Below are 141,772 nucleotides of genomic sequence, written 5' to 3' on the forward strand. Positions count from 1 at the left end.
TGCACACACTGACTTTGATTTTTGGAGTGCTAATGGCTAAAAGAATTTTGTGATGATATCGATTTTAAGTGAAATCTATTTTTAAAGCTTTGGATTGGCAAGTCTGGGATGAGAAGTGTCTGGTCTTAGAGCTGTGCTTTCAGACTCAGATGGATGAATCTCGGATCAGTAGAGCAGGAACTGACAGCTCCTGTATTTTCTAATACTTACCATTATGTCTTTAAAAAACCATTTCTAGGGCACCTGGGTGGCTCAGTTGGTTAGGCGTCTACCTCCAGCTCGGGTCACGATCCCAGGTCCTAGGATCAAGTCCCACTCTGGGCTTCGTGCTCCGCGGGAAGCCTGCTTCTTCCTCTGCCTCTGCCTCCCTCTCTATCTCTTATGAATAAATAAAGAAAACCCTTAAAAAATTAAAAACAAATAAAAACCATTTCTATCGTCCCACTTTTAAAGATTAATTCTAGGAATTAATGCGACAAATCCAAGTGTCCTATCTCTTTTTAAAAAAGTCTTCTCTAGGGCACCTGGGTGTCTCAGTTGATTGAATGTCTGACTCAGATTTTGGCTCAAGTCATGATCTCAGGGTCATGGGATTGAGCCCCAGTAAGGGCTCTGTGCTCACTGGGGAGTCTGCTTCTCTCCTTTTCCCTTTGCCCCACCCCCCTACTCACATGTGCAGAGATATGTCTCTCTCTCTCTCTCTCTCAATAAATAAATAAATCTTTAAAAAGTCTTCTCCGGGGCGCCTGGGTGGCTCAGTGGGTTAAGCCGCTGCCTTCGGCTCAGGTCATGATCCCAGGGTCCTGGGATCGAGTCCCACATCGGGCTCTCTGCTCTGCAGGGAGCCTGCTTCCCTTCCTCTCTCTCTGCCTGCCTCTCTGCCTACTTGTGATCTCTGTCTGTCAAATAAATAAATAAAATTAAAAAAAAAAAAAAAAAAGTCTTCTCCAAAGGCAGTTTGAGAAACAGTCCAGTAAGGGGCTGGAAGAAAATATTACAAGTTTTATTCGTATTTCATGTCATCCATTTAACTGTTTACCTTTTGCATGTCATTTATAATGTGCATAATAATTTAGTAGAGTAGTAGAGTCTATAATTTATCAAAAATTTGCTTAAATTGGTGGTATGTCCCCAAATATTTTTATATGTATGTATTTATGTATTTATTTATTTTTGTGAAAGAGAGGTGCACAGTAATAAATGGAGATCACTGCTCCAGGGACCCAGATATTTCCCCAAGTCCCGTTTCCTTCCATTCCCTCTGGGCATCATTAGACCCCCTTTACCACCACATCTTGTCCCTAAAACACACCCTATGCAGCACCTAGTTCGAATCCTTAACTCGGGCCATCACTGCAGGCTGTACCGGGATGACCTTAGGGAAAAGGGTGGTGGGTCTCACGGGTTTGCTGTGTTACCCCCATGAGCAGTCCTTTTTTCTGAACAGCTAGTGCAGCCCACGTTTGCAATCACAGGCTCTGGCACCAGAGTGGGCGTAGATCCCAGCTGGCCCCTCAGTAGCAATATGGCTTTGGGAAAGTTGTGTGATTTCTGGCCCAGACTTAAGGCTCATCCATAACGTGGAGGAGAAGACAGTGTGACCCTCAGTGGGCTGTTGAAAGGATCACAAGATGGTTCGACTCAGGTGCTCCGAGGTACCCAGCACACAGTAGGCCCATAGTAGAACAAAAAGTTGTTCTATTGATCTCATAGTTACCATTACTCATACTAACAAAACTGATCATTTGAGATGATTTTCAAGCAAAGTGTCTTCACCTGGATTTCTAAGATTAAAATGAATTCTGCTCTACTGTGAAAAACGAGCTAACCAGCGGGTTTCTTCTGAGTCTTTTCTGAACTTTTTAGGATCCTCTCTGGAGAAAAGTTCTAAAGGAAGGCAAAGTGCAGAAATACTCTTGCTTCAAAGGATGTGTAGGAAATGATTAATTTTGCCAAAAAACAGTGCCTTGAACATAAAAGATGTTCGATGAAGCTTGCTGTAGACAGTGTATCCCTCCAAGATTCATAAGTTGAAAACCCAATGTCCAAAGGGACATAACTAGGAGATGGGGTCCTTGGGAGATGTTTAGGTCATGAGGGTGGAGTCCTCATGGGCGAGATTAGTGTCTCCATAAGAAAGACCCCACAGAGATCCCTCACCTCCTCCACCTTGGAGGTTACAGGGAGAAGATGGTCATCTGTGACCCAGGAAGTGGGCACTTGAACAGACACGGAATCCTCCAGGGTTTTGATCTTAGACTTCCCAGCCTCCAGAACTGAGAGAAATAAATATCTCTTGTTTAAAGCACCTAGTTTATGGTGCTCTTGTTACATCAGCCCAAACTAAGATAATAATTTTTGTTTGTCTCTTGTCTCTTATACCGAAAAATAACACAAATGTTAACAACAATTTAAAAAAGGAACATTGTGGCCAATGACATGTAATGAACATCATCTCTCCTCTACAGAGCCAAGAGCTTAATTAGTTTTGGGCAACTCAGTAGAGTATGATTAAACCAAAGAGCAGCAACTTGTCTAAATGCTCAAGTCCTCTGCCTCTACTTTTCTGCCAAAACAAAAGAAAAGCCCTAGGCTGGTTTTGGTTGCCACCAAGCACAAAACAGCCAAATTCCAAATTAGAAAGCTCTGGGGTTTAATTGTGGATGTATGGAATTACAAAAAAGCTCTCTTTGATCATTCCAAAGGATGTTTCCCTCCAAGGTTGCAAATACATCTCAGCCTATCAACCATCTCAGGCCTACCACAAAAAATATATATATATACTTTTAGAATTTTAAAATGTGTTTCAGTTTCGGATCCAGTTTTGACTATTGTTATGGGCTTAGTTGGATGCCCCCAGATTCCTATGTTGATGTCCTAACACTCAGCATCTCAGAATGTGGCAGTGTTCAGAGATAGGATTTTTAAAGAGGTGATAAAGGGAAAACGAGCTCACTGGGGGTGGGCACCAAGCCAACAGGACTGGTGAGCTTATAGGAAGAGGAGATTAGGACACAGACAATACACACTGAAGGATAATCATTTGAAGACAGAGTGGAGAACACAGCTATCTACAAGCCAAGGAGAGACGTTTGAAGAATCGAACCCTACTGCCACCTTGATCTTGGACTTCCAGCGTCCAGAACTGTGAGAAAATAAATTGTATGTTGCCTAAGCCACCCGCCTGTTGATAATTTTGTTTACGGCAGCCCATGACTCAGAAATTTGAGGACCTGCCCCCAGACTTTATCCTAAAGTTCTGTTTCAGCTTGAGGGGCTTGTGTGATACTACTGTATCAAGGAGGGAGGCTCCTGCCATTCCCCCCACTGGGTCATTGAGACACTGCACAGCTGTTCCCGGGGCTGGCTACATAATCTGCAAGCCCCATGGAAAATGAAGATATAGGGCCCTTTGGGCAAAAGCAGGGAGGAAGTGTTTGTTAAAGGTACTAAATTAGAGGGGCGTCTGGGTGTCTCAGTGGGTTAAGCCTCTGCCTTCAGCTCAGGTCATGATCTCAGAGTCCTGGGATCAAGCCCCGCGTCGGGCTCTCTGCTCAGCAGGGAGCCTGCTTCTCCCTCTCTCTCTGCCTACTTGTGGTCTATCTCTCTCTATGTCAAATAAATAAATAAAATCTTTAAAAAAAAAAAGGTACTAAATTAGAAAGCTCATTTCCTCCATGGTCTCTCTTCTGAAGGGGCATGGCTGCTGTTTTCTATTTGCATTTAATGTCATTCCAAGCAAATAAAAATTTTAAAATGTGATTATGGGCATGATTTTTGCCATTCATCTTCGCAGGGTACAATGTCAGTGTTAAATAATTCACGCATGGACTGTACAGCTGGGGCATGCCCACGTGCCCTCTTCTTATCAGAACCGTGGAAATCCTGCACAAGACCAGCTCTGCCGTCTTTACCTCATCTGGGGACTCACGCCTGTTCCACCTACCCTGCCGCCCTCCGCTTCCAGATGAGTAAGGAACTTGAAAAGACCAGGAGCCGTGGGCTGCCTTTTTCTCCCTTCCCTCCTAAGTCACCACTTCCAAGGCTTGGCTAACACAGGGAGGTGACATGAGTGAGAAAGGACAAGACAGGGTTCTGGGCTGCTCACAAGAAGCCACCGCCTCCTGCCAGTGCTCAGAGCAAGCTCTGGTCTGTAGGGAAGGTGTGCTCTGGTTGACTCGGTCATAGACGTCACGTGGTCAGCGGGTCTCGCCGACCACCATGCACCAGGTGTCCACTTCCATGCTGTGCTCACCGGGCAGGGCGAGCAGTACATGCAAATGAGGAGGCAAGGAATGGTGGACACCCACAGTGGGCTGTCCCCTCCTCTCATGCACGTGCTCCACTGTCCCACCTGTTATGCCCCAATAATGGGTCCATGATTAAAGGAGCGAGACTGATACAAAGCGAAGGTCAAGCAAAGCTTTATTTCGCGCCAAGCATTCAGGATCGAGTCCCACATCGGGCTCCCAGCTCCTTGGGGAGTCTGCTTCTCCCTCTGACCTTCTCCTCTCTCATGCTCTCTCTCACTCATTCTCCCTCAAATAAATAAATAAAATCTTTAAAAAAAAAATCAAACTGACCAGCCAGGGCCTCGCCTCTTACAGAGGGCGACCCCGCTCTCCTTTACGGACTAGCACTTAAGGGCAAAGGCCATGAGGTTGGGCCTGGCCACGCACAGGTGGCCAATGAAATTGTAACACCCAGAGAAAGCTGCACAGTGACACTAGGTGACCAATTGAATTACAATTTACCTTAGAGTAGACATTTGCCCTAGCCTATCACCTTGGTCAGAATTGGGGCCCAAAAGGCTCCCAAAGGGCGGGGCCTATACTCCTTGGTAGCTAGGGAGACAGTATGCAACCCCCCACTGACCGGATGTCTCCACCTGGCCTGACCCACCCTTGTATCTAGGCTTTGTTACCTGAGGCTGATTTGCGGGACTTGTTTTTAAGTAAGTCCCCTGGGGGAAAGGGAGCAGGGACAGCTTAAGGGTTAAACAACAAGGTTATTGTTTAACCTCAATGGAAGCCTCTGGCTAAAATATAAAAATATAAAATAGGTCCTTACACCACCCACTTCGCTCATAAAACACAAGGTCAAAAGAAGAAACTGAGTAATTCCCAGACAGTGAGAGAAGTGCACTGACATCACCTTAGAGCCCTTCTGAGGGTGGAGCCTTGGGGGCGGGGCTTGGGGGGAAAAAATGGGACCTCCGGGGGTGTGGCTTTAAGGGCAGGGCCCTTTGGGAAGGGGCTTTCTGGGGGCGGGGCCTTCTGGGAGCAAAGCCCTGGGTGGGGGCGTTGCCTTTGGGGTCAGGGCTGGGCGTAACCCCGCAAACGTGGCCCACAGTGGAGCTGGTCCCGTCTCTCCCTCCGCCCCCTTTCCCCGGGGACCTCTAGGCTTTGGGGACTAAAGTCAAAATTAAAGCTGTATGTCTAAATGGTTTATACTGTGGTTGGGTAGTGTTTTTTCCATATTAATTGACTGTTTTTTCTCAGTATTTGTCAAACCTTTCCCAACTCTAGGCTTTCTCTTCAGCAGCAGCGCAAGGCTGGCCCTTCAGTTGGGTCAAGCTGTTTGGCAATTCTCTGTAAAAACCCACCCTCTTGCACTGCTCAGGAGGGCAGTGCTGCGTCCTAGGATAAACATAAATATGTATCAAATGTGTTTATGTATTACGTTTATATGTATATATTCAATTCTATGTTTACATATATACGTATAAAATAAAAATATCATTTAAAATGCTGTTTTGCGGGGAACCTGGGTGGCTCAGTCCTTAAGCGTCTGCCTTCCGCTCAGGTCATGATCTGAGGGTCTTGGGATTGAGGCCCACATTGGGCTCCCTGCTCAGAAGGAAGCCTGCTCTCCCTCTCCCACTCCCCCTCCTTGTGTTCCTGCTCTGTCTCTCTGTCAAATAAATAATTTTTTAAAAAGAAATACTTTATTTTAAAAAAATAAATAAAATGCTATTTTGCCCTCTATTCTGGTAAGATGGAACACATTCTAACAAGAGATCTTCCTTGACTCGGTGATAAAAATGTAACATTGTCTTAATGAATCCTCACAACATCCGCTCTCCCCCCCACCCCCTTCTCAGATGTTACAATTAAGGTTCAGTGAAGTCCAAACACTGGGCCTGAGGTAATATACCCAGTATGTGGCCTCTTGCCATAGTGTAGCAGCCCAAATTGCGGGGGAGGGTGTTTGAGGGTCATTGGCCAGGATGAAAAAGCTGAAAGATGAAAAGAAGGGAAGTCTTGCTTAGTCTTTCTTTTTGGCCCAAAAAAGAGGATTTAGAAAGAAAGAGACCTGTTGCCCAAAGGAGGCACCCCACTGATCCCGGCTGGGCAGAGCAGAAGGGAAACTCCCATCACCAAGGGGAATGGGCTTCTCCATATAGAAACATAGGCTCCTTCTCACCTGATATGTTTCTGTCCCATAGTCATCCCCCTACTCCTGCCCCATAATAGCATTCTCAGGAAATGGCTGATAGATACATTCGACTTGCAGAATTATAGCAAATGAATTAACCTGTTGACCCATCCTGGGAGCTTCTGATTACTAGGAAGGGCCAAGCCATCCTAGGGCAAATGCACTCATTTCAAGAACCAGTAAAATGACTCCAAGAGTATCAGAAGGGCTAGTGATCATGACTGGTCCAGAAATATTTCTGGGAGTCCCTCTTAACATCCCTCCCATCATTTCTTCTCATCTCCAAGGGAATGGTACTTAGGTATTCTGAAAGAAATATGCATGACTAGTAAACTGTGTGTGACCCCTGCCGCCTAATTCATCCCTCAACAGCAATTAACACTGATGGTTTGAAGGATGGATACTTTCCTGGGCAGGGTAAGAGCTGAAGCAGAATGTATGAGGCAGCTCTTCCCCCTGGATATAAATAATTAAACCCAGTAGCCACCCTTCCTTTCTGGCCACTGTCATTTAGGTATTGCTGATTATTCCTAAATGGGAATGAGATGGGGAAGGGTGTGGGGGAGGGGAGCAGGTGACAATCAAAAAACTACAGGAGCTGCCACTGAGGGTCCAACCTGGCATTAGACTGAGCTCAAGTCCTGATTCCATCATATACGAGCTGTATGAACTTGGAAAACTGAGTTCAACTCTTGAAGCATCTGCTTTGCCCCCCTTGGAGTGAGAATAGTCAGTAGTACTGACCTACTCAGTACTACTCAGGATTAAATTAGATACTGTTCATTTAGCACAATTCCTGGCCTATAGAAGGCACACATAAAAGTTGATTATCGTTTTTATGGACCTCCAACTTTTAGCCTTCTATAAAGAACCAAATGGTATCTCTGAAAAATACCAACTGCCTACAAGGTTGTAGGGAAAGTGGTATCTATGTTGACCTGATTAGAAAAAAGTGGAAAATCTCTCTTGTTTAAGCCTTGTTGAAAATTTTCTAAACTCTGTCCACTCTTCTGCTTTAGTAATTAGAACAAACGTTGGAGACTCGTGGTTTTCTGATAATTGAGTTGCTCGTTGTAACCCAGGGCAATTCAACATTAGTGTTCATAAGAAAATTACCGCAAATGAAGATAAATGGTGAGATGTGCACTAAATTTGATGAAAACTCTGACGTGAGTGTTTCTTCTTGGGATTCTCTCTCTCTCTCTCTCTCTTTTTTTTCTTTCTCCTATGATCTGAGAGCGGATTACATTCTACTTGGGTGATGGCTCAGGTCAAATGCGTGGTTTTGCAGGTGCCTAGCCTTTCACAGACAATCTTGAAAGAACCATCATTGTCTCTGTAAGAAAACTGAGGGAAAGATGTGTGTGTGTGTTTTTAAAAGATTTAATTTATTTATTTGACAGACAGAGATCACAAGTAGGCAGAGAGGAAGGCAGAGAGAGAGGGGGAAGCAGGCTCCCCACCGAGCAGAGATCCCGATGCAGGGCTCAATTCCAGAACCTTGGGATACCTCGGCCCGAGCCGAAGGCAGAGGCTTAACCCACTGAGCCACCCAGGTACCCCAAAGATGTGGCTTTAACACTAAGCCTACAACAGTTCAACAATCTACCAATGTGAATTTAGAAATGCTGAGCAGGTCCCCCTTCTAGTAAGGAATATCTCTCCCGTTTTCTTATAATACCTGAGTTTCTACCACTGAGCAATCTATTCTTTTGTGTAAAACAGCTGCCCAGAATTGTTTCTCCTTTAAACTCGAATGAACTTTGAGGATGGCACTCAGATCCCTTTCTTTTACTGCACAACTGTGGAGCAGGGGTTGGGTGTGTTTCAAGAGGGAAAATATCCACAAGGGGACAGAGAAAGGACATAAATGTACAAAATCCCGTTTTCCAAGAATGTAAAATGCAACTTCCAGGGGCACCTGGGCGGCTCAATTGATAAGCATCTGCCCTTCGGCTCAGGTTATGATCCCAGGGTCCTGAGATGCCAGCCCTGCGTCGGGCTCCCTTCTCAGTGGAGAAACCTGCTTCTCCCTCTCCCACTCCCCCTGCTTGTATTCCCTATCTCATTGTGTCTCTGTCAAATAAATAAATAAAATCTTAAAAAAAAAATGCGAACTTCCAATATGTAGTTTTTTCCTTTGCTCTAAATATCTCACAATGTTCACTTGTTGAAAGCAATTGATTGAAACCCTGGGAAGAAACGGTAGATTGAAGCACTCATCAGAGTTGTTTATGCTGCTTTGCAGGGGTCTGGCTGCACTAAATTATTTCAAGAAGTATTAATTATCTAAGTCACTCAGAAGAAGCCATTTACCTATTTCCTTTTCACTGGTTCTTGATCCTTCCCCCAAATTCTCACAGGCCTCCTCAGCTGGCACAGAGTCTGCTCCCATAACTATAATCCCTGTCCCATACTCTCACCTCCATCATACATCATACATACCTGATAAAACCCCACCTTGGTAAAAACCCAACCCTCTGTCCACCCTACATCTGCCCCTGACAGCTGAACGTGGTTGGAGAGAAAAGCAACAACGCTGGCGGCTTTCACATTAAATTCTCAGCCATAAATCCAAGTATGTTTCTCTAACCGACAGAATCTCCACTCTTCTCATGAAATATTTTGACTATTTCACATCTTCTTTCCTCCAACCTTAAGCCAGGGCTTCTCAACACTGGCCACACTTTTGAATCACCTGGAAGCCTTTAAAACACAGGAGTGCCCACCTCCAGAGGATCTGATCTAATTGGTGTAGAACCAATTAGATTAATATCCAATTAAGGTTTGGATATAAGTGTGCTTTTAAAATTCTCCCAGTGATTCTAATGTACAGCCATTTTGTTCAGAGTGAGAACTGAACACCTTCCATCAGATACAGCTGATGACCGACCCTTCTGATGACTTCACTGAGAAAAGCAAATTGGGGGCACCTGGGTGGCTCCATGGGTTAAGCTTCTCTGCCTTTGGCTCAGGTCATGGTCACAGGGTCCTGTGATCGAGCCCCGCACGGGGCTCTCTGCTCAGCAGGGAACCTGCTTCCCCATCTCCCTCTGCCTGCCTCTCTGCCTACTTGTGATCTCTCTCTCTCTCTCTGTGTCAAATAAATAAATGAATAAAATATTAAAAAAAGAAAAGAAAGAAAAGCAAATTGGGTAGGTGTCTAGGTGGCTAAGTGGTTAAGCGTGTGAATCTTGGCTCAGGTCATGAGCTCAGGGTCATGGAATTGAGCCCCAGGTCAGGCTCCATGCTCAGTGGGGAATCTGCTTGAGATTCTCTCCCTCTCCTTCTGTTTCTTCCCCCTGCATGTGTGTGCTCCTGCTCTCTCTCTCTCTCTCTCTCAAATAAATCTTTAAAAGAAAACCAAATCAGTAAGGAAAGAAGACCCACAGAATCCCACTAAGTTTACCTGGATGGAACCCTTACTCCAATCCCTTCTTTTCTTTTCTTTTTTTTTTTTTTAAAGATTTTATTTATTTATTAGACAGAGATCACAGGTAGGCAGAGAGGCAGACAGAGAGAGGAGGAAGCAGGCTCCTTGCTGAGCAGAGAGCCCAATGTGGGGCTAGATCCCAGGATCCTGAGCTGAAGACAGAGGCTTTAACCCACTGAGCCACCCAGGTGCCCCACTCCAATCCCTTCTGAGTGAGGACAAGCCCCTCCACTTGGGGTTTCTTCTCATTTCCCTGATCTCTGAGTATGAATGTGCTCCAGGACCCAACTTTAGACCCCTTCTCTGTCTACACTAAGTCCTTGGTGACTGTCCCTCTTCTACCATTTCTCTGCTGATGACTCCACATCTCTACCTCCAGTCCAGACCTGGATTTTGAACTTTCTTCCACTGCCTGTTTTCCAGATCTACCTAGATGAGTTAAACGCAACACGTTCAAAACCAAGCTCTTATTCTTCTCCAGCTCTGCTGGTCTTACAATAGCTCAAACAGGAAACTGGAGAGTCATTCTTGATTCATCTCTTTCTTTCACTGCCCACGTTTAATTCTTTGGTAAAAGCTGTGGATTCTATCTTCAAAATATATTCTTTTTTTTTTTTAAAGATTTTATTTATTTATTTGTCAGAGAGAAATCACAAGTAGGCAGAGAGGCAGGCAGAGGGAGAGGAGGAAGCAGGCTCCCTGCTGAGCAGAAAGCCCGATGTGGGGCTTGAACCCAGGACCTGGGATCATGACCTGAGCCGAAGGCAGCGGCTTAACCCACTGAGCCACCCAGGCACCCCTTCAAAATATATTCTAAATCTGACCAGTTCTCCTCACTTCGTTACTTCCACTCTGGTCCAAAACACCGTCTTCTATAGCCTGGGTTATTGTAATAATCTCCTATCTGGTCTTCTGGATTCCATCTTTGCTCTGTTCTAGTCTATTTTCCGCTCAGTAGTTAAAGCGATCCGTTTAAGACACAAGTCAGACCTTGTTATTTCTCTGCTCTAAGATCTCCAGTGGCTCCCCACTTCACGCAATACAAAATCCAGTCTTACAAAATTTAACACTCAACTTCCTTCTCAATTCTTCTCCTGCCTCTTCACTCAGCTGTCTCTGCCTCCGCTCACCAGCCTCCTTAGTGTTTGAGTACAGCAAGTGCGTGCCTCCCTTGGGGGGTTGCACTTGTTTCCTCTTCCTAAATGTACCCGTCTTGTTCTCTGAATCCACTCAAGGATCTGCCAATGTCTTCTTATCAGAGTAATTTCCCCTAACAGCACATACAACCAGCACCAGCACCATCACAATCAACATAATTTCTTTTTTTTTTTTAAGATTTTATTTATTTATTTGACAGACAGAGATCACAAGTAGGCAGAGGCAGGCAGAGAGAGAGGAAGGGAAGCAGGCTCCCCTCGGAGCAGAGAGCCCTATGTGGGGCTCGATCCCAGGACCCTGGGATCATGACCTGAGCTGAAGGCAGAGGCTTTAACCCACTGAGCCACCCAGATGCCCCTCAACATAATTTCTGTCCCTCTGTACTTTTTACCTCTTATCAACAGCTGACATATATATTTATTTATTTATTGTCTGTTCTCTCTCTTCTACTTGAATGTAGGTGCTATAAAAATGGTATTTGTGGGTTTTTTTTTCCTGATTTATTCTCAGTGCCCAGAAGAGGATTTGACACATAATACTCAGTACATAATTGTTGAATGAATGAATGAATGAATGAATCAACGAATGAATCAATCAATGGAAATATCAGGGTATCTCAATCCTAAGAGCGATTTCTCCCAAGAGTTTTCTATAGTATTGCCCTATTTCATTCTCTGCATCTCTGGCTTGCCTAGTAAATACATTCATCACATAAAATCAGTTTGAGCAAGGTTGGATCCTTAAGCTTCTATGTCACCTAGGACTCCAAATGTCACAGTGTACCATGCACATTTGCCTCCAGCCTTCTCCCCCATATGTTGGTCATGGTTCAGCAGCTGCGGCATGGTTCAGCTTTCTTTTCCTCTCCCCTGTCTCAGTTCCGGGAGGTTCTCCTTGGCTCTGGGCCCCCTCCTTGTGGGTAATGAAGGCAATGTAGGGAGAGGCAGTAGCTGCCCTGACTCACCCCTGCTTTCTCCATTCATACTGATCCAGCAACACGTAGCCTGTGTAGTACAGGGCTGGCCAGGTCAGTCTCTGCCACCTTAGGACCTCATTTTTGTTGCCTGCTACAGCTTGGCCATTTGCAAAATCAGAAATTATAAAAGTACGAACAGGAAACAATACAACATATTTTATGGATTTTAAGATGCCCCTCCCCTCCCATTTTCTTTCACATCTCCAACGTCAGGAATTGTCTTATAGTTGGAGCTGAGCAGGTGGAAGTCCCTATAAAGTTACCACACCCTGAGCCTGTGCCATGTGGTTACCACTCCTAGGGCACACCTGATCATCTACATCCCTTGGCATGCCAAGCCAGAGGTCTTTTGAGGACCATTTGAAGAAGGAAAATAAACTGGTTATTATATGAAGATCTCGGATAAGGCAAAAAAAAAAAAAAAAAAAAAAAAGGAAGGAAGAAAAAAAAAAGAAAAAGGAAAAAAAACACAAACCCCACCAGCATCAAACCAAGCAGAACAGAGGGGTGGCAATTTGGATGACCTCAGAGTACTTTTATAACAAGTATAGCATGCAAAACAATCTTGAGAAAGGAGAACAAAGCTGGAGGTATCAGTTTCTTGGATTTCAAGATATACTACAAAGCTATAGTAATCAAAACAGTAGGATACTGGGAGAAAATAGACACATAAATCAATGGAAACAGGATAGAGAGCCCAGAAATAAATCCACAATTATATGGTCAATTAATCTTCGACAAAGGAGGCAAGAATATGTAACAGGAAAAAGTCTCCTCAAAAACAATGTTGGGAAAACTGGAAAGCTACATGCAAAAGAATGAAACGAGGCCACATTCTTTTACCATACACAAAAAGAAACTCAAAACGGATCAAAGATCTAAATGTGAGATCTGAGGTGTGCCTGGCTGGCTCAACCTGTACAGTATATGACTCTTAATCTTGAGGTTGTGAGTTTAGGTCCCACATTTGGCGTAGAGCTTACTTTAAAATAAATAAATAAATAAATAAATAAATAAATAAATAAGAGACCCGAAACCATAACACTCCTAAAAGACAATAGGTAATAATCGCTTAGAGATTGGTTTTAGCAACATATTTGTGGATATGTCTGCTTAGGCAAGGGAAACAAGAATAAAAATAAACTATTAGGAATACAACAAAATAAAAACCTTCTATACAGTAAAGGAAACCAACAACAAAACGAAAAGGGAACCTACGGAATGGGAGAAGATAGTGGTGAATGTTAAATGTAATAAAGGATTAATAACCAAAATATGTAAAGAACACCAAAAAAAAAACCCCCAAACCCAAACCTCAACATATAATCCAATTGAAAAATGGGCAGAGGACCTATATAGACATTTTTCCAAAAAATACATACAGACGTCCAACAGACATGTGAAAAGATGTTCAATATCACTCATCATCAGGAAAATAAAATCAGAACCACAGGGAGATCTATCACCTTATACCTGTCAGAATGGCTAGTATTAAAAAGACAAGAAAGAACAAGTGTTGACCAGGATGTGGAGAAAAAGGAACCCTTGGGCATTGTTAGTGGGAATGTAAATTGGTGTAACCACTGTGGAAAACAGTATGGAGGTTTCTCAAAAAATTAAATATAGATTTCCCATATGCTTCAGTAATTCTAGTACTTGGTATTTATCCAAAGGAAATAAAAACACTTGATTCAAAAAGATATATGCACTCCTAGGTTTACTGCAACATTATTTATAATAGCCAGGATATGGAAGCAGTCCAAGTGTCCATCAATGGATGAATGGGTAAAGATATGGTGTATATATATATATATATATATATATATATATATACACCATATACATTCCATTATATATATATATAATGGAATATTATCTATTCCATTATATATATAATGGAATATAATATAATGGAATATTACCCAGCTATAAAAAAGAATGAGATTTTGCCATTTGTGACAACATGGCTGGATCTAGAGGATATTAGATTAAGAGAAATAAGTCACCAAGAAAGACAAATACCATATGATTTCACTTCTTTTTTTTTTTTTTAAGATTTTATTTATTTATTTGACAGAGAGAGAGTGAGAGAGATCACAAGCAGGCATAGAGACAGGCAGAGAGAAAGGGGGAAGCAGGCTCCCCACTGAGCAGAGAGCCCGATGTGGGGCTTGATCCCAGGACCCTGACACCATGACCTGAGCCAAAGGCAGAGGCTTTAACCCACTGAGCCACCCAGGCACCCCTGTGATTTCACTTCTATGTGGAATCTAAAAAAAGAAACAAGTGAACAGACAAAAAAAACAGAAACAGACTCTTAAATATAAAGACCAAAACTGGTGGTTATGGGAGGGAAGGTGGATGGGGGATGGGTGAAATAGATGAAGGGGATTAAGAGGTACAAATTTCCTGTTATAAAAAAAATAAAATAATTTCCTGTTCTCATCTGGAGATGAAAAGTACAGCATCAGGAATACAGTCAATGATATTATAATAAGTTTGTATGGTGACTGGTGATGATACACTTACTGTGGTGATCACTGAGTAATGTATAGAATTGTCAAATTACTATGTTGTACACCTGAAACTAATTTAACACTGAATGTCAGCTATATGTCTAATAATAAAAATTTTTTAAGTGCAGCATGACAGAAGCTCTGGGTGGCTCAGAGGAACATATTGTGAGAAAAATCTGGGCACTGAAATCTCTCAGTTAGAAAGTAAATAAGAGTAGTGAGATTCTTAATGTGAGGTTTGGAAAAACGTTAACCAACAATTTTAACGTTTATTTTTATGTATGCATTAAGGCCATACATGATAAAAATCTGTCTGAATACTTACCAAAGAGCTTTTTGAATACATTTAAATTAAAATATTAATGAAAAGAAAACATTGTATCATAGTTTGAATGGTAGCGTTTTTTATTTCTTATTAAAATATACCAGGAAAGGAGGCCAAGACTGAATGAAATATGGCTATTATCCCCAGTTTCACAAGAGCATGAACCTCTCTGGCTTAACAAAGCCTAAGGAATCTACTACTGAAATGGATTGTTCTTACTACCCTGGAGCCTTTTGTGCAGACTATGAACCAAAAGCTCAATATTAATCTTAAAATTATTTAATTATATTACAAAGTTGTATTATTTGGAAGATGTGTTTAAATGACTCAAAGTTAAAAGATCTCAGTATAATGCTGGTTCTATAATTATCCTCCCAGACAACATTACTTGTAAAACTTAATGATGTAGAACCATAATCGTAGCACTGAGTAGGAGGTTGCCAAGCAGATGGGAAAGTTTTTTGGTTTTTGTTTTCCAATTGTTTTCTTCCCTTTCCTCTTCTCCTTTCACAAGGAGAATCAGCCACCTGTTTTTATTTTTTTATTTTTTATTTTTAAAGATTTTATTTATTTATTTGACAGACAGAGATCACAATTAGGCAGAGAGGCAGGCAGAGAGAGAGGAAGGGAAGCAGGCTCCCTGCGGAGCAGAGAGCCCGACACAGGGCTCGATCCCAGGACCCTGGGATCATGACCTGAGCCGAAGGCAGAGGCTTTAACCCACTGAGCCACCCAGGCGCCCCAAGCCAGCCACCTGTTTTTAAAAGGCTGAAATATTTTTACTGTTCTTGGTTGGAAACATTTGCTTAAACAAAGTAACACTTGGTTGCTAAACCCTTGATTCTAAGTGGACATAGCCATCTCATTTTTTGTTGGGCCAGGGTTTGGATAACAATTTCATTTCCCAGTCTATTTCTTTTGTGAAGGACCGCAGTGTTGCATGCTGTGTGAGCTACAAGCACTTGTGGGCTCATAAGCACAAAGACTCTAAGGTTTCTTTGGGATTAGCACCATACAAATGCAAATTTGCGACAATGGAAGACTGTGTCCATCCTTGTAACTGTTACTGCTCTACTTTGTGCTTCCTCTGGGTAGCAAAGTAAGCCATTGTTTTTAAAATACATACTCACTTTAGCTGCTGACTTTTTCATTGGCTGCCTGGAGAAGAGAAGGAATTCTTGCCTATGTATTTCAGTGTTTTGATCCCTTTCAATTATTTTTTAAAATATATATCATTAAATTTTACAGGAGTATTACAGAATTCCTAATTGCAGAATTTGAACTTGAGCTACGGAGTCTTACTTTTCATCTTCAATCTATGTGTCATTGACCTTTTTAAGTCTGATTACCTGTATGAACTCTCTTCAGAATCTTTCCCTGGTTAACACAGTATAGAGATGTGCTGGAAACCAGTTCTTTTCTGTGACACAATTCTTCCAATGGAGTTGAAATGCTTTGCAAACAATTTTACGTGTATCAGCCAATTCATATAGAAAGCAATGTCATGTGAATCCCTTCCTTTTTATATATCATCTTTCAGTGATGATCAGGAATTCATGCTGGTACAGAGACTCTGGTTTGGGAGGAGGAAACAGGGGCTTGCGAGGGGAGGGCGAGAGCAGAAGCTGCTCACCTGCTGTTAGAACTGACCGTAGCTGGTGGTCCCAACATTTTCATCCTTTATGCATGCTTAGAAATAGCAATATGCCTTTCCCTTTCGTGTAATCCTTATTTAGTTAATACCCAGTAGGATTTGCAAGCCCTTCACATCTCTGTGGATTTATTTTATTTCAGAGTGCAAGTGACTTTATGGCCCAATTACCATCATTGTGACTTATTGCATTATTGTGGGAGGGAGAGAGGAGCAAGAAACAGCCTGATCACGTGTATCGTCATCAACAGAATGAATGCCACGCACTCCTAGCCAAGGCAGAGGGATGGATGAAACCTTTCTTATCTATTGTTTATCAGAACACCGAAGCCTGGGTGATTGTGCTATATTTTATCAGACAAGTGTGTCAAACGTATGGGTGAAGATGTTGCAATAGTGGTGTTCGAGTAATTAATATTTAGAAGGTAATGAATATTTTGAGTTTAAAAGATGTCAAAGGTCAAAGACGGGAGGAATGACTAAGACCGGATGTTGCCCCCCCCCTCAAATTACAGGGGTATTGAAGCGAGACTGAGTTACCACCTGACCCCAGGAATGGACCGGCGAGGCGGGCTCCTTATTAGAGCAAGGCTCCCGGAAGCCAGATAGCCCTCGTGCTTGCAGAGCTCGCAGCACAGCCGGCTGTGGAGCACGGAAGCAGCAGCGGCCGCAGCAGCCGCGGGAATCGTGACCCTCGGGCCCGGCGCCTACCTGGGAGTTTCCGCAGCGCCTGGTTCAGAACCACCGGGGCGGACAGCTCCCCGCCGCCGCCGGGCGCCGACTGCGGAAGGGGACGGAGAGCGCGGGCTTCGCGCTCTGTGAGCCGGCTCGGGCGGCGGGAAGAACCGGCTGCGTCCCCCCCAACCCCTGACACCCACTCGGTTCCTCCCTTCCCCCTACGGGGCCGCGCGGGGCCTGCGGGTGGCCGTCCCGGGCCGCACGTCCCCGCAGGCGAGGAAGCCACCGGCCGCCCTCCCCCTTGCCGCCGCCGCCGCCGCCACCGCTGCTCTCCTCGCCCCGCCCGGGCGAGGGAGGTGGGGCGTGACCCGCGCCGGCCCCGCCCCGGCCTGCTCCCCATTGGCCGGCGGGCCGGAGGTGCGAGGAGGCGGGGTCCGCCTCTGGCGGCTCGCGCCCGGGAAGGTCGGCCGGGGAGCGCGGGGTGCCGCGGGAGGGCGCGCGGGGACGCGGCGGGCGCCGAGGAGACGCAGCGGCGGTGGTAGCGGCGACAGTATCGGCAACGGTAGCGGCGGCGCCTGGGCCCGGCCGCAGCCCCTGCCTCCCGCCTGCGCGCTCTGCGTCCCGCCGCGGCCAGCAGCCTGCGGCGCCCGAGCTCCGAGGGCGCTTCCCCGGGCGCTGGGCCCGAGGCGGCCAAGACGGCGGGCCGGCCGGGCGCGGGGCGGCGGGCGCTGTGCTGCGGGCTGCGCTGGTGGGGGGCGGCGGGCCGCGGCGCGGGCCCGGGGCCCGGCGCGTGCGGCTGGGAGGCGCTGTGGGGGGCGGGCGCGCGGGCGGCGGCCGGGGCCATGGCCGAGGGCGGCGGGGGCGCGCGGAGGAGGGCGCCGGCGCTGCTCGAGGCGGCCCGCGCGCGCTACGAGAGCCTTCACATCTCGGACGACGTGTTCGGCGAGTCCGGCCCGGACAGCAGCGGGAACCCCTTCTACAGCACGTCTGCCGCCTCGCGCTCCTCCTCGGCCGCCTCCTCGGACGACGAACACGAGCGCCCCGGCCCCCCGCCGCCGCCCGGCGCCCCCGACGCGCAGGAGTCCGACGAGGACGAGGCCAGCGCGGGTTGGAGTGCCACGCTGCGGGACCGCCCGCCCCCGCGCTTCGAGGACACCGGCGGTAAGGCGCGGCCCGCGGGGGCGGGGGCGGCCCGGGGAGGCGTGAGCGCCGGGCCGGGAGAACTCCAGACGCTCCGTGGGCCGGCTGGCCGAGGGCGGCTGTTCGTGTCGGCACACAGATGGGGCCGCGGTAGCGGGGATTTGAAGTGCGAGAATCAATCTGGTTGCGTGGTGGTGGTTGGTAGGGGCCTCTCCGACTTCCCCGCGGATGGAGAGGGATGAGGCGGAGGCCCCGGCCGGCACCCTGCCGCTGGCAAGGACCCAGAGGGGGGCCTTCCCTCACTTGCTGGGAGTGTCCAACCCAGTCACACCTGTAGGGCTGCTCCTTAGGGGTGCGTTTGCGTTAGGTTAGTAAAGCCTGATGCAGCTTGTGTGTGAGTGTGTGTGTGTGTGTGTGTGTGTGTGTGTGTTGCGGGTGGGGGGGTGCGTAAATCGTTTTGTGTGGATGGCCCCAGAGCAGCCTTACCCAGGTGCCAGGGGGTGGGGCAGCTAGCCGTTGGAGGGAGGCCCAGTGCGAGCCGGGACATCTTCGCTGGCTCGTGTTTTCTCCAGTGAATCTGACAACTTTGTCCATGCCTTTCAGGATCACTTGCTCAGAGCAGAGAAGAGTGAGAGGACAAGTTTAGCAGCGTTAAGGTGTCTGCTTTCGCTCCGGAGGGCACTTGTGTGTTCTGCTTACCGACACGGTCATGGTCAAGCCCCTGATATCTGGAGGTCGCAGGCCTGCTGGCAGTTGTGGCTGCTTGAAGTCCTCCTTTACTGCCTTCTTTTTGGGAAGGTAGTTCTGAAACGTCTCTGCTTAGCCTGCAGAAGCTCTGCGGCATCTGCCCTCTGGGAGAGGTGGAGACCAGCCAGTAGTTCCCACCTGTCCCCTGATGCTTTCTGTTCCTTGCTCAGCAGCCTACTGCGGCAGGCCCTTGTTTCTGTACACCATTTTCGTGTGTGGAAGAGTGTGCACCCAGTGTTGTCGAGGACCAGGGAGTGGCCATACTGGGCCCGATGCGGCTCTCCCTGTGGCACTCCCTGATTATTGTTCAACCATAGGAGGGCAGGCCCCAGGGAACCCTGGCTGGTGCCTGGGCTTGGATCTGGACCTTGTGCCGCAGCCTGCTGGTAGGCTGATTGGGTTGGCTGGACTCTCTCAGCAGGGAGTGGTCTGCAGACCTCCCACGGACAGGCTGCAGTGTGGACACCCTGAGCTACAGCTGGGCTCGTAGGGTCCAAGTCAACTGTGCCGTGTTTTGGAATGGGTGAATTTAACATATTCTCATTTAGGCTTCGGTTCAGAGTTTGGGAATTTTCAAAGTCACGTCACCCTGCATAATCCTTTTAAACCCCGTACATTCCCCAGAATGTCATAAGGGTTTCCAGCCCCAGACGGCTGTATTCCATTCAATTAGCTCTTTAACAATTGTACGTACCCAGAGCTCGGGTTTGGCAGACTCGATGCTGTGGGTGCTGTGATCCAGTGTTTGATCTTGGAACATGAGATACATGTCCTCTTGTTTCCCTCCCTCTCCGGGGAAAATAGGGAAATCGTGCTAGCTTAAGCCTGGTTATGACTAAGATCCATGAGTGTTGGTATGAGAAGGATGAACGCACGTAAATACATTTTCAAGCAATATTATGTTTCTCAGTAACCTATACTTGGGAGAAATTCTGCATCAAAGCAATTTAATCTAGCTAGCCACTGCGGCACTTAAATGGTCATGAAGTTCAGGATCATTCGTCATTTAGCATCAGGTTCAAATTCTGCTTCCTTCGGATGTGCACTGAGCTCACACATAGACCTGAGAATCACAGGCAGGCAGGTGCTTTAACCAAAGACATTAGTGGTTATTGGATGGTATTTATACCCAATTTTGTCTTCCGGTTTTGTGTGGAAGCTTGCTTTTAAAATCCAGCCCTAATGAAGAATTTCCTTTTCTCCTTGAAACAGTCTTTCCTTGCGGGAAATTCGGAGTAGTGGCAGAAGGGTGAGGTGGATGGTTTATTAAGCATGAGTTCAGACGGCCTGGAACAATGGGATATGATTTATGGGGCCTGGAAATAAATGCCGGGCAGAGAAAACCCTTGTGCCCAGTGGTGGGGGGAGAGAGATGGACGGGTTTGTTAAGAGTGAGAGTTGCACCCTGGCCACTCTGAGAGCAGAGAGGCTCAGGCTCTGAGGTTTATTAAAGTGTCAAATCTAACCCCACTTTCAAGGAAGGACGCTTGGGCCTGTCTTCCATCTTTGTTCCCTGGTTCGTTGACAGACCTCAGCGGGCCGGTGGGGTAGGAAAGGGGGGCAAGCAGGATGGTGGCATTTAGATCTGTGATCAACCCTCGCAAAAGAAAATCCGTAGCAGAAATGGCTGTTGCTGCTAGAAGCTGATGAGGAAAGCAAAGGACTTAGGGAACAGGTTTCCTGCCTGCCTTCTGCTGTAAAAGCGTGTGTGTGTGTGTGTGTGTGTGTAGATAAGTGAACGTGTATGTGTGCATCGGAGTCTTATACATAAGTATGTATTGCTCGTGCTGGCTTGGGTTGGTTGGGGTTTTTGGTTTTGTTTTTAAATTAGAGATTACAGGTGCTGTCTGGGAGCCCCTCTGATGCCCTAGAGTCCCTGTGCCTGAGAGAGGCATTGGCACTGGGCACCACCGAGCTTGGATCTGCATCTGGAGTGCACACAGCAGGGAGGCACCTGGTGCCCAGCCGAGGAGAGGAGGACAGGGAGGCACAGGTGTTTCTGTGGTTCAGGTTGAGACTCGTCCGCTAGCGGCTCTTCTAGTCTTCCAGTCTTCCCAGACTCTTCCTTCTGTTCTGTCCGTGCATTTACCTTCCTGGATCAGGCGCTCTAGAAGCGCAGCCAGCAGATATGAGTGGAGGTATCCTCTCCCTCTCCCCCTTCCCTCTCCTCCCTGGGTTCTGGTTGTGCCTGCAGATATGGGCCCCCTTGAGATGATTTAAATACAAAGACCATGCTTGCCGGGCTGCCTCTTAACCCCTGTGCGAAGGGAGGGTCAGCTTGGAAGCTGGAGATGCTTGCTGGGAGCCCAGGGTCCAGAACGTTCTCCTGATCAGACTTACAGCTCTCCCTCTAAAATAACCCCCTCAAGCTGTCAGCCTCGCCTGCCCACTGTGCAAATAACCGACACAGCAGGTGGGCTCACTCCTTGGAAGCAGCACAAAATTCAGGCCCGGCTGCTTTCCGGGCTTCTGCCCTTTTCATTTCTTATTCCGAGCAGTCTTGTGATTCGTTCCTTTCGAGGAGGTAAAGGAACAGGCAGATTCCCAGTGCTCGGGGGCTCCTGTGTGTTTGGCTTTGTCGGTGGTTCCTTTGCCGTGGCTGGCTGGATTCTGAGCTGTTTGCTTTTTCTCCTAGAGGCTGGACATCCTAAGAGTGTTTTCTCCACGTACCGTGTCAGCAACCCTGGGTAATCATTCAGCAGGGAGGTGTGACCTTGAGAAGCTGAAGATGACCACAGGGCTTTGGAAATTAACACAGTTAAATGTTTCATCTTAGGGTTTGTTTACTCGGCTTAAAGTCTTTTTTGACTGACAAGTAAGAGGATAAACATCTTAAAGCTAGAGTTAAATGGATACTCTCGTAATGGGTTTGTGAGCTGAGGTATCTGGGCCCTCGTCATTGGTGTTCACGGTGAGCCGCTGCTCCCACCTTTAGCTCTGTATGGCATTCGCTGGCTCCGGGAGGAGCCAGGCGTCTGGGCGAGCGACAGGGTACACCTTATGCAGTGCTCCCTAAGAGTCAGCCACGTGCCCCTACCACACAGAATTCAGAGAAGGGAGCTTCCTGGAGGGAGGTGGTGTTCAGGCAGTGGGTGTGACAGTGACCACAACCAGGGTCCCCATTCATAGCATTCCGTTTCATAACCACGCCGAACCTTTGCAAGTACTCTGAGAGAGCTGTGATCACCTCCACTTGACAGAGAAACACGGTTACATCTGGAGCGATGAGATTACCTGGGGAAGTGGTAGCTTTCTCATGAGGAAGACTTGATTAATCAGGGAAGGTCGTGCCTTTTTTTTTCTTTTTTCTTTACAGCATCTAAAAACTTTTGCCGTCAGAAATACTTTTGTATTTTTACAGGGAATTGCTTGTAACTTTTCCTTGGGGCGTATGCAGTTCAGTGAGGTCTAATGCATGTATGGATTTGTGTAACCAATCCACACAGTTGGATAAGAGACAGAAAATCTGGAATGTTATCTCTTTATTTAATCTGTCTCAGCCACTGTGATGAGCATCGATAGAGCGCTTCTGCAGGTAGTGGGGCTCTGAATCCATGGGGAATCTGGGGGTTGTGCAGGGTCTGGTACTCAGTTTTAGAGTTGAAAACTCAGCTTTATTCTTAAGAAGTGTGATTGTATATTTTTTTCTTATTAATAAGTAATATATGTACATGTTAGGGGAAAAAATGATAAAATTTTAAGAAATCCCATAACTCCTCATGACCTTAGCTAATCTTAGTTAATCATATTGAGTATATCCTTCATATATCTTAGGTGACACCTTGTTGGGTGACCTGCTCTTTAATTGTAATTAATGTATTGTAGTCGTTTTCCATTTACATTTTTAAATGTCGATTTTAATGAGTCCACGGTATCACACAGTTCCCTCTGGGTCGGCGTTGTTGCCGCCTCCCCCTTGTATTTGTTCTGCTGTGATAAATATTCTTGAATCCTAAGTCTGTGTGCACATCTGTAGCACAATCCTTAGCAGAAAATGACTGAAGCAGAATTGAATCGAGGACCCACTGTAAGGTTTTTGGTGTCTGTGGTGAAATAGGTCTCCAGAAACATATCTACGACGCTCCTGCTGGCTGTGCACAGGAAAGCCTTAGAAAGTCATGCTCGGAGGACACTCCCTGCTCCCCGCTCCTGTTCCATCACCAGCGATGAAGTTTGCCTGTTACCTTGCTCTGGTGGTTCGGTTCCTCAGGATATCTGTGGATTCCATCTTGTTGTTGCGTATATGGTGTCTTAAATTTCATATCGTGTGTAGTCTTCCATCATGTAAGTACTGTAGCCGGTTATCAGTTCTCCTGTTAATGGTCTTTTACATGGCGTCCAGTTTGGGGCTTCTGTGGATAAGCTGCTTCAGACAGTCTCGTGTTTTTGGCGGACAGATACATTTCCCTTGAGCACGTAAACCTAGGAAAAGGTTTGCCAGGTCCTAGATTAGATGCGGGTCTCCCGCTCCGCCCTGTCGACCTCGTGGGCTGGGGTGATGTTTTGCTGAGGAGGCCTGTCTTGTGCATGGCCAGATGTTGGCCGCCTCCATTCGGCCTCTCCCCACCGAATGCCCACTGGCGCCCTTTCCTTCAATTACAACAACCAAATGTTTCTCCAGGTGTTGCCATATGTCCCCTGGGGAGCCAAATCACCTGCAGCTGAGAACCACTGCTTAATTTTTTTTAAAATTTATTTTAAATTTATTTTTTGAAAAGATTTTATTGATTTATTTGAGAGGGAGGGGAGGGGCAGAGGGAGAGGGAGAAGCCAACTCCCTGTTGAGTAGGGAGCCCGGTGCAGGGCTGGATCCCAGGACCCCAGGATCGTGACCTGAGCCGAAAGCAGACACTTCACCGACTGAGCCCCCTGGTGCTCTGAAAACCCCTGCTTCAGTACATGCTGCCACACTGCGTTCCAGTTCATCCAGCCGCCAGCGACGTGCCATGTGTTAATTCAGCAACATATTGAACGCTGCCGGGATAAAACAATGAATGAGACCTGTCTCCTGGGGTCCAGCAGGAGAGACAAAGTAAAGACAAGGAGAAAGAGCCTCTGGGAAGCAGTGGGATCAATGTTAACAGGGATTTATATGGGATTCCGGGGGGTCCACCTAGTCCAGTGGGGTTGGGGAGGAGGTGGCCCCCTGAGCTGCTTCTTGAAGCACAAATAAAGATTACTCAGGTGAAGAGGAAGGAACAGGGCATCTCCAACTCGGGCAAAGGCCAGGAGGAGAGAGAAGGTATGCCACTCGGCCCAGGGGCGGGCCCACCCTTTTCCTACCCTGAGCATCCCGACCTGAGGCCTTTTCGATGAAAATGTCCTGAAACATGACATGATGTCATCGTTACCACAGTGCAAGTAACTATAGCTGAGATCCAAGCTCCGGAGATCAGGCTCAGATACAGATGTTTCTGGCATTTCCTGGCCCCCATGGGGAGGGGAATGTGGTCGGCTCGGTGAGATATATGAACTTGGAGAGGATGGAATCAGTGGAGAAGCCCTGAGGTCTGCCCTCGAAAGAAGGAAGAGGGAAAGGGAACAACTCAACTAACGTTGGTGGGAGGAAGCATGGTACTGTCCTAGGGTGGGAGGGATGTCGTACTAAAAGGATAACAGGCTCCGAAAACACCCTGTGGTGTGACGACGATGTTCCGCCCCGACTGGCACGTGGTGCAGAGAGCCCCTCTCCCCTTTGTGAGTTTCAGAAAAAACTTATTACAAAAGTAGGAACCCCGGGCCATAGTTAGCTGTCTGTTTAATAAGCCACTTTACTAAAAAGTTTAGAACTGCAAATCTTTACACTCTCACTGCGACAGACTCACTCCTTGGCCAGGATATTGGAAACTTCATCTGCTTTGATTTCCAGCTTCTAGTCTGGTGGACACCCCCACCCCGTCCCCATTTCTTCTGTGGAAGAGGAGCGATCTTTTACAGACATAAGCTAATCCGCTGATTCCCCACTTAAACCTTCACATGGCTCCCGGCTGAAGCCAAAGGGAACTTCAGAGTCCTTTGCAAGGCCTCCAATGCCCACAGCTGCTCCGCAGCCTGCCTTTCCAGTGTCTCCTGTAGTCCCCTGTCCTGCTGTCTGCACAAAATCTATTCATCTCAGTCTTCATGCCTGTGGGGCCCGTACCTGGAATGTTCTTCATGGCAGGCTCTGCTTGTTAGTTTGGTCTTGGTTCAGATGTCACTGCCTTACCCCGTCCCTCTTCGCTGCCACATATGCTAATACGTTTCCCTTGTGGGATGAGATGCTGGATGTCTTGGTCACAGTTAGGACATGGTGAGTCCTCAGTGTTTGTTGAATAAAGGAACGAACAGAAGACCAGATGAACACACAGCTAGATTGGTAAAAATGAGGATGGAATCAGCACCAATGGAGAAATGTCTACAAGGAGCTAAACGTTTTCTACATCCCAAATAGTGGAAGAGAGGTTGGACCGCTCTTGAGGGAATGGATTCCCTACTAGGAAAGCAGCAAAGCAAGTCTGGGATGTATTTTGTAGGTTTTCTGTCCTGCATAGAACTGAACTTGGCCTCGGAGGAACTCTGCAACCTTGGGCTTCTGCGGCCTGCCCACTTCCTAAGAGCTAGAGACCCCCAGACAGGAGCCTATTAGAAATTTGAAGGGAAGCCAGCCTCTTGTACCCTTTTATCTGTTTAACAAGTGCTTGTGTGTCCTGTACTATGTGCAGATAGTGTTCTAAGATCTTCGTGGGTTTTTTTTTAAAGATTTTATTTATATATTTGAGAGAGAGAGAGAGAGAGAGAGGGCAGGAGGTGAAGAGGGAGGGAGAGGGACATGCAGACTCCTCGCTGAACAAGGAACCTGACACAGGGCCCTATCCTAGGACCCTGAGATCGTGACCTGAGCTGAAGTCAGATGCTTGCTTACCCACTGAGCCACCCAGGCGCCCCTAAACACTTTGTAACGTGTGTGCTCCTCAAAACAATATTGTGAGGTATTATTATCCCCACTTTTAGTATAAGGAAACTGAGTCACTGATTGGTCAAGTGATCTCGGGTAAAATAGTTCCCTTGATTAGGGGTCGAGGAAACCCCATCCTTAGAGCGTGAATGTGGAACACAGTATATCTGGTCAGATCTGCTAAAATGGTATGTTCCTTGTGAGGGGGTCCTTGAAGGCCAGTGACATTCTCCAGATCTGTTTGACCTGCTGCCTCTCTTCCTGGTGGCGGCATCTTGTTTCTCAGCACTCTTTGTAGTGAGACGGGGCCGCTGCCTGGATTCAGGGCAGTGGAAAATGAGCCCAAGGGTGGGCTCCACTCTCAGGCCTGGCCGCGTGGAGGCCCCTCGGAGCCACACATGAGGGATGTTGGGGGCCAGCAGGCAAAAGGACCTTGTATCGAAATCACCGTTTGGAGAAAAGCTGCTCCCGCATCAGCCACAGCTGTCGGGGACTAAATGCTTGTCGGCCAGAAATGAACTCCTTCCCCGTTTGGTTCATCGTACATTTGGTGGGGGGTGTTAGAGGAGTCGGGTTCGCTGACACAGATGCTGAAGGAAAGCGGATTCCTGGGGAGAAGTGATTCAGAGCAGTAGGGCCCACGCCGCGTCACTGCGTGGGGACTCCTGAGGGGCGACAAGGGAAGACAACCCAGAGAATACAAATCGATTTCCTGTCTCCTCGCAGGGACGTTCCCACGGTGACTTTGGGAGCGGCCAGGGAAGGGTGCCAGGAAGCCACGTGCGTCTGGTGCTCTGGAGATGGGTGCTGAACCGCACGTCGGTGGTTTGAGGCTGTAGACGGTTTGGAAGGGGCTAGGGGGTCAGTTTATGGCTGGAGAGGACCTGGGGCAGGAGGCCTGGGCTGTGCATGGGCTCACCCTGTGACTTTGCACCAAGGGGCTCCTTCCCAGGGTTCTGAGGGTCAGGAAAGATGTGCGGGGAAGCCCAGAGCTGCTGGCTCATTCCAGGGACCTTTGTCTTTCTTCCTTTAAACTCCCTCTGTCCCGTGTGGCCAAAATGCACATGATGGCTTTTGTGCTACTTGGAGATTTTCAGAACTTTTCAGCAACCAGGAACCTTAAAGAGGGCAAACCCAGGGTACCTATATGAGGCAGGGAAAGCAGGCGCTGTCTTTGAAGTTGGGAGTGGGAGGGCCCCAGAGCCCCCCACCCCCACCCCAGGGTGCTTCCACACTCCACCCCGCTTCCCAGCAGCCCCTCAGTTCCTCATACTCTAATGTGAAGGACCTTTGGCTGGGACCTGGGTCAGGACGGGAGAGAGGCCTCTGAGAGGTGCCCAGTCCTTTCTGAGATAAAGAGGACACTGATATGTCAATGAGATTCTCATGTTTCAAAGCCACCCAAAAGTGATTATGGCAAAAGTGATTAAAAATTGAATTATTTTGGGGCTTCCTGGGTGCCTCAGTTGGTTAAGCATCTGCCTTTGGTTCAGGTCATGGTCTCAGGGTCCTGGGATCGAGCCCCAAATCGGGCTCCCTGCTCAGTGGGAGAGTCTGCTTGTCCCTCTGCTTACGTGCTCTCTCTCAAAAAAAAATCACAATTTTTTTAATTTTAAAGATTTTTATTTTATTATTTTGGATGGAACTGGAATGGGAGGACACCTGTTTCCTTCTTTAGGAAACTGTTACAAAAAGAAGATCAGAGATTGGGAGAAAGGATGATTTTTCTGGGAGGAAAAAATGTAAATAAGTGTAATTGTCTAACAGTGGTGAGAGTCTTGCTTGTAGATGTTCCTCCTGCATTTTGGGAAGTTGGAGAATCTATAATATCTTCAATTAAAGTTTCCCTGAGAATCCCCAGCTGACTTGGGGTGGGGGCATTGTCCTATGTGAAGATTCTGAGCTTCTGTGAGTGAGCAGACCTCCACTCCAGAGTGACATAAAAAGCAATCTGCACCTCCTGATTTGTCTGTAATGAAACTTGCTTTTCTCAGGTCCCAGCATTCGAGGCAGATAAATATGTTCCCTTTAGTTGGCTCTTACTAATACTTCAGCAAGATTTCCCATGTGCTTTCCTTGGCTGGCTGGGAAACTGGACCACAATTTATGGCATCTTAGGGGACATGTGCGTAGAATTCCAGTGGGATCCCGGAACAGAACCTAATTGGAGATTAGAGACCATTGCGGTGTGAAGCTTTTCTTTGAGATCGAAAGAGGTGCATGTTATGCAGATATTAGCAAGTGTAAGTTCACACTGTCTATTGAAAATTTATAGACTCATTATGGTCAAGAAGGCTGGAAGATAAGAAGTAGGTTTTGGGAAAGATGCAGGTAAATTCAGGGAGGTGGCAAATTACCCCAGGGAAACTAGAATGGCTAAAGAGTATGACCCAAACTTTTTAAAAAGATTTTATTCATTTATTTGACACACAGAGAGCCATAAAGCACAAGTGGGGGGAATGGCAGAGGGAGAAGGAGAAGCAGGCTCCGCTGAGCAGGGAGGCTGATGTGTGGGACTCAATCCCGGGACCCTGGGATCATGCCTGAGCTGAAGGCAGACACTTAACCGACTGAGCCGCCCAGGCGCCCCCTGGCCCCAACTTCCAAAGATGGTGTATGAGATACCTTTGGTGGGAAGGAATGAAGATCAGCAAGTGTCCTTGATTCTGCTTCTCAGGAAGGCATTGTGATGTGGTGCCCAGGACTTTGGAGACAGACACACGCTCGGTGCCCTCCCGGCTCTGCCGCTAAAGCAACACCTTCCAGAGGCAGCTGCAGGCACCAGGTGGCGTCACACAGGGTCAGACACGGGAGGCACTCAGCCGCTTACCCCTTCCACCATCTTGCTGGGTGTGGAAGAGCGGTATCAACGTCCCTGCTGCCAAAGGACCAACCAGAGTGACGTGTCCCATGGGGCACGCCGGCATTCCTTCACCCCTTCACGTTACTGGCAGCAAGGCTGGAAATTTTAAATTGCCCGGGAAAACGAAAGCAAACGGCTCCAAAAAGGAGTTTCAGGGCGCAGACTTCATACTGTGTTTTGAGTACATTTCATTCATTTGGCAGATACTGACAGGGTGCTCATGCGCTGTGCTGCTGCACTAGAAACGGGCTTGAGAAGTTAGCAGGAGGGGGCTCCAGCCCTCAGCCAGCACAGAGGCGATCAGTGGACGCGGGTGACCGACAGAGCACTGTGACGTGGAGTACTAGGTGCTCTCATAAGAAGGGTGTGCTCGGAGCTGAGGGAACACTCGGGGGGAGCCAGCACCAACACTCGGGGAGAGTTGTGGGAAACATGATGGATGCAGATGGCTCCAGGGGAAACCAGAGAACTGCTCAGATCCCTGCTTCTTAACAGCTCCAAGTGCCCGCCGCTTCAGAGACAGAGTGGGAGCTGGGCGAGCAGGGAGCTGGGGTGGGCGTGGCGATGCCTGAGTTCCGACCCGCAGCCCCTGTGCTGATTCACCTGTCTGTTGAGGAGTACAGTGACATAGGATGTCACCAACGGAGGGTCTTCCCCTGCATCCTGGTACCGGGAAAGTGCCCGAGGGCTGCAGAGCAGAAAGCAAGAGTTGGGAGTTCTAGTACTGTGTGCAGGGTTTTAAAAACTATACACGGGAAAATATCCGGTCTTATTTGCACGTGTTTGTATCATGCACAGTTTTTAACTGCAATGCTCCTTTTACCTTCTTTCCTGTTGTTAAGACTCTCCTCTCCTCACCGCTGCCTTTGTCCCTGTAATCCCTGTTGACAGCCTGGTGCTCATCCATGAGCACATTCGCCCATATGCACGCACGCACGGGGCTCTGTCATTGTTTGAAAATATGGGCTCATTTTATCTACCTCTTGATCTAGTGCTTCCCATTTAATAATCCCTCATGCATAACGTCCTTCTGTTTTTATCTTCATTTTTATAAAGAATGGCTGCTCACCTTTTATCAGGTGCCTTTATTTTTTATCAAATACATTTATTGCTATGGTCTTAGAGTTTTTTCACAGTTAATTTAGTGATGAGGTAAATCTTATTGATTTTCTAGGCTTGAGCTCCCTTTATTTTCCTGGAATAAATCCAAGTTGGTGTCAGGACATAGCCCTTTGATAGATGCCTGACTTCTGTTATTTGCTAACCTTAGTTCAGTTTCTGTTAACTAATCGGTCCTAAGCCAGATTTGTTGATAGCTTCCTCTCTCCTCCCTCTCAGGTTTGGGTATTAAAATTGTGCTCAGCTTCATAAAGTGAATTGGCTTATTATTGTTTAATTGCCTGTTGCCATTTAACAGTAGAATGATGGTTATCCAGCTGCAAACCTGTCTGGTCTTGGTACTCATCTTCTGAATTTTCCATTCTTGAATCATTTTGATGATTTTGTTTTCCTCGGAAATCATCGTTTCTTCTAGGTTATCAAATTGATTAGTATAAAGTGCCTTGCAATTTAGTGATTCTTTTATTTGCTTTTATATTATGCATTTGCTTTTATATCTCTGTTCCCAATCCTTATCTGTTTTGCAACTCTCTTTCTCTCTCCTCTCTCTCTCCCCTCCTCCCTGAAAACCCCCTTTCCCCAACCCCCTTCCCTCTCTCCCCACCTCCTCCCACACCCCATCTTCCCTTTCTCTTATCCTTAATAGGGCATGTGAAGTTTTTTTTATTATTTCATTAGTCTTTCATAGAAACAACTTTGAGTTTATTTTGCCCCTCTTATATTTTTTATTAGTTTAAAAATTTATCTTTATTATAATTACTTCCTTTCTTTTGATTTATTGAGCTGCCCTTTTCTGATGGGTTTAAATGAGTACAGTTTCTTTTATTTAAAAAAATGTTTGAAATTGAAGACATTTGACACTAAAGTCTCCTTAGAGTATAACTTCTGGTGTCTTCTGTAAGTTTTGGTATGAAATAGTCTCCTTTCCATTGCTTTCAAGATTTTCTTCAGTCCTCTTATGATTTCTTCTTTGATTGAAGACTATATTTCTTAACTTGTATGTAGTTTCAATTTTTTGTTACCTAGTTATCTAATTCTGATTCTACTGGATTGTGATCAAAGAACTGTTCTTTAAATCTTTATTTTGGAAGGCTTGTAAAGGTTTTCTTTGTTGCCAAGTATGCAATTAATCTTTACAAATATGGCTTTTCTTAGGTGTAAGAAAGAAATGTTTTCCGAGGGAAATAAGGATGTCTATTTTCTGTGTGTCCTTGTTTTTCCCTCCTTCTAGTAGATACTCCCATTTGAAAAGCTAAAATTTTACCTTGTTATTGCATTTTTAGAGTCTTTAGGTATTATGTTGTTAGATGTATACCTGCTTATACCTTTTACATCTTCTTTCCAAACTCTGCCTTTAACAATGTCCCTCTTCATCTTAGTACCTATAACTTTAGACCCAACTTGTCTGCGATGAATTTTGCCATTCCTGCTTTCTCTTTTGCATGGTATCTCCTCGCCCGGTACATTCTCAATCCTTTTTGCCATTTTAAGTACGTTTCTTGAACAGCATGGATCTGTAACCCCCCGATAAGCACTTTGATTTAGTAGAAGAAGTCAGTCTGTACACATTTAAAGTAGTGATAAACAGTCATGATTTTATTCCTCCCATCTTATTTGGTTTGTTTTTATTTTCCCCATTTCTGATGTTTTTAATCAAGTTCATTCTTTTTCTACTTGATAAATATAGAAGTTCTTTGCATTTTTCGGTAACAGCTTAATTGAGATATAACTCACATGCCATACCACTCACCCATCTAATGTGTACAATTTAATGGCTTTTAGTATAGTTAACTATACTATACTGAACTATTTGCACATTTTCACATCCCCAAAAGAAAACTTTAGCCATCACCACCAGTCTTAGGCAACCACTAATCTACTTTCGGTTTCCGTAGATCTAGCTATTCTGGAAATTCCGGATAAATTAAATTATGCAATATGTGGTCTTTTGTGACTGACTTCTCTCCAGCAGCAGAATGTTTTCAAGGCTCCTCTGTGTCGTTGCACATATCAAAATTCTATTCCTTTTCAAGGCTGAATAATATTCCACTGGTTGGATAGATCACATTTTATTTATCTGTTCACCAGTTGATGAACATCTGGGTTGTTCTCAGCTTTTTGCTATTATGAATAAACCTCAAACCTTCATGCACGAGTTTTTGTGTGGGCATAGTTTTTATTTTTCTTAGGCTATGTACACAGGAGTGATATTGGTGTGTCATATGGCAACTCTATCTTCAGCATTTTGAGGAACTACTGTTCCTGTAGCACCATTTTCCAAGCCCACCAGCAATTTACAGGGTCCAGCTCTTCACAGCCTGCCAACACTTGCTTTTGGGTTTTTTGATAGTAGCCATCCACGTGGGTGGGAGGTGGTATCTCACCGTGGTTTTGATTTACATTTCCCAAATGATTAGTGATGTTGAGCATATTTTCATGTGCTTATTGTCCCATATATTTTATATATACCTTATATATATATATTTATAAATATATATTATATATTTCATATTTTATTTATATTTAAATATATATTTAAGAATATAAATATATATTTACATAAATATATGTTTATATAAATATATAAAATAATGTAAAATATATTTATATATTTATATATACATTTATATATTTATGTATGTATTTGAATATTGGAGAAATGTGTATTCAAGTTCTTTGCTCATTTCTTAACTGGGTTGTCTTTTTATTTGAGTTGTAAGAATTCTTCACGCAGTCTGGATGTATGTTCCTTATATTTGATCTGCAAATATTTTCTCCCATTTAGTGGCTTGTCTTTTGACTTTGTCAATGGGGTCCTTGGAAGCACAAAACTGGGACATTTTGGTGGAGCCCCATTTATTTGTTTATTATTTTTTTTAAGTTGCTTGTACTTTGGAGTCATTGATGTGGAGCCATTGTTAGATTCAAGACCACTAACATTTACCTTTGTATTTTCTTCTGAGAACTTTATTATTTTCATGCTTACATTTATATCTTTGATGCATTTTGGGTTATTTTCTCTGTGAGGCAGGGCTCCTGTTTCATTATTTGCATGTTGCTGCTTGGGAGTAAAATACTGTTCTTACCCCCATTGAATTGTTCGGCACCCTTGTCAAACATCAGTTGACTGTAATTTATTCTCCTCTTTTTTTTTTTCCATTGAGGCATTTCACATGCACGTGTATATTATATTTCTAGGAAAAAGGAATCCCAGGATTTTCCCTCCTGCGTGGCTTCTTCCTTCTTCATGGTGCATGAAGCCGGCAGAATTTTTCCGTATAGTGAAACCAAACTCAGGGGACGGGAACAGGTTATTCTGCCACTTTTCTAGATCTTTCAGTTATACATCAAGTCTGGGGCTGGTCATGCCACATTTGTTTAACTTGCCCGTGAGGTTCACAACAGTTTTCCCAGCTCTGTGGTCATCAATAATTTCAAATTTGCCAATGTACTCGTGCTTCGTCATCACAGTGAGGAAACGGGACGATGACTTTGGTGCAGGGCCTCCTAAGAACCTGGCCTTTGCCTCTCCTTTCAGCATTGTTAATGTTCTTGAGGGCATCTGTGGGACATTCGTTCACACTGTTACTGTGGCACGGAAAGATGGCAGAAAAAGCTGTTTTCCCTTTTAATAATATTTGGTCTTGTTCTCTTTCCCTTTCTCATAACCGAATGCGTATTTCCCCTCCGTCATTTTGAAAACAGCATACTGTTCTCCAGCTGTTTTCCCCAGAACGAGACCTGTGTATCAAGGATCCTTATTTCACTGTTATTATACACATTCTTAAAGATTTATGACTATCCTCTTATTTTACACATGCATACACATGAAGCACTAAATACGGATTTTATCTGAATGGCTAAATGTTGGCCAAGACAGAAGCCAGTTGTAGCGGGAACTTCTAGGATAAAGATATAGTCTGAAGTTTTTGTTCTTTAAAAAAAGCCTTCATATTTTATTAAAAATGTCAGGTGTCCGAATTCAAAAGGTCGACAATACAGTACAAGAATAATAATCATAATATAATATATCATCTAATAATAATATAATAATAATAATAATTTCTCCTGCATAATCACTGCTGCACACTAGTAAAATGAGACGTTTCTTTTCTTTTCTTTTTTTCTTTTTTAAAGATTTTATTTATTTGACAGAGATCACAAGTAGGCAGAGTGAGAGGAGGAAGCAGGCTCCCTGCTGAGCAGAGAGCCCGATGCGGGGCTCGATCCCAGGACCCTGAGATCATGACCTGAGCCGAAGGCAGAGGCTTAACCCACTGAGCCACCAGGCACCCCGAGATGTTTATTTTCATTTGGGATTGTGGAGGGGCAAGGTGTTTTTGGCTCTCCTGCTGAAGTAGGGACTTCTGTCAGTATAGTCTCCACCTTTTTCCCTAATAGTAGCTCTGGAAGATGAAGACGTCCCTCCATCTCCCAGACATGAGGATTGACCAGAACATGGGATGGTATAAGCTCATTGACATAGTCTCATGAACTAAGCCCTGGTTTATTGCTCACAGTCGTTCTCCAAGTATTTTCAGGAGTAAACTTCAGGTGTTGCCCTTACTCTAATTTTTCTTTCTGAGATTTCTGACTGCAATTGCTATTTCCCGCAGTCACTTGAGGAGAAACGAGGCATGTGGCATCGCAACAGTGTGTTTTTCTTTCAAGATGACAAAATCACTCTTGATTTCTGTACACATCTCAGATTTTCATATACGAACACGGATTTTGATGCCTGAGGAGATGATACGTACGGTGTGAGGAACACTTGTATTCTCATGACCCGCCACCTTGGTTACCCAGAATTCTCTGGGCCCGGCAGAAAGGCAGAAACCTGGGTGAATTCCTCATTGCTCCAGAAGGCTGTCGGCCCTCAAAGGCCTTCTGGATGTGTTTGTGCGTCGCGGTGTCTGCTGTGTAAGATACAGAAAGAGCACAGTAGTTCAAGGGGAAGATATTTAGGAACACATTTTCCACGAGGAACCAGGATTCAGTTTGGGTGACTCTTGACCATTTTTCATCTTCTGAGGACTGAAAGTGGTAGTCTACGGTCATCGTTTTAACATCCATTTTGAATGTAACGTTAGTTTCTGTTCACATAAAACTATAAGAATTGTCTTCCTAAAGGGCATTCGTGTAAGGCCCGTTATTTTCCAGCTTGATTAAGGAAAACAAAATTTTTCTGTAATGCTTTCTTCCTACTCTGTATTAGTTTTCAGGGCTGGATTGAAAGTGATTTATTGTGGATAGTGTTATACCTGCTCGTGGAATTTTTTTCTGTTCCTGGATTTTTAAGGTGGCAGAGTTGACTTTCTGGTTTTAATTCATCTTCACTAGATGAAGAATTCGCAAATAGGGCTTTTTCTTGAAATATTCGTAGCCTGGGGGTGCCTGGGTGGCTCATTCAGTTAAGCGTCTGCCTTTGGCTCAGGTCATGACCTCGGGGTCCTGGGATTGAGCCCCGCATCGCATTGGGCTCTCTGCTCAGTGGGGAGTGTGCTTCTCCTGATCTTTTAGTGTTTCTCACCTCTCTCAAGCAAATAAATTTTAAAAATCTTTAAAAAAATACACATAGCCTGAATTAAGTGACTAAAACATTAAATTCTTTAGGGCTATTTGCTTTAGTATGATGAAGATTAATACATGAAGTAATTCTATAAAGATTATAATTATGATATCATCCAACCTCTATTATTCTGCCTTATATTATTGCTTAAGTTTTCTGTCAGTTCTAACTTCTGACGTTTTAATTATAATAAGTCTTGGCGTGGATCTCTTTGGGGTTTATCTTTTTTTGTATTCTTCAGTTTGTGACTTCTATTTAGTACTTTTTAGTACTTTTAGTATTTTTTTCTATTTGGTACTTTTTTCAGTCTCCTTATTGAAGTTCTCCCTGTGTTCATCCTCCCCCCGCCTTTTTTTAAAGATTTATTTATTTAAGAGACAGAGTGTGAGTTGAGTGCAAGTTGGGGGAGGGGCAGGGGGAGAGGGAGAGAAGCAGACTCCCTGCTGAGCACAAGCCCAGCTCCGGGCTCGATCTCACGCCCCTGAGATGACAACTTGAGTTGAAATCAAGAGTTGGGCATTTAACCGACTGAGCCACCCAGGCTCGTGTTCATCCATTCTTCTGAGTTCAGTGAGCGTCTTTATGACCGTTACTTTGAACTCTTTATCAGGTATATTACTCATCTTAGTTTTATTAAGGTTTTTTCCTTTTTTTTTTTTTCTTGTTTTTTTGTTTGGAACGTATCCCTCTGTTTCCTCATTTGCTTGGCTGTTTTTATGTCTTAGGTAGAGCAGTTCCACTCCTAGTCTTGACAGAGCGGGCTAGCGTAGGGGATGGATCTGGTGGGTCAGCCTTGCCCTGGCCCTTGCTTGTCTAGCGAACCTTTGTGACGGCTGAAGCAGTCTGTTTCTTGTACTCGATAGGTCTCAGTTGTTGGGCGTATGCCAGGACCTGCCAGTGATCCAAAGCTAGGGGGCGGGGGGATCTCAGTCGGCTCCTGGTTTCAGACTGATTAGAAACCTCACCCCATCGCTCCTAAGGTAAGGAGCTACAGACAGTCCCATGGGGCTGCCGTTGTGAACCCTGCTGGCTTCCAGACTAGGCAGCCCAGAGGTTTACAGAAGTAGGAGCTTCTCCCCAAGGAGTGAGGGGTTTGATCCCTTGGGACCTGCAAACAGACCTTGGGCAGCAGGTACAAAAATCAGGGCTCCAGATGAATGTATCCGCTCCTCTCTGGGAGGTACTGGTGAGCTACAGCAGGACCTACGGAGCGTGCAGATGGTGTGTCCTGGGCTCTGCTCCCTGAGAGCACCTTCAGAGCCTCAAGACATGTGGAAAATCTGAAGGCCGCCTCTCAGGCTGAAGCTCTAGGACACGTGAAGAGGCTTTTTCCCCCACAGGAAATCTGGGCGTGCGTTCAGTCAGTTGTCTGTGCCGTGCCCTGGGGTTGGCAGCCGGCCAAGAGCTGTCTCTCTGATTGTTTCAGTCGGGTGGGAGTCAGGAAGAAAAGACCCCGCTGGGGCATCAAGGAGAGTCCCCTGTGTGGTCCGCGCTCGCTCGCTGGCTTTAGTGAAGCAGCTGGAGAGTACAGGGGTGGGCATGCCCCGCCACTTTGGCCGGCGGGGGGGATTGCAAGGACTACACACACCTGCCTGCACTAGCAGCGCTAGCAAGGTGGAAGAAGAGTGCAGAAACGGTGCCCACCAGTGCCGCCATCCAGGAGAGAGTCCCAACGGGACCCGCCCCTCTGGCCGACTCTTGAAGATTATCAGACATCTTTTTCACAGCACACCGGGGTGGCTCAGCTGACTGGGCATCTGACTCTTGATTTCCGCTCAGGTCGTGATCTCAGGGCTGTGGGATCGAGGCCCGCACCAGGCTCCGTGCTCAGCGTGGAGCTGCTTTTGCTCTGGTCCCCAGGATGAGCGAGTGTGTGCCCAAGCCCTTCAAGAGTGCAGCCTCAGTTCTTACAGCCTTCAGGGTCTCCTAGACTTAAGCCCTGCTGGTTTTCAAAGACAGGCATTTTGGGGCTCATATCTCTGGTGCAGGTCCCAGTGGTTGGATGTTTGCTGTGGGACACACCCCCGACCCCCCAGGGAGAAGCTCCCACTTTATGAGAGCCCTCCTGATTGTGAGTTACTGCCCTGGGGTGGGGTTTTGGGCAAGACCATGCCTATGCCTCTCCTGCCCACCTCCATGTGGCCTTTTCTCGTCTGTTGCAGGAGAGCTGTTCGGCTAGTTTTCAAGTCTTTTCAGAAGGAGCTTTTTTATACCCAGCTGTAGATCCGAGCGTCTGTGGGAAGAGGGGAGTTCACAGTCCTCCTATACTTACATCCTGGACTGCGAACAACCGTCAGTTCTATAGAATTGTTTTTTTTAAGATTTTATTTATTTATTTGACAGAGATCAAAAGTAGGCAGAGATAAAGAGGGGGAAGCAGGCTCCCCGCTGAGCAGAGAACCTGACACGGTGCTTGATCCCAGGATCATGACCCGAGCCGAAGGCAGAGGCCTTAACCAACTGAGCCACCCAGGTGCCCCCAACCATCAGTTCTAAAAGGAAAGATATTCTTTCTAAAGTTATCTGGACAACATACTCAATATTTGTAATATTTGAATTCACCTTCATTCTGTTTCTCTCTCTCTCTCTCTCTTTTTTAAAGATTTTATTTTATTTATTTGACAGAGAGAGACACAGCGAGAGAGGGAATATAAGCAAGGGTAGTCGGAAAGGGAGAAGCAGACTCCCCGCCAAGCAGGGAGCCTGATGCGGGACTTGATCCCAGGACCCTGGGATCATGACATGAGCTGAAGGCAAATGCCAAACGATTGAGCCACCCAGGCACCCCAAGGCCCATTATTCAAACTTTTTAACAAGGACTTGGTCTGGTAGTTGCTTGGATGAATGTGAGAAGCCATTGAGGGCAGAAGTTGCCCCAAAGAACCTCATTCTCAAATACCAGGTTTAGTGACCGTGTAAGCAGAGGCTTGAAGCTGCCATTGGCAGGGGTGGCATGCGTTCTACATCGACTGAATATTACATAATTGAGGCATATTAAAAGGTTGCTGCTGCGAACATAAAAAGCTTTGGGTTTGGTCTTTTAGGTTAGCTTGACCTATTTTCCTCACTTTCTACCTGGAGATTAAAAGACCAGATTCTCAGAGCCAAGAGGAGGCGGGCGTGGTTTCCTGATGCGGGCTCAGCCGGGCTCCGAGACCTTTGCCCAGGCCATGTCAGCATTCTCCAAAGAGCTTAGCCAGTGCCAGATCTGAGGGAACCTGGACATTCCTGATGTAATGTCAGGTTAAGTTTGAGACTGTTAAAGAATAAGAGACTTCTGAGTCAAAATTCCCGAGTCTCCTTTGAGTCCAGCCAAATCCTGGAATTCTCCAACTTTCCCGTCTCTACTGATTTTGCTTGGCAAAGTAACCTAACCTGAGCCTCAGTTTTCTAATTTGGAAAATGGGGGAATGGTAGCTACCTTACTGCCTTTTTGGAAGGGATCACGTGTCTGTAAAGCATGTGTAGCGTCAAGCCCATAGAAAATCCTCTGTGAACACGCGTCCCTTTCCCTCCCCTCTGCTGCTTGAACCCTTTCTGGCTTTTCTTAAGGGTAAACAGTTATTGTGGGGCTTGCTTGGTCAGTGAGCGCCCCAGGCTTCCTCCCTTTGCGGTGATTACTCACGTGTGTACGTGGATGTCGGTGTCACTTAGAGTCAATCCTCAGGGAATCTGTTGCTCATGAGGTTTGGTTATAGAATCTGATGAGTAATGGTTGGCATTAGTCATTTCTTTTTTTCCAGGAAAGACTGGGGATATCTGAGAAATGAGAGGTTTTAGCTGAACCCAAAGGCAGTTCCCCCATCAGCTATCAGTCATCGCTCCTGGCAGGGGCTTCTGGGTTGGGGGCCTGCTGTCTTAGAAGGTGAGACAGTCTGGGAGCCCCTGGGCCCCCCACCCCCGCTCTCTCTACACTACATTCCTGTCCAGGTCACCTCCTGTCTTGTCGGGGGCTGGCAGGTGTTAGCGCTGTGCGGTGGGGGGTGAGGCGGGGGCAGTGGACTGGTGGGCCCCACACAGGCCTGCGCACGGCAGTGGGTGAAGGGGGATGCCAGGGACTAGCAGTGACAGGGAATGTGGCTGGAGGCTGGAGGTCTCTAGTTTGGGAGATGCCGGGCAGCAGAAGTCCCAGGGCGGGAAACCGAGGAAGTGTGAAGCCCGATTCCTTTCTAATGCCGGTATGCTTTCAGTCTCTTCCACCCTCTGGAAAAGAGCAGAGAGTGAACATCTCATGCAGTGTTTCCTCATTCTGGGTCCGGCCACCACCTCCGCCTTCAGAGGGAAGGGCCCAGCGCTGCCGCCGTGGGGGCTCTGAGCCGGAAGCCGCAGGCAGCGCCCCAGCCCGACCGTGCCAGGGACCGAGCCCTCTGGGCCCTGTGGCTGTGTGACAGGGGCCTGCTCTCGGGGCCTGCTTGGAGCCCTGCTCAGGGCCTTGCTGCTCACCCTCCTCTCCTGCCCCAACAGCGGGCCTTTGGTGCCGAAGTCCCTCTGGGGACAGTCAGGAGTTCCCCGTGAGGAGAGGCCCGGCTGTCAGCAGCAGTCACCCAGCCTGTCTGCACGCTGAGCCCTGGGCCACCCCCTCATGCCCCCCCACGGGCTGTGAGCGTAGCTGTGTCTGACGTGTGTTGTCTGCCTCCCACGGTGGGTGAGGGTTGGAGTCAAGGTGACCCACGAGGATGCTCACTACCTGGGGGGTCTGTGACCCCAGGGGCTCCTGCGACTCAGGAGCCAAGGCCAACATCCTTTCCTCAGACCATACAACCTGTGACAGCCTGCAGGGAGCAGTCCCTCCTGGGAGATGCCAGGAGTCGGGTGGGAGGGACAGAGCGCTGAAGGGGACAGTGGTCTTCCAGTGGACAGTCATGAGAAGTCCCCGGTGCCCCACTGGCTCTGTCAGAATCCCGACCCTGGGCCCTCCTAGCCCAGGGAGCTTTCTGAGCCCATTTTCTCATAAAGTGGAGAATATCAAGCAGACTCAGAGGATGGTTGGGAGAATGAACGTGTCTAACGTAGATAAAGTTCCTTGCATAGTGCCTGGTACAGATGAGGTCCTCAGTGAAGGCTGGCGCTTGTCCTCTTACTGGTGTTCTGTAGCCACACGGTGGACAGTGAACCAAACAAGTATTTATTGAGTGTGTCCTCGTGCAGGTACATCAGTGGACAAAGCTGATCCTTGTCTTCTGGAGGGGGAAGCAGAGAAGCAGCCATCGGGACAGACAGATGGCCCATCAGAATGGAGGTGTTTCAGAGGGAAGGAACAGCAGACAGGACGGGGGGCTTGGGAATGATGGACCAGGGAAGGGGGCTCAATCGTGGAATTAAATTGAGCAGACAAGATAGGCCCCATTGAGAAGATAAGATCTGAGCGAAGCTTTCAGGACGCCAGGGAGTTGGCCAAGTGCATACCTGGGAAGTGGGTCTTCCTCCTATCCAGGTGGGCAAGTGGCTAGAGCATGAGGCCCACGTGGAAGTGTGCCAGGAGGGCAGGTGCCAGGGGGGCAGGTTGCTGGGGAGGGAGTAAGGGGGGAGGAGGAGGAGGACTCGAGGGTAAAGGGTGGAGATGGCTCATAGGGAGCCTTCTAGGGCATCTTAAGGACGTGGCTCTTTATTTGGCGTGCAGTCAGAGCCTTTGGAGTGTTCCTAAGAAAGGATGATGTGGCCCAGTGTAACTTCGGAAGAGCTACTCTGAGCACAGGATTGAGATCGGAGCACAGGGTGGGCGGGGGGCGGGGGCAAGCACAGCATGTGGCCCCCGCCACAGTCTGATAGGAGATGGGGGAGGAGAGGACGCTGCGAGGTGTGCAGATCCGAGGTGTGTGTTGGACCTAGGCCCAGCCAGGTACGCGCATGGACTGGCGGATCTGACCTTGGGAACTGAGCGTTGGAGGAATCCCCGCCAGTGCTGAGAGGAAATAGGCATCGTTTTACTAGAAGTTTACATTCAGTAGTGAGTGAAGGTGCCCTCAGCAGCGTCTTCCTGACCCCGTGCAGTCACGTCTGCTGCCTCCTGAGATGATCGTCGACAGCGACAGCAGTACTGACGACAGCTGTCCGAGCACCAGTGTAGAAGCCCGTTGTGGCTGAGATCCTTGGCGTCAAAGAGGTGGGCCTAACCCCTTTCCCCTCTAAGGGGAGCACATGCTGAAGTCGCTGGACCGATGGGAGCGGTTAGCTCTGCAGAAGGACCCTCCTGAGAAGAAGGGCTCCCCTGGGCACCTCCGGGCACAACCTTCTGCTCACTGAGTAGTTGGCTCCCTGAGGAGATACCAGGTGGCATCAGCACGACGGGGAGGGATTTTTTGGGGGGGACTAGGTTCACCAGATAGAATATAGGATGCCAATTCAGTGTGAATTTCAGATAATAAATGTGTCAGTGGGCCTGTCCGTATGAAAACCTGTTGTTATTTATCGGAAATTCACCGGGAGCTGGGCATCCTGCATTACGTCTCGCTAAACCTGGCTGCCCTCTCTTGGCGTGTTCTTGCTAATTGATGGGCTGCCCCTGAGACGGAGTCTGCCACCTTAGTAACCTGCCAGGGTTGCCAAGTAACAGGACTTGACTTTGAAAGAACCATTTAATCTTGTGGGGAGAAGGTTCTGCTGGGTTGCTGGCTGGGTTTGTCTCCGTTGTCTGGGCGGAGAGTCAGGGCCTCCTGCTGAGCTCTGATCAGAGCACCCTGTGTGTCCTGCCCTTCCTCTTCTGTTTTTACCAGATGATCCAGGGGATGAGGTGTGGAACCCCTGCTGGGTTTTAAGTTGTAGCAGATCTGAGGGTGCTGGCCCTGAGGGAGGTCTTTAGCCCCTGCAAACCCAGGACTGGGAACTCTAGGGGTGGAGTCAGGTGCCAGGAGCGCAGACGCCTTGGGCTGGCGCTGTCCTCTAAGGGCCTATGGTCTGTTCTGGGGAGACCTGAGCATCTGCTCTGCTAGATACCACCTCCTGTCTGTATGAGCTGATCATGTCCCCCCCACCCCAGATTTAAATGTTGAAGTCCCAATTCCCAGCAGCTCAGAATGTGACTGTATTTGGAGATAGGACTTTAAGGAGATGATAGAGTTAAAATGAAGTCAGTGTGGGCCCTATCCAGTACAACTGTGTTGTTACGAGAAGAGATTAGGACACAGATACCCATGAAGGAAGACTAGGAGAAGACACAGGAAAGAGATAACCATCTGCAAGCCAAGAAGAGAGGCCTCAGGAGAAGCTATCCCTGCCCACACCTTGATCTTGGACTTCTAGCTTCCAGAACTGAGGGATGCACATTCCTGTTGTTTAAGCCCCCGGGTCTGTGATACTTGTTAGAGCAGCTCTGGCAGACGACAGTCCACTCTACAAGGAAGTGTGACAGACCCAGGAGTCCCCAAGGCAGGCAGGCGGGACTCCAGGGGCTGAGAGAGGCGGCCTCAGTGGTGTGTGCCTCTCAGGCCTTTGCCATTTGGGACCGTCAGGAGCCTGTGGGATTTCCCGGGACCGGAAGCGCCATGTCAGAGGGGAAGGTGAACCGTGATTCATCTGGTCCCCAGCCCGGGCCTTGGTGGTTCCTGGCCAGAGGGCCCTGGAGCTCATGCTGGGCACTCTGCCCCCAGAGCCAGCTCTGTGTTTTCTCAGGCTCACAGCTTTGGAGCTGGGTTCTCCTGGCGGTGTCTTCGTGTGAGCGCTACAGAAGGCGAGTCACGTAAGGAGAATGTCAGCCGTCTCAGAAGCTCCGAGACTAGTGATCTTCCAGGAGGAGATCGAACTCCTTTATGTGTTCTAGCTGTAACATCCCTGCAGAAGAGTGCACGATTGTAAGTCACAGCTCGATGCATCTTTGCGTATGTGGGTGCCCGTGTGTTCCTGGAGGAGGTTTTGAAAATAATATTGTCCTGGAGCTATTTTTATGGCAGAGATATCTTTGAGTAATTAGAATTCATAAATACATCCTGGCCAGTCAAAAACTAGGAATTCGAGGGGTGCCTGGGTGGCTCAGTCCATTAAGCATCTGCTTTCAGTTCAGGTCATGATCCTGGGGTCTTGGGATCAAGTCTCACATCGGGCTCCCTGCTCAGCGGGAAGCTTCATTCTCCCTCTCCTTCTGCCCCTCCCCTTGCTCGTGCTCTCCCTCTCTGTCTCTCAAATAAATAAAATCTTTAAAAAAAAACCAACTAGGAATTTGAAGACTTGGGTTAATTGGAGGGGGAGACAGCAAAACTTGATTCTAGGTTGCTGGTCTTGTAGAATTTCTACCTTTTCCATTTGGATGGTATTGGGGAGATTTTTGCTTTAGATTCTGTAGTTAGGGAAACAGTCTCCTGAACTTAAATTGGAGAAGTTAGCTGGTGAGGTTATTAGCAAAGCCAAATGGTAGTTCCACTCAGCACATCAGTGTGGCTTGAAGCCTGCCCTCCCCTCCCCACTGGCCTTACAGGGGCCTGAGCCGACCAGACAGGAGGAGGTTTCATCCGCAGAGGCGGGGTTGAAGGTGGCGAGGTTGACGGTTTCATGTGGGCATGTAGACATGTGTGTGCATGTGTGTGCACCTGTGTGTGTGCGCACGTGTGTGTGCATGTGTGTGGGTGGCCGTAGACCTCAGTGGAGTCTCGATTCCCTCTCTCAGCCACAGAGAGCTGAGGATTTAGCATAAACCAAAAGGGAACTGTGTGTCCAGGAGCGCCAACGTGCCTCCCAGCCATCAACTTAGAAAGGACCCTGGGGGGGCGCCTGGGTGGCTCAATGGGTTAAGGCCTCTGTCTTTGGCTCAGTTCATGATTCCAGGGTCCTGGGATTGAGCCCAACATCAGGCTCTCTGCTCAGCAGGGAGCTCTCTCTCTGCCCACCTCTCTGCCTACTTGTGATCTCTGTCTGTCAAATCAATCAATCAATCAATCTTTAAAAAAAAAAAAAAAAAAGGATCCTGGAGTGTAACTCCAGACCCCTAGACATGGTCTGTAGGTGCATGAAGTTTCAAGAAGCCCCATCTGATTTACTGATTTTAGAGAGCTGAGTGAGTGTTTTGCACAGTACCTTATGAACAAGCTTGTTACACTCATCTGTCTGATCCTCACGGCCATGCCACGGGGAGGCTCTACTCCTGGTTTAAGGGATAGAGGCTCACACGGGCCCCGAGAAGCCAGGTGCACCCTGGGTTTTGCAAGCCTGGAGCCCAGGGTCTTCTGTGGCACCCCTCGTGCATGCTGTCCTCTGCCTCCATGGAGCATCGTGGAGTCCATGTGGAAGGTCACCAACTCTGTGAATGGATGTGTACCGCTGGGGGGGTCCTAGGCACACCTTAGCTATGGAGGCTCGCCACCCTCTATTTTTATTAAAGATTTATTTATTTATTAGAGAGAGAGAGTGTGTGTATGCATGAGCAGGGAGAGGGGCAGAGGGGGAGAAAGGGGAAGCAGACTCCCCACCAAGTAGGGAGCTTGACAATGTGGGGCTCTGGCTCGGTGGTCCATAACCCTGAGATCCTGACCTGAGCAGAAACCAGGAGTTGGATGCTTAACTGGCTGGCCAACTGAGGCGCCCCTCCCCACACCCTATAGAGAAAACAGTCCTGCAATCCCAACGTGGAGACCCCAAAGGGGGCAGGAGCTTGCGGTGTGGAGGAGGCACTTGGGGAGAAAGTGGGGGAGTGAGGAGGAGACCAGAGGAGTTGGGGCGGGGGGAGGAGAAGTAGGAGCCATGGGAGCCAAGAGACGGAACATCTGCCTTCCTGGCCCTCAGACACCGCTGCTGAGCACGGCGGAAGGACGGTCCCTTGGACGTTTCACGGGGAAGTCCGTGGGGGCTGTGAGGGTGGCTGGCGGAGTTCACCCTGTGTGCTCTCTTGGCTCACAGGCGTGGGTGGGAGGGGGCACCTTACCTGTTGTGCTCTGGAAAGAGTCCCAACCAAGGGGTAGGTGGTCTCCAGGGAGATTAAAAAGAGAGTAGCGCATTTTGTTGAAAACCTGGGTAAAGCATATGGGACTGGTTCTTTTGAGGAGCCCCAGGTAGGGTTTGAATGAGAGAAGGCTGGGATTATGGAAGGTTTACAGTCCAGCCAGGGAGACTGAAAGAGCTAGAGAGGAAGGAGCGGGCTGGAGCCAGGGTTGTGGGGCTGCGGCCAGGGGCGGGCTCTGGGGGCTGCAGCGGTGGACTCTGCAGCCAGGAGCCTGCGGGGGGCAGAGCAGACCCTTCAAAAGCCACCCGGATTAAGCAGAGTGTGGACTGGTGGGGGCCACAGGGGATAGCCCCTCTTTTCTGAACTCCTTTCTTGGCCTGTCATGGATCCTGGGACCGGGCCAGAGCCTCTCGGAGCAGATGTGGTCCACGCTCTAGGATGGCCAGACCCGCCCGGATGGGATGTCATAGAGTCGGTCCCTCCTTTCCTTTTGTCCACCATGCAGTCTCCTGAGTTCTGGTGTCCCCTGTCACAGCATTGACCTCGCATCTGCCCCGGAGCACACACACTCCTGCCTTTTCCTCGCCAACCCCTCTCTCATTCCACAGCACCGCCCTCCTCACCTCCGCACACCCCCTTCTTGCCACCCCCCTTCAAACTGAGGGTCCCCCTCTGTCTCACCACCCACCTGCTGCTCTAGGTTCTTCGGTTAAGCTCCATGGGGTCTGGTGCATTATTCCCCAGGCCCCGTGGGGTGGATGGCAAGGCTTGGAGGGGGACTTCCATGGATGAGATCCCAAGCTGGAATGGGAGTGTGGGTCAGAGGAGGAGCCCTTCAGGCCCTGGGGACACAGGTCACGGACAGGGGCCATGTGGACCCAGTAGGAGGTGGGGGCCCTTGGGGCCACAGAGCAATGGTGTGGGTGCTGGAAATCTCGATACTGCTCTGGTAGAGGATGGGTTTCCGAGGTGCTCTGGAAGGATGGACGAGAGGATAAAAGGGTGGGACAGAGTCCTGGTGAGGCTGTGCTGGGCACCGCGCCATGGTGCTGCCCTCTGGGGCTCTTGTGAGTGAGCGAGACAGTGACAAAGCTCCAGGTGCTTTTTCACTGAACTTTGGCTGGGGGAAGAGCTGCCTGGAAGTAAAAGACATTTGAAGCTTTAACTTAAAACAGGCTCAGATGGTGGCCTGTCGTCAAAGCCTTTTGCCTCACCGACTGGGCTTTGGCTGTCCCCAGCCGCTGGTTCCCACCCAGTGGGTCAGACTGCAAAGTCATCCCAGCCCAAGACTCTGGTGCCGAGCGGAGGTGGGCCCGGGCATCCTCATACCCTGCAGCTTCCTCTTCAGGGCCACCCCCGCCCCCATTATACGGGGCTCTCCACACTTCTCAGCACAGCCCTGTGTGGAATGGGGACCAGGAGGCCAACTGGAGTGGGTGTCCAAGACCAAGCCCAACATGTGTCTTCTGTCCTTTTCTGAGTTTCTCTTCTCTCTGTCTCACTGCAGTCAGCACATCCTATGGGTGTAGACTTTCCTCAGTGAGGGCTCAAGCCCTGCGATGGAAGGGCCTGGTAGAAACCCGAGTGGCAGTTCCTTTCTCTGCTCCAGCCTTCAGGACCCAGGGCAAGGGAAGGGAGCAGGAGGCAGATGGAGAAGCAGTGTTTGATGCTGATGCAGGTGTGGTCCTCTGTTCGTTGGCCCTGGGTAGGGCCCCACCCTGCACCCCCAGATGAGGGAGCCCCTGGGGGGATTGGGGCACCAAGAAGATGCTCAGCCTGGAATCAGGTGTTCAGCATTCATTGCGTTAGAGATAGAAATCCCTCAATTCATGGACAGAAGGGAGCTGAGATCCCGAGAGGTTAAGCTCTAGGTGTAGACCCGGCCTGACACCACAGCTCCCAGCTCGATCCACATGTGGGTGTGTACACACTGTCTGGAAGGCCCCTCGGGGGAGTGGGAAGGGGCACGTGTTGCCTCCTTGGGGATTCCCCAGCAAACCACAGCTGGTCTACGGTCAAGTTACTGTTGGTCCCCGTTAAGAGGAATAATAAGGACCCTGAGGTGCTGCGTAAGGCCAAATGTGGTTTTGATTGCAATTCCATTCTTTTAAAATTTTTTATGTTAAAATGATTAAAATCACGATTGAGGATTGGTGGGGGAGGGGACTCCTGGCAAAATAGTCTTTGGAGCCATTTGGGTTCCCTTCGGTTTTTTAAATTGTCACCGATGTGTGAAATCGAAAAGCCCGTAAACACGAATGCCTCCAGCGGCCTCCTCCTCCCACTGATCAGGAGGGTCCTCTCTTGGCCAGAAGCAGGAACGAGCTCACTGGCCATCTCCAGGAGGCTCCGCGCCTCCCGGCCTTGCCCCATGTGGGGGCTTCTCCGAAGCCCGAGGAGGGCCCGCTCAGCAGCTGCGATCAGCACCTTGCAAGTTCACCAAGGCACTTTAAAAGAAAAAAGTTCAAAAGAAGTAAGATTCTCATTTGGGTTTTGAGATCTGGGTATGAAGCTTCACAGTCCTGGTAAGCTTCAATCCTGCCTTTTCCTGTAAAAAGTTCATTTCATCTCTGCTCTTTTCTTACCACATCATTAAATGAGCGAATGCCCAGCAGGATGCCGGCAGCTGGCACCCCGTGGCCCCCTTCTCTGGGGCAGGTTCGGGCTGCCGGCGAGCCTGGAAGAAAGTCACGCAGTTTGTGGCCTCAATTTCATCTAATGCTGTCTTGAAGATCAGTGCCAGGTGTTTGGTGCTGCTTAATAATCGTAAGGGCCATTCTATTTACGGGCTATTAGAAATGGCACGGGTGAGGTTTATTTCCCTGGAAAAGAGCACACCCTCTTAGTTGCGCCAAAAGGACCCCAGGAGCCGTGTTCTGTGGATGACCAGGCACCGCTCTCTGTCCTCGCAGGAGCACGCGGTTTGGTCCCAGAAGGTGTTCTGGTACAGAGAAGAAGGCGTGTTGTAACTTAGCACATAGGCTTTGACCTTGGGGGGGCGGGGGGGGGCTGGTGATACATCTGTACAGGGTGTTACCATTTCCACGGACGCTGGTGTCCTCTGTGGGTCGCGCCACAATATACGCCACGTTATAAGGACGCCATTTGAGAAGCCATCTCTCTGTAAACCCTCTGTTACCTCCCTATAGGGAAGGACAGAGCAAACGTGTTTTTTCCCCTAGGAGAGAAAATGAGGGGGCAGCGTTGGAAAATTGCTAAATTGTAGTACCATATGCAGTTTCTGAATCTTTCCTGAGTGTTGTGATGACCAAGAGCGTGAGTCAGGACCCTGTATGAGACCTTCACTTTGCCTGTTGTGAATTGACCCCCATCTGCTTTGCTCCAGATGTCGGCTGTCAGAGATGGACAGGCTGGCAGTAGCTCCCCACTCCACTCACTCAGCACATACATACTTGGGCAAACCCTGTCCTTGGTGATGAGGCCCTGCTTTCCTGGTGACCTACTAAAGCCGGTCACTCTGGCCAGTCGGTAGGAAGTGGAGGTAGAGAAGCCGGCCCCGAGCCCCTGCTAAAACCCACACCCGCTGAGTCGGCCTCACAGCCGCGGGGAACAGCAGGTGCAGCTGGGCTCCCTGGAGTGGGCAGGTGGGCGGGTGGGGAGTGGAGGCAGGAAATGCTCCGATAGTTCTGAGCCCGGATCGCTGCTCGGGGCGACATACCCCCTCGCTTTAGACTTAGTTTGCCCTCACTCTTGTCGAAGCCCAGCAGCAAAGACAGACAGGAATGCAACTGTTGCCGAATAAATGAGGGTTGATTGAGTTTGCTGCCGTGAGGACGTGCCCCAGACTGGCTGGCTTGGAGGAGGGGCACTGGAGGGAGCTCTGTGCAGGGATCGGGCTTCTGCTGGGTGATTTTCCAACAGGTTTGAGGAGCCGAGGCCAGTTCTACATCGGGGGGTGTCCGGACCCATCCGCAGGAGAGCGCCTCGTCCATTTTGCCTGGAAGGTAGAGGATTGCCGTGGGGCTGTGATGGCACGGGCAAAGCGGCAGTGGCCACCGGTGGTAGACGGAGCAGAAGACGCTTAGTTACTCTGATGGTTGCAAAGTGCCCCTCCGCCTGGTGTCCCCTCACACGACGGGATGGCCTCATCTGATGCTTATTACATCCCAGGGCATCCTAAGTTCGGCGGAGAGTATCCCAGCCCGGCTTCAGCAATTTCAGGGCTCTGTTTGATTTGCTCGCCTGCCCACCTCCTCTGGACACTAGTTCCCTTCTTTATAATGGGGGTGGGGGTGAATCCCTGAGGCTGGTCGGAAATGCAGTTTGAGAGCAGATCTGGGTCCACCCCAAGCCCCCTGGGTCAGCAGCAGCACAGTGAAGTCCCATAGAGGTTTCTAGGCGCTTATGAGTTTCAGGAACCCTGCTCATTGTGCATTTGTGTGTTCAGTGAAGGGAAAGGATCTGAGGGATGGCAGTCATCTTGGCAAAGAGGCCTGGTCGAATGTCTGTCCTGGATCTCTCCTGGTGCCACTTTGAGATAAGATGGCATGCATAAAATAAATGAGGACTGTCTCAGCCATTCCGCTTAAAGCTGGTGGTACGTAAAATTGTATTACCGTGAGATAGGTGGGGTTTGTGTTGGAAGCCCAGGTCCCATGCTGACCTCACCCTTGTGTGAGCCATTTCTCCTCCCTCCTCCCTACAAAAGCTTATCTTGACACTTGAGAAAGATCTAATAAAGTCTTTCTGGGAAGGTGTTCATGCTAATGCTGTATTTCCCTACCTGAGCACTCGGGGGTGTTTTAACTTTTAACCAGAGACAAGGGTCTTGACCCAGAGGAGTGAAATTCTAATGATGGAACTTCTAGAATTTCTACTGCTGAGAAACTTTCCATGGTAAAGAGAAGGGCTATGGATTCCAGGCTCATAGTTTACCAGCTGTGGGCAACCGAACAAGACTGTACAGACCCAGCTGATGCCTCCAGGTGAAGCTCTTCCCTTCATCATTGACACCCCCGATCTCACAGAGTTGGGTCATTTGTTTGTTGCCTTGAGGGTACGAGGGTGACCAGCCATCCAGGTTTGCATGAGACCAAGGGTTTCCTGGGATGCAGGACTCGCAGCCCTAAAACTCGGTTGGTTGTAGACAGAAAAGGATGGTTGGTCGCCAGAGAGTGGGAGAAGTGCCTGTTTGGAAACATGTGCCAAGGTTAAGGGCCCTTTAAATGTCAGAAGTCGGTCCCACCTCACTGCGAGGATACCGGCCTGCTGTTTAAACTCGAGCTGATGGCAGTGAGCTGGTGTGGCTAGTGCTTCCGAGCTCACTCACTGTCTCCCAGGAACCTCATGGTGCCTGATCTTGGGAGTGACACAGAGGCGGCCTCCGCAGCCAGGGGCCTTTGAAGAGCTCTCAGCTCTGCGGACATTTGAGAGCGAGCGCCATGGCTCAGAGCCCAGCAGAGCTGTAAGCACTTGACCGTCAGCTGGCTTTTCCTGGTTTTTACCTCCATTCCCGGCTTCTCAGACAAAACCTATTCTGGGGGAAGGCACTCTGCGCTTCTGCCTTGTGGACAAGAGGCCTCTGGGGCTGACAGAGTGAGCAGAGATGAGAAGGGAAACGGTGAGAGAAGCCGAGCTGGAGACGGGCAGCACAGGCTCAGCCCCCGGCGAGGTCAGGAATTACCAGCGCTGGCGGCAGAGCTCAGGGAAACGGCGGCGTAGTTGTCCTTTCCAGGCAAAAGCACCTTTGTGTCCAGTCAAGCCATGGAAAACCTTCCTGACTTAAAAGGGGTCAGCGAGCTTTATGGCCAGGCAGATGCCTGCTTTCTTTGGGGGACATTTTTTGGAAAGAGGGTGGGGGAGGTGACTTGACACCTGGGGAAGTATTGGATCACGTATTTCCACCACTTAGGTCTGGTTTAAGATTATCATTGAATGTCGTGTTGATAAAATCAGCAGGCAGAGTAGCCAAGGAGCGAATGTGTGTTAATACTTTTGATGTTTTGACTTCGGCTAGTTTGGGGAAAGGTAGGTTTCTGACTGCGTGGGTGGGACTTGGGAAAAGGGGAGCGGTTCTGAGGGCTGTGTGATTTGGAGGCATGGCCCGGCCTGTATACAACATGCAGTGAGATCGTGTGCAAAGAGATGGGTTCGAATCCTGCCTCTGGCACACAGATCTGGGATCTTTGGGCAAAGCCTCACCCCTCCTGTTAGTGCTTTCCCTCTGCTGAGCACACACGTGCTAGGCATTCTGCCGGGAAATCACCAGATGTGCCCTCAATTCAGCCTCACAGGTATGGGAAGTCGTTCTCTTGGGTACATTTTACAAATGAAGAAGCAGAAACTTAGAGGATAATAGTGACTCATCCAGCATCTTACAGGGGGTAAGGGCAGAACGAGGGTCTCAGGGCCGTTGGTTATTTATCATTTTTTACCTTCAGAATAGGAGTGATTCATGGGGAGGAAAAACCCGGAGGTTCCCTTCCCCGTCTCCTTTGTTCTTTCCGTGTTTCATCAGTCCTCTGCAAAGCTGTTTTTTGTTTCCAGGAGGGCAATTCAAAATGGAGGCATAGCTAAGACCCTGAGCTCACCTTCTCTCATGAGTACACCAAATCTACAGCTACGTGTGGAACATTCCCTCTGAAAAAGCCTTGAAAGCTATTTGAACAGCTCTCTCACAACCGAGGATAAAAGGTCACCTCAGAATGGCTAGGAGACACAGTCTTGCCAAAACCCTCACCTCCAGCACAGCGGTCCATAAATAGGAAAGATGTCACGGACCACAGATCACTTCCCCGAGGAGTGAAGGGTTCAAGTCCAACCTCAGGCACCCCAGCCCTTGGGACCTGCACTGGGGAGATGAGCCCCCAGAACTTCTGGCTTTGAAAACCGACAAGGCTTACACCCAGGAGACCCACAGGGCTGTGAAACCGAGGCCCATGCACAGACCCATTCTCCCTGGGATGACGTGCAAAAGGAGCCTGTTGCAAGTGCTTAGCCCATATGGGAAGGAAAGTCACTGACTACTTTTTAAAGCATCTGCTGGCCGGGCGGGACTGTGGTGTAAGTCTCTCCGGGGAGTGGAGGTGCTTGGTGGTTACCATGTCCACGCTCTTCCTCTGTCTTGCTTGTGCGGCCTGTCCTGGCCCGGTGCTTCCTTGTGGCTCCACGCTGCTAAACGTGTCAGGCAGGCATGCCCGAGCGCAGGGCTCCCCACACCCCTGCCAGAGCCAGCGAGTGCAGGTAGCCCACGCAGGGAACCCCCCTTGAACACGTGGCTCTGGTGCCCAGGGGGCTTGTGTTTCTGGGCCCCATAGACCTGGGACAACTGGAGAGGCAATTCTCGGCAGGCCGTCATCCCCAGGACACTGCAGAGACAGCCGGCTGACACTTACCCCAGGCCCTCTGTGACCAGCCTCTCGAGCCTGGGAGAGATGGCAAGCCCTGTGTTGGGCTCCCTGTTCAGCGCGGAGTCGGCTTAAAATTCCTTTCCTCTCCCTCTCCCCCTCCCCAGCCCCACCCTGCCCACTCCGGCATGCTTGCTCCAAGGAAGGGAGGAAAGAAGGAAGTAAGGGAGAAAGAAAGGGAGGGAACGGGCATCTGACAAAGTTCAGTATCCATTTATGATTAAAAACTGTCAGCAAGGCAGGTGTAGAGGGAATGGACCTCACCGTAACAGCCATACGGACAAGCCCACAGCTAACGTTACATTCAGTGGTGAAAAGCTAAAAGCTTTTCTGCTAAGACCAAGAACAAGACAAGGATTCCCGGTCTTGCCACTTTGATTTAACAGAGTATCAGAAATTTTAGCCAGAACATTGAGGTAAGTAAAGGAATAAAAAGGATCCCTATTGGAGGAAGTGAAACTGTTGGTACTTGTAGGTGACATGATTTTGTAGAGAGAAAACCCTAAGAACTCTGCCAACAAACCATCAGAACTAATAAATTCAGCGAAATTGGAGGATATAAAGTTAATATACAAAAAGCTGTTGCACTTTTGTACACAGAAAAAATGAACTATCAGGGAAATTTAGAAAACCGTTCCATTTACAATTGCATCAAAAAGAATAAAATACCTGGAATAAATTTAACCAGAAGAGACCTATACGTTGCAAACCACAAGACGCTGATGAAAGAAATCGAAGATACAGATACATGAAAGGATGCTGTGTGCTCATGGCTTGGGAGAGTCGTGTTGTTAAAATGTCCATATGACCCACAGCAATCTATACGTTTGATGCCGTCCCTATCAGAATTCCAGTGACATTTTTCACAGAACTAGAACAAACCTAAAATCTGTATGTAGCGGTAAAAGATCCTGAACATGGAAACCGTCTTAAGAAACAACAGCAAAGCTGGAGGTATCACGCTCTGATTTCCAACTGTAATACAAAGCTATAGTAATCAAAACAGTATGGTTTTGACATAAAATCAGATGCGTAGATCAAGGGGACAGAATGGAGAGCCCAGGAAGAAATCCAAGCATGTGTGGTCCATGAAGTTACAACAGAGAACCTGAGAATATGCACTGGGGAGAGGACAGTCCCTTCAATAAATGATATTGGGAAGTCTGAGCCACTGTTTTATTCCATGCACAAAAATTAACTCAAAATGGATTAAAGATTTGAATAGGATACCAGAAGCCATAAAACTAGAAAAAAACATAGGCAGTAAGCTCCCTTGTTGTTCCTGGCAATATATTTAAAAAAAATTTTTTTTAAAGATTTTATTTATTCATTAGAGAGAGAGATAATGGGAGGGAGCATACAGGGAGAGGGAGAAGCAGACTCCCCGCTCAGCAGGGAGCCTGACATGGGACTTGAGCCCAGCACCTGGAGATCAGGACCTGAGCTGAAGGCAGACGCACCCCGGAGGCAATGGCATTAAGCACGAACATGTGGTCTGTATCAAACAATAAAGCTTCTGTCCAGCAAAGGAAACCATCCACAAAACTTACCGCATGAGAGAAGATCTTTGCAAATCATATACTCAATAAGGGCTTAACATTCAAAATATGTAAAGAACTCCTAGAAATCAATAACAAAAACCGACCTGATATAGAAATGGGCAGAGCATCTGAACGGGCACACGAAAAAGACACACAAATGACCAACAGGCATAAGACAAGATGCTCAGTATCTCTCAGCATCAGGGAAATGCCAGTCAAAACCGAAGTGAGCTATCGTCTCACACTTGTCAGCATGGCGGTCATTGAAGAGCGAGAAGTAACAGGTGTTTGGGAGGATATGAAGAAAAAGGAACCTACATGCACCGTTGGTGGTAACGTAAGTTGGCGCAGTCACGGTGGGCAACTGTCTGGAGGTTCCTCAAAAAACTAAAAACAGAACTATATGATCCAGCCATTTCAGTTCTGGGTAGTTTTCTGAGGAAAATGGAAACATCAGTTTGAGATAACACGTGCACTCCTATGTTCGTTGCAGCGTTACTTACAATAGCCAAGACAGGGAAGCAGCCTGAGGATTCATCGATGGATGAATGGATAAAGTTGCAGCACATAAATACAACGGAATCCCACTCGGCCATCGGAAACAATGGAATCTTGCCATTTGCAACAACGTGGATGGACCTTTAGGATATTATGCTGAGAGAAATAAGTCAGACACAGACAGATACTGTACGATCTCTCTTATACATGGATTCTAAAATACAAAATCTGCCTCGTAGATGCAGACAAGTGATTGGTGGTTGCCTGAGGGGAGGGGATATGGGGGGCCTGGCAAAATGGGAAAGGGAGTCAAAAAGTACAAACCTCCAGTCATAAAGTAAGTAAGTCATGGGGATGTAAGTTACATCATGGTGACTGGAGTCGGTAATACCGTATTGTATACTATGTAACTAAATGGTATATGGTAACAAGGAAGCTAGATTTATTGTGGTGATCATTTTGCAGTGTATACAAATACAGAATCATGTTACACACCTGAAACCAATGTTGTGTGTCAGTTAGACCTCAATAATATTTTTTTTTTTTTTTTATTTTATTTTATTTGAGAGAGAGAGATCACAAGCAGGCAGAGAGGCAGGCAGAGAGAGAGGAAGGGAAGCAGGCTCCCTGCTGAGCAGAGAGCCCGATGCGGGACTCGATCCCACGACCCTGAGATCATGACCTGAGCCGAAGGCAGCGGCTTAACCCACTGAGCCACCCAGGCGCCCCAATAATATTTTTTTTAAAAACTGTTTCCAGGGGTGCCTGGGTGGCTCAGTGGGTTAAGCCTCTGCCTTTGGCTCGGGTCATGATCCCGGGATCCTGGGATCAAGCCCCGCATTGGGCTCTCTGCTCAGCGGGGAGCCTGCCTCCCTTCCTGTCTCTCTGTCTGCCTCTCTGCCTGCTTTGTGATCTCTCGCTGTCAAATAAAAATAAATAAAAAATCTTAAAAAAAAAAAAAAAACTGTTTTCAGAAATACCAGTGTCGGTCCAGAGCCTTTCCAGGTGTCTCAGCTTAGTTACTCTTCCCTGAGCCTTAGTCGGGACCCAGGTTAAAGGACTGTTGTTAAATAAATATGTTTTCAGTCACTTAACTCAGCTTTGCTCTTTGCAAAGGTGACAGTTAAAATTACTGCCTTTTATTATGCCCATTGGCCTGGCGTGGCAAGTGGAATGGGCTTTCTTTTTTCTCATGATATATTCATGCCCAGCTTTGGGCTTCGAATTTTAGTCTCCTGCACAGGGGACTTTAGGATTTGGATGCAGATTCCCCCATAGCTCACTCTGTCCTCCTGTTTGCTGAATCACAGTGTCTTCTGTCTGTGCGGCCTTGACTTTGAATAGAGAGACAGATGCTTGGTAATTACAAGGTTTCCTTCCTACAGTAGGGGATTGGCAAGTAATTGCTTTGTTTTTTAAGGGAGAAATTTAAGCAGCATTTTAAAGAGCCAGACTCACAGCTTTTACATGACAGGAAAAATGAAGTGAACCCTTGAAATACTTCCACCTTCCTTCCTGAGGCAAAAGGGGTTTTGGAAGAGGAAGCCTGACTGAGATTCCATTGAAGCGAAGGGCAGGACAGGAAAGTCCCAAGCCACTGTCAGGGCCATCTTGGAAGGGCACCGCGTGTTGCAAGTGTGCTGAGTCAGAGTCAAGTTATGCCCCACTGTTTTCAGGGTATATAAGGAAGACTTTTTGTTTTGTTTTGTTTTGTTTTGTGGGTAAAGTTAGAAAATACAAATAAGCAAAAGGAAAAATACACAAGTTTCTCACCACTCTGAGCTAAGCACTGTTTACATTTTGGTAAACATCTTTCTAGATGCTGTGCATGTGCGCACGTGTGTGTGTGTGTGTGTGTGTGTGTGTGTGTTTAATTTAAAGATGAGCTTGTACTCTATTATTTGTAAGCTAATTTTCCCCTGTTTAAGATTATATAGTAACTAAATATCTTTCAGTAAATATATAGCCTGGGATACATTTAGTCGAAGAGGACTCCCCTCTTAAGATCATTGATGAAAGTTGCCAAATTTCCGTCCCATCGGAAGTAGGAGTGTCTGTTTTCCCAAGGCGATTCTGGCAGTTACCTTTATAAAAAATCTTTGATAGTTTGATAAAAATAATTGTCACCTCATCACCAGTGGGCAATGTGCCTGATACTTGTGGGGTTACATGTGAATTCATTTACTTATTAGCCTTTTGTTTTGACTGTGCAAATTGTTTAGGTTCTTTGTTTTTCCTTGAGGTGGTCTGTCATTTTTCTACTTGATATGGTAAGAACTCTTGGTATATTTAGATATTAAGTCTTTGAAATGTGTTACAAATATACTTCACATTTCCAACATGATGATTTGTCCCAGCATTTGATTATGTTCCAAAAGCAGGAAGAGATTTTGAGGAAGGAAGCCTGAACTGGGAGGGTACATGCATGGTAACTATAGAGCCTTTTCTCCTCAACCAACATGGAAATCATTGCTTAGGGAAAAAGTGGGTTCAGGGTTCTCACTGAACAAACCTAAGCCAAGGCAGTGTTTCCCTGCTGCCTTAGGGTTCCAGAGAACCTCACTGAACTTGACCAAGGGCATTTCCCAGTTTCCTTTATTTCTTGATGCTGGATTATTTTTGTTTATTTTTTGTGTTTTGTGGTTTTTTTTGTTTGTTTGTTTTTAGAATTTGGAGCTGGAAGAACTTTTAATTTTTTTTTTTTTTAAAGATTTATTTATTTATTTGACAGAGAGAGAAATCACAAGTAGGCAGAAGTAGGCAGAGAGGCAGGCAGAGAGGGAGAAGCAGGCTCCCTGCTGGGCAGAGAGCCCGATGTGGGGCTCGATCCCAGGACCCCGGGATCATGACCTGAGCCGAAGGCAGAGGCTTAACCCACTGAGCCACCCAGGCGCCCCAGAACTTTTAATTTTTTAAATAAATCTTATATCCTAGTGGATGGGTAGTAGTATATATGGAGTCTCATTTCTATAAAATCATAACATTTCTAATTGGAGAGCAGGGACATGGACCAGAAATGTGCTCTGAAGACATTCACGTTTCTAAACGACCTTACTTATAACCTCATTTCCAGGATTCATTATTTCTGAGCCAACAATAAATTAGCCTTACTGAAAGTAACTTCTCTCTTGACCCTGATTTAGTTGCTTTTTAAGGAGCTGGTGTGGTTTAGATTCAGAATTAGAATAAAGGACGAAGCAGGCAGAGTCCAAGCTGGCCCCAGATGGCCCCCAGACTCGGGGAGCAACCCCTAGCTTCTCGGAGCCCAGCAGGCTGGCAGTGGGCACGCAGGGCCGCCAGAAGGCTGTGCCGGCGTGCTTGGCTGGGCCCTTGGGTCAGGTGGCTGAAGCAGGGGTGGGTGGGGAGAAAGAGGCTCACCTTTTTTGGCAGGAAAGGAGCCCTCAGCAGTATTTTCCACCTGCTCTGGGGCTCACAGAGGCTGTGAACAGGATATGCTTTCAGTACCTTCTTGAACAACAAGAGGGTCATTCTGCACCAAAACAGGCAGGGCTGGCTGACTTGCTGAGGACATCCAAGGAGGGAGATAAGGACAGAGGCCCCTTATCTCCAAGTAAACACGAGCAGACCACAGTGAAAAAGCTAAAATCTGTACCAGAAAGGTGTAAAGTGCTTGGGATTCCAGAGGAAGGAGTGCATTTTGTCTGAAGACAAAGACAATAGGAGAAGTGTCCTAAGGAAGGTCCCCGCTGAGCTCGGTTTTGCAGTCGTAGAGAATGGATGCGTGGGGCTGGGGGGGGGGGGGCGCGGACGGGTGCGCTCTCCTGAGGGAACAGTGTTGGGCCCAGGCTTGGAGACCTGGGTCGTCCTTTACACTGGGGTCGGTGAGAGTGACGGTGAGGGAGAGGTAGAGAATGAGATGGGCAAGGTAGGAAGGGGCGGCTGGCACTCTGTACTGGGTGCCGGGCTCTGTGGAGTGTGGAGGCCCTGGGAGGGCCTGGGCTTGAAGGGTGGTGGTTTTTGGACCAATGCAGAGGGGCTCCCGGGCTCCCACAGCCAGGGCTTCACCCAGGTTGGCAGTCAGGGTGCTGCTTATACCGAAGTGGGTGGCGGTCGAGGCACCTGCTGCACGCTGTAGGGCAGGGTCCGTGCAGGCCAGCGGGGCAGTGTGCTTGCGGGATGGGTGAGCCCGGACTGGGGGCCGGGGGGGGGGTAGCACATCCACCCCCACTCCCCCCACACCCCCCTCAAGGATGCAGAGCCTGGGTGCACCCGAGGAGTGTCGCTCCCTGCAGTGGCCATCACTGCAGTGAAGAAGGTGACAGTGACCTCAGCAGCCCCAGGACAGACACAGGGAGGAGAGCAGCTCCAGGTTCCAGGCTGGGGCAGTGTCAGCCGCTCTCCCCAGGGACACCCGGCAGGGAGGCTGGTGGCACCTGCTGGCCCTGAGGGGTATGAGGAGCACTTGTGGGCCGTAGGATTGTCCTGTGGCTGAGCCTCTGCGGTGGGGGGGGGGGGTGAGTTGACAAGGCAAGCGCTCTTGGTGCTTGGAGACAGAAAATTTGGGATCTGTTGGGGTTCTGACTTTATAGTTCATGTACCTTCCTCAATGTCACTCAGCCTTCAGGTTTATCTGTGACATGGGCAGAGGAATAGCTGTTTCCGAGGTCTGACGTGAAAATGGGAAGAGACAACGTGTGTGGCAGTGGTTTATGAACTGTAAAGCGCTGTGCGCACGGAGGGTGTTTTCCTCGTCGTTGCTCCTTTCTGCAAGAACCCGCAGGGGCTGTTCTGGCAGGAGCCCCCTCACCCCTCGCCCCTGCCCCTGAGCCGCCCACCTGCAGCTCTGTGCAGAGCAAGAGTAAGAGGGAGGGCTGGGGTTGGGGGCTGGCCTGGAGGGCTGCAGCAGGCCGCGGGTGGGGTCTCCGTGTGCCCTGAGGGCCCCGCTCTGGGAGGCGCAGCTCCTGGCGCCTGGCTGGGACACTGGTTGGGTCTGAGTTAGGAACTTGCACGGGGGGTTAATTTCTCTGTGAAATGAAGTAAAGGAAAATGGCTTGAACGTACTGCTCGTTTTCTCCCCACGGCTTGCGCCCACGTGGGGCTTTTCCATGCCTTATTACCCGGGAGGGCCATTTGGTTTAATTATCTTGGGAGGCATCCAGCACACGTACCTGGCTGGCAGTGGGCTCCTGTCTGCCCTGGGACAGAGGCTCCTGGGTTTGCATCCTGAGTAGCACGTGCCCCTTGCCCAGCAGGACTAGCCAAGCGCGGCCACCGATGAACAGGAAATGGGTCACTGTGGTTATGCGTACGGGGGCCAGACTTTCAAGGTTCAGATCCAGCCACTTTGACAAGTCACCGAGTCTCCTGCTTTAGTTCCTTGCATCTCTAAAACGGGGACAGTAACTTCTTGAAGTGTAGGGTGGAGACTAAATGAGCTGATATGTATCAGGGCTTAGCACTGGCTCTTATTTGGAGATGCTAAGGAACTGCTGGCTTTTTAAAATTCAGGTATCACTGGCGTGTAAGATTAGTTTCAGGAATACAAGATAATGCTCTGATATTTGCATATACAGTGAAATGATCAGTGTAAGTAGTTGACATCTGCCATACATAGTTACAGTATTTTTTTTTGGCCTGAGAACTATTAATATCCGCCGTCTTAGCAACTTTGCGGTACGGAATACAGTGTTACTAACTAAAGTCACCTGCAGTACATCCCCAGGACTTATTTCTTTTGTAACTGGAAGTTTGTGCCTTTGACCTCCTCTGCTAGCTGTTTCGATGATCGCAGGAGAGGATCGGAGCGCAGACGGAGCAGCGAGGGGCTGGCTGGGCCGCGGGACGAGGGACAGTAGGATTACGTGGAACCGGGCGCGCTGACTGCGCTGACCGAGGGCAGGAGGCCTGACTTGCCCGGCAGGTCGGTGAACAGGAGCCGCTGGTGTGGCCGCCCCCACCGGAATGGCAGGTGCAGAGAGTGAAGGTAGAAACCCCGCGGGGAGGAGCAGACCAGACCTGCAGAGCCTTCCAGAGGGAGGCAGCCTCTCTGTCGTAGGCAGAGTGGGGCCGAGGGGCATTTCTAGGAGGGCTGTGGCGTGATGACGGTTACGCTGTCCCATGTGAAGCCTGGCACTAATGATGGTGGAGCTGGAGAGACTGACTAAGGGCACTTGGGAGCCTATCCTGGGGAGGTGCCGGGGACATTGGCGGGAGCAGTCGTTCTGGGACTGGGGAGTGGGCTGGGGGGCGGGAGGGTTGAGAAGAGGGTCCAGGGAGGGGATGGTTGGGATGGGGTGCTGGCCACTGGCAGGGAGAGCAGGAGCAGCGAGGGTTGAGTGGGTCACCCGTGAGGCGATCCCCAGGGGTGGACATGTAGGTGGTCAGCCCAGAGGGTGGCTGGAGCTGAGGTGAGGGGCGGAGGTCACAGATTGAGGACTGTGGCTGGCGGTGAGGCAGCACAGGAGGCCCTTCCGGGTCCTTCCCCTTCTGGGGTGGCTTTACGGGCCAGGAAAAGGACCCCCAGGTGGCTTGGCAGTCAGATCCTTCCCATCTTGTGTATGTCACCGAGGAACCCGGACAACAGCTGTCTTGGGTTGATTCTCAGCGGTGTCTTTAACCATAAAGGAGGCTAAAGTCAGCCCAACCCGCAGAGCTACAGAGAAGGCCAAGGGAATGCGGGCCTGTGAGAGGCTCCTCATCTGCACGGAGCTCTGGGTCCGGCCGGCATCCATCCGCAGGGGAAGCCTCTGTGCTCGGGCTGCGTGACAGCTCAGGAAGAACTTTTACGGGGACATTTGTCCCTGTGAGGTTTATATAGAGCAGAAAAGGAGCAGGTAGGAGGTTCAAATGGCGGTGAAGAGAGAAGCAGCCCCTTCATGTGAGGAACCACACGTAGACGGGATTTAACCCAGCCCCACCAGCTCCTGGCTGTACCCCGAGTGCTGTGCCTTCCGGGACACTAGAGAATGCATAAGCGCATGTGGGCGAGCACGTGTGACCCGGCCTCTCCGCTGCAGGTGGCTGGGAGGTTTGTGTCTGCAGAGGGAGAAGGAATGGCAGGTATGGCCGTGGAGGGCGAGCCGTGAAGGGCACTTTCCCTCCTTTGCACTCAGCATGAGCTTTACAGCAGATCTTACTAATGAAAGAACCACTTGATGACCCCTTTTATTATAATCCCCGTAAAGGAGTTGATGGGATTCCTTGGTGCTGTGTTAGGTCCTGTCTCTGCCGAGAGGCCGTGGAAGGTGGGAGCGGAGGGAAGGCCATGTCCTGTGTGGGGGACTTAAATCGTCATCAGAAGTGGGAGGCGCGGAGCACCTGGGTGGCTCCGTCGGTTAAGCGTCCGACTGGTGATTTCGGTTCAGGTCACGATCTGAGGGTTGTGAGACTGAGCCCCTCCAGGCTCCGCACTCAGCAGAATCGGCTTCAGGTTCTCTCTGTCCTTCCGTGGTTGTGGCGTACCAGGCCCGCGCTCCGCTGCACGTGCAGCGTTTCATTTCGTCCTCAGGATCGCTCTTAGAGGCGGGTGCTTTCCGCTTTCATACTTTACAGATGGGCAGAGCCGCCTGGCTGCTGTCCCCGTGCCCCTCGCACAGAGCATTCTAGAGATCTTGCCGTGTCTCAGCTTCGTGCCCGGCCAGGCTCTGTGGTCGAGTGCTCGGTTCTCGGGCACAGCTGTCTCAGAAAGGCCCTTCCATGGCCAGGAACCAGGTCCTGTTCACGGTGTTGCCGGACTTATTGTCATCCCAGCCGGGCTGTCCCCAGGGCATCAGCCTGCCTTTGCAATGCCATTTCTTCCTTGTGCCTGTGGCAGTCCCCGCTCCCCTCTCCGATTCTGCAGCCCCAGGGCCACATGGCATCGGGATCAAGACAGAGTCATCTGTGGGACTTCTGTCCCCTGTGTGCTTGGGGATAAGGCACTGTTGCCACCATTACCTCAGGGAATTTGCTGCATCAAAACCCGGCACCTTGCACCCGTGCATGTAGGGTTCTGTCCCACGGCGGGGTGACCGCACTCGGAGTCAGGAAGGGTCTTTCCCTCTCCCACCAGAGGCAGGGCCGCTCTTCACCTCACTTAGAAGGAATGAGATTTCCTTCAGTGAGGGCTCACCTTCCTACCTGATGCTCATCGTAGCTGCTGTTAACTGAGCACTCAGTACACGCAAGGCACGGCGTTCCCAAGAAGTGCTCAGATGTCACCGTCATCCCCCTCCCACCATCCTGTGAGTGGGACAGTTTTAGCCCCTTCTTATGGCAGTGGCCGCAGACATGAATTTAGGGTTGTTTCCTGACTGGGGACAATAGCTGTGTGTTTTAAAGAGCCAGAAAGACCCTTAGATGGCCTTAGTCCAACCCCTTCATTCTGCCCACCTGGGAAGTAGCCCTGTGCCCAGCATCGGGCTGCTCCTCCATGGGGACACCAGGCTGGCACCTTCCTGTGTCTGTCTGCTGCTCCCCACCTCATGCTCCGCCCCCCGCTGGTGTCCGCGCACACACTGCCGGCGCCTACCTGGGCGGCATGGGGGCAGGCACTATATCAGGTCCTGGCCCTGCGCTGTGCATTCACAGTGACCCTCGGGATTGGCATGCGACCTCTGAGTCATGGTCACGGGAACAGATTAAATGAGGACCGTGCCAGCCCTGGGGGCAGCTTCACACCAGGCAGGGGCTACCGGGGGGAAAACCGGGGCAGCTTCTGTTGGCCCACTCGTCAGTGGTGTGGATGGTCCCTCTGTGTTCTGCTGTCATTCTGGAGTGCTCTGGAGGAACCCCCAGAGTGTGGAAGGAGGAGGTAAGGCGAGCAGAGGCCAGGAGGCTCTGGCTCCGCAGAGACACTTTGGACGAGCTCCAGGTTGGTGGGAGACGGGGAGCAGCACCTCCTAGCCAGTTGGAATTCTCTTAGTGAAGTGTGCTAGGAAAGTGACACAAAGCCGCTCTTCTCTGAAGCATCCTTTTGGAATGGTGACTGCATAGAAAGGAAGGAACCTGCCGCGGGTTGGACGGCTCCTGGCGCTCTGCGCACGCTCTGCTCTGCCGGTTCGTGTCAAACCAGGGGGCTGTGCCTGACAACAGAATAATGAGGTCAGCAGCAGGAGGAGTGTCCGTTGCGCCTGAGCACGCTCCGATGTGTCCTCACTCCCTTAGCCCTCCCCGCCGCTCTGCCGGGCAGGTAGCCCGAGTCTCCGGGCCGCATGGCTCACCAGTGGCCAGATGCACAGCCAGGCTCTTGCTGCTAGCGTCTGCGCCCTCGGCCACCAGCTGTCATGGGAGGGTGGCAGAGTTCACACAACCGAAACCCGTGATACAGAAGTGCCCGCAGCACTTCCAAACGTGTACCAAACAGGTACACGTTTGGGGAGGGAAGGGAGACGCTCCTTCCTGCTCTCTGCCCACATCCTCCTGGATATTTTTTTTTTTTATCTTTGTGAGGTTCTTCCATCCTCTAAGAGAGAGAACGAGAGAAAGTTCAGATGAGCTCGTGTCTTTGAAAACTCCAAGTCTGCCTGGCCATCTATGTATCTCACACGTAAGGGATGAGGAAGGTAGGGGATTATCTTCCTTGGTTCATCTCCAGCATCCAGGGAGGAAATTTAAGCCGGCGCACCTGCTCTCTGCCTTTAAGGCCACTGACAGTTGGCACAGAGTGTGGGAGGAGCTTCCCTGCCTCTCTGGCACCGAGCTAGAGCTGCGCCCTCCTCCCTTCTGCAGGCTTAGCCCCGCACCCCTCCAGGCAAGGCTCTCCTTGCATTTTGCCTGCAGCTGCTAACAGCCGCCTTTCCTTCCCAGAGTCTTGACAAACAATACCCCTGCCACAAAGAGGAATATTTATAACCAGCACAAAACAAGTGTTTGCTATGTTAACATTTTTGGGATTCTTTGATTTTTTTTTTTGGTAGTCTCATTAAAAATTCATCCCCTGAGGTCTCTGCTGTTTTCAGTCTCCATAAGTTTGGGGTGTTTTTGTCTGTCTGCTCTCAGGCCTTCTTAGAAATGTACATAGGGGAAGGAGGAAATCCCAAAGTAGAAAGGGGGGCTGGAAGCCTTTGGAATTATCTGGAGAGAATTCACTGCAGCCCCCTCAGCATGGGGGCGGGGGGTATCAGGCAGGGGACACTCCAGGCACGGAGCTGGAGCTGCAGGCTCTGGAAAGGTGACCTGGGACCAGAGGTCCCTCCTGCTTCTCATGGACTGTTGTGACCTCCTGTGTAAGGAATGGAGAGTGATGTCTGAGGCAGCGAGGCCACGGCACACAGGATATTAGGGAGGGTTCTAGAAATCTCTGAGGCCCTCTTTCTAGTCTTGCAAATGAAACCACCCTTGATGTTGAAAGGGAAGTTAGAAGGACATCAGGATCTCCCCCGCTGTTCTTTTTCTGCTTCTAAAGGCCATACATTGAATGATATCATTTGTTACCAGAAATCATATTCAGAGAAGCATAAAGAAAAAAATGGAAATGACTTATAATCTTACCATTCCAAGGTGATATCATGGGAATGCTTGACTGAAATCTTTTCCATCATTTAGAGTTTACAGACCCTTTTTTGTTTAAGTTTGGACAATACCATTTGTACTGTGGTTTCTAATCTTTTTTTTTTTTTAAAGATTTTATTTATTTATTTGACAGAGAGAGACCACAAGTAGACAGAGAGGCAGGCGGAGAGAGAGAGAGAGGGAAGCAGGCTCCCTGCTGAGCAGAGAGCCCGACACGGGACTCGATCCCAGGACCCTGAGATCATGACCTGAGCCAAAGGCAGCGGCTTAACCCACTGAGCCACCCAGGCGCCCGGTTTCTAATCTTTTTAAAGATGGTCTCGTGACAGTTTTCTTATGCACTTAAATAGTCCTCAAGAACATTCCTTTTTAATGTCTAGAGAATTGCATATCACGAATGTTCCCTATTTGGTGACATTTAGTTTATCTGGACTGTTTTTCCTTTGTAAAACACATGTACATCTCTGAATATTCCCTTAGAATAACATCCAAGCTTGTGAATGCTTTGGAAAAGCTCATTTCTCCTTAAAAAATTTATGCCTTTGAGGTGCCTGTGTGACTCTTTTTTTTTTTTTTTAAAGATTTTATTTATTTATTTGACACCAAGAAAGAGAGAGAGAGAGAAAAATCACAAGCAGGCAGAGAGGCAGGCAGCGAGAGAGGAGGAAGCAGGCTCCCTGCTGAGCAGAGAGCCCGATGCGGGGCTTGATCCCAGGACCCTGAGATCATTACCTCAGCTGAAGGCAGAGGCTTAACCCACTGAGCCACCCAGGCACCCCGCCCGTGAGACTCTTGATTTTGGCTCAGGTCATGATCTCGGGGTCCAGGAACGGTGCCCCACGTCAGGCTCCACGCTCCGTGGGAAGTCTGCTTGGGGATTCTCTCCCTGTCCTCCTGCCCTTCCCTCATGCTCAAGAGCGTGTCCACGTGCTCTCTCTCTCAGTGAATGAATGAGTGAAGGAATGAAATGCTAGGAGTTCTTATACTTGCATAAGCAGTATGTTTCTGTGAGCTCGAGATCATACTGGGGCTGGTCTTTGCCATATGTGTGAACGTTTGGGGGAGAGTGTTGTCTCGTGTTGTCCTTCCCCAATACGCGTGGCAGATGCGTGGCCCCAGCTCCCTGGTCACCTCCAGCCTCAGTGGGCTCGGCTCGTCCATCCCAGAGCCACCCTGCCCCTGGCCACAGACCTCGCCGTCCTCCTTAACGTGTATGCAGGCGGGTACTGCCTACTCACGTTGACGCAAGAGCCAGAACCTGTTTGCTGTCTCTGAATCAGGGGCTGACATCGCTTCTGAAGAGGTGTGCACAGCTCTCCGTTTACTCATTCCCAGGGTGCGGGGAGGGGGGGTGAGTGGGCATGTGTAGGGGAATTGCCATGGCTGATACTCTGCGACCACGATCCCCCATGCTTCACCCCAGTCCCTGTCATTCGGTAGTCACTCTGCCATCTACCACTGGAGTGATCTAGGAAATTGAAGCCTTTATTAAAAGGAAAACTCCCTCAGGAAGGGTCCTACGTGAAGGCATGACTCGCTGGTACTTCAGTTCTCAGTCAGGATCCTGGCAGTGCTGCAGAATTTGGGTCATGGGGGGCGTGTGGGGGGTTCACCCTGGAGAAAGCCTGGGCCAGCTGGAGGTGGCAGGAGAAACAAAGCCACCTGCTCCGGGTCCCCAGAACCTCCTTGCTCACACCTCGTTTGGCCACAGTGAGGGTCCGGGGAAGGGACCCACATCTCACTTCCGTTCAGCAACTGCGGTGTGATGGGACTGAGTGGGGTAGTAGCTTCCGTTCCATCACCACTTAGCTCACGGGCCGTTGCAGAGAACACCCCTGTGTAAGGAAGATGTGAAGTTAGGGTTTATATGGAAGCGTGCCAGCCTTCCCACATGCACCCTGATTTGAAGGGTTTCGTTTGAAGGGTGCATTCTGTGTTGTTAGCATTTCCATGGGTTACTCTCCAGGAGGAACCTCTTTCTCAAGAAGAGAACATTTGTGGGCTGATTGGGGAAGACGTTGACGGCATTTGCTCGGTATAGCGGTATAGCGTAGTGTTCTGTGTCTCTGTGCAGCTTCCCCTTCTGATGAGTCACTCCAGCTTTTGTGTCTTTATGCATGAAGATTAGGAAGAGGTGTATGTGCTTTGCCATTGACCTTTTTAGCGTGGGGTCGCCTTGCCCGGGAAGGGGATGTGGAGACACCCAAGAGCTACGGAAGTGCTGTCTAACTGGGTTCTCAGTGCAGTCTGGTGGGAATCTAATCCGTCGGAAGGGGAGTGCTGAGCCGCCGAGGACCCTGCTTTTTCCATCATAAGCGCCCCAGCTTGTTCTTTCCTGACTTATGACCTTGGAAATGCAGTTGCCTGGGCTTCATGGGCAGTTCTCCCCCTGCTGTCTGTCTGCCTCTGCCGTGGCTGAGTAGGGCTTCTCCCAGTGGGAAGCGTGCCCCTCTCCCCTCCACCCTACCTCGTCACCCTCCCCATCCTCCGTGCTTTGGCACCTGCTGTGAAGCAGCACGTGGGGAGCTTCCTGCGGTGGTGTGTGTTCATGGCAAGGCAGCCACGTGGGGGACGGAAGCAGCCTGGGTTCATACCCATGCTCGGACCTTGAACAGGTGGCCCAAGCTCTGTGTCTGTTTCCACGTCTGCAAAACTTCCCTTAGAAATGTGGTGTCAACATACATAAATCCCTATGGGCACATCATCATCTCTGAACTAAGGTTAGCGTCCCCTCCCCACACCGGACACCTCAAACTTTGGTACCTTGTGGAATTAAAGAATGTACCTCAGAGGCTTCCTTCCAGAAGGAAGAATCTGCCTTTTGTCCAACTTGAACGAATCTGTTGGGCACGGCACAACACACTCTGGGTTTCTATTCTTAAGTTCCTTGATGCAGTGGCCTGGGGCTAGGTGGCCATCTCCTCTGTGTCATCCTCAAGAAGCAGGTGTTTCTTAAACATCCCGGAATTATTTAGGATTCATGTCCCAGCAGGTTCTTTCCAGTGGCCAGAAGCGGGCCCCCAGGACTGATTCAGGGACGGCCCCCACTGGCCCAAGTGAAAGCTGCCGCTCTTGGCCAGGGCTGTTTTTTCTCTGTGATGCTTGCATTGTTTTAAGAACCTCACCCTGAAGCAGCCTACTTTGAAGTTTAGGGGGAAAAAAACCCAAAATATTGCCATAAGAAAGGGCGATTGCAATGGCTTTTGTGTTAGCAAGTATCAGCCGCAGTTTAGGAGATGGCACGGGTGAGCTGAGCCTCAGAGCGTGTGCCGGTGAGACAGCCACCGGTCCTCCTGATCTGAGCTGGGCTGTGACCCTGGACTGTGTCTGTGAGTGCCTGGTCCCATCCAAGCCCAGACTTGGAGGCTTGGGAAAGGAGGCCCACATTTATGGAGCATATTCTGGAAAAGAAGTAGAATGAGCTCCTGCGTCTGGGGGGATGCCTTCCAGCTAGTACGTGGAGTCGGATCACAGATGGGCAGTCTGCGGGCAGGCCCTTGGTTTTCTCTGCCTCGTTTCTGTAGAGGCCTCTGCAGCTGTTAGCTGCATGTGTTGGGTGGTGTCGTGGGGGCCATCAGAACTGGGAGAATCTTCCAAGAAGAGGTACCACAGTGTGGTGGTCAAAGGCATGGACTCAGGCTGAGCCATTGGGCATGGATTCTGGTTCTGCCCCTTGCTGGTTGTTGGCTTAGGCAAGTCCATTACCCTGGGACTCGGTTTCCTCATTGGATAAGTAGGGGGTCAGTGATGGTAGAGATCTCTCAGAGCTGTCATCCTGGAATAAGTGAACAAAGTTACCATGTATAAAGCAGAACGCACATAAAACAGAAGTGATGTATATGTGTATGCTAAACAAAATACACATTCTTCCGTATTTACTGAAAAATAAATAAAATACCCCCCCTCCGCAACAACCCTTGTGGAGCTGGACTTGGGGCGTGTGACCCTGAGAAAGGAAAGGCTCTAGGAAGGAGAGGATGGAAGGAGCCTGGAGGCCAGAATTGCCTCCACTCAGTCACCATGACATTGACCTTCTCCCGTCCTTATTTCCTCCTGGGAAGATGAGGCTGTCGGTGCCACCTGTCCTGGAGGCTATAGGGTGGCAGGTGGGATGGGGTCAGCCTCCAGTGCTCCCCGCACTGGCTTATCTCTGTGAGTTGTAGCGTGAACACAGACTTACGCTAACTGGCCAGCTCTGCCCTTGTCCCTTGCCCTATCTGGCATCGGCCCTACCTTCATTTTAGGACAAAGACACCAAGGCCCGGGCTGCTTCTTGCTCACTCGCCTGGGGACAGTCATTACCAGGATGCACTCCATTCTTTCCGTCACTCTGGTATCTGTTTCTCTATCCCTGCTCCCCTTTGTCTTAAGTTTTCTCATTTCACATTCCCTCTCCCAGGGTGTGGGTAGCTGTGCAGCGAATTAGAGGGATATAATTAGCGTGCAGGGATAAAGCCCCTCCAGCTTGCCATCGTTCTTCTTGGACCGGCTGTGCTGAGACAGGGCCTGGTACCATCTGTCCCTGCAAAGTGCCATGGGTAGCCCAAGGTAGTAGAAAGGGGGATGGGCACTCTCCCTGGAAGGCACGCCCTCTGCTCTCCCTCCTGACCCTGGTGATCCTGCAGTGCCCTCCCTCTGGTGCTCCCAACACACACACACACACACACACACACACACACACACACCCCAAATACAAATGGCCTGATGAAAGGAAGAGCCAGGTGTGGGGTCCACAGACCTGGGCTGGGCTGTGAAAGGCGGCAGTGGGCTGTGCTGGTGATGCTGAGCCAGGAGGGGAGGTGCCACCACCCTAGTCCTAACAGGTTTTTCTGGGGGAGGGAGTCGGGTACCACCCACCTGCCTCCATGTGCGGATCTGGCAGAGCCAGTTGCCTGCATGGGGAGGGGAGCCCAAGAGTCAGGCCACCCTGGACGGTAGGGGCCGGTGGCGGAGGAGCTGTCCCCACTCGCATCTGTCCGCAGGCCCAGTTCCATGCAGTCGTCTTTGCTCTCCTGTGCATTGTTGACCCTGGCCGTGGTCACACGGGAGCCGCTTCTCCAGCCCCCGAGCAGAAGTCCGGGCCGCCCTTCTGATGCCACCAGCTGGGTTCAGGTGGCGGTGTGACTAGTACCTTCTCTTCGGGGTTGGTAAGGGCCAGGCCCTTTCCTCCTGGGGCCTCGCAGAGCCTTCCGGCTTCTCCACAGACCCTGGCATTCTCTCTGGCTTGGGGCCCAGACGTTGCGGAGGTCACAATGGGCCGGTGCCAACGGCCTTTTGTCTGTCTGCTTCCTTGGGCTCCCAGTACTTTTTCAGTGCTAAGACTGTATGACAAAAATGGCACATTTTATATGCCCAGCCCTGTCTGTGCTTTCCTGTAACTCTGTGTTTAAGTCTCCTGCGTAGATAAGCACAGAGTCTAAATACAGGGTCTCGAGGACTGTGCGATGCAGGCGCGTGGGTCCCCCCCCCATACCCCTGCCCCCTTTTTCAGGCCCACGCATGCGCACGCCCCCTTCTGCGTGCGCACGCGCACACCGTGTGGTCCTTCCTGTGCCTCAGGCTGCCTGTAAGGGGTCCCGGCACCCAAACCCCGGGCAGGCGTCATGGACCTGACCCTCTCAGTCTCTTCCTCTCCCTCAACGTTTTCTCGTGAGCCCCTCGGTGCTCTCGATCCGTGAGCTGCAGGATGCTGTTGGTGACCCTGAAATATGAACGATCATTAGCCTTTGAATCCATTTCCCTCTTCACTCATCAGCAAGATCTCTCCTGAGCCCTCAGTGGACCAGACACTGCTCCAGGCGGTAAAGACACAGCAGGGAACCCGACAGACAAAACTCCCCTTCCATGTGGACCTCACACACACCCCTTCCGGTTACTTCTCCCTAGGGATTCGCCGTGAATGATCAAGTCCCTGCTGACTTCCTCCAGAATCACGCGGGACTTCTGTTTGTACTCCAGCAGCCGGACCCATCGGCGGTGTGTGCTCGGGCGGCCCCGTGGTCCCCAGCCCCACTCCTTTTTTGGGGGCGCGGGTGGCGATGTGCCTCAGCTCAGAGTTCTTTCTAAGAATTTATTTCAGCCAAGAAAACAATTCCCAAGTCCATATATACTTAAATAGTCAGTTTTTAGCTTCTGTCGTCTCTCCCTAAGCCTTTCTCTGCTCCTTCGGATGCTTCTGTGCCTTCCCTCACATCCGTTCTGAGGGTCAGAACTTCATCACACCTGCGGAAAATCGGAATAACCACAAGCCTAGAAAGACTCAGTCATCTGGGAGTCTTCATGCCCACACGTGTGGGATGCACGTGGTGGTGGGAAAGGGAATGTCAGCTCCTTCATTCACCAGCTCCTATTACCTTGAGCAGGTCCTTCCTGAGCTCTTGCTTCCACAGCTGCAAAGTGGGTGTCCCAGGACCTCTTGGGTTGGCTCCTGTGATAATTAAATGTGGTCAGGGAATTGCTCGTTGTAGTGCTTGATGCCAGGAAAACCTTCTGTCAGGCACACCAGAGTTTTCTCTGATGTCAGGTACATATTTGGAACACACCTCTTAAAGCCCAGGCAACTGCCCATCCTTTTCATTGTTCACACTCTCCCTGTGTGCCTGCGACATGGTCCCTCTCTCTGTTGCCTTTCTTGCAGGAAGGACTAGGGTGGTCCTCGCGAACATGTGCCATGCCACGTGGAACTGGCCAGAGCTGGCAACAAGGTGGGGTCGGGCTCAGTCTGTGGGCTCAGCTAAGGCCCAGCGCATGGGAGGAGGTAGGTTCGGGGAAGGAAGCTGAGGAAGCAGGAGCACTCCAGATAGAACCCGGACGTGAGCCTGGTTTAGTTTGGGATGAAGAGCCGCAGTGGGCGTACTTGGGGCAGCAAGATGGGAGCAAGAAAAAGCTGTGAAGTTGTGGAGGAAATGAGCAAATTATCTGTGCGGCCCCTCCCTGCTGGTCACTGTGCACGAAATGGGGCCTTTGAGGTGGGGTGGCCCAGGAGCCCCTCAGCGCCATGTCCCTTCCCCATCATCTTCTTCCCAGGTGGGAAACACGCTCCTGCTGCCCTTTCTGTATCCAAGCAGAGGCTTTAAAAATACAGCTTCCTGTGAAAAAGAGACGCAGTGTCTGAATGAAATATAAACTGTGGTTGCTATGGCTGCTGTTCTGTCATAGCCATCTGGTACGTCCGCTCTGAGAAGTGGGACTGAAACCGGGGGTATGGGACTGGCGGCCGCTGATATGCATGTGATTCGCTCCCGTCACTGGGCGCGCATGGAGAAGCAGAGGCTGAGCGAGGCGCCTCCCACTCCATCCGTGTCTGGGCTGTGAATGTCATGGTATGTTAGTGTCGCTTTACCAACATGGACACCGTGGCTCAACGAGTGCTATAGACTGAATGATTGTGCCCCCCACCCGAATGCCTGTGCTCAAACCTAATTCCCAAGGTGATGGTATTAGGAAGTGGGCCTTCGGGGGGCGCTTAGGTCATGAGGGTAGGGGGTTTCATGACGGGATAAGTGTCTCAGAAAAGAGAGCCCCAAGGTCTCCCTGGACCCTGCCCTGCATGGAGACACAGCGAGAAGACAGCCCTCTGTGAACCAGGGAGTGGCCTTTACCAGACGCCAAGTCTGTCAACACCCTGATCTTGGACTTCCTCTCCAGAACTGTGGGTAATGGATTTCTCTTGTTCCGGCCACCCAGCCTGTGCTGGTCTGTCATGGCGGTCCCCACGCATGACAATTAAGAGATTAAGTCTCTCAGCTCATGAGTTCAGGAGCTGGAGCCCAGTCTGGGTCCTTGACTTTCCTGGACAGGAACTATTTCAACATCGTGTGACAGGAGACGTTCGTACAGTTCTCTTACATTCCTCAGGGTACTTCCATCATTGTCTTTACTGTTTCATCAGTTGTGAAAGGGAGATGAAGCAGGTTATCAACCCAAAATGGAAACCCAGAGAAACTTCAATTTCCCAGTGTTTCAGTGAGACAGTGGATGAACCAGGAACAGAACCAGCTCCCGCCAGTCCCTCTCACCCCCTGACCCCAACTGCAGGTGACTCTACCTGTCATCCTTACAGACACCTCTCTCGACCGTGTTTCAGCTCAGCTCTAAGGAGAAGTGAGATCTGTGGTTATGGGGATGGCAGGTGGTGTGGGGTGGGGTAGTGTCCTAGTGCCTAATGTGGGTCCTAGGTGGAGGGGCTGAGCCTGGACCAGCCATTCTCAGTGGCCACATGGACCGAAGAAGGCTCTACAGCACACTTAGCCATGGAGGGCTTACAAACTCATGGATGGCCATGGAATAGACTTGTCACCTGGCCTTTAGGGTCCTGCCACCAAGGGAGTCTGAGTCACAGTGAGGCTCTGTACCTGCTAGCCTTCATTCACCCCTTTGACGTCAGAGCTGCTGCTCTATAGGCGTGTGTGTGCTGGACACTCTGTTAACACCCTTCCTGCCTCGTTACTTTGCATTGAAACTGATCCGGTGCGGCGGGCGGGGGGGGGGGCGGGTAAACGTCCCTTGTTCTGTCTGTCCAAGCAGGTGGGAGCAGATCTCTGTTCATTAACAGAGTCCTGGCCTGGAATGTAGTGTACCAGCCACAGCTCTGGATAGAGAGGACACGGAAGGTCCTCGGGCCCAGGCGGGTGGCGCTGAGTTGACCCTTTCTGTTTCAACTGCTGCCCGTGAGCTCATTGCATGTGGGGGTGGTCAGGGTCACCTCTGCCCAGCAGAGCACCCCTCCCCCCTGAAGATGCTTCACAGGGTCAGCTGCAGGAATCAAGTACTTGCCTTGGCCGTCGCACTTGAACAGAATTGTATGTTTCGTGTAAGTTGACTATTTCTTGTATGTGTACAGGTGCCCTGGGTGGAGAGTGGTTTTGAAGGTGAGCTGTCTTGGGCAGTTTTCACGTGGCCACCTCAGGTGCACGGCACCACTTCTCTGTCAAGCAGCTCTTTGTCACGTGACATCTGGTCACGGCGGTAGATTTCATGTCTGCATCAGCCAGCACACAAGCCCCCTTCTGGAAGAGCCGCACACCCCCTGTTCTGGGGCCCGTGTTTCCTACGATCAGTTCAGCTCGGGCGTCCGATTCAGGAACTGTTTCTTTGTGCTGCCGCTGTGCTTGGCAGCCGCAGTGCTTGTTCCTTGAGGAAGACCACAGGCAGAGCGTCCTCTTCCGTGTCCTGACGGGGGCCCCACAAGCAGGAGCACAGGTGGTGCTGCCCCTGGGCTTCTCCGGCCGAGTATCTGCGTGTTTTCTAAGGGTTCTGGAGAATGGTTTGGAGCTTGCCGTGTGCTCCGTGGAAAGGCACCATGGAGAGGACGGACCATGATCTGAGCCTGCGTCGGTAGCTGGGTAAGCATTGCGGGTTAGAGCACAACAGGACAGGACACTGGACGCCGCTCACAGCTGCCCGGGGACACAGGTGTGGGCGACCCCATCGGGCCACACAGATGAGGTGCCGAGCCTTAGGGTGGCCAGGAGCAGGACCGGGACCCATGCCCGAGGCTCCCGCCCGGGAGTGTGCAGACTTCCTTGACCTGGCTGCAAATCGAACTTGTTACTGCTCTCTGAGCTGCGGGCCACGAGGCTAAACCAGGAATGAAGGCTTGGGCTTCCAGAGGGGCGTGCGGCTGGCTCCTGCAGCTAAGACCGTGGAGGGCCCGCACAGACCGTCAGACAGACCTCTCCTCCGGCACGTCCATCAGCCGCTGGGGCGTCGGGGCAGGAAGACATGGAGAGAACTGAGGATCCTTGTAGCAGAAGATAAAACCCAGCTGCGGCCAGCACTGAGGACAAAGACTTGACCACGCTCTACGTTACCTTTTTATACAATGTAACATCTCAATTTTTTTTTTTTAACCTCTACACTGAGAGGAATATTTTTGTGATAATGGGGGATGTTCTTTTATATTTTTATAACCGCTTGATTTTGCCTGGAGATAATGATTTCATTTTTTTAATCCCTTAATTCTGAATATTAAGCGATCCTTCTCTATGCCACAAGACTGCAGACAATTGATGCCCCAAATGCCAGTCTATGCAAAACGCCGTTCTCCTCTGAAAGTGAATGATTTTGTCTCCAGAGGGTTGGACTTCAGAAAGCCACACTTTCCTTCCAGAGAGTGTGAAGGTGGGGATCCGGGCCCCATGCAGCTGTGGTCATGCAGTGGGCACAGGGAAGGCTGCTCCCACAGGACCCTTGCTCACTCCCAGTGGGACTCGTGGTGGACTGGCCAGGATGGGCCGTGGCCTGTGTCTGAGGTTTTATTCCCTCTGCGGTTCTTCTTACTCCCATTTGATGGGTCAGGAAACCAAGGTGCAGAGAGGGTGTGTGGCCTGCCCAAGGTCACATAACCAGCAGCTGTAGACAGAGGGGGAGGATCAGAAAGAGTTCCAAAGTGGTTTCCACCAGTTCAGAGAGGCAGGAAGTTGAACAAAACAATACCCAGAGCCTGCCCACCTGAGCTGGGGACCCGGAAGTCATCGGTGACACTACCCCTCCCACGTCCTGCCCACTGATCAGCTGTTCTCACTTCCCAGGTGGTCTCTCTCCCCAGGACTTACCACACTGCCCCTTCCTGGCTCCCCAGACCTTCCATGTGTCCGCAGGGAGGTGTGGGCAGGTGGGGCAGGTGCTGTCTGGGCTCCCTGCCCAGCCAGCCGAGGTGAGCCCAGCTGCAAAGTATTGTACCCCTTCCAGCCTCGCCCACCCCGGCCTTGCCAGCTTCCTCTTCCACACAGATGTTTCTAGCTGCTCTTTTTACTGGGCATTAACATGGGCTGCTGTCCCAGAAACCAGATCCTTCCCGTTGGGGTCAGCAAAGATGCCCTTCCTTCCCACTCACCCTCCCCGCTTACCCGCTTCACCACCTAAGGAAGCTGGAGCTCCAGGAGGGCTTGTGTCTGGCAGATGGGTCTGCGTGGACATGGGCTCTGGGGTGGAAGGGGCTCGCCAGGGCTGGGCCTGCCCCTGACAGGGCCTGCGCACCTTCTTGCCTGGCCTTGGAGAGCGGCCTGGGAGGCAGGGCTTCATGTGCTTTAAGTCACAGGAGAGTTTTAATGAAGCAGTGGAGTGTTGTGATCTGGTTTACATTCCTTAAAAATTTTTTCTCGTTGCTAGGAATCATTTGGGGGAGGCTGTTTTTGTCTTCTAGGCCAGAGGTGGTGGCCCCTGGGCCAGAGCGCCGCCGTGGGCGGTTGATGACACACTGTAGAGGTGGGGGTGGCCGGATGTGCCCACTGGCTGGATGTGGGGGTGGGGGTGTGGGGGGAGGAATCCACGGTGGTTCAGGTTTCTGCCTGAAGTAACCAGAGGGAGCTGACGGGGAGGAGAAGAAAGGGAGAGGACGAGGGATCTGGAGTTTCAGTTCGGACTCGTGTGGTTTAAGATACCAGCCTCGCTCATGTCCTGGTGCAAATGGAAAGGATACACCGGTAAGGGTCGCTGGCTGGTGGAGGCCCTGGCCCCAGGGTTCAGGTCACCTGTAGGACCCTGGGTCACTTGTAGTCCATTCCCCCCCGCCCAGCACACGTACAGGGAAGTGGAGCACGGTGCGGAGCACAGAGGTGCAGGACCAGAAGAGGGAGCCGCTGTGGTCACCCTTCAGTGAGGTCCCTGCCCAAGCTCACTGGCTTCAGGAACAGGCCAGGCCCTCCCCACGTACCGCATGCAGCAGGGGTTCGTCCTAAAGCATGAGCATGGCCTGCGGCGCTCACAGCCCTGCGTGCTCTGTGGGGGTCGCCCCAGCCCTGTGCCCCTCCGTGTCCACAGCCATCTCTGCGGCCCTTCTGGGGAGCTTCGGAGACCTCACCTCCCCAGCGTCTGGACTTAGGTCCCTCTTATGGGCACCCCCATCCCCCTGCCTGACATCACTGGGTCACTGTCTGCTGCCTGCTCCTGTCATTATACTGAGAATGCCCGGGGAGAAAACACCGTGTCTTACTCCTTTCTGTCCCCAGGATCAGTATGACCCTGAGGTGTTCACTGGGTAAGCAGTTCTGACGGCTGCCCTTGCCTTACAGTCCCCTCTCTGAACAAGACACCTGTTCTTGTAATCACCCCTGGAAAGAGGGGTTGGCTCCTAGCTTGGGGTGGTGGGAGGAGTCTCTTTGGGGGATCTGAGCATTAGTGAACCATTCTTCCTTCCTTTAAAAAAAAAAAAAAAAGATTTTTTTTTTTTTTTTAAAAAGAGAGAGCATGGGGGGGGGGGTGGAGGGGAAGGGCAGAGGGAAAGAGAAAATATCCAGCAGCCTGCCCTCTGAGCACGGCGCCCGACACAGAGCTCGATCCCACCACTCAGAGATCATGACTTTAGGGGAAACCCAAGAGTTGGAAGCGCAACGGACTGCACACCCGGGCAGCCCATCACTGAGCCATTCTTGACGCTACCCTGGCTCTGTGGGCCTGCTGTGGCATCCCGGGATTGAGGGAGCACGTGATCCCTGGTAGGCCGAGGGAACCAGACGGGCAATGGTGATGGGGCCTTGAGGGCTGACATGATGGGGTGGGGAGGGGAGCGGAGAGGGGGAGACGAGGGAGACGATGATATGAGCTTGTGATGGGGCAGTGCGGCATCGGCACCATCGACCTGCAGAGCCCTGTACCCCAGCCCAAACACTAAGGGCTCACACATACACCTGCTCTTCCTCCTCTGGGCCCTCCCTTACCAGCCTGCCCCCATCCGCATGCCCAGTCCCATGTTGCCTTCGCATTTTTGGTAATGCAGTTTCTCCCTTTTCCTTCAGAGTTCCTTCTGGCTGTGCGCTGTAACCCATCATCCTCCACAGGGAAAGCTGTGCCCAGCAGAGGTGGAGGGAGCTGGTGGGCTTCGCAGACCACACACCTGGCTGAAGTCGTGTGTGTGTGTGTGTGTGTGTGTGTGTGTGTGTACACGCTGTGCACAGATCAGCCACATGCCTCCTTGACCGCTCGCGAGAGCGGAAGGGACACTTTGAGATAATTACCCCAGGCAGCAGGTGCTCTTGGACTGTCTGGGCCAGGTGGGATGAAGGTCACGTTCACTGTAAGGCGCTTAGAAGTGAGTGACCTGGGGCTGTGTCCCAATACTTCAGAGCTTCTAGTTCCTCACCTGCAGAAGGGGATGGTGATCCACCAGGACGAGGACGTTGTGAGGCTCACCTGGGTAGAATCTGGAAAAGCTCCTATAAATGAATCAAACATAAGAGCAGCTTAGCTTGGCTGGGGATGTTGCCCACCCCCAGGGCCATATTATTCAATGGTCATATTAACAAAGGTAGTGATATGGATTGAATCTGAATGGCATTTCCTCCTTTCCCCCCTCCCTCCTTTCTTCCTGGTGACTGGCCTGTGCCAACACTTCTCAAATAGGAAGTGGGGGGGGGCAGAGCGGAGGGGGACAGTAGAGGACTCGGAAATCCAAACCAAACAGATAAGAGGGTGCCGGCTACTTCCCAGTTGCTTCCTGAAGCCATTGGCCGGGGCAGAGTTTGCTGTGAGAACTCACTTGGAAATTGCCTGGGAGGCAAAATTCCTTTAAAGCTAACTTTTGGAAGAGAAGATTTCATTCTGCTTACTCAGCATGATGGAGCAATTAAAATGCTGGTTTTCCTCCTCTTTGAGAGCTACCCCTGAATAATTTATGGCTTCACCCACTGGAGGCTGTAAGTCTTCGCTGAAACACAATGATTTCCACTAAGAGTGGGTGTGGGGAAGCGGGCTGTTCCTGCTACCTGGGGCCCCACTGGCTGCCGGCCTCAGTGTCACTGCAGCTTGTGGCCAAGGGCAGTTAGACGGCCTGATGCCCTTCCCAAAAAATGGCTGGTGACCAACCGTAAATATGGTGGCCGCTTGGCTGTCTGGGCCTCCGTTTCTTCTTCTTCTTCTTCTTCTATAAAATGAGGGCAGTTAGAGCATTTGAAAGCCCTCAGCCCAAGTCACAGGATTTCTGTGGCTGATGCCTCAGGAAAGATTTCCAGGTTTCCACAACAGCCTTGCGAAAAGCAGGCATTCCATTTTCCACGTGGGGCACTTGGAGATATTTATTTAAGACTGTGCACTTAGCTACAAGTAAATTCAGGGTTTCGGCTCCCGAATCTGTCTAACCTAAAGCCTGGACTACCTTGTCATTGTCTTATTTTGCTGGGAAAAACTTGATTTTCCGAGACTGCCTACACCACTAGTGGAGAAAGGGGGAGATGGTAAAAATTCTGAAGAGCGTGCATAACTTTTATTAGAAATTGCAAAGCCCATCTCCTGCAGGGTTATCTGGCTGGCTTAGTCGGTGGAGTATGGATCTCTGTCTCCCAGGTCATGAGTTCGAGCCCCAAGTTGGACATAGAGATTATGTAAAAAAGATTAAAAAAAAAAAAAAAGGAAAAAGCTTGTCTCTTACAAATCCCTCCACACTGTTAGCCTGGCTTAAGTCACTATATGGAATTGAAAGCCATCTCTCTCTCTTTTTAAATTAACATATAATGTATTATTTTCCCCAGGGGTACAGGTCTGTGAATCAATCAGTCTTACACAATTCACAGCACTCACCATAGCGCCTACCCTCCCCAGTGTCCATCACCCCACCCCCCAACACCCTCTAGCAACCCTCAGTTTGCTTCCTGAGATTGAGTCTCTTATGGTTTGTCTTCCTCCCCAGTCCCATCTTGTTTCATTTGTCCCTCCCTTCCCCCTAGGACAACCCCCCCCCGCCTCTTAAATTCCTCATATCAGAGAGATCATATGATCATTCTCTTTCTCTGATTGACTTATTTCACTCAGCATAATACCCTCTAGTTCCATCCATGTCATTGCAAATGGCAAGATTTCATTTCTTTTGATGGCTGCACAATATTCCAGTGTGTGTGTGTGTGTGTGTGTGTGTGTGTATACACACCACATCTTCTTTATCCATTCATCTGTGGATGGACATCTAGGTTCTTTCCATAGTTTGGCTATTGTGGACATTGCTGCTAAAAACATTCAGGTGCACGTGCCCCTTCGGATCACTACATTTGTATCTTTAGGGTAAATAACCCAGTAGTGTGATTGCTGGGTCATAGGGTAGCTCTACTTTCAACTTTTTGAGGAACCTCCATACTGTTGTCCAGAGTGAAAGCCTATCTCTTGAGGGTGCATGTGTGTATTTCCAACGGCTGTCCCTGCATTAGCCAAGAGCTGTGAGGTTTTTGTACCATTGGTGAAATTATCCAAAAGATCCCCTTCAGATTGAGCAATACATTTCTTTTTTTTTTTTTTAAAGATTTTATTTATTTATTAGAGAGAGAGAGAGAGAGAGCGAGCATGAGCACAGGCAGACAGAGTGGTAGGCAGAGGCAGAGGGAGAAGCAAGCTCCCCGCTGAGCAAGGAGCCCGATGTGGGACTCGATCCCAGGACGCTGGGATCATGACCTGAGCCAAAGGCAGCCGCCTAACCAACTGAGCCACCCAGGCGTCCCTGAGCAATACATTTCAAGTTGCCAGGTGTGCAGTTGTAGGGCAGAGCGAGGGCAGTCTCGTCTCCGGGCATTTCAGGCCCGGAGGGGTGCCGGCATCCGTAGTGAAGTCACCTCCCCCGGGCTGGAGCGCGGTGACCTTCCCTTGGTGTCCTACCGCCCGTCGCGTGTCCCTTTCCGGGCGGAGCGGTGTCCGTGCTGGCCGGGCGAGAACGCGGGGTGCGGGATGTGCGGTGCGGGGAGTGCGGGGTCCCCGGCGCGCAGGGGACGGTGCGCCCCCGCCCCCAACCCCCGCCACCTCTGTTTCAGGTCCCACCCGAAAGATGCCGCCCGGCGCCAGCGCCATGGACTTCTTCCAGCTCTTCGTCCCGGACAACGTGCTCAAGAACATGGTGGTGCAGACGAACATGTATGCCAAGAAGTTCCAAGAGCGCTTCGGCAGCGACGGCGCCTGGGCCGAGGTGACGCTGACGGAGATGAAGGCGTTCCTGGGCTACATGATCTCCACCAGCATCTCCCACTGCGAGTCGGTCCTGAGCATCTGGAGCGGTGGCTTCTACAGCAACCGGAGCCTCGCCCTGGTCATGAGCCAGGCCCGCTTCGAGAAGATTCTCAAGTACTTCCACGTGGTGGCCTTCCGCTCCAGCCAGACCACGCACGGCCTCTACAAGGTCCAGCCCTTCCTCGACTCCCTGCAGAACAGCTTCGACTCTGCCTTCAGGCCTTCCCAAACCCAGGTGAGCGCCCCCACCCCGGGCCTCCCCGGTGGCAGCCCGTTGTCACCCGGAGGGTGCCCCTGCCCTTCTCTGTCCCCCCGCCCCCAGCCCAGACTCAGCGCTCCCAGCCCCAGCAAGGTCAGAAAGCAGGGGTTCTGCTCGGACTCGGTTTCCCTCCTCCTCGCCCACACCCTCCCTCCCCGGAGTGGTGCTATCTTTCCAGGTCACATGTTTGACAGGCCGATGTGCCTGTTCTTCCATGAAGGAGAACCTGTGATGGTAACTAGCCCGTGTTCTCTGAGCGTGTACCCCGCTGCTGCTGGTGGAAGGGGTGAGGCCAGGGAGGCGGCACGGGGAGGGAGGCTGGAATCTCAGCCACTTGTCAGGTACCCGGGAGTCATTCGGGTGCGGGGGTCCAGTAGAGCCCCACACCTAGCCGTTATGGCCCCCTTCCCAGCTTCCCTCCCTGTTTCTAGAAGGTGCTGTTTGTTCTCAGCTCCCGAGCCCCTGCCTGCTGGTGCTGATGTGTGGCCGGTACCCCGGGCTGCAGGGAGATTCGAGGTTCAGAACCGACCTCAAAACTGGAGAGCCGGTCTAGCAACTGAGGAGGTGGCTTGTTTCGGGGATGCCTCTAACCAAAGCTTGAGGGAGGTTTTGGCCCATGGGAGTCTGATTTCCCTGACCCGTTCGATGCAGAAACAAAAACTGACATCATTTTTATTTGTACACTTAAAGGGCTCTCGGTCTACCCACTCTTTCTTGTGCTTTTCCTTTAAGGGCCTTCTTCCTAAAGCTCAAATCCGTTTTGACTCTGTATCATGCCTTTTTTTCCTGTGCAGCTGAAAAAACACAGGGTTTTTGTGGGGGAAGATATCGTCCTATTTCAGGTCTGTGGGAGCCTGTAACCAGTTTCTGGAAGTGTTCCGCCTGCTGTTCTGCAAATGCGCTGGGCTCATTATGATTTCCAGGTGTTTGCCATGCTCTTTCTGACTCCCAGAAGCTTCTCCCTCTTCTCTCCGCCTCAGCAGATGTACCCAGTCTCTGGGGTCCAGTGCAAGGCCTGCACTCCCATGCTGGCTCCGCTTTCCTGAATTCCCCCACTCTTTATAGGGCAGCTGAGTCCCACTCTTCCTTGTCTCCCGTTGTGGCTCTTACCTTCCAAACAGGAGGTGGACTCCTTTCGGGACACAAGCCCTGCCTTATACAGGCCCCACAGGACCAAGCACAGGGCTCAGCACGTTTTTTGGTTTGTTTCACTGAATATTTGCGTGGTTGGAAATGAACCAGACCAGAGCCCTACTGGCTGGACGCAAATGGAAAAGAGCAGTATTCTGACCATCCTCGGGGCCAAACATTTGAACAGCTACTGGCAGAGGCTGTGGGCTCGCTCCAGCTGAGTATCTCTTAAGAACCCAACAACCAGCTGCTTGGATGACTGATACTTAACAGTGTAAAGACAAGAGTGCTGAGGATTCTTCTAGCTCCTCGACTAGGCCAGGCTTATCCAGAGTTACGCTCCTGTTTGGGGTGTGCTGCTGTGAGCTGGCCCCGTGCTGTCTGCCTTCGGAAACTGCGGTGTCAGATACCCGAGCCCCATCCCCAGGACGATCCCTGTGCATGTGTGTGTCCGGAGCCTGGGGTAGCTTGTGGGCACACGGCAGTGCCTGCTGGCAAAATCCGAGATTGCGAGCCCGTCCCTTCCCAGCCCAGGCATGGGTGCCCTGAGGGGGTGCAGCCCATCCCCGAGCCATGGGTGACTGCAGCTCCCCTGGGCAGCTCTGCCCTCCTCCCTCGCATGGCTCAGATGCGCAGCAAGGACCGCCAAGACCCTTTCGCTTCATTCTTACCCCACCCCCCTCCGACCCCGTCGTCTTTTCTTTTTTTTTATTATTATTTTTTAATTTCTTTTCATCGTAACGGTATTCATTGTTTTTGCATCACACCCAGTGCTCCATGCAATCCGTGCCCTCTCTAATACCCACCACCTGGCTCCCCCAACCTCCCACCCCCCGCCCCTTCAAAACCCTCAGGTTGTTTTTCAGAGTCCATAGTCTCTCATGGTTCACCTCCCCTTCCAATTTCCCTCAGCTCCCTTCTCCTCTCCATCTCCCCATGTCCTCCATGTTATTTGTTATACTCCACAAATAAGTGAAACCCTATGATCATTGACTCTCTCTGCTTGACTTATTTCACTCAGCATCATCTCTTCCAGTCCCGTCCATGTTGCTCCAAAAGTTGGGTATTCATCCTTTCTGATGGAGGCATCGTACTGCAGAGTGTATATGGACCACATCTTCCTTATCCATTCGTCCGTTGAAGGGCATCTTGGATCTTTCCACAGTCTGGCGACCGTGGCCATTGCTGCTATAAACATTGGGGTACAGATGGCCCTTCTTTTCACTACATCTGTATCTTTGGGGTAAATACCCAGTAGTGCAATTGCAGGGTCATAGGGAAGCTCTATTTTTAATTTCTTTTAATCTTTTTAATCTCCACACTGTTTTCCAAAGTGGCTGTACCAACTTGCATTCCCACCAACAGTGTAAGACGGTTCCCCTTTCTCCACATCCTCTCCAACACACGTTGTTTCCTGTCTTGCTAATTTTGGCCATTCTAACAGGTGTAAGGTGGTATCTCAATGCGGTTTTAATTTGAATCTCCCTGATGGCTAGTGATGATGAACATTTTTTCATGTGTCTGATAGCCATTTGTATGTCTTCATTGGAGAAGTGTCTGTTCATATCTTCTGCCCATTTTTTGATATGATTGTCTGTTTTGTGTGTGTTGAGTTTGAGGAGTTCTTTATAGATCCTGGATATCAACCTTTTGTCCGTACTGTCATTTGCAAATATCTTCTCCCATTCCGTGGGTTGCCTCTTTGTTTTGTTGACTGTTTCCTTTGCTGTGCAGAAGCTTTTGATCTTGATGAAGTCCCAAAAGTTCATTTTCGCTTTTGTTTCCTTTGCCTTTGGAGACATATCTTGAAAGAAGTTGCTGTGGCTGATATTGAAGAGGTTACTGCCTATGTTCTCCTCTAGGATTCTGATGGATTCCTGTCTCACGTTGAGGTCTTTTATCCATTTTGAGTTTATCTTTGTGTATGGTGTAAGAGAATGGTCGAGTTTCAGTCTTCTACATCTAGCTGTCCAGTTTTCCCAGCACCATTTATTGAAGAGACTGTCTTTTTTCCACTGTATATTTTTTCCTATTTTGTCGAAGATTATTTGCCCATAGAGTTGAGGGTCCATATCTGGGCTCTCTACTCTGTTCCACTGGTCTATGTGTCTGTTTTTATGCCAGTACCATGCTGTCTTGGTGATCACAGTTTTGTACTAAAGCTTGAAATCAGGTAACATGATGCTGCCAGTTTTATTTTATTTAATTAATTAATTAATTAATTAATTTATTTTTTAAAGATTTTATTTATTTATTTGACAGAGAGAGAGATCACAAGTAGGTGGAGAGTCCGACAGAGAGAGAGAGAGAAGCAGGCTCCCTGCTGAGCAAAGAGCCCGATGGGGGGCTCGATCCCAGGACACTGAGATCATGACCTGAGCCGAAGGCAGCGGCTTAATCCACTGAGCCCCAGGCGCCCCCCGCCAGTTTTATTTTTGTTTTTCAACATTTCCTTAGCAATTTGGGGTCTCTTCTGATTCCATACAAATTTTAGGATTATTTGCTCCAGCTCTTTGAAAAATACTGGTGGAATTTTGATTGGAATGGCATTGAAAGTATAGATTGCTCTAGGCAGTATAGACATTTTAACAATGTTTATTCTTCCGATCCAAGAGCATGGAATGGTCTTCCATCTTTTTGTGTCTTCTTCAATTTCTTTCATGAGTGTTCTGTAGTTCCTCGAATACAGATCCTTTACCTCTTTGGTTAGGTTTATTCCCAGGTATCTTATGGTTCTTGGTGCTATAGTAAATGGAATCGATTCTCTAATTTCCCTTTCTGTATTTTCATTGTTAGTGTATAAGAAAGCCACTGATTTCTGTACATTGGCTTTGTATCCTGCCACTTTACTGAATTGCTGTATGAGTTCTAGTAGTTTGGGGGTGGAGTCTTTTGGTTTTTCCATATAAAGAATCATGTCATCTGTGAAGAGAGAGAGTTTGACTTCTTCATTGCCAATTTGGATACCTTTTATTTCTCTTTGGTGTCTGGTTGCTGTTGCTAGGACTTCTAATACTATGTTGAACAAGAGTGGTGAGAGTGGGCATCCTTGTCGTGTTCCTGATCTCAACGGGAAGGCTGCGAGCTTTTCCCCATTGAGGATGATATTTGCTGTGGGTCTTTCGTAGATAGATTTTATGAAGTTCAGGAATGTTCCCTCTATCCCTATACTTTGAAGCATTTTAATCAGGAACGGATGCTGGATTTTGTCAAATGCTTTTTCTGCATCAATTGAGAGGACCATGTGGTTCTTCTCTCTTCTCTTATTGATTTGTTCTATCACATTGATTGATTTGCGAATGTTGAACCATCCTTGTAACCCAGGGATGAATCCCACTTGGTCATGGTGGATAATCTTTTTAATGTGCTGTTGGATCCTGTTTGCTAGGATCTTATTGAGAATCTTAGCATCCATATTCATCAGTGATATTTGTCTGAAATTCTCCTTTTTGGTAGGGTCTTTGCCTGGTTTGGGGATCAGGGTAATGCAGGCTTCATAAAAAGAGTCTGGAAGTTTTCCTTCTGCTTCAATGTTTTGAAACAGCTTCAGGAGAATAGGTGTTATTTCTTTTTTGAAAGTTTGGTAGAATTCCCTAGGGAATCCGTCAGGTCCTGGGCTCTTGTTTTTTGGGAGGTTTTTGATCACTGCTTCAATCTCATTACTAGATATCGGTCTATTCGGGTTGTCAATTTTTTCCTGGTTCAATTTTGGGAGTTTATAGTTTTCCAGGAATGCATCCATTTCATCTAGGTTGCATAGCTTATTGGCATATAACTGTTGATAATAACTTCTGATGATTGTTTCTACTTCCTTGGTGTTAGTTGTGATCTCTCCCTTTTCATTCATAATTTTATTAATTTGGGCTTTCTCTCTTTTCTTTTGTATTAGTGTGGCCAATGGTTTATCAGTCTTATTGATTCTTTCAAAAAACCAGCTTCTAGTTTCATTGATACGTTCTACTGTATCTCTGGTTTCTACCTCATTGATCTCTGCTCTAATCTCTGCTCTAATCTTGATTATTTCCCTTCTTATGTGTGGAGTTGGTTTGATATGTTGTTGATTCTCCAGTTCTTTAAGATGTAGAGACAGCTGGTGTATTCTGACTTTTTCAGTTTTTTTGAGGGAGGCTTGGATGGCTATGTATTTCCCCCTTAGGACTGCCTTTGCTGTATCCCATAGGTTTTGAACCGAAGTGTCTTCATTCTCATTGGTTTCCATGAATTGTTTAAGTTCTTCTTTGATCTCCTGGTTGATCCAAGCATTCTTAAGCAAGGTGCCGACCCCGTCTTCTTGCATCTGGTTGATGAGGCTGAGAGAAGGTCCTGAGAAAGTCTCAGTTTGGAGAGGGGCTCCCTGGTCATGTTGGGGATTTTTTTTTCCACTTTCCTTTCTTTTTTAAAAATGGACTTTGTATTTGATTTTTATTTTTACCTCTGTATTTGTGAAGTTGTTTTCTTTTTGCTACCATTTTGTAACCAGTGCCTTGTGTGGGTCAGGATCCCTGCAGGAAGCAGTCCTGTGTTCTAGACGAAGAGCTGAGGAGGATTGGATGCGGGGACTGTGGAGAGTCACATGGCCAGGGCCGGGGGACATGACTTGGGGTGGTAGTGACAGTGGGAACCCGAGGTCAACTGTGGGCCTGGGAGAGAGGGGGCATGCGAAGGAACATAGGGGTGACAGCGTGGGCAGATAGGAGACCTCATCCATGCCTTGTTCCCACCTCCAAGTTGGCCAAACAAGTCCAGCACTGGGCCAGGGACCTGGATGGTGTGGGTTAGAAGAGGTTGGCCTCCGGACCACAGTGCGGGGTGGGAAGGATGGGACACACATCCTGAGGGTAAGCAGAAGACCCAGGACTCTCCACCCCACAGACAGGAGCACAAGGCAGCGGGAAACTCAAAGAACCCTTGGACCAGTTTTTCTGTTGGCAGATCATCAGACGGAATTCTCCTCTCCTTCTCCATCTGCTTCCTGGCTGTGGGCCCCGCTGAGCCAGCCTTGGATCCACAGGCAGGAGCAGGGTCAAACCAGAGGATACATGCTCATGAACGGCAGTATCTGACTGACTTTGAACATGATTAGGCCGGGGGTTCCTACAAGTCCTCGGACGCCTTCCTTTGCAGATAAACAGCTTGGCCCTGTGTGTACCTGAAAGCACTAGCCTTCCTGTGTGGAACAGACCGTAGCCTCCCGTGAGTTCACCCAGGGGCAGGGGCGCTTTCCCTCGGCCCCCAGCATCAGCCCCCCCAGCACTTACTCTCTTCTTGAAGATGCTTCTGTGTCGTAGAAAAGGTCCCTGTTCTGATATTGATGGGAGAAGCTGGAAGTTCCAAAGGTTTCCCAGTGTTGCACCTTTTCTCCTCTGCAGAAAGCCCCTGTTTAGACTCTGGAACGTTCGTTCAGGTAGAAGGGGATCGAAGAGTGTGTTTGGTTGAGGGTGGCCGTGCGCCACGCCGGAGCCTCAGGGCCCCTGGGAAGGGTCTTCACTCCGCCTGCTGAGAGCCGCGGGCACAGTTCTCCGTCACGTGTGGGTGGATCTGCTCCAGGCTCCCGGGCGTCCGTCCACATCCTGCTGCCTCACACACACTCCGTCCTCGAAACACACGGCACGCTTGCCTTGCACACCACACACACCTGACCCTTCCATCTCTGGAGCCCATCTCCTCCGGGCTCCTCCATGACCCTCCGAGATGTGCTTAGAACTTCCACAGGCCCTTCAGAAGCCCGATGGTTCTCGGAGTCTAACAGTACCCCACGCGCCACGTGTCCTGTGTGTGTGCGCGCGTGCGTGCCCACACACACGTTTATGCACAAATCGGGGGGAGACGAGGCATTTCCTCAGAACTGGACAGGGTCCTTAGAAGACTCTTTTCGGGAGGGGATTATGCAAGTAGGTAAGCGGCTGCTTTGTCTTTCCTGTACCGTAATCACTCCACACGCAAAATGAGCTTGTCAGACAGAGTCGGGGCACTCAGGGTGCACAGCCGGGGGACAGTGCTGCTGCCCGGCCGGCACCCTGGAGGAGAGGGAAGAGGCGTTCTGGCAGGCCCGGCTTTCGTGCAGCGAGCTTCGGTGGGGCGTGTGATGGGACACAGTGTGTGGCTGCTTCTGCATAAGTGCACACGGACTCGAGCTCCATTGGTTTCCTGAAGATGAGGGAGCGACACCAGTTCTATGCGCTGTGGCCTCAAGGAGGGGGCGAGTAGGACCTGCTTCTTGAGCTGCGGTCATTGAGCCGGAGCAGGCGGGCGGCCGCAGGGCTTCTCTCTGCCCTTTCCCCACCATCCCCCGCCCGCTCCCTGTCCCAACAGCCTGTGGGACTTGTCCCTTTTGCTACAGTGTTTCCAAACGGGGCTTTGAATGTTTTATGGGCCCACGGAGTCAGCAAGGCGTGGGGGCCTGGGGAGGCACTGTGGCCCAGAAGCTCCGCCAGCCCTCCCCTTCCTGAGCACACGATGGGGTGGCCAGGTTAATTGCCCGCGTGCTTTCAACAACAGAACAGCTTGGGGGCCAGACTGAACCCCACAGGTCTGTTGTTGTTCTTTGAGTGGAATTCAGGGGAGCATTAATGGAGGTGTGGGAGGTACTGTCCACGTCACAGCCGGTGAGTGTTGTCCTCCAGTCGGCTCTTGTCGGAGCGCGTTCTGACCTTACCCAGGAGCTCGCTGGATGTGCAGAAGCTTGGGCCCTGCCCCAGAGTGACTCAATCAGAATCTGCCCTTTAGGGAGACTGCAGGTGACTGGTTTGTTCCTTAAAATTCCAGGAGCCCCGGCGGAGAGCTGGGGCTGGTCCACGTCATCTATCAGCGGCCACCTGGTCTCTGCTGCGTCTTGTGTGATTTGCTTTCCTAGTCCAGGAGAGCCGTTGACAACACGGCAGATCCCAATAAAACTTTATTTGCAAGAGGCAGTGAACCAGACTGTATCACAGTTTGCTGGCCCCGATCTAGGGCATCGGCTTGAGGTCTGGGAATCCTGTCATTTCTCCTTCGCTTCATTTCAGTGAAATTCAGACACACTCGCCAATGAGTATTAGGCTTGAAATAGGATCGGGGTGGGGAGAAGTGTAGTGGATTCCTAAATGTACCCAAAAGTCTCCCCAGAAACACTTCAGCTTGAAGAAGCCAAACTTGGACCACCCCAAGGAGCCATTTCTTTTTACTTTATGGTCTTGTCATTGACAACATCTTCCAACCATGTTATAAAGAAATTGGAAAAGGCGGAGTAGGTTTAAAAATTGCCTTGGGAATCCCGCGTCCGGAAGGACACGACAGTGTGGAGGAGAGCCAGAGGCTGGGTTGTGGCGACGAGGCCACAAGACACCGGCTTCATTTCAGGACAGGCTCGAAGGAGAGATCGCTGAGCCCTGGGGGAGCAAGGGGGTTGTGGGCCAGCGCAAGAGTGGTCTGGAATGCCTGAAGAAATAGTGTATATTTTCCTTTGTTCTTCACAGGGACAGAAGTCAGATCAGTAGGCTTAGATTAAATTCAGGTAAATCTGAATCTGTGAGGGAAAGGACTTTTTAGCAGTGCGAGGTGTCCGTCAGGAGGGTCCTTCCTGAAAACAGTTGGGCAAGCCCAGCTCGGAGTCAGGTCCCCTGGCAATCCCGCTACCAAGAAAGAGCTTGCACTGGGGACCTAATAATGATAATTATTATTATAATTGTCACATTAAATATATGAATATATAAGTATACACGTTAAATATGTATCATTTTATAAATATGTAAAATAAAAATAGAATTACTTTTTAAATTTCCATTCACTAAATACCTGCTGTATGTCGAGGCCCATGCGAGGTCCCATGCATGTGGTTTCTTACTCTGTGCTCCCCAAAACACTGGCGTAGATGTTACCCTCTTACAGATGAGGAGACTCAGGATCGGAGAGGTACAGTGACGCAGGTCACACAGCCGGTCAAAGGCAGGGACTCGATTTGAGCACCGATCAGATGACCCCACCCCAAGCTCATGTTGCCTTCCGTGAGCATCTCTGCTGTTTTGTTCCTGGCAGGTGCTACATGAACCCCTGATTGACGAGGACCCTGTGTTCATTGCCACGTGCACGGAGCGGGAACTCCGAAAGAGGAAAAAGCGGAAATTCAGCCTCTGGGTCAGGCAGTGCTCTTCCACTGGCTTCATTATCCAGGTGAGCCCGGGGACGGCCCTGGGAGGCCCAGGGATGAGCTTGCTCGCTTACCCCTTTCCGGGGCTTCCCCAGGACCTGCCGCAGAGACTGGGGCCAGGCTGGGGCTCCTCATGGGGACACTGGGACCACCGACACTGCCCCGCATGTTCTTCCCCATCCTGTCCGGCCCTTCTGGCTCAGTAACAACAATAAACCCTCATCACGGCTCGGACCCTGATCTCAAGGCCGGAGGCTTCACCCAAAGAGCTGGTCACAGGAGGTGACTTCCATGTCTCTTGAGGACACAATGTGTGTCGGTCCCAGAAGACCCCTCCTGCCCCTGACCTGCTGGGTTCTGTCCCCCCTCTTCCTGTCCTGAGGAATCCTTCTTCACAGGCCCCCAGCAGCCAGCTGGTTAGATGGGGCTCCGTGAGGACCTGTCCTCTGAGCTGGCAGGGCCGCCCGCGCCCGGGCTCCGCTCTGCTTCAGGCAGGCACGGATGTGGCTTTCGGGAGAGGAGAAAGTGTCCTGTCTGGTGTCTGGCCACTGGGATCAGCCGGGGTGTGGTGTGCACAAAGGAGAAGGTGGGAGATGGCCCGGGCCAGAATGTGCATCTGAGTGACAGCTCCTGGCCCCGTGCTGCTTTCTCCTGCCCTGCCGCGCGGGGATACCCTCTCCCGTCGGTCAGTCCTGCCAGCCTGGCAGTCACAGCTGACCCCACCTCACCGCCCTCACCAGCTTGCTGGCCCGGACCCGAGGCCCAGGGATCTCACGCTCCTTCCCCCCTGAGCCAGAGGAGGAGTCATGGGAAGATTCAGGCGGCATCTCCTCGCCACAGGAAGGGAAGCACACATGCTCCAGGCAAACGTGGCTGCTAAGAAGGACCTTCCCTGCTTTCCCTGTGGGCGTGGGGGACCTTGAGCTTGGGTGGGGGCCGGGATCACCAGTGGGACCCCAGACTTGCACCAACTTGAGCATAGGCTTCTGGCTGTTCACACAGTGGACCTGTCCCTCAGCGGGATTTACTCTGCATGTGCAGCCTGGGCCCCCCTGTCCAGTGGTTCTTGTCACCTCCATGGTGTCCTTTGCAGTGACACTCACTGGAGACGGGAGTGAGTTTCGTTTTATATAACCCTTAAGGAACGTTGGTCTTCGTTGGAGTAAGTACTTCCCGAGCACCTGTCCACTGCAGTGCTGAGCCGGACACCGGTATGTGGAGACACAGCCCTGCTTCCTCGGACACCTGCCCTTGTAGGCTCTGTGTGCTTCTGCACCACTTTTCTCTGGAAGCACTCAGTGGCTACAGGTCAGGCCTATTACCTGGACAGGCCACAGAACTCTCCCTCGGGACATGTTCTTCCCAATTTCTGTCAAATCTATAAAATCCCCGTCGATAAAAAGGTTGGATGGGTACCTTGAAGTTTCCTTGTGTTTCTAGAACTTTCTGATCTTAGGAGTCTTTGCTGCCGTGCAAGGGGCTGTATTCAGAGCCAGAACTGAGCAGCAGTCAGGCTTTACACCGTGGCTGGGGGCAACACGAGCCGTTACCCTCCGGCCACAAGCTGTCCCGTGACGGGGTGGGCCAAGGACTGTCTTGGTCTCCCCAGGGCCTCTTTGTCCCTTGGTCCCAGGGAAGGGGCCCGAGGTGGGCAGCACGGCGGGGAAGGACGCCTTCCCTGTGAGGAGCCGGGGTGCACGGAGGAGTGCCGTGTGGCCTGGAGAGGGTTCTCTTTAGTTCCCCTTCCCTTGGTTCTCCACATCCTGAGTTTGGTCTGAGGAGTTTGGAAAGTCCGCAGCCTGGGCAGCTGGGTGGGGTGAGCAGTACTTTCCCCAGGAGAGCTTGCATGCCTCCATCCCCCCGCATCTCCCGTCAGCCTGTGCGGTGTGAGCGCTGGAGGGTCGATGGAGGTCCTCACCCCAGGTGCCCACGTGGGGTGCCCACCGAGGCTCGCACTGGGCCGCGCAGAGCTGGCACTTCCTGCTGCTGCTGTCCCATGACCCCCAGGCCACCTCTGCCCTCCCTGTCCTGGGGGCCAGCAGCGGTCCCGCTCCTGCCGCTTCCCAGAGTGGCTCTGGATCCGAGCATCCTCCCCACGGAGGGAAGGGCTGGGGTTGCTCATCGGCGAGGTCCCCGCTGCTGCAGGATCCTGTGGTCCCCCTCTTTGCAAATGTGTGGGGCTGGGTGCACAAGAACACTGTCTTCATTTTAGTTTGTCAAATACATTCTCCTGCTCCGTGACTTTGCAGCCGAGAAGCCTGGCTGCTGAGCCTTCGGGAGGCCACGGCCAGCCTCTGGCACGAAAGGCCCTTTGCCATTCTGCTGCTTTCCGTCTGCTGCGCCATGCCTGTCTGAGGTTGGCTGCATGTTTTGCTGCGGCCAGTGGGATGCGAGCTGGAGTAGACACATGAGGAAATCCGACCCGACCCGTGCGGGAGTCTCCTTGGGCTTCTCTATTCTGCCCACGAGGGTGTCCAGGCCACATCCCTCGGGTCTGAAAACCCACGAGCTGTGGGGCTTTTCCACATGCCACTGAGCTTCTGTGGCGGTTGATTTTGTGTTGACATAAAAGACCCAGGGCCCACCAGTTCGGGCCCGCAGAGCTGGCCGGGCCGCTCCCTTCTAGCTCCTGAGATCGCACTGAGCTGATGTCTTAGAGGAACCGTGGGCGTGTAGGTGCGTCTCTAGCAGAAACCAAGGCCTTGCTTCAACTTCGCTGTTTCATCCCCCAAGGTTCAGCTTTCGTTGGCCGGACTGCGTCCTTCTGAAGCCCCGTCAGGCTGAGGCTGAGCTCTGTTTGGAACACTCTGGGTGAAGGGATGGGGAGGGAAGAAAGTGGCACGTTGGTCAGTGATTTCTCTGGCGGCTCAGGGAGGCTTAGTGGGAAAGAAGCAGGAGCTCAGCGCGGCCGACTCGTCCTGTCTGTGCCTCCGATGGGGGCTCCTCTCCCCACAAGGGCATCTGGGAGACGAGGGCGTGCCAACAGCTAGACAAAAATAGTACTGGGGCGCCTGGGTTGTGCAGTTGGTTGCGCGTCCGACCCTTGGTTTGGGCTCCGGTTGTGATCTCGGGGCTGTGGGATCGAGCCCCGCCTTGGGCTCCCCGATCAACAGGGCGTCAGCTTGGAATTCTCTCCCTCTGCCTCTCCCACTTGTGTGCTCGCTCTCTCTCCCTCTCTCAAATAAAATCTTTAAAAAATCATAATAAGACTAATGGTGAGGGTTGTTTAGAAGAACTCTGGTGTTTTTCAGTGCTTTCCCAGGAAAGGTCTATGGGGGAGGGATGTGGTAGGGGCGAGGTAGAAGGAGAGATTATACGGGCTTAGTCTGGAAGTTAAGGATTCATAGTCTTCTATTTCTGAGAGCACAGGAGGTGGGGGTAAAACGTTTTCAGGAGGAAGGAGCAGCGGATGGGGCTGCTGAGCTCTGGGAGCTGCAGAGGGTGCGAGGGACCCCCGTGTCAGCGGCATCCCACTGGGTACAGAGACACCGTCTGCCCCCAGAGCTGATTTCCGGACCTTCCCCCAGCCAGCTCTTACAGAGGTGCTGGCTCAGACGGCTGGACCTGGGCTCCCACTTGGCATCCGTGGAGCTGACCTGCAGGTCCACTCACCTTCAGAGTGCTTCCGCCCAAAATGTCTGTCTTGGTGGTCCACCATGCACCGGCCACTTGACCCTGAATCCTGCAATGCTCAGAGCCATTCACGTTACTCTGTGGAGTCAGTTCCCACTGCTACGCCCCGGGACTTTTGCCTTTGGCCATCTGGTGGACTCTAGTAGGAAGAATGGTGAGGAGTGGAATGTGTATTGTGAATGGGGCGGGTTTGTTAAGGAAAGGCATGGGCCTGTCCTCAAGGAGCGTTTCTGTTTTATGGTGGCACAATGTGCATAGCATATACAGTTTACTGTTTTAGCCATTTGTAAGTGTCTGTTCAGTGGCAGGAAGTTTATTCCTAGTGCTGTGCAGCCCATATCACTATCCATTTCCAGAACTTTCTCATCATCCCAGGCATCTGGGAGCATAGGTCTTAGCTGGGGGACCATACACTGTCACGCAGAAAGAGTGAGCTCCCTGTGAGCAAAGGCACTTTCCACCTGCACTGCTGGTGCCGGTGCTGCTGAAGCCAGAGCCAGGGTCCCCAGTGCCTGGGTTTGGCTCTGCCTTCAGCACCGTGTCTCCAAGCTCATCATGAACCCCCGGTCAGGCTTGCCGCAGGCTCTTGCTGTGGGCCAGTGGACTCCCAGCTACAGAGAGTGGAGTAACCAGGACAGTGAATGTGCTTTGTGGTCTTGGGCCCCGTTGTCGTCCACCTGCATCCCATGAAGGGACCTTGGCGTCAATCACCCTGTCCTTGGGCAGCTCTGCGGGATGCGAGGTGCCGGGGAATACCTGCTCCGCCTCACTCCCTTCCCAACTTGGCCTTTCTGGTGTCACCCCCTGACCTCCATGGGATCCAGAGGTTGTGATGAATAACTGTGTGTGGCGGTTTCGCTGGGCCACCGTACCCAGATATGTGGTCAATCACTATTCTTGATGTGTCTGTGAAGGTGTTTTCTGAATGAGATTAACAAATCCGTAGACTTTGAGTAAAGCAGATTATGCTCCACAAGGGGTGGGCCTCGTCAAATCAGTTGAAGACCTTAATGGGTGGCGGGTGGGGGGGCACCAAACCTGATCTACCTGGAAGAAGAGGGAAATCTCCTAGAAAAATGCATTTGGATTTGGCCTGCAACTCTTCCCTGGGTCTCCAGCCCACCAGCCTGTCCTGTTGGACTTACCAAGCCTCCATAATCTTGTGAGCCAATTGCTTTTTAAATAAATCTCTCTCTCTCTTAGTAGAGGGAAGTGATTGTGTGTGTGTGTGTGTGTGTGTGTGTGTGTGTGTGTGTGTGTATTGGTTCTACTGCAGAGGGTTCTCCTGCCCTCCACCTGGCTTAGAGGTGAGCGATCTCATAGGAGAGACAAATGTATTAAAGCCATCCATAAGTACAGTGTGGCAGGTGCAGCATGAGAAATGCCCATAGTGTTACGAGGCCATAGGAGGGCACCTGGGGGCTAAGAAGGGCTCTGCAGGGGTACAGAGCAAGACATGGGCTGTACCCACACAGAAGGCGCCTGTGGCAGCAGGAGTAGAAGGGCGGGAACAGGAGCATCCCTCCCCGCAGGCCAGGCCCTGAGGCGCGTCTGCTGAGCCTGCTGTCCGTACCGTACACCCGGGAAAATGGAAGCTCCCAGAGAGTGTGTCATTTACCCCAAGACTCAAGGCCGAGAGGCTGTGGAGCTGATAAGGGAGCCAAAGGGCTGGTGAGCTCCCCGTTCTGTGGTCTCCGTGCAGCCCACGTCACACTCTCCAGGGCCCTCAGGAAGGGAGGAAGGAGTAACCGCCCAGTGTGGAGCATCTGTGCTCTCAGACATGGGAGTCCACAGGGACAGTATTTCTGGGACTCACTGTTCAGATGTCCACTTAAGGGGAATCAGGGGGATCATGGTGTGTTTATATCTATGGTAGAAAATTACCAGGGCTAATGGAGGCCCCTTTCATCCCTCCCATGCCCATACCCTGGCATAGGCTCACGGAAGATCTTTAGGCTTTAGACCCCAGGCTTTCCCAGCGGTGGAGTGAGCTGGCAGGGAGTCACGTAAATAAGGCTCTGAAAATCCCGAGACATCATTGCTCCTTGGGTTCTAAACCCTCTGTACCATATGAGACCGCAGCTGATACCTTCTTTTTCAGTAGAACCACTGCTGTCTCCAGATTTGAGAATTATGGCGTGCTCAAGAGTGTATACTCTGGGTGTCCTGTGTCCCAAGTCTGCCAAGAGCTGTCCCCAGCCCCAGCACACCCTCTAGTTCGTGTCATTTGCAGAGGGTCTCTGAGAAAGGGAGCCCGCCAAGGAGACAGACCTGTCCCCTCCTGTGCAGTCTCCCTTGTGAGCTGGGGGGTGGGGGGTACTGAAAGGAGAGATTTATACAGAAGATGAGACTTCCAATCTCAGGGGAAAGCCCTGTCATCGACAGGTTGGAATTCTTTCCTCTGAGACCTTACATGTGCTCATCTTGGAAGCTTGCGACCTTCCTGTGGGGTCAGAAGGAGACGCTGTCTCTGTAGACTGCTGTTCTGTCTCCACTAGGTCAGAAAGATGGAGAATCCAGTGGGAAAAAACTGGCCAACAGTTTGGTTAATGTTACATAGACCCACAGTGACCACAGAGCCCTGAGATTCTTTGAGGGAAAAAAAGCAAAGCATTGTAGTTAAAAAGAGCAGATTTCTCCTGTCTGAATGAGTTGCTCTAGGCCACCTGCCTCTGCAGGGTGAGACCCAGGGTTCCCACGAGGGTTGTTGGCAGGCGGAGAGCCCCAAGAAGGGGGTGGGAGGAACGCATGCCCATGAGTGCACTGTGTGCGTGGCCTGAAGGGATGCTCCGTGGAGAGGCTGGGCCGTCTCCGGGGCTTTGAATGGCTGCCGTGTGGGGCAGGGACAGAACCAGGCAAAGCCCTGGTTTCTGGCTCAGGGAACTGACGTCCACTGGAGGTGGTTGAACCTCAGAAGCCAGAAGCCAGGATTCAAGATGGGAACTCCCAGGCCACCGGACCCCTGGTTCCTACCCCCTGCACATCCCCCAGCATGTCCAGGCTGAGCCCAGATGGGCGTCTGTGAGGGGGGCTGCTGTGGAGGTCCCTGCCCTGCGTGGTGTTAGGGGACTCGCTGATCTGGAAGCATCTCTCTTTCTTTCAGCCTAATCTGTGGCATCACGACAGCCTCTTCTGGGGTTCAGGAAAGGATCACTGGCATCGGCGGAGTGCCAGCTCCGTGCCAGCTCCGTGCCAGCTCCGTGCTTAGGGACTCTCTGCATTACTCATTTTTTCTTCCCCGGAACCTTACGGTGCCCATTCCACAGCGACGAGCTAAGGCACGGTGAAGTGAGCTGCCTTGCCACCGGGTCAGCCATAAAGCGGAAGACCTGGGGTTAAAGGTGGCCTTTCTGATCCCAGGGTCCACCCTCTTACCCACCAGGCTGTTTGAGAGAATTTTCTGCATTGTAGACAGAAACCACGTACCTGTTTCTTACCCGCGGTCACTGCTCTCTCTTATTTTGAGACTTGCTTCTTAGATTGAAAGAACTTGAGGAGTCGGTGCTGGTTTTGTCCTTATTTGATTTTTAGTCTTTTTTATATTTGGTCCTGACTGATCACTAACTGGATTCGCTTGAATGTGAGGGTCCGAGTGGGATTAATCCACTAGAGTGGATTTTGCTCATGGAGTCCAAAACCGGGCAGGACAGGGCGTCCATCCATCTGTTTCACTGCGCCTGGGGAGGACACGAGCCTCCCTCCTGGCTGGCTTAGATGTGGTTATGTCACAGGATGGAGTTGGCTGGGGAACGAGACCTCTGTCACATCATCTCTGCGTGTCCTCAAGCAAGTAGTGGAGGACTCATTTCTTCCTTCGTCTTTTGGGTAGGGCTCCTTTGCCCAGCCCTCGTCACAGTGTCAGGATTCAGAGGAGAAAATGCAGTACTAAGTGCCCATCATAGGGAGTCAGGCCCTGGCTGGACCAGATCGAACCATGGCCTTCTCCCCCAAGGAACTTAGACTCTACAACTGTGCTGATGTGGGTGGGTGCAAAGAGCCCACAGAATGCTAGCACCCATCCCTCCACCACACCTCATCAAGATTTGAGCCCGGTTCTTGCAAGGGTCTGTGGTGCTGAAGGTCCAGCCAGCGAAGAGGACAGCCTTGGCGCCATGGTCAAGGTGAGAGGCAGCAGAAGAGACGGTTGGTGGCAGGAGTCAACACTCAGGTGGTGGTTTGCAGACTTTGCTGGAAAATAACCAGGCTAATCAACCAAAGGAGGCATAAAGCAGCTCTGTCCCTAGAAGTCTCCATTATGCAACGACTGGCCCATATGACTGTTGAGTACTTGAAATGTAACTGGTATGACTGGGAATTGAATGTCTCATTTGACTTAATTTTGGTTAACACAGAACAGCGACGTGTGCGTCTAGAGGCTACACAGTGGGTGTAGAGCTTGGCTATTTTAAAAAGAAATCACCTTTACACACAGCTTTCGCTTGTAGACAGTGGCCTTGTGAGGTACACAGAGCATAAATGATCCTTACAAATGAGGAAACCGTGGGCTCAGAGCAATTAAGTAACATGCCCCAAACCGCAGAAGCCAGTGAAGGGCAGAGCCCATGCCCACGGAACCCAGCAGTTCCAAAATTGCCTTACTCACATCTGTGTGGCAGACTCCATTCCTCTCGTAGCCAGTGACCGTTACTTACACCTTACAGCTCTCACAGGTGGCCGCCCCCAGATGCCCCAGTCACCAGCCTCCCAGGTCCCCGGGAGCTCGCCCTGCCACCTTTTCAGGCAGCACAGACCGTGCCCGTGCCCCCTGCAGTGACAGTGCCGCCCTCCACCTGCGTCCGGCATGGCTGGTGAATAAAGGGTTCGAGCAAGGATCACAGACCCTAATGAGTGACTGCGCCGTCCCCACATATGCCGCGCTCAGACGGGGGCATGGCAGCAACAGGGAGACCGGATTCTTTTCCGTTCTGATGGTTCAAGACCAACATTGCTGAACCAAATTTACCCCAAAACAGGGAAAGTGCAGAAACCCCAGTGACAGCTTTGTGGGTACATCTTAATGAGCTCTCAAGCTGTCAGTTACTGCGGCTGTCACCAGGGTCCTTTTAAGAGGGTGGAGTGGGGAAGGGGCACAGGAGCCAGGCCTCTCCTCTCCAGGTCTCGGGGCATCACAGAAATGGGCTGAGATAGAAGTGGGTTGCGTCCCCCCAGGTATTACTATAATCCATATCACCTATGCTCCTTTCTGTTACAATGTTTCTAAAATATGCAACATTTGGAGTAATATTCTGGGGCAAAGTATAGTGCTGCATATTAATTTCCTTTCCTTTTTAAATGTATATATTTAAAAGTTAATAAACCATAGGAGCAAGAAAAACCTTTTTAAAGGAAAAGCTTGGCAATTGAAAGATACATTTTTCTGCCCTAAAGACACTAGTCCAAAAAGCTTGTGGCTCTCTAGAGCCACAAACTCCGAAGTTCACAGCAGCATACTCCAAGTTCACAGGGCTAGATGATGCTCTCTGCCTCTGTGTGCTGGTGGACTGTTTCAGCATAAGGATGCTCGCTCCAGAGGCCTGGAAGGTGAGACGGGACTTGTGGGAGGCATGCCAGCCAGGAGTTCCACGTTTCCGGGAGGGGTGTTTCCTACAGCGCCGTCTTTCCGAGGCTCTTGCAGAAGGCACCCCACCCCGCACGGAGTATGAGCGTGTGTGCGGATGTCCAGCGATGCTGTCTTTCTCCCATTACGATCTTTAGGGCAGGCTTTCGACCGTGGACACGATTCATTCGTGTGTCTGCAGAAGTTGCAGTGACGGTGGAGTTGGGATGAGATTGCGTGGAAGGCGATGGTTTGTTCATAGCCTTGTAATTTATTCATTCAGCTGAGGACTCCACATTGACATCTTCGGCCCACTGAAGTACTTCCATCAAAGCCCACCCTGACCAGTGGGGTAGTGGACTGGATGGACCCTCAGATGAGCCACGCCTGTCGGGCCGAGCCCTTTCGTGGCTGGGTTTTGACCGCCCAGCTAACGTTCTTCCAAGTTGTGCCCCTCGACGGGGACTCGGGGAGTTACAGCTTTATGTGTTACTTATTGAAATGTAGATCCAATTTTATATTCACTTTATTTTTTTTTTAAGATTTTATTGATTTATTCAACAGAGAGAGAGAGAGAGATCACAAGTAGGCAGAGAAGCAGGCAGAGAGAGAGGAGGAAGCAGGCTCCCTGCTGTGCAGAGGGCCTGATGTGGGGCTCGATCCCAGGACCCTGAGATCACGACCTGAGCTGAAGGTAGAGGCTTAACCCACTGAGCCACCCAGGCGCCCCTTGTATTCACTTTAAAAATAAACTCACCCCAGAGGGGTGGGGGCTAGGAGCAATAAGTGAGTGGGGGTTAGGAGGTTCCGACTTCCAGATATAAAATAAGTAGGTCATGGGGATTAAAAAAAAGTAGAGCATAGGGAATATAGTCACAAATATTGTCATACCTTTGGTGACAGATCGTGACTACACATCTTGTGATTGTCATTACACCTGAAACCAATATATTATTATATATAGTACATTACAGGTAATACTATAATAATGTAGTTAATAGTAATAGTAATAATACAGTGTTATGTGTCAACTAAACTTCAATGAAATATTTTAAGAAATCATGCCTAGCAAAAACCCAAAATAAACTCATTATTTTATAGTAGTGAGTGCCCCAAATTTGGGACCATCCTTGGACTTGGACTGTTGTCCCTTGGTCTTCCTCCAGATCTCCTAATAGGAACTCAAGACCTTTGATTTCCACACCTGTCCCCTGTTCCTGTGTTGGAGCAACCACGCGCCTGCTCCTTCGGAAGAGACTGGCTAGAACATTGGGAAATGCCAGTGTCCAGATGGGCCCACGTGCACAGTCTAAGCTCCGCAAGTCCAGGATGGCCCTCTAACGGGACGGCATGCCACTAGCTTCTGGGGCCTGTGTGTCTCCCAGGGGAGCAAGAGGCTGGCCCCGACCAAGAGCAGTCACCCTCTGCACACATGTGCTTAGCTCAGGGTCTGTTAACAGCCGCTAGCTTCGATCGGGATTGCCTTTGGGAGCAAATACGGCAAGTTCCGAATGCACCCACACTTGAGTAGTTCTGATAGGGAAGTTCTTTTGTAATAATGTTTAGTCATTTTGTGATGAAATTGTATTATATGTTTGGCATCTAAAAACAAATATTTCAAAATATCTGTAATTCTGGTGTAGAGAGACAGCCATTTGAGGATAGAGTCAGCATATCTACATAAACACGCACACAAACACCCCCCATTTTATAATCTCGTTACTTCACTTACGAAGATGTTGTGAACCTTTTACTATGTTATGCAGTAACTTTTCTAGATCGTGATTTTGAAAAATTACACTGTATTCCGTTATACCTACTGATTTTAATCAGCCTCCTTTTCACGGGAGGTAATTAGGTTGTTGCTATTTTTTTAAAAAAGGTTTATTTATTTGAGAGAGAGCACACACACAGGGAGGGGCAGAGGGAGAGGGAGAGAGGCAGACTCCACTAAGTGCAGAGCCCAGAACAGGGCTCGATCTCACGACCCTGAGATCGTGACCTGAGCCAGAACCAAGAGTCACATGCTTCACTGACTGAGCCATCCAGATCCCCCAGGTTGTTGCTAATTTTTTGCCATTATGAAAAAAAACTGGAGTTCATTAGGTGCATAGAAATGCTGCCGTTGAAGCAGTATGGGGCAGTAGGCAGGCCTTGAAGACGCTCAAAAGATTCCTGTCCCCGGTACGCACACACCTTCTCCCAGTTATTCCCGTAACACTTTCAGGGAAAACGTGAAAGCCTTTCTGTTTTCCTTAAATCAGAAGGAAAAAAAAAAACACCCACCTTTCAAGCTGAGGAAAGTGCTTTAACATATCCTATGAGTGTACTGGTCTTTACACCAACACAGATGTAAAATGTAATTGTCGTATGGAGGGGGAGAGGCGCAGGACTGCGGAAGGGCCCGTGAAAGTCATGACCCAGCCTGAAACCACCTCGGTTAGAGACGCGGGCGTTTACCAATGATGGCACGCGTCCCCTTACCCTCGGCCCTGGATGTGGGGAAGCTGCTTTTGGAGGTGATTTCAACGGAGGGATGGCCTCCAGCTTCGGTTACTGGGAAGGGTTGCCGATCGCTGGTGATTTGTAGCTGCTGCCTCCGCTGCCTCTGCCCCCGCTGAGCTGGGAGGTGCCCCTGCCCCACCCCTTCACCTTCATCCACTTGCCTCCACACTTCCCTTCTTGTCCTGGGGTGAGTAGAAGTGGCCCGTTCCTCGAGTGTGCGTGTGAGGGATTCTTGGCTCCCAGGTCAGGCTCTCCAGTTCCCTTAGAGCATCGCCCCAGTAGGACTATGACGGGTCCACGCAGCCCCTCTGTGCTCTCACACCCCACCCCAAGGACGTGCACGCTTCCAGCATGCAAAGAGCAAGGGAGAGCACACCAGTCTGAGCAAGCAACTCTAGTCTGGCAATCAGAGGGATGACGTTTTGAAGGGGCACCATGCTTTGAAGCCTGTTAGCCAGGCACCCAGCCGATCCGCTTTCCAAAGGGTTGACTTTAGTGCCGCGGTGAGACGAGATGGGTCCCCGGCTCGCCCGGTGCCCCAGCCGGGACAGCTCCCAGCAACAAACTACTGGGAAGGCGTGATCTCCTCTAGGTAATTCTAAGACCCAGGAGAGAGTCCCTGTTTTCTTTGCTGTCAAGACTCGGGGCAGTGTTGCCCTATGTCACCTCAGTCTTCCATCCCACATGAACCCAGGGCTGCACGTTTACGTGGTCAGGGCCTCGTCTGCCGTGCAGCTTTGTCAGGATGCCTGAGGTTGGCATGTGTGTGGCCTGGTTCTTCTCTCTGACGTTGTGTTCCTTCTCCCAGTTGAGCGCCTTTCCCTCTGTTATGGACCAAACCGCGCCCCTCACATTCCTGTGTTTGAGTCCTAACCCCAGTCCTACAGAATGTAACTATATTTGGAGATAGGGCCTTTATTTTTATTTATGTATTTTTTTTTAAGGATTTTATTCATCCATTTGACAGAGAGATCACAAGTAGGCAGAGAGGCAGGCAGAGAGAGAAAGGGGGAAGCAGGCTCCACACCGAGCAGAGAGCCCGATTTGCGGCTCGATCCCAGGACCCTGAGATCATGACCCCAGCTGAAAGCAGAGGCCTAACCCACTGAGCCACCCAGGTGTCCCAAGATAGGGCCTTTAAAGAGATAACTTACAATCAATGTTAAAAAGATGTCATTGGGGTGGGCCCTTATTTAACATGGCTGGTGTCCTTCCAAGAAGAGGAGGTTAGGACACAGACACAGGAGGATGCTCTGTGAGGACACGGGGAGAAGACAGCTGTCTACGAGCCAAGGAAGGAGGCCTCTCCCAGCCCCTTGATCTCAGATCTCAGACTTCCAGCCTCCAGAACTGGGCGAAAGAGCATTTCTTGTTGTTGAAGCTACCCAGTTTGTGGTACTTTGTGAATGCCGACCAGTAGACTGACCCATCAGCCCACCACCCTTCTTACGCCTTGTGAAGAGTGGCAGCTAGAAGACCTGATTATGGTTCGGGCAGAGAAGAGTGAGATGGTCAGCAGCCATGGTAACAAGCCAAGATCCGGCTAACTTGGCTGCTCAGGGAACCCAGTGACCATGTCCAAAGGCTTTCGAGTTTGTTTGCTAACACTATTCTTGCTCCGTCACATGTCTTGCATCTTGTACACAATACAGTTGCTTTTTAGCTTGTTCGAGGGAATTTCCATGGGGTCCTGTTAAACTTTGCCTGCCCTGGGCCAAGTGAGCCAGTGACTGCCCCATACCCCAGGGAGGCCCTCGGAAGCCATGTGCGGTGTCATGGTTGGGCCTGAGGCATGCCCACGACACACCTCCCATTCCCTGGTGGGAACCTGGGTTTTGGACGGAGGATTTCCTTTTGAATGACACATGAGACAAACACTGTCTCTACGGCGGATTTCAGGGGACACAGTGCCCAGCGTGGGTACGAGGGGATTTCAGGTAGGCTCTCTGGGAGAGGTAGGTATGAATCCGAGCCTTAGGTGCAGAAACCCGTGGTGGTGGCCACAAGATTGGATGTTGCTGAAGGAGGGAAGACACGTTCTGAGAAATGGCCTGGCTCAGCCAGAATCACCCGTGATGTGTAACAGAAGCAGAGCTTGGCTGCTCTATCTCTGTGTTTTCTTCTCTATCAAAGAGATTTCTTCTGGGAATTGAGGTGGAAGAGCCACAGAGATTCCAAAATGAAATGTTGGGAGTGCTGCTGAGTTGTCTAAAAAGATGTTCTGTGTCATCAAGCCATTGCCGGCCAGGGCACAGGAAAGTAGGGTCCTCCATGAGGACATCTCAGGTGAGTGTCTGGAAAAGGATTAGCCCTCAGAAGACGAGCTTCTTTTGGAATTGGAGTCACATTTGCCTGCCTTCATCGGCCTCAGGAACATCAGAGCATGTGATCTAAGTCATCTGAGCAAGGCAGGGTGTTATGGACGGGACTGGGTCCTCCTGGGGCCATGTTGGTTTTTCGCAGCCGAGCATCATCGACTGTCTGCGTGGACAGACGTGCACTGGGCAGTTCTGTATGTCAGAGGACAGGCAGGGCTAACCTCCTTAACGACTGAGTGTCTGTTGTCCCCGGGGCCCCTGACTGGCACAGGTGAGCACCATTACCTGGTGAAGTGCTGCCAGTGAAGGCACCTAGAACATTCCACAAGAAGAACTCCTCTCCCTTAAGGAGAACAGTAGTTGGTGTCCGTATGACAGATTCTTCTTCCTGACTCGGTCCGTCACTGGGAGGCCTGCACCCTTCTTGAATCCGTTCCCATTTCCTGTGATTTTCCTCTTCGGTGATATTCCTGGAAGACGTTCATGGGACAAAGAGTGTAAGCATAGCTTGCTAATCCCAGCATGTCCTCTTTGCTGGTGAGTTTTTAATCCTTGATCCTGACTCCTCTTCTTCTCTGTGGTGGCTACTGTAGGGAAAAAGCCAGCAGTGGATGCAGACGCACTTTGTGAATTTAAAAAAAACCCCTGAGTGACTCAGTTGGTTAAGTGTCTCTTGGTTTCAGCCGAGGTCGTGATCTCAGGGTCGTGGGACTGAGCCGTGTTGGGCTCTGTGCTGAGCGTGGAGCCTGGTTCAGTTTCTCCCTCTGCTCCTCTCACTCCCCCCACCCCACAAAAAACCCACAACTGTATTCAAATGGAAAGTACACGGACGAGTTGATCCTTACAGGTGAGGTCGTCTTAAACTATCGTCTCTCATAAACTGAAGTCCCTCCCGTGCGTGCTTCCCAGTGGGGGGTGTGTTTGCATGGACCTTGTTGCCAGATTCGTTGCTCGTCATAGTTTGACATTTTTCTTCTTTACTTTGACATTTCCAAACCGGAAAGTCGTGGGCAGAGCCACTGCCGCCTCGACTGTGGGGTGGCCTTGGGGGCGACCGGGAGCCTCCGCAGGCCGAGGAGGTGATGATGGGTTAGGGGCTGTGGAACCAGTGGCTCAAGGGAATGGTGGCTTTCCCACCCGTTTGGGGCCCAGCGAGGGCAGTCTGGGCCCCAGCCTGGCACCGCACGAGCTCCCTGACCGCTGTGTGTTTCTGTTCCAGATCTACGTGCACCTGAAGGACGGCGGGGGCCCCGATGGGCTGGACGCGCTGAAGAACAAGCCGCAGTTGCACAGCGCGGTGGCCCGGAGCCTGTGCCGGAACGCGGCAGGCAAGAACTACATCATCTTCACGGGGCCCAGCATCACCAGCCTGACCTTGTTCGAGGAGCTGGAAAAGCAAGGTTGGTTGTGTGGCGCGCCGGTGCCGGCGGGCCCCCTGCCCCCCGGAGAAGTGGTGGGGAGGCCTAGGGGTGCAGGTGCGAGGTCGTGACCGGCAAGGACCGTAGGCCGCCATGGCCAGGAGGGAACACGGTTTCAGCCGGCCGAGTGCCCGCCATGTACCTGGACCCCGCCGGGCACCAGAGATTGGAAGGGACACCTGCCACGGGCTCGCGCTCTGCCCACGGCACCTTTGTGTCCTTTCTTGTGAGACTGTGGCTGTTCAGGGCTTGTCCTGGTGTCCTGGTCCATTCGGGCTGCTCTCAGCTTATAAACTGCAGGCAGTTAACCTATTTCTCGTGGTTCTAGAGCCCAGAAGTCCAAGGTCAGGGCGCCGGCACGGTCGCCTGAGGACCTCTTCTGGGTTGCAGACCGCAGGTGACAGAAGCGGCCAGGGGGCTCTCTGGGGGTCCCTTTTCTCAAGGTCACTCCTCCCATTCATGAGGGCTCCACCCTTGTGACCCCGGCCCCTCCCAGAGGCCCCACCTGGAACACCCTCCTCTGGGGCCTGCGGCTTTCAGCCAAGGAATTTGGAGGGGGACACACGCACTTGCTCTGTGCACCTAGACACCGGTCCTACGGAGGCTCTCCAGTCTGGACTCAGCCCCGTCTGCAATGAGGGCCCTGCGGTTGACAGGGACGATGCAGGGATTTATGCAGATTAGCACAGGCTACTGTGCGCTGGGTCTCGGGAAATTCTTCGTGGCCCTTGGTGCCGGGATGCTTTGTTCATCGGTTCGTGGCTCTGGCAGAAGCGGCCGCTGGAGAAAAAGATCTGGACCGAGACCAGGAGCCCAAGGGCGAGCTGCTTACTCTTTGCTTCGTCCCACATTTTGGGGATTTATATCAAGTCAGGAGAGACAGAAAAAGCCTCTGTCCTGCCGTGGCAGCTACTAGAATCGCAGACCTATTGCTTAGCAATGGGTCGCACATCTGGCCTTAAAATCCTCTCGAGTCACGGGGAGCCAGCAGCTTCTGACCTTGACCTTGGCCACGGCGAGGAAGCAGCAGCCCTGGGACTCTGAGCTCTGCTGGGTCTCAGTCCTCTGTGAACCCCGACAGGGCTTGGGGTTTACCTGTGGGGAGAACTCAGGGTGCAGAGGTCAGACTATGCAAAGAGGGGCCGTGGAAGTCAGGTTGCAGAGAATTGGCCCTCATGTGTTACCAGCCACCTGGGAAGAAGGATGGGCTCCCACGGTAGGCGGTGTGGTGAGAGCCCGGGCTGCCATCTCCGTCCCCCTGCCCGCCCGCTCCAGTCCTAGGGTGGGCGCGTGGACAGGAAGGCCCGGGGTCCCTGGAACTGTCTTGGGGTGGACATGCAGGGCCGAGGGAAACATGCACATGGGGTACAGAATGTTTCAGATCACTGACGATACAGTGTCAGTCTTCAGTGACCTTCAGTCTTTGACTGAAGACCGGGAGGACGAGACCGTCCCCAGCGACTTCAGTCAGAAGTGTCTGCGGGCATCCGGACCGGAGCTGGCCGCGGGGAGAAGCGGGCTTCCCAGGACCCGCTCGGTGGAGCAGGCTTGCATGTGCGAGGGGAGGGCCAGGCAAGGCCTCGAGCCCAGGGCAGAGTTCCAGGGGGCCTCCTTGTGCACACTGGCCTGTGCTTACCATCTCTCCTGCCCCATGGAAGCTTCTGTGTGTGGAAGGCCACACTGCCACTCCTCCCTTTAGTGGCTCTGTGTTCAGAGGCAGGACCCTGGCTTGGTGCATGTTGCTCGATGGTTCTTTCCTCTGGGGTTAACTTGTCTCCAAGGGGACGGCGGCTCCGTTTTGCACGCTGCCTCCAGGTGCCATGCAGACGAGCACCCGTCTGGGCCTGGGGCTCCTTGGGTCTTGGCCAGAGTGTTAGGGGGGTCCTGAGTGTGGTCAGGCTTGGACAGCAGACAGACCTGGGCTTAGTCCTTGCCTTTGCCCTCCTTGCTGGGAGCCTGGGGACTTCTGGAGCTGCAGTCCGTCTTCAGTGTGGGTGGGATAACCTGAGTGCAGAAGTTTCTAGAGGCAGGTGGGACAATCAGTGTTCACACTCAGCACCGTGCCTGGTGCGTCGTGAGTGCTCGCGACGAGACTCCTGTGGTACTGCCGATTCATGGCGCCTGTGATGGTCTCGCGTGTCATCTTCAAGGTCCTTAGAGAAGTCCTCTGGGATAGAAGTCGTGAACTGTAGCGGTCTCCCCTACGGGACTTCTAGGCGGCCCGTCCTCCCAGCGTGTCAGCCTCAGAGCCAGACAGTCCCTCTTCGGTGCCGGCGTGCGCGGGTTGTCTGTGACCGTGTGGACCCAGTTTTGTGTCCCTGTCCCTGCAGAGATCTACTGCTGTGGCCTGCTCAGCTCCAGGAAGAGCGACTGCACCGGCCTGCCCCTGTCCATGCTGACCAACCCGGCCACGCCTCCGGCCCGGGGCCAGCACCGCATCAAGATGAAGGGCAACATGTCTCTGATCTGCTGGTACAACAAAGGGCACTTCCGCTTCCTGACCAATGCCTACTCGCCCGTGCAGCAAGGTGGGGGCTGGCGGGGGCTCTGGGCCGCCCTGGAGTCGGGAAGCCCCCGTTCCTCGGCCACGTCTGTGCTGGGGTCGGGGCGGGGCAGGGCAGCAGGAGCCACCTGGGCCTGCAGGCTGCCATCCCCAGGCTTTTTAGCTGGGAGGGAAGCCACGACGGTGGGATTTATGTGTCCCCTAGCTTGTGTGTGGCCGCTGTGAGTGGCCGTGTCCGAATGGCATGTCCCCCATCACCTGCCCATTAGGATTCTCTGAAGAATCTTCTCTAATGAGAGGAGAGATACCGACTGTTTTATCCCTTCGGTGTCTTCCTTAGAGGTTAACCATGGGCATTGTGGGGCGTTCAGGCGATTCCATCGTTAATGTCACATGGGGTTTAGAATCCATTTGTAGCAGAGGGATTTAGTGAGCAAGGACTCTAGAGTTCAAGTCACTACAGCTGAAAGACTTTTAAACTGCTGACAAGGAACCGGAAAGGACTGAGGCACTTGACAGAAATATCTGTGGTTACAGGGTGTGTTTGAAAATCCTCTATATTCCTTTGATTAAGACATCTTTTCTCTTTACTTCGGAAGGACCTCCACAAGGAGCTCCGTTGTGTGTGTGTGGGGGGGAGGGGTGTGTGTGTGTGTGTGAGAGAGAGAGATACATATGTGGTCTGTACACGTGTGATGTGTGCGTTTGTGGGGGGTGTGCTTAATTAACTGCTGTTCGTTTATTCCTGCTCCTCACCCCTGGCACACACACCTACATCCCAATTCAGTGGAGACTGGAATCTGGGGATACAAGCTCGAGGGACTTAGGTGTAGAGAGCTATAGAAAGCTGCCAGCTTCTCCAGGGCTGTGCAAAGGGCACTTAGAGGAAATGTTTGGAATTGACCTTGCAAGCCAAAGGTGAGACTTTGAGCTGGACTTCTATACTCTCCTGATGGGGCGAGAGCATTCACAGGGAGAGCGTTCAGGAAGACAGTGTAGGAGCTGCCTCCCGCCAGGTTATGCATAACAGATTATAAATTACGCAATGTGATTTAAGATGACAGAACCTTAAAACCCCAATCTCAAGGGCTAGGAGCCTTAAATCCGTCACCAAGGAACCAGCAAAGAAGATGTTGATCGGGAAGAAGAGAAAATTGGTAGGATTGGTCTTTAAATATGCCAGAATTTAGTGTTTGTGTTTCCTTCAGTTATAGTTTCCATTTCTAAAGTACTCTAAATCACAAAGTCCTGGGGCACCTGGGTGGCTCAGTCGGTGAAGCATCTGCCTTGGGCTCAGTTCCTGATCCTGGGTCCTGGCATGGAGCCTCGCATCGGGCTCCCCGTTCGGTGGGAAGCCTGCTTCTCCCTTTCCCTTTGCCCCTCCCGCCTCATGTTCTCTCTCTCTCTCTCTCTCATGCTCTCTCCAACAAATAAAATCTTTAAAAAAATTTCACAAATTCCCAAATCTTAGAATCCCTTAAAAATCCCAGGGAGTATGCCTCAGCCCTCTGACAGCACCCCCAGGAGCACTTGGAGGCAGGGGAGGGGGTGTGGAGAGCCCAGGCTGGGTGTCCCGCCTCTCCTCCCCACGGGACATCCTTTAACTAGTCTACATCTTCAGGTGATTTTTTTTTTTTTTTTTTTTTTTTTTTTTTTTTTTGGTAACAAAGGGAGATATTTTCCTTTCAGTGTACTTAAAAAACATGATTTTTTAAAACCACTTAGTATTTCATTTTCTTTTTTTTTTAAACCACTTAGTATTTCATTTTCTTCCTTTTTTTTTCTTTTTTCTTTCTTCTTTCTTAAAATTTTAAGATTTTATTTATTTATTTGACAGAGAGGGATCACAAGCAGGCAGAGAGGCAGGCAGAGAGAGAGAGTGGGGAAGCAGGCTCCCCACTGAGCAGAGAGCCTGATGCAGGGCTCGATCCCAGGACCCTGAGATCATGACCTGAGCTGAAGGCAGAGGCTTAACCCACTGAGCCACCCAGGCGCCCAAGTATTTCATTTCTTAAATGTCATCATTTTTCTGCCTCCCCCCGATTCATAATCCATTTTCTTCACAATATGAATAATGATGATAGTGATTATCTCCATACATTGGGGAACATCTTTGATCCTTTCCTCAAAATGAAGCTGGGAGTGCAGTGGCCGCCCAGAGGTCTGAGCATCTGGAGGACCTTTGATGATGTGTCGCCCAAAGACCGCACTTAACCCCTGCGATGGGCTCTGGGGAGACCAACACTCCTCCTGAGTTTCCCAACACATTTCCCCCCCCAAACTTGTCAGTCTGGGGGATGAAAATGCTACAGAATTTTCGATCTAAATTGCAGGACCACTGGTGGGGTTGAGCATCTCTGTGTATTTGCCTCCAGTTTACAGTGATTTCTTCGTATTCTCAGTTTGTCCTTTGAAGCACTTGTTGAAAGCTTATGTTATGCTATAGCAGGTATTTTTCTGCATTTGTTTTACTTTTGCTTTTATTTATGACTGGTATTTTTTAACCTAAAATTGCGTTTCCTTCTGCACGGGCAGATCTGTTAGTCACGCTCTTTGTTCTAAAACTTCTTGCTCTGGGCCAAGGCTGGATAAAGGCTAAGATCACCTGCTTACCATACAGCCTGACTCTCCGCTCTTCCCAGTAACCCACTATCAGCTGGATTTTTACTGTTTTGGTTTTTTTAAAATTAAGTGTAAAGAGTGGCCTGACCAAGTGGTCTTGCCTCCATGCCTGAACCACTTACAGAAAAACTCTTCTACTTTTTAAAAATATCACTCAGAAGAGGAAGCCTCAAATATTGGAAAGACTGCCTCTCAGCTTCATACTCTTTCCTGCTGTGATCATAGATGTACGCGCTCTTCTAAAAGTTGAGAATTTCTAATTTTAGAAAATAGACAACCAGTCAGGAACATTCTAGGAATCGGTTTCTTATTCCTTCTGGATTCTAAGGAGAAACGTCCCTTCCTTCAGAGAGTGCGAGCACGGTCACTGGCTTCTTAGAAATCCCATATCCAGGGACATCCATCCAGAGGACCCAGCCATCCTGCTCTCTTTCTGAAGTCTGTTTTGGAGCTGTCCTCTTCCTACCAGAGCCTTTGCCCATGTGGGGTTCAGACTCCACGGGACCCACGCACATACAGAACGTGCATATGGGACTGACTCGGGGCCTGACTCATTCAGCCTCGCGGGGTGGTGGAAGGAACGTCAGCACACCGCAGGTAGTCTAGGGAGGTGAAGGACAGGACTGCCACTGCGCGTGAGCACACATGTTTCACCGGGTCAGACAGATCGTGGGGTGCCGCGGAGGTACGTGCGTAGAGCACAGCTAGGCACGGAGACTGGCACACAGCCGTGACTGTGTGGGGCCCGCCCAGGGCGACGTCAGCAAAGCCAGTAAATGTCACACAACCTCTTGTCAACGTGTCCCATGGCCGGGCTTGTTGGTGCTCAGAGAAGGATATTACGGAACAGCAGCCCCACCCTTTGTAGCTGGAACAGTGTCTGAGAATCCACAGTACTGCCAGGGACGGGGTGATTTACAAAGTGGGGGAAGTGCTCAAGCAGATGGGCGCAGACCCAGGCCTTGAAGCCGCCTCTCTGCTGAGGTTTCCAGCAGAGCCTCACCGAGTGGATGGGGAGGGAACGAAGGGCTGGAGCAGGCCGCCTGGGGCTGGGGAAGCTGGGACGGGGCAGTCCAGGAATTACAGCCCCAGCGGTCACCCAATCTCAAGTTCTCCAGGCCACTTCTTGGTGTGAAAAACCAGTATCGGGGGGCATGGCTGGGGGACAGGGACCAAAAGAAACAGAAAGACCCCCGCTCAGGGCTCAGTCCGTGCAAATGGGTCCCTGCATGCTGGTGTCCCGTGGTCCCTTGGTGAGAGGGTGGGAGACACGCTAGGTGGAGGCCCTCAGGCCCGCAGGGGACCTCCTCTTGTACTTCAACTCTGTCCACTCAAGTAGTCCCCAAACTTCCCAATCCTTCAGACTGATCCCTTTAAAAAATATATATATATACACACCAAAAAATGGCTTTTGTCATAATCCCGTGATGCTGTGTGGGGAGGCTAGCTGGAGGAGATGGCAGCAAACCCCAGCCTCACCTGAGCGTTCTCTCACATCTCCTGTGTCACCTCTGGACGGCAGCTGTGGGCCTGTGGGTGGGTCTGAGAAACGAGGTCGTCCCGCAGCAGTTCGGGCAGCGGGGTGAGGAGGGCTCACTGATCTCCTGCTCCTCATACCCGGTCAGTGGGAGGGGGTAGGGTCAGCCTTCATGTGGGGAGGGGGGATGAGGGGAGAGTCAGTCCTGCACCTCCCCTTTGCTCTCTGAAGGCCCAGCCAGGTGCTTCGCCCTCCCTGGTGCCACGTAAAGCCACCTTTGGTCCCGTCATCGCCCCACGTGCCCGCAGCACCCCTGCACACCCACCTCACTTTATGTTGTCCTCAAGTCCCCGGAAGCTTTTAGGGACTGGCATCCAGCTTCTCTGTCTCCCCCTCCCCGTTGGCTCCCTGGGGGGCCAGGCAGGGTGGAGATACGCACCTGTGTCCGCGGGCATGGGCAGGAGACCGTGCGGACGGGGGTGTGACCTTCTGTCTTCTCTGCAGGGGTGATCATCAGGAGGAAGAGTGGGGGGATCCCCTGCCCCTTGGCCGTGGAGGCGTTCGCTGCTCACCTTAGCTACATCTGCAGATACGATGACAAGTACAGCAAGTGAGTGCGTGGCGGCTCGCAGCCACGGGAGAGCATGGACTAGAGGTGGCCGGGTGCTCAGGAGTCCCCCGTTCCAGAATGAACAGAGCAGGCCCCTGGGAGACAAAATCTCAAGCCCTCGTCCTGGCCATCGGGGCACCCTGTCTCCTTCCCCGCCACCCTTGCCCGAGGTGGCCGTCCTTCCACTCGGGTGTGGCCATCTCTTAGTACTGGGCCCCGAGCCTGCCCCCCAGCCCCCCCCACCCCAGCCAGACTGCCCTTCCCCCGTCCCTCACAGCTGCAGCCCGTTTCCCAGCGCAGGTTCGTAATTCTTTCCCCTCTGGATGTCCGCAGCAGGTGCACACCCATGGCACCGTAACAGGAACCCAAGGAGCGATTGCTAGTGAGCCTGAGTGTGACTGTTAATTGCCAGGATTGAGCCTCACAACCCAGAACAGAGTTGGAGTAACCCCCAGGACAGGCGGGTGTTGACTCAGCCCACTTGGAGGGGAACCCGCTGGGCTTCTTCACGCAGAGAGAAAACCGAGGACCCAGTTCTCCCCGGGCTCCCTCGCAGGGGAGCCCCACTCCATGGAGAGTCCATGAGCCAGTGTTCACGGCCCGCAACCTGCTGATTCCACACGGTTCCAACAGAGAAACCCGTTTTGACTTAACAGACACGTTAGGGACCACACTGGGCTGCTGGCAGTAAGCACACTGACCTTCAGACACCCCTCAGGTGCCGAGTGACGGGGACACAGTGCAGGGAGCAGTCCTGAGTTGGGTTGGCCCTGGAGGTGACATCCATCCTGGATCTGAAGGGAAGCCGGGGGTGGCAAAGAGACGTGCACTCGGGAGGAAGGGGACACGTTACAGATGCCTGCAGCTGAGGGTGAACTTGCCCTTGGGACGTGCAAGCAGTCAGTGTGCCCGAGACATGGCATCCGAAGAGGGCTCTAGGCAAAGAGGGCCGCCCCTCGGGCCCTGTTCCCTGGGAGCTTCTGAGCCTTGCCGTGGAAGGCCTGCTCCCCGTTCCAGCATCTCCAGCGACCCCCCACCCCAGTCCTCTGATAGGAGCAGTTTTCATCTTCTTAGTCTTAGGTCAAGTTCCCTGTGACAGCCTTGGCGGGAGCCGGCCCCCGGCCAGCTTCCCACCCTGTGGCTCCGTGGCAGCACTGACCGTGATGAGGCCCTTTGGGACCACCCCCCCCCGCCCCGCCCCACCCCGGGTGCCCGTGAGCCCTGGGGTCAGCCTCTCCGACTCCTCTGTCCTCGTAGGTATTTCATCTCTCATAAACCGAACAAGACCTGGCAACAGGTGTTCTGGTTCGCCGTCAGCATTGCCGTCAACAACGCCTACATCCTCTACAAGATGTCTGATGCCTACCACGTGAAGAGGTACAGCCGGGCTCAGTTTGGCGAGAGACTGGTGAGGGAGCTGCTGGGCCTGGAGGAGGCCTCCCCCACCCACTGATGCCGCCGCGGCCAGGCTTAGGGGAGGACCAGGGCCGGGAGCCTGGAGGAGGGAGAGAGGCTGCCGTTCTGACCTGCCCAGCCAGAGCCCTGGGGCGCCCCTGGGGGGTTGGGCCTGGCCCACTGGGGAGTCCCGGGCCTCCGCAGGGCCCAAGGTGGGCCTGGTCAGACGATGGCTGCTGTCCCGGTTCCCCTTCAAAGAAGAGCACGTCCTCCTTCCAGAAGCCGCTGCCCACCCAGGGCCGGGGCCGCACTCAGACTCTACACGCGGGCCGGGCGCCGTGGGTGGCCTTTGCCCAGCGGGGCACCACACCCCTGTGACCCCCGTGGAGCTCACCTCAGAACGGGGGACTCGGGAAGGCTGTCGCCACCGGAGGCGCCGGTGGTGGGAGGAGCCGTAGTGTGTCCTGCTGGAAAGGCCTGCGCTGGGAGGAAGTCAAGACACAGGTGACCTGGTTCCACCTCGTGCCTCGTCTGCAGGGGACCAGAAGCAAGCCGGTGGCGCTCAGGCGGCCGGGCAGGAGACCAGAGTGTTCTCCAGCACTCGCCTTGGGCAAGTCTCCTGGAACGAGAAGCGCGGGGGCCGTGAGACACGGGGTGGAGTGGGCAGCGGCTCCCCATTCTGGCCGATCAGGGAGGCGTCCCTGCGCGTTTCACTTCTCTGGCTGGTGGCCGGGGTGGGGGTGGGGGCGGGAGGGGAAGGGAAAATGCCGACAGAACCGCAGTGATGTGTGATGCTATTTTTTATTTTTAAATATATCTTCAGGTTATTTTCTTACTGTTGCTTAAGCTCTTCTGTAAAAGGAAAACGTCCCCCTCCTTTTCCGCCCCCTCCCCGCCCCCACCCCAGCCGAGACTCCCTGCATGAGCATGGTTCCGGGCCCTGGGACTGTACCGGGGCGAGAGGGGGCGGCCGGCTTCCAGAACAGACGCGGTTCCACTCTGCCGAGGATCACGGGGGGCCTGTGGGCCTTACGCTTTGTCACAGACGTCACCATCGGCGAAAAACCTGTTAGCGTCCCAGAAGCAAATGACAGAAGGTCTGGGGAGGACACTTGCTGCTTCTCCCCACCCCCACCACGTGAGGTGACCGGCGGTGTCAGCCCGGGGCTGGCACACCTGAGCCACAGCATCTGGGCCCTGTGGGAACGCAGGTCTGCGGGTCTCCGTGGGAGGCCTCGCCCGGCCGGCCCACTGGTCTGTCCATCCGCCCCCAGATGAGAAACAGCGATTTCCAGAATTACACGACCCCCCCCTTGCACCCCAATTTATGTAGCTCCCTCGTTTTTTTACAAGTGCGAAATCTCTTCTACTCAGGCTTTGGGACTTTGTTGTTTGTTCACACTCAGCTAATTGCCAGCGTGGCTGACAGCATGCTCCCGACTCCGCGCCATCCCCGTGTCCCGGGTTCCTGAGGACCCCCGCGCCCTGTGGTTGGAATTCGATGCCACGGATTGTAGGCCCCATTCTCAGTTGTGTTTCAGAACACCTTCACCGTGTCCTTTGATTGGATGGAAAGCACTTTTACCACATGGAGAAATATATTTTTAATTTGTGACGCTTTTCTACGAGGTCCACTCTTTCTGAGTCTAATGTGTTTCCAACACTTGGGGAGACTCTGATGAAAGCTGATGAATTTTCTTTTCTGTCCAAATAAGTAAAAGAAAAAAATAAAAGTCTATTTAGATGCTGATTCTTTGTTGACATGCGGATTGCTTTCCAACATCAGGGACAAAAGTACCGGCTCCTTTTTTAAAGACTCGACTTCTTACCGGGTCATCTAGAACATACAGTCTTGAACTGTTGTTAGTATCCTTTGTCTCTGAGCAGTTTAAAAAAGAAATGCAGTTAAGCCTTTTTTTTTTTTCCCAAGATTTTATTTATTTAGGGGAACCTGGGGGCTCAGTTATTAAGCCTCTGCCTTTGGCTCAGGTCACAATCCTGGGGTCCTGGGATCGAGCCCTGAGTTGGGCTCTCTGCTCGGTGGGGGAGCCTGCTTCTCCCTCTCCCTCTACCTCTCCAACCCGCTCATGCTCTGTCTCCCTCTCCCTCTCAAATAAATAAAATATTCCCCCAAATTTTATTTATTTGACAGGGGGAGAGCGCACAAGCTGGCCCTATGAGAACGTTGTATTCTAGGTGCCCAGGGGAAAATCTGCACCTGCCTGCCAAACGGGCTTCCTCCTTGTTTCTTCTGGTCGCCGTCATCATCCACACCCACCAAGAGAGGCGCCGTTGGGACGGTGGGTGGGTGACTCTGCCTTGCCAAGTAATTCTAGGGGACTTAGGTTTTACGTGGTAGCCCCTGTTTTCAGACGAAGGCTCGAAGCAGACAGCAACTTCTAGTGGAGCCCCTGCAGGTTGGGAAGTTTCTGTCCTTCTGGAAGGAGGACAGAGTGACATGGAGTACTGATTAGGAAAACCCGCAGCCAGGGGCACCTCGCCCCACCGATGATGTGAAGCCGAGAGCCATGGGGAATCACTCCAGTTCAACCCACCTGGCTCCTGTGTCCCCCTGGGTTTGAAGCCCTCAGCCTGACCTTGGACGGGCTCCTTTAGCAGCTGGCCCACTGCTGGTGCCAGGGGAAGGGCCCAGAAAGTGGCTGTCAGCAGAGGGGGAGCCGGCACAGTCCCGGCAAAGGCGGGGAGGCAGCAGGCACCCGTGAGTCCCTGCCCAATGAGACCTTTCTACCTGGGGCCTGCTGTGGCGGCGTCAGCTCCCTGGGGGGACGGCTTTGCTGCGGGTCTCAAAATGAAAACCAGAGCAAGGAGCTTCCTGACCCTTGTGGAAAACAAAACAAAAGCCTTGAAGCTTCTCCAGAGAAAAGCTCTCTTAGACCAAGTGCACTGAGCTTTCGTGTGGTCCAGGTCCCAGACCCAGGACGGCGGCCGTACTCAAGAGTTGGGTAAGGTGAGCCTTCGGAGATTAAATTTTTTGAGGACTAGTGCATTTTATAGAAAGACGGCCAAGACAAGGGAAAGAGCAGCTAAAATCTCATCTTCCCAGTGAATGATTTTTTGGTACCACTACTTTTGTTGAAGTTGTGAACCTTTCTTATTTAAATGAGGTGGGACATTAGGAGTTAAGGAGAGACGAGAGAACCAAATGCGGGCTTCTGTTCTGTTCTGTTCGCCTTCCCGATCAGTTTCTTTATTTCATTCACCTTGTCTCTTCTCCCCCCCACTCTGTGGCCCCCAAAACCTCAGTTTTGAACAAGGTCTGACTGTGGTCAGTGGAACATTATAATACGAAGGCCCTATTTCCAAACTCTGGTGAGTCACGTTGGAAAACCTTGGCGTCTGGATCATTCTCGGCAAAGACTTTGGTTTCTTGGCTCCGTCAAGCAAGGCCCAGCCGCCAGAATAGAATAAACTCTACAGCTGTTGTAGAGAAGAAGACCGCAGGTGCCAGGACGGGGACAGGAAGGCTCTGGTCATCGTGCGTGGCTGGGCAGTGCCGTTGTCCCTGGGAGCCCGGCCTCAGCACTGGGCAGTGAGGGTAGCGGGCAGACCCCGTGGGCACAGCAGCCCACACCTCCTGTGAAATGTGGGGCACTTACCCTGGCATAGGGCTTGGCTTGTTCCAGAAAGGACTCCAGATATGGCTTGGCTTATTCTGGAAAGAACAGAACCAGCCTCCTCAGAATACTGGACCCAGACTGATTCTGACCCAAAATTGCCAATTTGCCATGCAGCCAGTTACACGGAAGTGTCTTTGGAAAATGCTTGCCCCAAGAGCCAAGGATACATGAGTATTTCTGGAAAGCATGGCACCACGTGTGAGCAACAAGTTAAAAGTGGTCCCAGCTCTACCAGAAGTCATAACCCAGCAGGAAGAAAGTTTCTTAGCTCTTAAGCACCAACACTCAGCTACGCCATGTTTCTTCCTTCCTTGCCCTTGTGGCTTACACTTAGTTCTATTTTCTCCAGGGGAATAGGGTCCTGCCCTCTTTTTCCAGCCTGACAGCTGGTGTGAGGGTTCTCTTGTCTCTCCTTAACTCCTAATGTCCCACCTCATTTAAATAAGAAAGGTTCACAACTTCAACAAAAGTAGTGGTACCAAAAAATCATTCACTGGGAAGATGAGATTTTAGCTGCTAACTCTTTCCCTTGTCTTGGCCGTCTTTCTATAAAATGCACTAGTCCTCAAAAAATTTAAAATAGTACTACCAGGGGTGCCCTGCCTGGGTCTGTTAGCTGAGCACGTGACTCTCGATCTTAGGGTCGTGAGTTCAAGTCCTATGTTGGGCATAGATATTACTTTAAAAAAACAAAACTGTACTCCCATATGATCTAACAATTCCTGTCTGGGTATTTATCCAAAGAAAACGAAAACTTTAATTTGAAAGGGTGTGTGCAGACCCATGTTCGTTGCAGTGTAATTTACAACAGCCAAGACATAGAAGCAACCTAAGTGTCCATCAGTGAATGAATAGATTTTAAAAATGTGGCGCATACGTGTGTGTGTGTGTGTGTGTGTGTGTATAATGGAGTATTACATAGCCTTTAAGAAGGAAGGAAATCTTGCCATTTGTGGCAACAGGGATGGACCTCGAGGGAATTATACCAGATGAAACAAGACAGAGAAAAAGTAAACATGTATGATCTCTCTCATATGTGGAATCTAGAAAAATATATTTATATATATATAATTAAGCTCATAGACCTAGAGGTCTAGATCATAGAACTAGAGACCTAGGTAGTTGCTAGAAGTAGGGGACGGAAAGTGGGAGTGAATTGCCTTTTTTTTTTTTTTTTCAGTTAGATTGATACCAAAAAACCAAAAATGCATCAGAGTTCTATAATTGAGAACTTCCTCCCGGTGAATAGAATGTAGGAGGAATGAACGAAAGAAGGAAGTAGGGGCTGTGGTTTCTTGTACTGCAATAGACTAGAGAGAACAGAACAGTTGCACACATTTTTTAGGTGTAAATTTAAGATCCGGAGTTGTGGGATTGTGGGAATTTTTTATGGAGGCATTTTTGCAGTCACTTTCATACATTTCAACCTAATGCCATTATAGTTCATTGTGGCTTTTTAAAGTGTGTCCACTTATCAGTACTTATCAGTAGAAGGACGGTGCCCAAAGTGGGACAAATGCTCTACTCGATCCTGTGCCAGTCCAGCCGTGAGTCCAGTCCCGGCCATCATCCTCCAGGAAGAGACAACCGGTTAGGAGGTCCTGGAGTCTGGGACAGTGGGTCCACATAGAAACAAAATGGTAGGGTCCGTTGGGAAAACAGGGTGATTAGCTTGGGTGGTGAAGCCCTGACTCAGGAGGGAGCATGGCACTTGTCTCCAGACTTCCCAGTCTCCTTTTCCATGTGGTGCTGGTCACCGGGAGTCAGGCCTCAGCTCAGTGCGGGGAGCGAGTTCCAGAGTCCAGAGCTGCCCGACGCCAGGATGGGACTCAGAAAGCAGGGACCGCTCTGCTCGCTCCTGAATGTCTTCCACCAGAGGCAGCTCACGACATTGGAAGGTTCCAGAAGGCATTCTGTGGGCAGGAGGTGGTCTTAACCCCAGGCTGTGGGCTTGAGCAGGCCACCTCTGCTGGCCGCCCTCCTGACCTTCCCTGAAGGGAAGCCAAGCCCTGACCCCGAGCTGCTGGGCGGAGGCCATTGGCGATGCAGGAACCCAAGTGTGGAGACGATTGCCTCTCTCCAGAGCACGCCCCGGCTCCCAGCTGCCCCTCTCCTTCCCCTTCCTCAGAGGGAGGTTCCCACTTCCTCTCAGTTCAGGGGGAGCGGCCATCGGCAACGGAAATCCGTGTCAAGGAATCCGGAAAGATTGCGATTTTATTTGGACATTTCTTTGCACTGTCGTATTGTCTTGCTTTTCCTTACAGTTTTCGGTCAAGAATCTGGGAGCAAAATTTTAGTCTCATGAACTGTGCCTACGTAGCCCTCAGGGGATCTCCCCCACGTTCACCCCCATCCCTTCTGGGAAGATAAAGCCGACCCTTCCGTCAAGATTTTGACTTCACACTAAGACACGCTTGCAATAAAGTTTTACAGATTTTGTATATCGTGAGCTAAATTCTGCATTCTAAAACGTGAAGTATGGCACATATGTGTACACACACACACACCCCTATATACGTGATTTAATTAGATTTTTATTTATTTTTTATTTTTATTTTTATTTTTTTTATTTTTTATTTATTTATTTTTAATTAGATTTTTATTTCTTCAGCAATGTTTCTCTCCAGTCAACAACGGTGAAATACAGTCAGATATATTGCATTTGCTTCTCTCTGGTGGGTTCCTCTGGGGGAGGGAGGAGATGATGAAGGAAATTCATGAAAAGCCTGGCGAACCCACCTTACAGATTCTCTCACATGCAAAGAGGGACGCAGGTCAGGGGGGCCCCAGGTGCCGCTTGCATGACCAGACAACTGAGCCTTCTCAACTCTGCTGCTAATCCTGGGGAAAGTCGGGGGAGGGGGTTCCTGTGGGAGCCCTTCTCTACCCCCGCCTCCCATCTTGTTCATTTTGGGGGTGGGGGGGCCAGGTGGGAACAAAGGGTCTCCACCACCGAGGGCCGATTATGCAGCCTGATGCTCCTTCAGCTGCTGCTATCCCCACTGCCTGTCATCCTCCCCCTTTTCAGAAGCTTCTGGAACTGGAAGCGTGAAATCGGGGTGAGCGTCTGCTGTCAGAAGGAAGGTCCTTGTGAGCAAAGCGAGAGATGCAAAAGCAAAAATGCTTGTGATTGAGAATGGGGGGGGGCATCAACGAAACAAAGGGGCTGCCTGTGACTTTGGCTTTGGGGGCAGTATCCTAAAAGACCAGAAGGTGGAAGTTGTTGTCATTAACATGGAAAATCTTTATGTAGAGTGAAACGTCAGATCCTGCTTTCCAGGGTTCTTTCTACGCTTCGTTACGGAAGAATAAAAAGATTTAGAGAAGCATATGCTTTTCAACTTAAAATCGGATTTAAAACACTACAGCACATACTGGCAAAGCTTTAAGTTCTTCTGCAAGCCAAAAATAATTTTTATTGTTCCTAATTTCAGAGGTAGAGGTCAGTGATTCATCAGCTGCGTATAACACCCAGGGCTCATATGTCAAGTGGCCTCCTTCATGCCCATCCCCCAGTAACCCTGTCCCCCACCCACCTCCCTTCCAGCAACCCTCAGTTGGTTTCCTAGAGTCAAGAGTCTCTTATGGTTCGTTTCCCTCTCTGATTTTGCCCCAAACTAATTTTCAAACACTCTTAAAAATTTCAAAGATTTCCGATCTCTGCTTGCCCAGCTTTTTAGTAAGTGATGAACTGATCTTTACTTCGTTGTGTGTTGTTGGCCCCTGAGGTGATCGTTTTCTATAGTTGGTGATTTCCCTCAACCACCGTCTTTGTCTCCTCTCTCCACTTTTCCTTTCTACATCTCTCTGCCTCTGACTCCTCTCTCTGCAAATGGCTACCTTTCTCTTTTTCTTCCCTCCCTCACTTTCTCTCACCTTCATCTGCCGTCCCGTTCTCCCCCTCCCTGGCCCTCCCCTTCTTCCTTTTCCCCACAGAACTTTGGTGAGCCCCACTGTCATTCCCTGACCTTCCTCTCTCTGTGGGGAGGGGGAGGCAGTCTGGGACATCCCTTCTGCCATCTGGGTTCTTCCTTTCTGTTCTCCAGCATTCTGGTTCTGAAGTCTCACTGCCCCACAGGGACTCTTATCTCCTCTCAAGTAGGGGTGGGGGACACGATCTTTGTATCAAAGACATCACGAGGGCAGAGGCACCCAAGAAAGAGGTGAGGCTTCGACAAGGAGACAGAAGACCCTTTATAGCCAGGAAGGGATGACAAGATTTATTTTACTGACCCTCGGGGCCCAGCCCCATACCTTAGGGCTCATGGGAATACTCAGAAAATCCAACATCTGTCTTCTGGTTCGAGAGAGGGTCAGCAGAGGAAAGTGGACCAAAGACCATTTATTAAAGAAACTTTTATTTTAATTAACTTTATTTTATTCAATAAAAGTTCATCCCCATTAGACACCGGGGATGAACAAGAACAGTCTTTTCTGTCAAGGACTGCCAAGTAGTGGGAGACACACACACAACTACCTCATGTCATCGGATAATAATAGCATATGAAAGAGTAATCAAGGAACAATGACCAAGTTTTCTCACCGAGAAATGAGGATGTGCTGGCTGAACCACATTCTGTCCCTGGGGCGGAATGTTTTTAAAGGAATTGTTACAGGAGATCTGTATGGACAGAGAGGTCAGGTGTGACGGTCACTTCACAGAAGGAGTGTGTTTGTTTGATGGAGTGAACCTGTGTGGTGCTGGTTCCTCTTAGGGCAAAGGCTGTGGGATTTGCCATCGGGAGAATGTTGGGCCAATAGGTACAAGCCTAGCAACTGTGCCCCAGTTAAATCACCCCGATGCTACAGGGCCAGAGAATGTGAGGTCCATCCATGTGAAAATTTGTGCTTAAAGGAGAAATGACCATTCTGGAGGGAGGAACTTGCTCCTGAAGAAGTCAAAGACAATTGAACACACGATTACTCTGTAACAGGCACACACACCCCCCCTCCCGCCCCCATGTCTCCCCAGTCCCGGGAACTAGAAAAAGATGGAGTAAGACTTGTCTGGGTCTCCTTGACCCTGCTCCCAGCCCTCAGCCCCAACCTGACTTTGGGCAGCCTGTGTTAAGCCTTCCTTGTGGTAGCAGTCACTTTTAGGACACATTCACTGTCCACCAGGACAAAAAGTCTAGCGGCATGAGTAATCAAACCCCCAAATCGAGACCCATGACCTGTAAGATAAGCACATTCCTGGAGATAACAGGATGCCATCCAGAAGGATTTTTGCCCCTCAGTAGACTGTAGAAGGGCGGGGAGAACGAGACGATGTAGTCCAGTTGGCTTGAATTCGACAGCGTTCCAATGACAAAAGAGGAATATTTAACAACCTGGTCTGACCTTGGTTCAATTACCTTCCCAACCAAATTTTTAGTCCGTCCCCCGCCTTCCTGGAATGTGTCCACCTCCTTGGAGATGACGCCTTTCCCACATCTGCCCAGCAGAGGGCAGCAGAGTACACCTTATGAGCCTCAGAGCGGGGCGCGGCGTTCGGTCCACAAACGCAGAGAGAATAAGCTGCTTAGCTGAGACCACGTCGCCGGCCAGGAAAGGGAAAGGCCCTGCGGGGGGAATCAGCGTTCTTTCAGCAAACACTCCCCCGGGGATAGATTAGGCTCCAGCACGTCTAGGGACAGCCGGCAGCACTGAGATCTCTGCCCTCCTGGGGCTTACATTCTAGCAGTAAGGAGGGGACCCAAGAAAGACAAAGGTGGTTGAGCAGTATTTTAAAAGAAAGGTGTTTGGGAAAAGAAGAAATTGGTTTCGTGGGATGCGGGGGCATGGGGCAGAGGTTCGGGTCAGCTTAGGTTCGGACGCTCAGATGGGAACCCCTTCCGAGGAAGCATCGGGGACCCTCTGTAGCCCATCTCAGCCTTGTGTGCCGGGATCACGTGGGGATGCAGGTCCCACCCCTGTCACATTAGGGACCACGGGTCTAGAGCAAGGGTGTCTGAGGAGAGCGTGGCTGTACAGGGTTATGGGGAGATAGGCGAGGATGTCAGCCGGGGGCGGGGTCAGAGAGGACAGGGGCAGCCCAGCGGGACAAAGATGGTTCAGCCCAGGTTGCAGGAGACCTGGGAACAAGCAAGCAAGGAGCAGTGGGCAGGGGTGACCTGGCCTGAGCAACGCCGAGGACAGGAAATGGTTCCTGGACGAGGGAAGAGAGTGGAGGAGAGGCAGAGACAGAGAAGAAGAGGAAGGGGTGTGCTGGGGTAGGAGCAGCCTTGAGCCCACCCTGCAGGGGGCCACGGGAATAAGTAGCCATTATCTTTCTCCTACCCATCCCCCTCATCTCCTGCCATGCCCCCAGGAGCCAAACCCGGACAGTCGGGGGACCGGCATCCTCCCCAGAACACGGGGACAGCGGACAAGCTGCTGTGGTCCTATAGGGACCGGGCTCTAGAGGGGCTCAGCTTCCAGAACTGTTCCCTCCTTTCCACAGTTCCCCTGGATCCCTACCTGGAGGAGGCCAGTGGGCCCCCCGGCTTCTGATTAGGACTCAGGAGGGTGTGAAAACGGGGCTCTGTCTGCTTCCATTTGGGGAGCAATCCTGAAAAACCAAAGGGAATGCAGAGTCGGTGGGCTCTGCATGGGACCTGGACACCCTGGAGGTTTCCAGAGAGCTGCTGGGGGGGCAGGGGGTATGGTGTTGGGCTCCCTGAGGTCCCTCCTGTGTCCCCACAGCAGGGCCATGCAGTACCACACGCTTCCCAGAAGAGGGCAGCCTGGAGCAGTTGGGAAGGTCCCCCCAGGAGGGATGGGCCCCACACAGGGTCCAGGTCACTGGAGAGGCAGGGACAGGCCTGGAGCAGGGGAGGGGTGTGGGAGGGCCCCATCAGTCCCCAACCCCACCCCAGGGCAGAGAGCCGGGCAGACCCAATCCTCAGAAACCCCTCTGGGTCCTGTTCCGCCTGCTCAGCCTTGCCCTCCGTGTGGCTCCCCAGTGTCTCATGGGCGCAGCCGCTCAGGGAGGAGGCTCCTGCCGGCGGAAAGCTCCCAGACTGTGCTCCTTGGACCCGACTTTGGGGTTCAGCCTCTCCAGGTGCAGACTGTCCATGCTAGCAGGTCAGCAACAGCTCTGGGCCTTGGCTTCCAGAGATAAGGACACCAGCTTGGCTTCCTTCCCAAGGACACTGGGACGACATTGGAGAGGTGAGCACCCCGGCACCGCTGTCCTCATTAACAGCGCCCTGGGCTCAGCCTGCTGAGTGACAACGCCGGGGCCCACGGAGGGGAGCCCTGTTGCAGGCCACCTGCTCTCCATCCCCCTGCTGCTTGTACCCAGGGAGGATGTTGGTGCCAGTCCAGGGACAGCCATGCAGCCCAGCCAGCCCGAGCCCTGCTTCCCAGCATGCCACCCGGTCTGCAGGTGTTCCAGGCCTGGTGCACCTGTCCCCTCATTAGCCAAGGAAAGGCTAGCACATGGGACATTAATTCCCTAATCAGCTTGCTAATATTGCATAGGTAGAGAGACAGATGATAGATGATAGATAGATAGATAATAGAGAGATAGATGTCTTTGCTAAAATAAACTGTGCCATAAGTCGACCTGGACATCCCAGTCTGGATCTTTTCTGTCTCTGAGCTTTCATCCTTCGCTTCCTGGTATCTTGTGGATCAGAAGCAACCTAGGTCCGGCCTGGGAGAACCATCTGCACAGGGAAACCTCGGGGGTCCCCTGGATACCCTCCATTCCCGCTGCCTGTTGGTGGTCTGCAGTGCCCCGGGGCGGAGGGGTGGAGGGGCCTGGAGGCCGGGCCACAACACTCTGATGGTGGCTTCCAAGCAACCATGGCTTGTTCGTGAAGAGGACTCTAGAGCAATCCCAGGTGTGGTGTGTGTAGTAGTGGCAGGAAGACCTGTTGTGTGACTAGATAGATTTTTCAAAAAAAGAGAGAGAGAGAGAGAGAGAAAGGAGTCACATGGCCTGTGGTGTGTGGCGCTTCTGAAGGTAAGTTCTTGATTGGGTTCCTACCTGGGTGTTTTTACTTAGCAAGCTACTAGCCTGTTTGGGCTTCACTATTCTCACTTGTGAAACAGAGACAGTGATTTTGTGTTACAGAGTGTCACTGCGGGAAGATGGGGCCCGCTCCCCCATCACCCCCGTCCCAGGGCCTGGCACACACGGGTCCCTCTGGTACTGCAAGGCCAAGTAGAAGGCAGGGAACACGCAGAACACGCAGGACACATTCTAGGGAGAGGCCAGTCTTTCCGGGGCGAAAGCTAGACCCTCTAAAAGAGGAAATCCCACAGGGGGCCTCTCCCGTATTCCCTGTTCCCGCCCACTCCACCCCCAAGCAAGAAGAGAACCCAATGGGAGGAAAAAAGGGGGAAAAACAAGAACCCAATGTGGACAGATGGTCCAGCTTAGAGTGGGGTGGGCGTGGGCGGAACGAAGGGAATACAGGTCCGGGGAAGTGGGGAGGGGGATGATGGAAAGGGGCAGGTGGCCTTGTAGGGAGCTTGTAGGGAGCAATCCCTATCCAGATCTGAGGAGCTGGGAGGGGCGGAACAGCTTGAAGATCTCCCCCACGTCCCCCCCAACCTCCCTACTGAGCACACCGCTTGAACCCTAAGAAAGTACCTTTCGAAATCTGTGTGTTTTCCCAGCCGCCCCTGTTTAGGGAGAGCCCACCATTCCCTCTGGTAATAAGAGACACTTTCTACTCAGATTTGCTCACGTAGGCAAGTCTCACAGCGCGGGGGTGAGTGCCCAAAACACGGCAGATTTTATGGAGATAGATAGAGAGCACCCAGAGGGCCCAAAGCGGGCCAGAGGTGTCCAAGTGCTTTAGAAGAGGGACCGCCTCCAAGCCAAACCGAAGGTTGTTTTTTTTTTTTTAAAGATTTTATTTATTTATTTGTTAGAGAGAGAGAGATAGAGCATGAGCACAGGCAGACAGAGTGGTAGGCAGAGGCAGAGGGAGAAGCAGGCTCCCCGCTGAGCAAGGAGCCCAATGTGGGACTCGATCCCAGGACGCTGGGATCATGACCTGAGCCGAAGGCAGCCGCTTAACCAACGGAGCCACCCAGGCGTCCCCAAACCGAAGGTTTTAATACATCTTATGATTCAAGCTGTGTTGACCCACAAAAAGGGAGAAAACAGAGGAGCCTCTGGGCTGTTTCCCACAGTAGCTGCGCCATTTCGCATTCTCACGCACGGTGTACAAAGTTCCAACTTCCCCACACGCTCCACGACACTTGCTGTCTTTTCTTGTTTCGACAACAGCCATCCTAACAGGTGGGAAATGACATCCCGTCGTGGTTCTGAGTTGCATTTCCCCGATGATGAGGGCTCTCGGCACGTTTTCATATACGTGTTGGTGATTTGCATGTCTTCTTTGGAGAAATTAAAACGAGAACGACCAAGTGATCCAGCCATCACTTCTGGGTGTTTATCCAAAGACTCGAATCAGGGTCTTCCAGGATTCGTGCCGCACCCCCCCCGCCCCCGCCATGTTCATTGCCGCGTTTGTCACGGAGCCAGGATGGGGCACAAAGCAAGGGTCTGCCAGCAGACGGGTGGATAAAGAAAATGTGGGTCACACAGAAGTTGGACTATTATTCGATCTTTAAAGAGAAGAAAACTCTGCCCCGTATGGCAATGTGGAGGAACCCTGAGAATGTCATGCTGAACCTTGAGAACATTATTAGGAGTGAAATAAGGCGGACACAGAAGAAGCAAATACGTCAGGGTCCCAGTCCTACAGGTACACCTCGGAGATCTGGAAGGCTCTCTTCCGGGACCGCCGCCATGGAGCGAGCATCACAAGTGAGTCCACTTGTGTTCTGGCATCCCACCCAGTGTAGATACGAGTGATGTTTCCAGCACACTGGAGTCTCTTTCGTGTGCAACGGTATTATCTAAAAACACAACATGCGACCTTAATTTAAAAATATTTCATTGCTAAAAATGCCTTCATCTGAACTTTCTGCGAGGTGTAATCCTTTTGCTGCTGGAGGGTCCTGCCTCGATGTTTTTGTTTGTTTTTAAAGATTTTACTTATGAGAGACGGAGAGAGTACAAGCTGGGGGGGAGGGGCGGAAGGCGAGGGAGAAGCGGGCTCTCCGTGGAGCCCAGAGCCCCAGGCAGGACTCGATCCCAGGACCCTGGGATCATGACCTGAGCCCAAGGTAGACACCACGGACTGAGCCACCCAGGAGCACCTTGACTCGAGGCTGACTGATCAGGGCGGTGGCCACTCAAGGCTGGGGTGGCCGTGGCCATTTCTTAAGACAACAATGAACTTTGTCGCATCAACAGACCCGTCCTTTCAAGGATGATTTCTCCGTGGCACGCGATGCTGTTTGATAGCACTTTGCCCACAGCAGAACTTCTTCGAGAAGTGGAGTCCGTCATCTCCAGCCCTGATGCTGCTTTTTCAGCTCAGCGTCTGCGATATTCTAAATCCTTTGTTTGCTTTCCAGCAAACTCCACAGCGTCTTCCCCAGGACGAGGTTCCATCTCGAGAAACCGCATTCTTTGCTTTCTTTGCTCATCCGTAAGAGGCAGCTCCTTGTCTGGAACAGTCGCTCACACCTTACAAAGCCCGTCCTTTGTCTTCAGAGCATCTCTGATGGGACAGAAAAGCCTCAGCCCTCGGAGGGTGACAGATAAACTGTCTTCCGTTCATGGTTTAACGTGAAATAGTTAATTGCTATCATTCACCCGAATTCATTCAGCCAGTCCTTCCAGAAGAATCTTGCATAAATCAGGGAGGCGGGCTTTCCCTCTTTCCTGGTTGTCAGCTCGGGAGGGAAGACCCGTGAGGCCCAGTCCCTGCCTCCCCGGCAGCCACAGCTTATAGACAGGACGGTTCTGTGCAGAGCCCTGGGAAGCCGGTGCACAGAATTCTTCAGATTTACAGACAGTCTGTCATCTGTGAGGGGTGAGGTCCCTGCCCTCGGCAGCCCTTCCCGGGTCCCAGTCTGTCACCGTCCCGTTGCCAGCACCCTCTCGTGGGCCCACCTGCGTGGGTGGTGACGGTGGCAGCCCTCCCAGGGGTCACCTCCCTTTCAGTCACGCCTATTGAGACACAAGTGTCTCGGGGCACTCGGGTGGCTCTGTGGGTTAAGCCTCCAGACTCTGGATATCAGCTCAGGTTGTGATCTCAGGGTCGTGAGACTGAGCCCCTGGTCTGCTCTGGGCTCAGAGGGGTGTCGGCTTGAGGTTCCCTCTCCCTCTGCCCCTTCCCCTGCTCACATGCTCTAAATAAATGAATAAATAAATAAATAAATAAAATCTTACGAAATAAAGACACTGTTAAATAAAGACACTGTTAAGACAGCGTCTTAACAGAAGGAGGCGTAGAAAGAACAAAGACCCTCCAAGGCGGCTGTCCTCTGAACCTGGGACCGTGTCACCACCTGTCGCAAACGGGAATTTAAGTAGCAGACGGCATCAAGGTGGCTCCCGGCTGAGTGGGGGTTCAGGGGTGGGATCAGGGGCTGGATTACTCCGGTTATCCAGGGGAGCTGGCGGCGTCACAGGGGTTTTTGTAAGTGAGTCCCTTTCCCACGTGTGTTCACCAGGGAGGGGGGAGGGTGAGAGAGGCAGGGCTGCGGCCGCTAAACGTGGAAGGGGCTGTGAGTGGAGGGGCAGGAACAAGTTCTAGAAGCTGGGAAAGCCTCAGCTATGAAATCCTCCCCTAGAGCCTCCAGAAAGGGGCACAGCCCTGCGGGTACCTTGGTTTTAGCCCCGCCAGCCCCGTGCCAGGCTTCCCACCCACAGACTGTAAGACACCGCCTGCCTACTGTCCCAGCCATGGGTTTGAGGCCATGTGTCGCAGCGACAGGAAACCGCTGGGGCGGGGACTTGAGGCCCTGGAGAGATTTCAGGGCAGCTGGGACCTTTGGGACAGGGCTGACAGGTACCTGGCGCCTGACGTCTGTGGGCCTGGCCCTGCAGGAGGGCGGAAGGAGCGGGTTTTAATGGAAAGAGGAAGAACTCAGGGACAGGTCATGCACGAGCATCTCCGGGTCCCCTCCCAAGGCACTGAGGTCTGCGTGCAGACCGCCTTCTGGGCTTCCGAGGAGAGGAAATTCACTCTAGTTCCTCCCTGGGGCTGCCAGGAGGGCATCAGCTCAACTGAGGTTTTAGAAGAACCTGGCAAATGGCAAACCCACGTGATCAGGGACCTGGTCTCCAGGGAAGCCGCTGCGTGGGCGCCTCAGAATTTCTCTGTCTCCTAAAGCAAAGCGGGAGGTAGCGCCAGCTGGTCCGTGGTGGCCGGGGGGTCCGGAAGGGCCATTGCCGGGATAGGACCTCATTTGCGGAATGGAGACACGGAGGACGGTCTGGAAGGACAGAGAAAGCAGGATTTCCCTCCAGGGGACCCTCTTGGGCCCGGCAGTGGGCTGTAAGCAGGGTGGGCCCCTCCGGCCCTCTTCCTGCCTCTCACCCGTTCCCCTCAGGCTGAGCCTGTCCCGGGGAGCTGGAGGCGGCCCTGGGCCCATGGCACAGGCCACGGATGGGCAGGAGGAAGGAGACCCTCGTGTGGTGGGAAGTGTCCCCATGGGGACTTCTGGATCCTGGTCCAGGCCCCGTTTATCTGCTGCGACCTCGAGCCTGGGATTCCTCATCGGTTACAGGAAGAAGACGGTCCAGCTCAAGCAGGACTCTAAGGGTCTCGTCTTAAAGCCCAACGGCCAGCGGTTTCCAGGTGCGACTGAGCGGTTCGTCCGCGCCATCAAGGGCGGTAAACAGAGTCTTCGAACGTGCTCTGTACAGTCCCGCGTTCATGTCCTGGCGCTGTCGTAACAAATGACCAACATCCTGGTGGCTTCAAACAAGAGAAATGTGTTCCCTCACCATCCCGGAGGCCAGCAGTCCGGAGCCAGGGCGTCGGCAGGGCCCTGCTCCCTCCGGGGGCTCTGGGGAGGGTCCACTCCTTGTGTCTTGTGACTTGCGGTGGCCGCTGGCGCTCCTTGGCTGGTGGTCACGTCACTCCGGCTTCTGACTCCGTCTCCTCGAGGCTTCTCTTCCGTGTGTGTCAAATTTCCCTTTCATAAGGACCCTGGTGACCGGATGGAGGCTCCCCTTGGACCATCTCGGATCATCTCTCCACGTCAAGATTCTTGAGAGAATCCCAACTGCAAAGACCCTGTTCCCTGCGTACAGGCTCCGGGCACTAGGACTTGGTGTCTGTGGACGGCCGTTATTCAGCCTCCCGTGGGCCACCCCCTGATGGCCGCAGATCCCTGTCTAGTGCACGTGCAAAGTACTCTCGCCCGACCCTGAAAGGCTCAGCCCATTACAGCTTCAGATCAGGTTGAGGAATCTCGTTTCCAACTCACCAAAAGTCCCAAATCCCATCATCGAAACTGGCTACGGGCGAGACTCTGGACGTGCCCCATCCCGGGGGAAGACTCCTGTCTATCTATGAAACTGGAAAAGAAGTTATCCGTTCCCAAAACACAAACCGTGGGCAGGCACAGAATAACAGTTATAAGATTCTCATCCTGAAAGGGGGCACAGTGACAGGGAAAAGGGATCCCGAGTCCCCAGCGGTTTGGAAACCCCGCAGGGCGGATTCCGTTAGGCCTGAAGGCCTGGGAGAAACTTCTGTGGCTTGAGGCTAAGCCTGTGGGCCGAGGGCTCAGGTACCAGGGATTGGGCCCTAATACCTGTGGGTGGCCGTTTTTGATACTTACTCTGTGTCCCAAAGTGCATTTTTCATTCCGAGTATAATACCTACAGCATAACTGTATCTTCGGGGCCGGCTAGTTGCCTCATGCTTGCCACTCAGGCCCCCCGGCCCTTCCTGAACTAACCTTCCCAGGCCCTTCTTTCTTCCTGGCCTGTGGGTCCACTGTGGCCGATGGCTGGCGTGACGGGGTCGTGCCGAGGACAGGCAGCGCCGGTTTTGAATGGATTCACATTCCCCCCGGAGGGGCTACTCACGGCTGGCGCATTCCTCGCCCGCATCCCCTCAGCACACGGTCGTCCCGGCCACTCTCCGGGCATCTCGCTGGCCGCCGAGGAGCAGGACCGGATGGAGGGCACCAGGCTCTCCTGAAAATAGCTTTACCTGTTTGCTCAGGGCAACACAAGAGGCCAGTCTGTGGGAGGCTTTCTGGAAGGGCCAAGCAAGATGCACGGGCAGGGACGTCGTTCACGTAGACATTTGTGGCGTTTCCCTGCGGGAAACCCCGCTCTTTGGAGGGCACAGGGCGACAGAAGAGATCAGACCTGGTGATGCAACAGGGCAGGGAGCCCCTCTCGGCTGGCGATCTGGGAAGTGGCCTCGTGGTGGGAACGTTCCCGGGAGTAACGGGACCTCCCTCGGAGTCGCAGATCGGTCTCCTTCCTCCAGTGGCTGCAGTGACCAGGGTGTCCCCAGGCTGAGGAAGTGAGGAGGGCCGTGGTCTGTGGGAGCACGGAGGAGGGCTCTGGCCTAGGGCGACTCCCCCCATCCCAGCTCTCTGTGGACGTCCTTCAGGGTGCCTCGCGCAGCTCGCTGGACCCCCAGCCTCCTCTGGGTGCTCGTCATGTCCTGTCCCAGTCTCAGAACTGTTCCGCGCCCTCGGAGTCCACAAGGAGCTCGGAGCCCACCACCCTGGCTGGCGGCATGGTGATTGGTCCAACCTTGCGCGCTGGGAGAATCCACGTGTTTTCCTAGCAGGAAAATGCCTTAGTACAAAGTGTCTTAGGGAAAAGCATTTAGGAGCATATGGGAACGGCGGGGCGGAGGGGGTGGTCTTCATTTCCACAATGACAGTGGGACACAACAGAGAGAGCCCTGGGGAGCGCCTGGGGCCGGGGGGAGGGACTCCGTCGGTTAAGCCTCAGATTCTGGATTTCAGCTCAGGTCATGATCTCAGGGCCGTGAGATCAAGCCCCGCATTGGGCAGAGTCTGCTGAAGATTCTCTCTCTCTCTCCCTCCCACTGCCTCTCTTCCCACTTTGTCCCTAACCCCTCTCTAAAAAGAAGAGAAAAGAACGGAAAACAACAAAAAAGAGCGAGCCCGGAGCCAAGCTCGAGGAGCTGCAGGCTTGTCGGTAGGGATGCCCACTGCCCCGTGTGCCCCGTCTTCCTGCAGACAGTGGACCTGGCTTTCTTGAGGTCCTATCCTCTCTCCCCTGGAAGACACTGGCCTCCGTGGGACAAATGACTGTCATGAGAACACTGCAGGTAGTGTGACAGAGGGACGGGTGGTGCTAGTTTGGAGAAGGGGTCTTCTCTGTTCCGTCCCCCAGGCAACCTCTCAGCGCGGGCTCCGGGCCCCAGCCACCCGCAGGCAGGCTGTGTCCCCGACCCACCCACGGGCCAGAGACCGTCCCTGCCCGAATGGGCTTCTGAATGTGGAGCAGCCTCCCCCGAGTTGGGTTTTCTGTCTCTTGGGCTAACGTGGCTGAAAGACCAGGACAGCAGTGAAAGAGAAAGGAGAGAAAACTGAGTGATCCCTGAGTGAGCGAGAGAGACCGCTGCGGCTGATGGAATTCGGGTCAGGTACGTGAGACGGGAGCTGCCGGCCTGAGCAGCTCTCTCCCCACAGCTGTCATTATGGGAAGAGACTTCTGATGGACAGCAGTGTTTATTACTCTGGCGACTGCTCCACGCCCCGCCTTGGCGGGAGCCACGGGTCCCCTCTGGAGCACTGCTGTCCCCAGCAGTGGGAGGACACAGTGGTGGTCCCTGGAGGGAGCAGTCTGCTCACTGGGTGTGGCAAGGACTCGGAAACCCGCTTCCTCCCCTTCCCCTCCCTGCTCCTTGCAGCCAAGAGTGTAGGTGGAAAGGCTGGGGCTTTACTGTAGTAAGGAAGGGACAGACTGGGGAGCTCCTGCGTTGGTGGGGGGTGCAGCAAAATTTGCCTGGGGAGCAAATGTGCCCAAACTGGACCCCTATTTCTTCTAGAAAACTGACCCAAAGCCCATCTACTTCCTTCAGGAGCGGATATGAGCAACCCGATTAAACTCCTAATATAGATCAAAAGGGAGAGTTTGTGCTAAAACGCTTTCTGGGTTTTATTTCCTTCCCCTTCCAGGGAGGTAGTGGAAGTTAGGCCAGTCTAAGTCATTTTCTTGGTCTCCACATCCCTGATCCAAGAGGAAAAGAACAGTTGTGTTACAGCCGGCTCTGTTGTAATACAAACCTTTCCCGAAGTTGAGAAAGCAGCCAGCCCGCCTCAGCCCGCAGCTCGGAGGCCGGACGGGATTCAATTTTCTGGGTAGGCACTCGGCCCAGGACCTGACTCTTGACTCCCATGAAGCTCTCGCTGTCCGTACTTGAGTGCGTGATGCCACTGATTCTTTTTATCCTCTGCTTTGATCGTCAAGGTAAGTTCTGTCGCTCACAGGCTTCGGAACCCAAGGATTCCAAATTGAAATCGCGAAGTGACGATCTGTGATATTAAATCCTTCGAGCTCCAGACGGCGGGGAAAATGGCTTTCTGACGAAGCAGGTCAGAGTACAAGCAAAGTCGAGATCCCCACTACCGTGCCTGCACAGCTCCATTCATATCATGTCCCCATTTTGCCGGTGACAAAACAGAGCACAGAGAGGTTTAGAGCACTTAACCCGGGAGCATACGATTCCAAGTTCAAGCTCACGGACACTGGCCACCTCATGGCTTCTCAGCGCTGCCCTGGGACTGGGTAGCAGATGTTTCAATTAAAAAGTGTGGGATTCTAACCACGTGCTTTGCTCCCTCAAGTGCAGTCTCTGGACCAGAAGCCTCAGTGTCACTGGGGACCTCCCTAGAGACATAAATTCTCAGGCCCCGCCCAGGATCTCCCGAATCAGAAGCTCTGGAGGTAGAAGCAGGAATCTGTTTCCATGAACTGCGGCCCCCCAACCCCGCCCCGGTGATCCTGAAGCTCCAAGTTGGAGAAGCCGGGGTCCGGGTCCCGGCCTGGCTTGGGGAGCCCTGCAGACACACAGCCCCTTGGCTCCGTCGCACTTGGGTTGGGGTGGGTCACCGCTTTGGGTTTTTCTGTTTTTCAGCTCCCCAAGGAATTGCAATAGGCCACCGGGTGTGAGACTCCCAGCGTTCTACGGAGAGTGGGTTTGGTTCTGCTGACCGCGGGTCGTGCGTATGGCTTAACGAAGCCCCACTTTGTGCACCGGGTGACAAGGCGGACGTGACCGCTGAATGAGATCGTTCCTAGAGCAGCGAGCACGGTTTCTGGCCAACTGCGGGCTCTCAGTAAAGGCAAGCTCTCACCGGACAAGCCGGCAGCCTTGTCTCGCCCCCCAGCTGCTGCCCGGGCACGGCATAGGAGTGCTGGAAGGAGGTCTGGGATGCTGGGAAGCTTGCCCTCTGATGGGACCTCTGAGGCCCTGTCCTGGGAAGGCTACCCTGGGGATGTGCTCCCGTGTACTCTCTCCGTGCCCATCTGGTTTGGGGCTGGCAGGAGGCTGGGCCCAGCTGTGCGTGGGGACCTGGGGGTTCCTGAGGGCATCTGAGCCTTCATATGAATTCACAGGGCCGCAGCTATCACGACGTACCCCACACTGAACAGAAACTGATTTTCTCACAATTCTAGAAGCTAGAAGTCTGAGATCGCCGGGTTCCAAGGGATCAAGGTGTTAGTTTCTTCTGAGGCCTCTGGTTGGCTAGCAGATGGCCATCACCTTCCCTGTGTGTGTGTGTCCCCTGATCTCTTCCTACAAGGACTCCAGTCTTATTGGATCAGGGCCCTCCCCAGCGACCGTTCACTTTGGGGAGGGATAGAACACTTTGCTTTATGACCCCCCAAATTATGTCCTTCTTATATGCAAAATACATTCACCCCATCCCAACAACCCCACAGATCTGGATCCATTCCAGCATAACCATAAGGTCCCAAAGCTCATCTAAACATAAAGCAGGTACAGGGGAGACTAGAGGTAAGATTGTTCTAGACCGTCTCAAACCAGACAACAAGCTGAAAGAGGACTTTCATTTTGGCCTCCATCTGTACTAGGTAAACTCTTCCCAGCTTATCTCTTAATGCAGGCAAGCATCCCGGGCCTGGAAAGGAAACCAGCCCCGGAACCAGTAAGACCCCGAGTGACTGATTGCCAGACGGCGACGCACCTGACCTTCACAGCCAGCTGCGTGGACCCACCGACCTCTGTCTTGCCTTCTCCTGACAGAAACCCAGAAGTGTTTACAGCGCTTCAGAGACGGTCTTTGAGATGCTAGCCTTGCCCGTGTCGGCCTCCCTGGAATCAATTCCTTCCTTGTCTCACCCCCTTTGGATTTCTTGTGTCTCTGCCTTCGGCTTTGGTCAGCGGTGAGCGGCTGCACCTGGTCTGTTGGGACCCTCAGGCCAGGCGCTCTTGCGCTTAGCGATCGACTTCCAAAATGTAATGATGGGTCAGGCAGAGGCTCAACATCCCCAATCCCAAGGGCAGAAATTGGGAAGAAGAAAGGGGTGAGCGTTCCATGCAAGTCCGAAACCTACCAGGGCCAATTCTGTTTGATTTTAAGGCTCCAGAATAATCTTCTTTGGCCCCGACTCTCAGCTCTGACCCACCTGGAATGGGGGCAGAGCCAGCTCTGTCCCTTGGGGCCTGTGCCCTAGGTCAGTGAGGCAGGGGCAGCCCTGGGACCTCTGGACTGCCTTCACGGTCATTCTTGTCTGCTTGAAGGAGAAGGTGGCCAGTCCTGCAGGATCCCAGCAGCCCACCGGCCGTCCTTTGTTTTGTCCTCTCTCCTGTCCCCTTGGGCTAAGCTGGCATTTCTGCTGCTATAAAATTCTTACAACACTTGTGATGTCTGATGGGCCCCAGCCGTCAGACGGGAGGCTCTTCCTGGATCCTCCCTGGATAAGCCCGTTTCTATTCCTGGCTGCCGTGGCCACGGCGGAGCGGATCCTTAAGTGACACCCATAATCTCTTTCTCATTTTTCGAAGTGTAGACAGGCTGAGAATTTTCCAACTCTTCAAGTTCTGATTTCTTTTTCAGCTTGTCTCTTTTCTCTGCCATTTGACTACAAACCGCAAGGGGCAACCAGGCCGTCCCTCCGACCATTTGCTCGGAAGCTAGCGGCGCACCAAGCTGGTCACTCACGCGTTCTGCTGTCCACAGGACGCTAGAACACACTCCAGCCAAGTTCACGGCCGCTTCTTGACGAGGACCGCCTTCCTCCCACTTCCAGTCACTGGTCCCACACGCCCATCTGTGAACAGGTCGGGAGCTCCCCGGTGCCCAGATTCGGGTGCTCTCGTGTTTGTGATGCCGCGCGCATCTCTCCTCTTCTCTCGAGGAGCCCTCCAAAGACTTGTGTTTCGTGTCTGTGTTTCCACCAACAGTTTCTTCAAGGCCATTGAGGCTCTTTCTAACATTCTCCTCGAGTCTCTTCCAGCTTCTACACAGTATCTCCTTCTGAAGCCACTTCCATACTTTTTTAGGTATTGTTACATAACCACCCATGTCCCGGGCACCAGAATCTGCGTTATTTTGCTGGGTCAGCCAAGGAAAGTACCACAGACGGTGGCTTCTCAGCAGAAATATATTTCCTCATAATTCTGAAGGCTCAGGGCCAGAGGTCAGGGTGCGGGCAGGGCTGGCTCCGTTAGAGGTCTCGCTCCTGGCGTGTAGACGGCCGTCTTCTCCCTGTGTCTTCGTGCGACCTTCCTTATGTGTCAGTGTCCTCATGTCCTCTTCTTATAAGCACACGAGTCACAGTGGATTAGAGCGCCCCCCCCATGAGCCCGTTTTAACTTTTCTCCAAATACAGTGACATCCTGCGGGACTGGGGGTCAGGACCTCAGCATGCATTTTTCGGGGGTCGGGGGCATAACGGAGGCTCCACAATGAGCCTTAAACACTTATCACCTCTTAAGAGCTGGTCCACACGGCGTAGTGACGTCACTCTGTGGCTGTGTCCTGCCCACCCCTCCCCGCTGGCCCTTTGATGTCGTCCGTCCGCTACTGGAGAGACGAGGGCCACGCTCTCACCCCGCCTCGCTCTTGGCATGTGGCTGTGGGGAGGGGAACACTTAGAACTGAGAGACCTGGGGCACCTGGGTGGCTCCGTGGGTTAAGCGTCCTGACTCTTGATTTCGGCTCAGGTCATGATCTCGGGGTTGTGTGATTGAGCCCCAGTTCAGGCTCCACGCTCAGCAGGGAGTCTGCTTGAGGTTCTCTCTCCCTCTCCCTTTGCCTCTCACCTCTGTTCCCTACCTCTCCCCTCATCCCTTCTCCTCCTTCCTGTGCACATGTGCGTGGGCTTGTGTTCTCGCTCTCAAATAAATAAGTAAAACCTTTAACAAAAAATCGAAAGGCACTTAGCTGTCCGTCTTGAGGCCTGTGGTGCCACTTTTGGGCCGTGTGACGGCGGGCCTCACACCTCTCACTTTCTTTCCCACACAGTAACCTTTCACGGAGAACTCAGTCTCTAACCCGGATGGCCTTGGTTCCCCAGTTCGGGGCACCCTTCGCTCTGGGGCCCACACGTGCCCACAAGCCTGCAGGGGAAACCAGGGTGGCCCGTGGCAGCCCTGGCCTGGGAGGGAGGTGCCCCTCCCATCTCACCGCTCCCTGATGACCGTCCTGTGAGGTGAGCCAACTGTGCCCATTTCACAGACCCGGTTAAATGTGGAAATACCACATTTATCCGTGGAAGCGTCATGTCTCAACGCTCTGGGCCTCACCTTTCGCTCACGAGAAGTCCCCTGAGCCTCCTGGAATCGTTCCTCCGCCAGGCCTCGGGGGAACATCGACAGCCTTTCCCGCCGGCACCAGTCGCCTGCTCCCGAGCCCCCTCCGTTCACTACCCGCCCCTGCTGCAGCCGTGCACCTGGGCTCCGGGCTCCCCCTAACCACCCTCTGAGCCCTGGCCCTGCCCTTCGCAGCTCCAGCACCCCGCGGGGCGAGGCGAGGACGGACAGGGCGTGATCAGTGCTTCACCCTGGGCTGCACGAGCGAACTGCACAAATGGCTTGGCTTCTGGAGCCTCAGTTTCCCCGCGGTGAAATGGGCAACAATTGCTCTGTGGCTGTAAAGGCTAGAGGTGACTTGGAGGGCGGCACATTTATTCCAGGGTCCGGCGAGTCACACCCCTGGTATCTCGTGCTTCCTGCCTTCTCGCTGCTCCTCCAGCCTTCCTCCCTGTCCTTGCACTGCTATCCCGCGCGGCAGCCAACAGTGGTGTTGGAGGGAGGCTACCCTCTGCCCCTTCCCCGCCCCTCTCCCCGCAGGCCGGTGGGGGACGGGCCCCGCGGAGGCAGGTGGGCGGCGCGCTCTCCGCACGTCCGGATCCGCGCTCCACGTGAGGTGGACTTGGACGTGACCGGTTCCTGGACTGCGGCAGTCGGGGAACAGCGCTCTCTTATCAGGGGCACTTTGACCAAATCCTCATTCCTGCTCCTCGCTCACTGGACAGTCTTCTGCTCCCTGAATTTCCCATGCGGCTCCAACAGGGACAGAGGTTGGTCAGAAAAATCCCAGCCCCTTATCGCCCGTGTGTCAGAGGTTGAACCGGGGCTTGGACATTCTGAGGACCAGCAGCCCCTCCTGGGTCCCTCGCCCACCCGCTGCCCAAGGCACTGACGAGGGACTAGGAGTCTCAGAGCGCTCGGCTCGCCCAAGTCTGTGCTCACGGGGCGCCTCTTCCCACTTGGCCTTTGGAATCAGGGCGGGAACCCAGGTCTGGGTCAACGTCCGGCCCTCCCCCACCCCCGCTTCGCTCTGCCGCCCAGGCCACTTCCAGCTGATGTCGCAGCAAGGAGACAGAGTCCCTCCAGCTGAGGGAGGGTCCCAGATCACAGACGTCTCTCACTGACGTCATCCACACTGAGGTGCTTAGAATTCAGGGGGTCCAGAAGCTCTGATGCAAAAAAAATGACGTCTTTATTTCCACGAACCTCCATATGATTACAAAACTGGGAACTCTGTCACCAGTTTAGATTAAAAAAAAAAGAAAAATCACAGGTATTTTCATATTACATTAATTATGGCAGATTTTTCAAAATGCTGTTCATGCTCATCCCAAATTTGAAATTACGGTAGCTATTAGATGTGAGGCCTTGTTATTTAATGCACCGAGAAGCACGTTATAAAAATATTTTGATAATTGTGTCTCAGTCTAATTAGTCGTCTCTGTAATCCCAGGCCATGTGTTTCATTCATTTGAAAACCTCAGAAGAAACCCCCCGTTGCCAGCAGACATCAGGAGACCCGGAAGCCACCGCTCAGCGAGAATACAGGAATCCCGCCACCACGGGGCTGCCCGGGCCCATCCAGCTGCTTCCAGAATTCTTTCAGGGATGGCAAATGTGGCGGGTGCGGGGGTGGCCCAGTGGGTAGCTAGTCCCTCCCTGTCCTAGCCAGCAGGACCCACGTCCGTGATCGAGGACGAGGCCCCAGGAGAGGACAGGTGCTAGATGGCTTAGCACCCGAGTGCCTGCTTCTGGGCTGTGGGGCCTGAGAGGTCTGGGGGGGCAGGGGTGCTCCCTGGGAAAGAGGTGTCTTCTCTGAGGAGAGGAAGGAAAGAAGGAAAAGAGGAGGGAGAAGGGAAGGCAGGGCAAGGAAGACAGGAGGGAAGGAGGGAGAGAGGGTGAGGAGGAAAGGAAGGAAGGAAGGGGAGAACGCCAGGACAAAGAGCCTGCGCACGAGGAGTGGAAGCAGGGCTGGTCAGGCAGAAAACCGTTCGTTTTGTTCCTGACAACGGCGAGCCCCGGGGTTGACCTGGAACCCTGTCACCTTCGGATTCCTTGTTATACAAGACAGTAAATGTCTCTTTTAATTTAAACTGCACGTAATTGAGATTTCTCACGCTTGACTCCAAGTGCTCCAGCAGACTCTTCTCCAGTTCCAGAGCAACAGGACAGCTCATTTCTGGAAGTGCGTCAGTGAGCCCGCGTCGGCCACGCCAAGGTTCTCACGTGTCAGGCCCCGGCGGGGGGAACCCCTCCCCCAGACGGTTGTCCACGCAGCACTAAGGAGGCCTGCGCCTTTCTGGGACAGTCTTGAACTGCATTCAAGGTCTGGTTCAGAGTCTGGCTCCCCCGCGGGTGTAACCTGGGGGGAGGCCTACGTGGTCTACTTTGCAGCCCTGTCCCACGGCGGGTCCCCAGGGGCTCAGGAGGGGCTGCTGAGCCATCGGTCATCACGGCTTTGGGACCCTCCGGTCCCACAGTTTTTTGGAAACGATGTGTATCATTTGCAGCACCCATAATACAGAATATCAAAATACCGACACGTTGTATTTTTGGTAAATTGCTTAGGAATAACAGTAAATTAGTCTAAGAAGAGAATTTTCTTATTTTCTTTGAGGTAGGTCCACAGGCAGAGGAGAGCATGAGAAGAGATTTTATTTTTCTGGCTTAATATTTTTTAAAAGTGTGGAGTGGCCTGCAGAATCAAACAGCTGGGTCAGGTTACACACTTTATTATTAAAAAAGTTGCAAATCGGATCCTGTTCACTCCAGGCCAGAGCTCACAGAGCAGCCCCCCCC

General features: G+C 51.6%; 1 protein-coding gene and 1 pseudogene across 1 annotated transcript; one reads left to right on the plus strand and one right to left on the minus strand.

Moving 5' to 3' along the window:
- Window positions 1-18,017: 18,017 nt before the first annotated feature.
- Window positions 18,018-114,924, plus strand: LOC111160522 (piggyBac transposable element derived 5). Its single transcript, XM_022523678.1, has 7 exons — window positions 18,018-18,336; window positions 80,999-81,426; window positions 90,595-90,729; window positions 105,939-106,119; window positions 108,468-108,665; window positions 113,244-113,349; window positions 114,607-114,924. The coding sequence occupies exons 1-7, from the start codon at window positions 18,018-18,020 to the stop codon at window positions 114,800-114,802; spliced, it is 1,563 nt and encodes a 520-aa protein (XP_022379386.1). The 3' UTR covers window positions 114,803-114,924.
- LOC111160494 lies at window positions 33,148-36,517 on the minus strand (annotated as a pseudogene).
- Window positions 114,925-141,772: the final 26,848 nt, after the last annotated feature.

This window comes from Enhydra lutris, unplaced genomic scaffold (assembly GCF_002288905.1).
Source record: "Enhydra lutris kenyoni isolate GAN:26980312 unplaced genomic scaffold, ASM228890v2 scaffoldscaffold76, whole genome shotgun sequence".
Classification (NCBI taxonomy): Eukaryota; Metazoa; Chordata; class Mammalia; order Carnivora; family Mustelidae; genus Enhydra; species Enhydra lutris.

What these genes read in the sequence shown, in the direction of transcription:
- LOC111160522 (XM_022523678.1), top strand. Translation starts at nt 18,018, where the DNA reads ATGGCCGAGGGCGGCGGGGGCGCGCGGAGGAGGGCGCCGGCGCTGCTC. An exon ending in TCAGGCCTTCCCAAACCCAG is followed by an intron (nt 81,427 to 90,594) that starts GTGAGCGCCCCC and finishes TGTTCCTGGCAG; the next exon opens with GTGCTACATGAACCCCTGAT. An exon ending in CTACTCGCCCGTGCAGCAAG is followed by an intron (nt 108,666 to 113,243) that starts GTGGGGGCTGGC and finishes TCTTCTCTGCAG; the next exon opens with GGGTGATCATCAGGAGGAAG.